The sequence below is a fragment of the Crotalus tigris genome, unplaced genomic scaffold (genome assembly GCF_016545835.1).
Source record: "Crotalus tigris isolate CLP2741 ecotype Arizona unplaced genomic scaffold, ASM1654583v1 scf7180000017668.6805642782:7212621, whole genome shotgun sequence".
Taxonomy (NCBI): Eukaryota; Metazoa; Chordata; class Lepidosauria; order Squamata; family Viperidae; genus Crotalus; species Crotalus tigris.
In genome coordinates this window covers 4968477-5112655 of record NW_024096554.1, presented here as the reverse complement: position 1 = coordinate 5112655, position 144179 = coordinate 4968477, and the positions used below count along the sequence as shown (strand labels likewise).

Genomic DNA, 144179 nt, shown 5'->3' with positions numbered 1-144179 from the left:
TTTCTACAGAAGGATGATCAAGAACATCCTATCATACAGCATTATAGTCTGGTTTGGAAGCATCATTGCTTCAGACAGGAAGGTGATGCAGAGAGTGGTGAGGATGGCTGAAAATATTATTGGCAGTTCCGTCCTTTCTATCCAGGACATAGCATATAAGTGTTGCTTGAGCAGGGTCCACAAGATTGTCTGGGATACTACACATCCTCTTCACGACCTGTTTGTTACCTTCTGGAAGGAGACTTCATGGTATCTGAAGCAGAACATCCAGATTCAGTCACAGTTTTGTTCCATACAGTATTAACCTTGTGGACTCTAAAGCTTCCTCCTTCTGTTAGGTATTCAAGATGGACAGTGATTAATATTTATATGTTACTTATATGTAAGGATGTAGATCTATACATATGTTGTATATTGTATGTCTAAATGTTATGTATGTGTACACTTTGAGAGCAAGCAACTAAATTTCATTTTTAATGTGTGCCATTGTGCCCACAGTAAAAAATGACAATAAAGGTTATCTATCTATCTATCTATCTATCTATCTATCTATCTATCTATCTATCTATCTATCTATCTATCTATCTATCTATCTAATAGAATTTCTAAAGCACCCCAGTACCAAATACCTCAGTGTGACGAACAGAAAACCACAAATTCCAGTAAAACAGCCTAATTAAACAAATGCAATAAATTCATAAGACACCTATAATGGCATCCCAATCAACCTGGATCATAGGCACGATGGAGTAGGACTTTTTCTGCTAGATTTTGGAATGCACATATCTCTGAGAGAAGGCAGTTCTGCAAAGCTGGGACTATTACCAGGAAAACATGTGATCTTATGGATCTAGTAAGGTGAGGGAACTCTCAGAAACTCTGCTGTAAATGATTGGACTGGATGGATAGATTCTGTTCTGGCAAGACATTGCCAGATTTAACCTGGTGCTTCACAGCATAGGACTTTAAAGACCAGCACTTTGAAGCCTATTGGTAACCATCAAAATGGCTTTAAATGAGGTCTTTATTCTGCACTGGCAGGATTGTCCTAACAGCAACCTTGCCACTGCCGCTTCTGGATCTTCTGCAACGGTAGAGAGTATGATGCAGAGAGTATGATGCAGTAATTCAACCAAGTGAGGATCAAGCTACAAGTTAACAACTTAAGGGTAACCTGGTCCCAGCAGAGTTGTATCTTGTGCATCAGCCAAAGCTTCCACCTTCTATTGAAGCAGGAACAAATAGTCCAGAAGGACATTTGAATCACAAATCACCTCCTTTAGAGGAAGTGTGGCTCTTTGCAGAATAATTATTAGGACTGACATTGACAAGATGCTCCGTTGTTGATGAACAGCAATTTCATTGATGAATAGCAACTCTCTTGGGGAGGGATTTCATCTAATGTTTTTCTTCATCTAGATACCTACGGCTTCCAAGCAGAGATTCAGGACTTCTACAGCATCTCCAACTCAGCTTGAGATGACAAAATAGAACTGAAAGTCATCAGTGTATTGATGATGCCTCACCTTGTACCTCTAAATGACCTTTCCTAGTGGTTTTCATATATATTTTTTGTGCTGGCATGCCTGGCTGCCTGGAAACAAATTAGCAAGTTATAAATCTGTCACAAGCCAGAGGTAAGCAAGACTTTATTACATTTAGCTAGAGGAAAACAGCCTTTAAAAAAGTCCTTTTGAGGATAGTCTCATTGACCATGCCGATGTTGAGGAGGTGTGATCAAAGCTAACCTCACTGCTAAGGAGATTAGAAAAAAGGGGTCTGTCTACCTTTTTTAAACAGGCTAAACTACTTAAAGCCTTTTTCGATATGAAAGAAGATTGGGAATTGAGAGACTATTGGCGTGAACGTAATCAAGAAGAAAAGGATTTTACGTTTTTCTCAGATAGACATCAATCTTTTTCAAGAATTGATTTCTTTTTGATTACAACAGATTTATACAACAGGGTAAAGAATGTAAAAATTTTTCCTAGGACACTGTCCGATCATAGTCCAGTTTGGATGGAACTGTTTGCAGAGAAGGAAGACAGGAGATCCTGGAGGGTGAATGAGAACTTATTTAAAAAAGAAAAAAATGTTCACAAATTAAAGGAATGTTTAAAGGAATATTTTACTTTAAATATGAATAAGGGAACATTAATGTCAATGGTGTGGGATGCAAGTAAGGCTTTCATGCGTGGTATTTTGATAAAAATGAATAATTTGCATAGACAGGAACAGACTCAGAAACGGAAAGACTTGGAAGAGGAGATTAAATTAAAAGAGAAATCTTTAATTTCAAATCCCTCAGATGAGAAGGTTAAAGGAGCTTTAAAATTGTTAAAAACACAATTTAATATGCTGATGGCTGATCAAGCCGCAACCAATTTGCTATTTATGAAACAAAATACATTTTGTAATGCTAATAAACCAGGGAGATGGTTGGCCTATCAGTTAAGAAAAAAACAGAAACAGAGGAATATAGATAAAATAAATTATAATGGTAAATTGGTTTATCAGAAAGAATTGATTAAGAAATCTTTTTTAGAATATTATCAAAAATTATATAAGGGTTCTAATATTCAAACTACAGACATAAATAATTATTTAGGCAAAGTTAACTTTCCTAAATTAACAGAAGATCAGGGAAAAAAGATTAACGGTTTAATTACTAAGGAAGAAATTGTTACAGCTATTAAACAATTAAAATTGGGCAAAGCGCCGGGTACGGACGGGTTGACATCTATTTATTATAAAACTTTAGTAGAAGAGATGATTCAACCGTTGTGTGAACTGTTTAATAAGTTATTACAGGGTTTAGAAATCCCTCCATCCTGGCGTAATGCATTTATATCTCTGATTCCAAAAGATAGTCAGGATCTCACTTTGCCTAAAAATTATAGGCCTATATCTCTTTTAAATGTGGATTATAAAATTTTTGCAAAAATCTTAGCTAACAGGCTTATGGGGATCTTGCAGCAGCTTATACACAGGGATCAATCGGGTTTCATAACTGGAAGGTACATGAAGAATAATGTTAGACAAATTATTAACTTACTAGAGTATTTAGAAAAGAATAACCAAGTCCCTGCAGGTCTGATATTTTTGGATGCTGAAAAAGCCTTTGACCAAGTGAATTGGCAGTTTATGTTGTGTTTAATTAAGGAGATGAACTTTGGACAAAATATATTACAAGTATTATCCAACATATATCAAAAACAGACTGCTCAAATTATTGTAAATGGGGGTTTGTCAGAGGCTTTTGTAATAGAAAAGGGAACAAGACAGGGATGCCCGTTATCCCCGTTATTGTTTGTTTTAACATTGGAAATTTTGTTGATTAAAATTCGGGAGTCTCAAGAAATAAAAGGAATAGAAATTAATAAAAAAGAATATAAACTAAGAGCCTTTGCAGATGACTTGGTTGTTACTTTGTCTCAACCTGTTTCCTCGGTGGTGAAATTATTACAATTGATTCAACAATATGGATGTGTTTCTGGTTTTAAAATTAATAATAATAAGACTAAAATATTAGCTAAAAATATGACTAATGGTGATAAACAGGCTTTAGTTAACTTAACAGATTTTGAAATTGTTGATAAGGTAAAATATTTGGGGGTTACACTATCTGTTTCTAATGTAAAATTGTACAAAAATAACTATGAAAAGCTGTGGATGGAGGTACAGAAGGATTTAAAAAATTGGAATAATTTACAGTTATCCCTTTTGGGTAGAATTGCAGTTATTAAAATGAATGTCCTGCCAAAGTTTATTTTTCTATTTCAAATGCTACCTGTTTTAAAGAACGAACGTAACTTAGATGAATGGCAAAAAGGTATTAATAAATTTGTTTGGGCAGGGAAGAAACCAAGGGTGAAACTTAAAATAATGCAAGATTTTCGTGAGAGAGGTGGACTCAAGGTGCCAAATATGAAATTGTATTATGATGCTGTAGTACTGACTTTGATTAGCGACTGGGTGAATTTAACAAATATAGAAATACTTCATTTGGAAGGCTGGGACCTACTTTTTGGATGGCATGCCTATTTAATATTTAATAAAAAAGTGGATTGGGTTTTTAAGTCTCATATTATAAGAATCTCTTTGTTAAGAGTGTGGAGAAAGTATTATAAAAGTGACTTCAAAATACCATTATGGGCTATACCTCGGCATGCCATAGAAGGTATAAGGAAAGGGGTAAATATGGATAAGGTCTCTTATGCACAGTTACTAAGATGGGATGGCCAAGACTGTCAGTTAAAATCTTTGGAAGAATTAACACATGAAAATTTAACTTATTCATGGTTCCAATATAGACAAATAGTGGATAGATGGAAGATGGATGGTAAAATGGGCTGGCTTAGAGAAGATGGAATTTTTTTAAAAGAAGTAAGAGACCAAAGGCCAACCCATATTAAGAGAGTTTATGGGGTTTTAGTGGAATTAGATTCAGAACCTGAATTAGTTAAAGATTGTATGATTAAATGGGCACAGAATATTGGTGAAACGATTTCAATGGATATTTGGGAACTTATTTGGATAAGAAATGTTAAATTCACACAAGCGCAAAATTTAAGAGAGAATTTTTATAAGATGTTTTATAGATGGCACCTTGACCCAAAGAAAATGTCCATTATGTACCCTAATCTACAGCCGAAATGTTGGAGATGTGGATACTTGGATGCTACCTATTATCATATTTGGTGGACCTGTAAGCATATAAAAGCTTTTTGGATTAAGATATGGTGGAATATTCAAAGAATTTTTAAAAGGAGGGTAAAATTTACGCCGCAATTATTTTTATTAGGTATTGTTATTGACTGTGATGCTAAAGAGGTTACATTGATGTTAAATTTGATTACAGCCGCTAGGCTATTAATAGGACAATATTGGAAGAAGGAATCTTTGCCTACTTTACAAGAATGGTTTTACAAAGTTTCGTATTTGGCAGAAATGGCAAAGATTTCGGCTTTCTTAAAGGAGCAATCTCAAGAAAAATTTTTTGCGGTATGGGAAAAATGGATAAATTTCATACAATATAATTTGGATATGGAAAAATATTATTTAGCTTTCTCATAATTTGTAATGAATGCTATTTCTTTCTTTCTTTCTTCTTTTTCCTTTTTATATATATATAATTTTTATGTATTATTATTCATATATATTTTTCGTCTATTTTCTTCCTTTTTCTTTCTCTCTCTCTTTTCTTTTTTTCATTTTTTTATTTTATTTTTTTTTTTTCTTCTTAGTATATATTACTTATTTTAAAGTTTATGTTATGCATATTATTATTATATATATTATTATTGTGATTTTTAATCATTATTATTAACTATTTTATAAATTGTAAATGTTATTTTTAAAAAATTTGTTAAATAATCCTATATCCAGTTCTGGGAAGTCGGGGGGGGGTGGGGTGGTTGGGGAGGGGGGGGTGGATTTTTATTTGTAAAACTTTTGAAAAATTTTAATAAAAAAAAAAAAAAAAAAAAAAAAAAAAACAATCATGTCTCAGACTAAAATGCAGCAATTACAGGATAAGAACACACCATATCAATTAATGCTCCAACTGCAGTGGCAGAGCTGTTGTAACCAACCATAAATGAACATTATTTGAGGTGTCATTATGTGTTGAGATGAAGTGAAAACCAATTTCATGATTTTAATGCAATCCTCTATTAGTATGCTATGATAGGAGATTCAACTTTGTTATTCCAAAGGTCACATAAATAATTAATATCTAGTCTACCAATAAAGGAGCCACAGTTCATTCATCCAGAATTTTTAACCAACATGGAACTTCAAATGCAGTGATTGTATTTAGACCAAAAAAAAAAAAAAGCTATGGAAGTACAGTATTTTTTACATTAATGCATAGCTCCATAGCTTAATTTTCCTTTCTTCTAAAGCGGTGTTTCTCAACCTTGGGAACTATAAGATGTGTGGACTTTGGAAGTCCACGCATCTTAAAAATTTTAAAGGTTAAGAAATACTGTTCTAAAGAGAGAATTACATGGCATTTCCAATAAAAGGCATAAAGTTATCATTGGTACCTGTTATCATGGACAAAGCTGACTTGTGATACCTTGTTAGAATATCAGGGTCACTAATGTTAACAGAAAAATAGCTGGCAGAAAAAGAATTTAAGCTTTAAAATATGTTTCATTTTCAACAATGGTGCAGAATTGTCATCAAATATGAAAGAGTGACTTAACCCAATTATTTTATCTCTACAAGTTGTTAGAAAAAGAATTATCTATTTTGGCAATCAGCACTGGGGAAGTAACGTGGTAAAACATCTTGTACCAGTTTTAGTAAGTGTAATATTCACGTTGACATTAATATTTTTTTTGCATTCATATTGTCCTTGTTGCCTGTCAGCTTTGCTGTTTAAGTTGAACATCCATTTAATCACATAGCATTAACTTGTTTGGTTTCTGAATCATATTTTCATAACAACCTGTAAATAAGCTCCAGCAAACATTCTCAGTTTTGCATTACATTTTTAAAAATCTAAATCCAGACAGGTTTCTAAGTATTTTGTTCTGGTTTTGAGATTCCTTTTGATCTATATTTATTGTTTGAGATACTGAAACCAGTAAGGTGATTTTGACTGTTCCAAAGAAAGCATCCTGAAAGGGATTGCCTTTGTTTTATTAAGAATTAGATCTTACAGTCTATACAAAATATCATTTCATAATTTATCAAATTATTTTGTATATTCACCTTTGTGTAATTAAATATTTAATATTGAAGCAAGGGGTGGTATATCTGAGCTGATTAATTTTCTGTTTTTCCCGTAAGTTCATCTTGGAATGAGATTCATCCTAATAACATTTATCTTACTCAAATACTCAAAGGAATTCTAGCACATATATCAAGATCTTCTTTTATTTGTCTCAAAACAGAATAAAAGTTCAAATTCACCAGTTGAGAAGAGTTCCTGAAGAATTTTGTAATAAGATAAACATAATCTAAAAATTCAGTCCTTATATTTTCAAGATCTGAGGAGTTTTAATTTGATTTTTTTTTTTAGATTCTGATATATTTTCTATGCTTTTCAACTGACTGTACCCTACCCTGCTTATGCTGGCTCTGATTGTGATAAATATTTGATTTGATATATTCAGTTTGTAGGGAAGCCAGACTCACATTCTAATGAAATAAATTTACAAATATTGATTCCTGGTCCCCATGTACAATGTGTAATTTCCATAGGAATCTGCATGGAGGTAGGAGGACAAGTTACAAAATAGACATCATGACTTTATGTGTAGAGGTGGGGGCCAGGTAGAGGTCGTGTGCAGCAAACTACCCCCTCCAAAGCCTGTGTGCCTCTTCTCTCTACATTATCTAATCCCTTCACATCACCATGGTAATGTGGGAAAGTACCCCAGACTGGTACAATGACCTCATCTGCCTGATATCAGCTAGCTTACACCAACAGAATGTTACAGCCAACTGCTCTCTGTTTTGGGCCTCTGGCTTCTATATTCTTAAGGACTGGTAAGGAGTTTAACCAATGAAATGCTATTGCCATGTTAAACTTTTGCTGCTTGTAAAACTGTATAAAAGAATAAATGCTTCAAAAACGGGCAGCCATATTTGCACCCTGCAATGACTGAGCACTGATTACTACATTTATGTACTCTTGTTAGACATTGGGCACTTTGATTCCCACAAGGGACGAATGGCTGCAAAAGTTGATGGAGTTAGCAGAGATGGCTAAATTGACTGCTTTGATTAAAGAAAAAAAACACAATTACTTTTGTTTCTACTTGGAAACCGCTTCTGGACTTTGTGCTTGAGGTGGAAAAAAATGAAACTTTGATTTCGGGTTTGACCAATTAGATAGTTTTGTTATTATAGAAATGGCTAGCTTATACTATTATGTAAAAGTAAAAAGTGGAGGTTTGATATTATTATCTTATTTTACTGCACCAAAGAGAATCAGCAGTCAATGGTTTTTCTTTCTTTTTCCCCCTTTCCCTAAACTTCTCCCTTCCCTTCTTCCTCCCCTATTTTCCTACTATTTTCTTTTGTATTTTTGTATTTTATATTATGTGCGAACACATAAAGACAGGGTTTGCATTATAACACCATGATGCCTATGTCACCAATTTTCCAATGTTATGGTTAGCTGACAATTCGTCAGCGTATAATAACATTTTATTTTCCCCTTCCTTGTTTGTTCTTTGAATTTCTAATTATGCAGGCAAAAGGTTCTAAAGCCAAATTAAAAAGAAAAAGAGAAAGATGGCATCTTTGTTATGTACCCTGACATAACCTTAACCAAGAAGAAGGCATGCTATTAATAATCTATTATCATTTGGGAATTAAATAGATCATATCAATTCAAAATATAAAAGTTTGGAAAAATTCTAAAGAAATTAAAACTTACTTCAAAAATGCCAAGGAACTATATCAAAGATTTTCTCATCATCCAAAGAAATTATAGCTGTAGAGCCTTCTCTATTTTGGGTTAAACCAAGAACAACAATTAAAAATTTGATATTGTCAGAATCTTGACTGCTCTGTATAAGTCTAGCCTCTAGTGATACACTAGAGTTGGAAAAATACCCTGTAATCTACAAGCCAAAGTAGCTGTTAAAATCTTAGCATCTAAGAGAAGATATCTATAGTTAGCATAGTGAGTAACATCCCTGGCAGCTTGAGAAATAAATGCAATATTTGCCTCGTTAAAATTAAAAGGCAGAAATTTGTTTGCAAAGGCATCGCTGTAAATCTGCACTCAAGTAGAAAACAAAAAACTCAATATACTTTTAATACCAATCATCTGGAAAACTACCAAGATCAAACGTTTTCCACAATTTAATGGATTTAATTGTAGTGGCAATGTCTTGAAGAAAAAGAAATGAAGTCTTTGGTTCCTCTCAAATATTAACTGCAGTTCTAGCAACCAAGAAGTTGCCTATCCCTTCACTCAACCATTATTTTTAACCATATTTGATTGCTGACTTACACATTATGCTGAGCCAGAAACCACAATTTAAGAACCATAGTTGTTATGTATACACAATCTAGGAGTGGAGAGACCCTGTTAGTGGTCTTATCCATGGATTTGGCACACAGTGAAAGGACTAGGAAAGGACTCTGAAAGACAATGCTCCAGTTATGTGTTTGGATAGCTCAATTCCTGACTTATTTCAGAAAACAATTATATGCCCATTCACTTAGGTATTTATAAATAATAAGCTATACCGGGACCAGAGCAATTGTTATAGAACTACCGGTACTGTATTTTTAAACAGCCTTTCATTGTCTTGGTTTTAATTTAAGTCTCTGAACCCTTTTCCTGAAAATTTTGTCCAGCCTTGTGGCAGGAAAATTGTACCATATAGCAATCGATAAATAAAACAGATCTTCATGAAAACCTTTCATGGCAATTTGGAAACCCATAAATCTGTTCTCAGAGTCTTCATATTGATTACAGTTTAACCCTAATCTTAAAGCCTGTTATTTCTTCCTCCCCAGATAAACAAACAGATAAATCAGGACTTAAGGTTGCTGTATTTCAGGAGATTGGGCAGAGATGGCAGCAACTGTCATTTACTGAAGACTCAGCCAAATCCAGCTACTATTTGTCCATCATCCCCAGCCTTGTCTATCTCTTTCTATTAGAGAAGAGCTCTCTGTCTGGAATGGAGAGAAGGCAGATTTCTTTTCTTCACTACACATTTCCTGACTTCTAAGTCATTAAAATATGACCTTATTCTAACAAAGTAAACTTCAGAGAACAGGCATAAACAACCCACTGAAATGATATTATCCACAGGGTCAAAGTGAGGTAAAGAAAAACAGTTGCTTCAACTGTCATTAGAACAGCGTGTTCTATCTTCTTTTCTTTTCATTTTATTCCTTGTCCTGTTTTCAGTTTCAGCAGAATTAGTTTATCCGTTCTTGCAAATGTTTTTAAACTCTTGTTTACTACTTAACTGTATTTATTTTCTGAGAACCCTCTCCAGCCTTGTACCATCTCCATTATCATTTACAGATATAGGTCTAGTGCCAGTGATTCTGTGAATCTATGCCCTCTGTCTCCCTGCTAATGTTTAAAGCCTTCACGGTGATGTTGCTATACATGTTTTTCCCTCCCCTTTTCAGAAACAGCTCACTGCTACTTGTGAGCTTCTTACACTGGTAACAGAGGTTGCAGTCAACAGATCCAAATCATTCTCATGCTGTTTTGCCTTATTTCTTAAAAAGAGATAGTTGTGCTTACAGTTCCTTCAACATCTTACCCAAGGCTTTATGGTGGTTGTAATCCTTTGAAATATTAATCCTGTTTCTAGAGATGTCATTTTCTGCAAATAGATTAGCAGGACTGGATGCCAATCAGTCATTCTGTGAGCCTTGGTAAACTTCAAGGAGCATGTATTGGGCAGGGGGGGGGTAGGGGTGGGAAGAGAGAAGTGGCAATCAAAATATATTTTAAAAATGCATCAAGACCCAATATAGCCTGATGCAAAGACATCACATGTTACAAACTAGGCGAAGGGACTGAAGATTGGCAATAGGCAATCATAACACCTGCCAATGTAACACCCTTGCTCAGGTTCTGTTGAGATCCAGTGCTACAAATATGGCATAATACCAGGATGGGGGGGGTCACCTGTCTCCAATCATTTCTGCCTGCCCAGTATCTTCTGGCAGAGTGGGGGCACTCCAGATCCCCTGTGTTAAATGTGGTCATCTGACAACACTGAAGAAAACATGCCCTCTCTGTCATGGCCTCCAGCCTCTGGAACAGTATCCCCCCAGAGATATGGATGACACTTTCCTCCTTGGGTTCTGAAAGCACTCAAGACCTGACTTTGATCTCAGGTCTGGGGTTAATGTATTGTGGGATCCCTATTATGATTCTTCATTCTTATGATAGTTGTTTTAGTCCAGGCTGCCTCTGTTGCATGTTTTTTTTTTATGAACTTATTTGTTTTGGGCTCTGGAAGCTGCCCTAAATCTAACAGGGGGCAGCTACAACATATTTAAATAAATAAATCATACATCATACATTGTTGAGCTAGAATCATTTTGGCTGAGCCAGAATGCTCACAGTGTTGTGCAGTTATAGGAGAACAACACTAATTTAGATGTGGCCCCAAAGCTGAGTGTGGAATTGTCCAAGGATGGAACTGGCTGGTTAATCTTTGGCTCAACTGATTTGAATCCAGATTCAAGCAGGTCAGGTAGGAAGGTCTAGAAAAAAAGGGGAGCAGGAAAAGCAGGGAGGCATTTATAAGGAGCTAAGAATATAGGAAATTTGAAAACGCAGACTGAGAGAACAGTTTTCAGAAAGATGGGGGGGAAAGTAAACTTGAAAATAAGTGTGATGGGCAGTGAAACACAGATGAGGAGACTCAGCGGTTTCAATGCTCTATCAGAGCTTTATGTAGACATGTCTCTCTTCACAATTGCCCCATTTGCAGAACCTGGTGAATCACAGTCTAGCCAACCATATTTTAGCCTATGATATTGTGCAAATTCAGCCCACTGTGATCAGTTTATGATGGGAATAGCATACAAAATTACAAAACCAAATAAATTGACTAAATCTTGGTTAACACAGTGGAGTGTGTCACAACAAGCCAGCCACTATTATCACTTATCTTCTGGAGGCAATGCATAAATAGAAGGGTAGAATTAATAAAAATATCCTTTTCATCCTTTCTGTTTAGTTCAGATAGTTCCTTGGTGATGTATCTCGCTAATTCCTATAGTAAATCTTGGCTCAAATCACTAGCTTTTAAAAACCATTATCACCATTATTATTACACTGTGTTGCCTTCAGAACCCCCTTGTTTCTTGAACCCGCATTACTGTTTTTAAGCCAAACAATTTTTGTCTCGACAGGTTGAAACATCTCTGTAGGCAGGCACATGGAAAAGTACTGCAGGTCTATTTTCCTTTGGATCGTTATGTTAATTTCTTTGGAAAACTACACTTTTTTCTGAGCAAGGTCAGGAGCTACATGGGTGGCATAGTCTATGATCCTTGGCTGGTATGAAGGGATACAATTGTTTAGGAATATTTCTTTTTAATTTGATCTTAAGCTTTGCTTTTGTTCCCTTTTGTAATCTTCTGTACAGTAATAGCAAAAATCTGGATCTGGATTTTTGAAACAATTTCTTTTTCAAAAATAACTTAAGTGCTTACTGCAGAGAAAATAACATGGGATATCAGAGATAGTTTATTATTCCTATGGAGCAAGGACTTGGCTGTCTTTTGGCCTTGTGTTAGCCCTAAGACTGCTATTGAGGATGCCCCAATTCCCAGTTACCTTGGCAATAGTCTGTGTTGGGGATTGTGTAAACCTCAAGCTGACCTACAGTTAAACCTCAATTAAAGCATTTTGAAGCTAGAGAAGAACAACTTGATACTTGCCTTTGTTCATGAACTAAGGAGCTCAAATTCCCCCAACAGAGAACTGGAATCTCTAATTTTCCACTTTACCGGTTGCCCAGGTTGTCTTCCAAAATGAAGACAAAAGTTTTCTAGCAGTGCCAGAGTGCAAGGCTCCATTTGCATGGAGATACATCTGGATATTCCTGCTTGTTTTCAATCCAGTAGTCATGGGGATTAGAGGTTCAGCGTCACAATATTGCAGTTAAGGGCTCGGATACCAGTTGAAGCCATGCATACTTGTTTGGAAACTCTTTAACCGGTCCCTACAATCTCGAACCGAGTCCATGAAACCAATAGTTAGGTTTAGAGATAATGCTAAGCTAGGGGTTGGCAGCATTTGATAGATTGGAGGTCATCACCTCCAATAGGTTACTTATTCTCAATGTTAACATTACTCTCAAACCTGTCAAATTGACTAAAATCAGGCAGCCAAAATATAGTGCAAACTCAGGTTGTTGCAATATTGCCTTAATCCCAGCCTTCAAATCAAATCAGATTTTTATTATGATCATGGACCAGCATGATAGGGTGGAGCATCATCAATTAAAAATCATAGAAGACACATCAGAGTATCATGAATAGCTAGAAAATATAAACAAATAAATGTACTCTATTAAAACAGAAAGTATATATCAAAACCAAGGGTCTACAAGAATCTAAAAGAAGGGATAAGAACATTAGATGAATGTAGGGGAACATAAAAGTTAGTATATGAAAGATTATGTGTGTGTATGTGTATGTGTGTGTACACATACATGGTTACATACATGCATACATTATGAAGAACTAACTTTTCTCCTTCTTCCAATCTAATTCCAGCAGCTACATGCAGCCATGCTCAAAGCTAATGGGAAAACTGGGAAATTGATTGTAAAATTGCATTATTTCACTTTCATAATTCAGAAAAATTTTAAAAGCAAAAAAAGAATGACAAAAATTCTGCTGGGAAACCTATATTGAATTTAATATTTTTATTTAAATTTTTACTATTACCTACTTTTACTTACCTATACAGAATTCCATCAGAACTCAGACGTCCTTTTAAAATGCCAGATGAATGAACAAATGTACATAGGAAAAATGTAGAAAGAAGAAATACCTGGTGATTTATTTTATTTATTTTTTTAGTGCTCTGTGTGTGGGGGGGGGCGTAATAGGATTAATATTACTGTATGATCAGTAATAACTTGGTGGCCAGGAAATTGTTGAATAATATATTTTCTGCTTCACTGGAAGGAACCTGGAAAAGTACTAATTGGCTCATGATATTCTTTGCCTTCTCTCTGTGTATCAAGTTTGGTTGATGTGAAGATAATCATGAGTTTCCTTTTAAAATGTTTTGTTCGTTCGTTCGTTCATTCATTCATTCATTCATTCGTATACCAGTATTTTTCAAACAACACTTAAAACATCCATGTGAAATTAAGACTAATAACTGAAATAAAAATAAAACAAATACACAACCCTATTGAATCAGCACTTTCATTTTGTCAACAACACAATATAGCCAGAAAGCATCATCTCCATTTATAAACACTTTGCAAATGGTCTTGAGTAATTTTATGAAGGGAGGTATCTAAATGTAATACTGAAGCTCAAAGCTTGAATGTTAAGAAGTCAAAGAAAAAGATGTACTAGAAAGTTTTGACTTTAGAAAAAAAAAGGGTGAAAGGGTGAAAAAGAAAACAGGGTTTTTTTCTTTCAGTAAGGTCAAAGAATTTGAAAGAATATAATGAAACTTATTAATAAAAATGGTGATAGTTCACAAAGAATATTAGGTGCAAATAGATACATACATATTATTTCCATAGCAAGGAAGATAAAGCAGAATGGTTAAATTGATTATTTTATTTAAAGAGAAAAATATATTTTCATTTGGATATCACTTCTGGATTTTGTGCTTGTGATAAAAAATGAAACTTTGACTTTGGTTTTGTTGATCAGAAAGATTTGTTGCTATAGAAATGGCTAGTGATATATTAATATGTAAAAGCAAAACATTGAGGATGGAGTGTTTTTATCTTGTACTGTGCTAAGAAGAGTTGGAAATCAATGCCTTTTTTTTCTCCGCTCCTTTTTCTTCCTGTAATTTCCTATTTTATTTTCTGTTCTTTGTATTTTATATAATAAAATAAATAAAAATTTAAATTTAGGAAAAAGCATCTTTTGGACATAGAAATATAAATGTATGGCCCCTTTCTCTCAATGGATTGAAGACCTGATTACTTTTGCCACCTATAAGCAGATTGCCTATAAACACAGATTTTGTATGTGCAAATATAATGAAATATGGAACTCAATTAAACAAAATATAATGAGTTAAAAAGTAATAGTTATTAAAATATATTGAAATATATATGCATTTGAATAACATTTACATTAGCTAAGTATATAGAAAATTGTAACTGTTAATTGCTAGAATAATATATTTTATTTCTTTTTGTGTAGCGTTTTTACTTCTTTAAACACTTTTTATAAGTATTTTTATGAAGCTTATCAAAGAGGGAGCAACTAGAATGTGATCTGGGCACTGTTCCAAAAATCAGATACTGCCACAGACAAGCAGCCTTTTCACTTCTTAGAAGTGGAGCATTTCAATTTGCTTTTACTGAGATGATTCCATTGCCGAAAACACTTTTACTTGGCGTATATGGTGGTGTTGAAGATGTGCCAAGTCATATCAGACATAGTATAGGCCAAAAGCAGTACTTTACATTCCACCTGGAAGCCAGTGCAGGGGGTATAAACAAGTGTAGTGTAAGGACCCACCCCACTTTGCATCTTAAGAAGACAGAACTCTTGGAATAATTCTTCCAACAGGAATCCTTTATTAAGAGAAGTGGTTGCAGGCATGCTAGACAGGACTTGGGGTTCAAGCTCTTCCATTCAAGGTTTTAAGGGGTTCCCCAGTAGTCCCACCCAATCAACCCCCCTTCCAGTGATAGTTTCAAGTATCACAATTCCACCCCTTTTCTTCTTTCTTCCGTCTGGATGGAGACTTCAGATAACTACATGAAAGGCAAATACTCTCCTTTGGTATGCTAACACTTCGAGGTTACAATAAACACACATTCAACATTCAGCCCTTTGAAGTGTACTGAAGGAAGTGAGGGCCATAAAGCCCCTTTGTTCTCCCCCTTCTCTCCCTCTTATGGCAGAATCCAGAGATGGCAGAATTGGGAGTTTCTATATTTGATAATTAAAGATGAAATATAATTGGATTCTGACATGTAGTATGGTTCTGTTAATATATGCCAGTTAGCACATGAACTGGTGTATTCTAGATCAGTGGTAATTTCTGAGTGGCCTATGAAGGTAGCTTCCACTATATTGCAATAGTTCAGTTGAGGAGTGATAAGGGCAGGGCTTTTTTTCTCATAGCACGCCCAGAACGGAGTCCCGGCACCCTTTTTGGATGAAACCTTGTAGGATAGGCAAGGCGGGTTGTATGATGTGTGTGAGTTCCGGCACCTTTTTTTTTTTTTTTTTTTTTTTTAGAAAAAAAGCACTGGATAAGGGCATGAGTTGTATAAGAGTGGGAGGTGGAAATGTTGTTGGTGAATACAGCTCACCTTTTTTTGTTGGGCTTCCATATTATTGGATCAATGATTAACCAACTACATTTTAGCCTAGTATGCTATGTGAACCCAGACCACCATATTTGAGGTTCACGTATAAACCCGTAAAATTACATTAATTAAATAAGTTAACAGACATTGTGAGAACACAGCTTTCTTCTCTGTCTCCTCTATGAAAATTGTCATTAAAATTGTTTTAATTGGAATATATCAGGCCAGAACTGAATTTGCACTGGTCATATCCTACAAGCTGAAGAGTAATAATTTAATTTTGTAAATTTTATACATGTACACACCTATCTTTATAATCCATATATGAATCTAACCTTCTTTAATTTGAGAAAAAATGTGTTTTTTCCCTTTTCTTCTCTAAACTACTAAAAGTGTAATTACTCAAAAGACTTGTTCTATTTATAAAGGATTCTATGTTAATTAGACAAAGCAGGTGCAAGACAGGAGCGGGAAACAGATTTCTCACAATTCTTTATCCACATCTGAAAAAAAACACAAAAAGTATATTTGTAGGGAAGAAAGCCATAAAAATGAGCATTATTAAGGATGGGAAGGATATAATAAGAATTTCTCTCCGTGATATAGCAGAGAGCCTTTTTTTTTCACCAATGTTACAATGAAAAGGTGTATGACAGAACTTTATAACCAGCATTCCCTCATTTCAGAACATCCTAGAATGTAATGTTTGAAAGGATAGTATCATTCATCCCCTTCTCAGTGGTAGAAATCCATCCCTTAACTGATTCATTTATTGTACTTGTGTTCTGCCACAATCATAAGTGACTCTATGCCAAGCCTGTGGCAGAGATGTAAATCCTACTCTTTAAAAAGTTATATTAGGAGATACTGAAGATCCATATGCTGGATATAAAGTGCAGTTTTGAGTTGTATAATTTATACTATTTTTTATTTTTTAATAAAAATTTTAAAGTATAGTAAAATATACAAAACAAAGAACAAAAAAAAGAAAACAAGAAATAAATTAAAGGGGAAAAAAAAAGAAAAAAAATATAAGTGCCTTCAATCTTTCTATCAAGTAATTATACCTCTTTGTCCCATTTTTAATCCCAAAATCATGAATTCATTTTTTTCAGTCCATATAAAGGTTCCAGTCTACTGGGGTTTTTTTTCTCCAATCAAACTGATCAGCTTCACCATTTCTGCACGTTTATAATCCAATTTTATAATCCACTATAGGCATTTCATTGCCTTTCTAACTTTTTGCATACAATAATCTTGCTGCAGTTACCATATATAACTTTCAAATTTATTCTATTTTTCATATTTAGAAATAAAGGCCTGCATGGGGATGTGCTCCTGTCTCCTCCACCAGAGGAAAAGTCAGAACTCATATAAGCATTGAGCTTGGCAAGCTAATACTAACAGTTTCAGAAACATACCAACTTTAAGGCTATCAAGCACTGAGCCATTTATTTGTTAATTCAACAGGATGGGAGGAAAAGATCTGGAATTTAAACCCATGAGATAAACATAAAATCCTTGACTTTGCACCTCAGCAGCCAATCTACTATTGTGGGGCAAAATGTTGATTTAACTCAGAGGTTGCAGATTATGATGACCATTCATCCAGTTCAATCTAGTTCCATAAAAGGACACAAAGTCCCTACTGTAATAATATTAGATTATTTGCTGACTTTTTAACATTTCAGTCTGAGAATCCTGAAACAGCTATATTGGCAGTTTATCATTAAATTTGGAAAAAATGGTAAAAGTTAGATTTATAGAACATGTCAGGAAAAATGTGGAGTTCTTTTGTTTCCTGGATTATTTCTTATATTAGTTCCTTTTGCTTTGGAACATAGCTTTTAAAAATGCCCTAACTTTGCCAGGTTCCATAGTGCCTACGTATATCCATATATTCAATAGATAATTGAATACAGGTAGTCCTCGACTTACAACAATTCATTTAGTGAGCATTCAAAGTTACAATGGCACTGAAAAAAGTGGCTTATGTTCATTTTTCACACTTATGACCATTGCAGCATCCCCATGGTCACGTGATCAAAATTCAGATGCTTGGCAACTGCTTCATATTTATGACGGTTGCGGGGTCCAGGGGTCACATGGTGACCTTCTGACAAGCATTGTCGATGGGGAAATATTCTACAACAATGGTTCTCAACCTGGGGGGGGGCATGATGTCATCACAGGGGATCTGTGAAGGCTTAAAGAAAAGTTATGATTTAAATCTTGAGTTAAGTCCTGGGGGGGTGTCCGTGGCCATGGTCTGTGGCCACAAAAGGTATTTAAAGGGGGTTCGTGGTGAAGAAAAGGTTGAGATCCACTGTTCTCCAGCATAACAACCCCCTTTTCCTAAACAGTGAAGCAATAAAGGCTTCCAACATTGTATTCTAAGACAGAATGAAACAGCCAGTAATCCAGTCACTTTTGAGATGGCTAACCAGCTGACATTTTTTGAATATTTAAAGGTGTTGTAATAGAAGATATAAAAACTGGTGGTTCCATTAGGGTTTGGATCAGTGTGGATGGTGTGGAGGAATGCAGAATATCCCACAGGGTTTTTTTTTTATTTCATTTATTTAACTCCATCCTTTAAAACCCTTGTGACAAGTGGGAATAAAGAACAGGGAGCAGCTCAGATACTGTGAATTGAGTGGACCTATCTTCCTCCTTGAGAAGCTTGAAGAAAGAACATTTCTCTGAGCCTCACTTCCCATGAGGAGAGAATTCAAGTGTCACTCCTCTTATGCAGAATACAGCCATGCATGTGCTTGTTCACACCTGCACCCCTCTGTTCACTCATTTGAAAATCTTTCTCTTCTCAAGCAGTGTCAACCTTGCAAAGTACTTCAGATAAGAAGCATGCCCAGAAGTACTAGCCCTAGCTTTATTATAAAGTAACATTAACTCACAAATCTGAAAGTGCATCTTTGCCCCCTTGCCTTTGCAGTCTAAGGATCCCTTCTGAGATGTTTGCCATGTCCCCATTCTTTTTGCAGATTCAGCTGCCATTTACCTGACTGTTATCTAGTCTGCTACTCTTCCTCCTGTCTCTCAAGATCATTCTCACATACCATTACAAGCAGGAAGGAGAAGGAAGTAGTTATCAGCAAGCACAGGGGAAGCTGCCAGCACCTCTAAGTGTGCCAATTCCACTAGATACTACAGCCTTTCCTGACTCCTACATGATCCAACTGATGAGAGGAGGAAAAGGAGATGGGGCATGGTGCTGTTGAGGAAGCAACGGAATCAGCAGTACGGCAGGAGAGGATAGTTAATGGCTGTACTAACCACTATAACTCCATTTCTCTCTTTCTTCTGCATTGCTTTCCCTGAAGCCTAAGTTAGAACTTCTGTGTCACTGCAAGTCAGGAAATATATAGGTCTGTCATTTGGAATGGTTACATGGCTGTTGCATTTATAGTTCTATGAATATTCACATTCTCCCTAGGGGGTGCTCAAACAAAAAAGCACAGAAGACGTAGTCAAATCAATCAATTAGCATACAGGACACACATCTCCACACAACATGTGCAGCATAGGCATGAGTCAACACCTACATGCAGTTGCAGACATGTCTAAATCAAGCTTCTACCAGAGCCACCATCAATCAGGTTTGTTGAAGATGTGGCAAGGGGAGTCAAGTGTCCTTGCAGACCCCAGATTTTATGGCTAATCACTTGAATGATTATTCTGCCTTATAAATTTAAGGAAGTGCAAAGGGGTTGCTTACAATTTCCCAGGGCACATAATTCTACAGTATTTTCCATAGTGAATCAACAATACCCAGAGAAGAAGCTTAACAGGAAAAAATCCCTAGTATATGCCTACATTTTGACTCAGAGCTGAATGCCTGACCAGCTGAGTGGCCTGTCCTTGATTTATCCTAGAAAAGAATTGTTATTAAGTTATTTGACTGAATACAAAGTGACACTGTCCCCAAACATATATTTCAGTAGATGAGGGAACTCTATTGGGTAGAAAGAGAAACTGGAATCAGCAGAAAATGTTACTCATACAAGGTGATCCAGCTCCTAGCAGGCCTGTAATATTATACCTTCAACAGAGGAAGCATGAGGTGTTACAAAGTCTCAGTGCCATGCCTCACCTGATTTCAGTTTTTTAGGGGGATGGAAGAGTGCTAGGTATGCTTCCGGCCTTGAATTGTTTACAGAACTAATAAAGATGGGGGGGGGGGGAATAAAACCAACCAAACAAAACAAAATTATCTATTCTACCTTTTCTGCAGAAGTTCAGATCAGCTTACATGGGGATTTCCCGAGGTAACATGGTGAATAACTGGCCCAAGTCACATAACAAGCACCTAATACTGAGTGTGGGCTTGAACCTGTTTCCCTGGCCCTAAACCAACCTCAAGGTGATTGTGCCATTCTGGCTTTTAGAAAAAATGTTTTTAAAAGAACATTTTAAGAAGTTCTCAAGCAGATGCAAATATGAAACAAGTTGATATTAAATCTGAAATAATAAATTCTATGCGCTATTTACCACTGCCATCATCTGTGAATCTAGTGTCAGCACTCCCAAACTACTGCCCCCTGCTTTGACAGGAACTGTAACTACATTCCCCATAATCTGAACATCAGTCCCAGAACTATTTCCTATTGATTGACAACACTTCGTTCTGTCTGGTTTTAACTTCAGCTTCTGCACCAAAATTTAATCATAGATCTTTTTCTGTGGTGGTCATGATAGTAGTTTTGAGAAACTTTGATATAGTTTATCCATCATGTTAAGGCATAGTCTGTTCAAACATGGTAATGACATTCATCTAATACGCTAAGCCAAACAAACCACATTATAGCTTAGTTAGTACTACTGGAAAACAATGAAGTTCAGTACTGCCAATCATTTACATAATACCATGCAGCAACCCTATCCTGAGCACTTAGAACTCTTACTAATCTATGCCCCCAAGGCAGCTAGTAGAAACTTTGGTGGCAGTGTCTTATTTGCAAAGATAACATCATTTGCAACTGTTTTGACTTAGATGTCAAAGAACTTGAAGATTCTATTCAGGACATTTCCTTATCTCTTTGCGATTTTTTGCAGTGGATTAATTTCCCATATATCACAAGTTTATCTGTTGGTGACTGGCATGCTTGGACTGATGCAGTTCATCTGAATTAGTATGGATCTTATATTTCATTCTGTTAATAGCTGGATTAGCACATGCTAAGGTAAAATATGCCTGACTAGTTTGCAGTTCAATGTCTTATGAGAAATCAGCCAATATACTCATTGTTTTAATTCATTGGATGGAGTCATATAATCAAGTGAACTTAATACTTCATAGTTCAGATAGGTATGAATTAGAGTGTTGTGCAAATACAGTCAGTATAATTTTGCAGAGAAGGACGAAATATATTTTTTTCTAACATTCACTTCTGAAGTTGGTGCAACAGTGCACCAATATTGATATAAGGGTTGAAGCTGGTGAAGTGGAAACCATTGTTTCCCAGGCTAGAAAGAACTGTTATGTAAACATATCACAATTGCTCAAGACCACTAAGTGACTCACCAGCTACAGGTTAACACAGCAAGGCAAGATAAAAACTAAATTTTTGCTCTGCAATAGCAATAATTTTGTCTAAAGTATGCTATGTGTGATATAGAGTCTAATCTAACCGATTCTAATTAATCTTTTGCCAAATCAAGTTTAGCATTAAACAAGGGGTTAATTCTTGGGAAGTTGATTTTCTGTTGATTCCTGGTGTGAAGTATGACAACGGGGTATTAGTACCATTTGTCTGAAATGGTATAAGGTTTGCTGCCTGAGCCGGGAGTTGGATTAGATGACCTCCAAGGTCCCTTCCAACTTTATTATTATTATTATTTAATATGATAGGCTTCACTGTATGACTATTCTCCCCTATTTCTGCCCTGCTTTTAGTGCCCAACCAATGAAATTATTGCAGTCATGCAAATAAATCATTTCAGAATTATACTAACATATCCACAGAAGTCTATCAACATATCTCCACTGTCGGAGGAATATTTCAAGATAAATGGGCTAATACATTTTCATCCACATAATCTAACTAGAGTACTTTAGAGTATAAGCTTGTGCCCTAAATTACCTCCATGTTCTTCTTTTGCTGCTAAGTGATTTTGATCGCTTTGCAAAATGCAAAAAAAAAAAAAAATCTGCTCTTTTAGATAAATGAATGGCTTTAATACAGAAAAAAATGAGAAAAGATTTAGATTGCTTAATTGATCTTTTTATTCTACTTTAGAGTTCTTTTACATTCAGGCCATTTCAGAAGGATTATAAAAAATGTTAATGCACTCAGAACATCTCTTGAGAGCTGTAAGGTCTTTAACATATATTGTGCTCTATGTAACCAGTAAATCCCCTTCCTTAGCTTTGTTTCTACCACCACCACCCCATGTATGTCAATAGCTATATTGGTTGGAAATTCTATGAGGTGAAGTCCAGTCCATCAAGAGGAAAGAAATGAGAAAGGCTACAGTGTAAACTTCTTCCCCTGTGTTTCACATAAATATGAATTATTTAGGTTTCTTTGCACAAATTAGGACAACACTAAGTGATTATATTCTTCAGATCACCTAGACATAAGCACTAACTAGTCATGGAAAAAGTTAGCAGGATCAAGTATTACTCCTTGGACAGGAGACTACCACGAAAGTCCCAGACTTGTAGGCCAGAAGCCAGATTTTTTTTCTCACAGAAGTTAACATTTAACTTCTTCATACTGTTGGCAAGAAAACTTCACTGAGCAGTCACTGACCAGCTTGACCTAAAGATTGTTTTTCCTTCTCAATCGTATAAGAGCTAACTATAAGACCATAACTCTATTATAGTATTCAAAGCAGGCCATTAACCTGGTTAAATGGTTAAATCATGGACAATCTTGCTGTCTATGACTATTAGTCATGAAAGTTATTACCCCCTTTACAAGAAGAACTTTGCCTCTCAGTGACAGTAGTTGAACGAAATTAGCAAGAAAGTTATATTGTCCTTATGTGGTACTTGTATTAGCAATTGAGAGGTTATTGGGGACTCAGGATTGGTCCAATACACTGCTTGATCTGATCCAGGAAGCTCTGGTTATAGTAGTAGTAGTAGTAGTAGTAGTAGTAGTAGTAGTAGTATAGTAACAACAACAACAACAACAACAATAATGTTGGAAGGGACCTTAGAGGTCATCTAGTCCAACCCCCTGCTCAGGCAGGAAACACTATACCATTTTGGACAAATGGCTATCCATTCTCTTCTTAAAAACTTCCAGTGTTGGAACATTCACCACTTCTGGAGGCAGGTAGTTCTACTGGTTAATTGTTCTAACTGTCAGGAAGTTTCTCCTTAGTTCTAGGTTGCTTCTCTCCTTGATTAGTTTGAATAGGGAGTAGGGTTATTTGAGTAGGGATGAGCAAAGCTTTTCTCTTGGGGCTCATCTTCATACCTTTCTAATCACAGCTTAAACATGCTCTACTAATTGTTTTTATAAGACATTGCTTTCATTTGGTCTCATCACCAACCCACAGCTAAAGCAGCTTTAAATCATCTTTAGCCATTTCACCTTTAAAGTGGAGTTTTCCCTCTTCTGAAACAGTTATTGTTATGAACATGACCTGAAATGCTTCCTTGATGATACATCAGTGGTTGATTTGCCCAGCTATTTTGCCCACTTTAAGCTGCTGTGGACACATCCCTTTCTCTTCAATTCTTGGGCAGTATTTAAGTTAACTTAAGAAAACTGGGACAAAATTTAGAATTTCTGCATTATTAGTTGCAGTTTATAATGGATCTTCCTTTTGATGCTTATACTATTTGTCCTAATAAGTGGAGTTTAGGAGCTATTTTTTTGCCATAGATTTCTACATAAGAATATTCTTTTTGTGAGTGAAAAATGGGCACAGCATACATGAAACCATCCATCCATATATTCCTCCATATTGGAGAGACACTGAGCCAGTGGGAGGAGTCAAACAGGGAATTAGTCTGGAATCCCTATGTGGGCACAAGAGGGCAAAGTCCCTCCCCCTCCCCCCAAATACCTTTGAAACGTATCTAATCTGACCCAGGTGTAAACTATTAGTTTAAGAAGATTCCTATGTATTGTCTTGGATAATAAAATAGCTAATCAAACTCTTCACATGTAGATCTGATTATTTGCACCTAACACTTTGTACGAAATATACAGTTGACCTGTGGAATCTCTATATACGTGCTTTATGATTTATACATTTGCTGTGTAGAATGTTTGATTCACTAACCATTTTTGTTCCCTAATAATTAAATACTTACACATTATTTGTCCTGAAGGTTCTATCAAGTTCTGTAGGTCTATGGAATATTTTAAGATTTTTGATCCTGGGGCTAAATCTCTTGAATTCCTGTTGTCTAGGAACTTTCAAATAGGTTGTTTATGCCAAGTACAGTGGCTTGACATGTTGTGAGCATCCACATGGAAATATAAACTTGTTCTTTATGTTTTCTCAACTCAAAGTTGTCACTTGAGGCACAATGGACAAGGCTCAAATTATACTGTTCCAGACACATTATGTGAAAACCCCTCTCTCTGGAAAAAAAACTCAATTTTGGGACAGGTGGAAGGAAAGATAAATGGACCACTAAAAGCAGGTTACATTGGTATGAATGCAGGTTAGAAGACATAAAAGAACATGTTAGGGATAGAATGTCATGAATTAATCTTTTATGTTCTCTAACCTATGCGATCAAAACAACTTGATGGCATATAAGTAAAAAGTGAATATACCTATCATAGAATGACATATGTATGAGTGCACATCCATTATATAGAACTTCGTCAGGAAGAAGTAAAACGTGAGATCTTGCGTACCAATTACTCGTGTAAAAGTCATTTTCTCGAACTAATATCTTAATAACATTATTTTTAAAAAATGCAGTCCGTCGCTTCAAGCGAGGTTTTCGGGCAAAGTAACCCTAGGATGAGATAAGATAACCTTTATTGTCTTTTTTTTTTTTTTTTACTGTGGGCACACTGGCACACATTAAAAATGAACTTCTGTTGCCTGCTCTCAAAAGCAAGGGGACCGCACGGAATATTTCCGGGTGCCCCCAAGTCGCTGCTGCACGGCAGAAAAGGGACCCCGAGATCCGGTTTTGTTTGAAAATCCGCTACTCCTCAGGGCGTGCCCTGGGTGGTTCTGAATGATAGCTCCGCCCCCTTCGAGCTCCTCACACCTCCTATTGCTCCGTTTGTGTAGGATGGGAAGAAAGGCGGGTGAGGAGGAGAAGTGGGCGTGGCCGATAGCAGTGTTCGTTTCCCCCCCTTTGTTTTCGCCTTACGTCTGCTCTTCGGGAGGAAGGCGGTTCCTGTGGTGATGACGTCAGGTCTCTCAGTGTGGAAAGGCGGGCCTAGGCCAACGGAGGAAAGGAAAGATGGCGGCGGAGGTTGCCGCTGCTTCAGGAGTGCCAGAGGAGGCTGCGGGGCCGCAGCGAGCAACGACGGTGGCAGCCGCGCCAGGGCACTCCTGAGAGGGAAGTGGGAAAGCGGGCTTTGTGTGAAAGAGGGATTCAAGGACTGGGCTCATGTGCGGCGGAGGTCGCAGGCGCCCGCGTCCGTCGCCCGCAGCTCAAGCACCGACAAGAGACATCCCAGCCGGCTCCGGCTTCTTTTGAGCAGGCTCCCTGGGGCGCTCGAGCGAAGCTGAAAAGTAAAGCAGTGCCTCCAGCAGGCAAGGCAAAGAAGCCTAAGGGGGAGGCGGCGGCAGCAGCAGCAGCAGCATGAAGTTCGCCGAGCACCTTTCCGCACACATCACTCCAGAGTGGCGGAAGCAATACATCCAATATGAGGTACCTGCTTTTTGGAAAAGAAGGGGGGAAAAAAAAAGACGGGAGCAGCCTTGGAGGGAAGAGGAGCGGGTAGCATCGGAAAGACTAGCCCTTTGGGTTGCATTTGGGGCCATGGAAGAAAACGGGAATAAGATGCACGCTTGAGACTCAGTAGGAGGAGTGGGGGGTGGGGGCTCACCTGGTGCAAAGAAAAAGGCTGACATGAGTTGAATGGAAATACGGTAGGGCGATGGGTCTGATGCAAAGGCTTTCAGTAGTCTCCGCTTGATGTAGTCGTTGGAGCCCCCGCCCCCACCCGCGGTTGGGCGTAGCGGTATCGCAGATGCTTCAGTGATCTTCCAGCTCAGCCTACCTTCCCTAGTAGAATTCCACTGTTCCCCGCTCGAGCTGCAGTCTGTTGTTCTGTTTGGGCTTCTGTTTCATTCAATTCACAGGCATTTACCCAAGTCCGCAGGGACAGCCTTGCTTTCTTTAACTTGTCTCCATTTCAGCTTCCTTTTGCCACAGATTTCCTTGTGCCTTGATGCTCCACACTGGGCTATTAATCAAGATGGAAAAGAACGTTAAGGAAGTGCAGGAGCTTTTGCTAAACAGTATTTCTGTTGTTGAAGGTCAGGAGACTTCTGTTAGAAGGCTGTTGTGCTGGATCTTCTGTTGGGATATTGCTATTCCCAAAGAAGGCAGGGTGGGAGGGGAAGGCACCTGAGAGGTGAATTGCTTTTGAAGGAAACTAGATGGCACTGTATCCCAGGGTCATTCAATCTCCACTTTTGACACTTGGGTTCTTCTCTACTAACTACTAACAATTATCCTTAAATTAGTCACTGAATTGGTATATGTTGATACAATTCTGAAAGTTAAAGCTTTGTATTTTTTGGACTTGAAGTTATAGTTTCTTGAGTGGTGTCAGTGGTGTCAATGTGGTGATTCCTAAAAATGCTTCAAGAAGCAAGCTTGCATAGCACATAGTTTCAGCTTTTCCATATTTTGGGTGTGTGTGTGATGAACTGTGCATCAGGTTCAAGGATTGCATCTGTTGCTTTAGCCCAGTTTTATTGCATTTTTGTTCATTATATTTTAAACTTTTGAAGCTTTCACTAATTAAACATTTCAATTTATTTTTTTTCTGCAATGCTTTTACAAAAGCAATCTGTTTAGGGTCTTTTGCTGGGATGTGTGTGTGGAATCCTCTGATTGGTTAATTGCACTTTTTCCCACTAGAGTCATTAACCTCTTAACTAATAGGGAGAAATTGGTTCTAGATTTGTTGGAGGGTTAAGGAACGAAATGGATCTCTTATAACAATGATGGCGAACCTTTTAGACACCGAGTGCCCCAAACCACTCCGCCTCCTGCCCTGCCCACTCTGCCCTGCCCCCTGTCCCACCTACTCCATCCCACCTCCTGCCCCGTCCACTCTGCTCCGCCCCGCCCCCCGCAGGGCCACTTACCGCCTCCACGGCCTGCTGCGGCAGATCGCCCAGGCAGCCCTGCAGCACAATGACAGCCACTCAATAGATGGTGCTGTGGGGCGCGGGGGCGGAGTCTTGTACCTGCTGCCCGGCTGCCATGTCCTTGGCTGTGCTTCTCTGCACGGGCCACAACCGGGGGCGACTCTCCTCTGGGGGGGCTGCTCCTCTGAGGGGGCTGCTGGTGAGGAGAGGGCCGTTAGAGGTGGGGCTGGGGCAACGGCACGCGTGCCCACAGAGAGGGCTCCGAGTGCCATGTCTAGCACACATGCCATAGGTTCACCACCACTGTCTTATAGTATTTGAAAGTTTGTGGAATCCTTTGGATTTTCAATATTTCTGTATAAAGATGATCTAAAATGTGATTTGTTCTTCACATGCATTTTAAAGCTAAAGAGAACCCAATTAAACAAAAACATTATACTTGTTTATTGAATTAAATGATCCAAAACTACATATTTCCGTGTGGCAAAAGAATGTGAATCTTTGCTTTCTGTAACTGGTGAGCCACCTCTTTGGCAATAATAATTGCAACTAAATGTTTCCAATAACTTAATTAGCTTGCAGGTTGTGTTGGAGGAATTTTAACCCATTATCCCTTAGAAAACAGTTCAACTTGGAGAAATTGTAGACTTCTTTGCATGAACTGCCCACTTCATATCATTCCACAACATTTCTATAGGATTGCTGTCAGGACTTTGATTTGGCTATTTCAAAACATTAACTTCCTTCTGCTTTAATCATTCTTTGATTGTATGGCTTGGATGGTTTGGGTCATTGTCTTGCTTGCATGGCTCATTTTCTCACGAACGTCAGATACCCAGATATTTTCCTGTAGAGTTTGCTAGTAATTCAGAATTCATAGCTCCATCATGATGGCAAAGCCAGAGGCAGCAAAGCAGGTCCAAATTGTGATACTGCCACCACCATGTTTCACAGAAGGGATAAGTTTAATGTTTTTCATTCAAGCCAGTAGTTCCATTTTGGTCTTATCCATTCACAGAACATTCTTCAAATAGCTTTCTGGCTTATCCATTTGGTCTTTTGCAAACTGTAGACAGGGAGCAATGTTCTTTTTGGAAAATAGTAATTTTCTGCTTGCAACCCTGCTATGCACACCATTTTTATTTATTTGTGTTCTTTTGATGGTGGTTCCATGAATACTGAACATTCACTAATGCAAGAAAGGTTTTTAGTTTCTTAGACATTGCTCTGGGATTGTTTCAGATCTCCAAGACTATTATGTGCCTCTTTGCTGGTCAACCAGTCCTGAGGAGGCTAACAATGATGTTGAATTACCTCCATTTGTACACAATTTGCCTGAGAGGACTGGTGGAATCCAAACTCTTTGGAAATAGTTTTGTAACCCTATTCTATCCTGGGGAGCATAAACAACTGTTTTTTGGGGGTCCTCAAAAATCTCCTTTGTTCAAGCCATGACACATTTCCACATACCTATGTTGTGATCAGATTTTGATAGTGAATACAGTTTTGCCAAGGATGATCCATTTTGTTAGATATGATGGAATTTTCAACAAAATTATACAGTCCAAAATTGATTTGTAGGTTTGTTCAGAGAGAAAGTATTTTATTGATCTGTCAGTTTCCACACAAGAGCTGTCTAAGATAATCCAGGTGTGGTATCAAACAAAAAGAAAATTTTAATACTGCTTTTGGCAACCATGAGATAAATATGTGATCAGCCTGATGCATAATGCAGGACTTGCTCTTAGCCTAGTGTTTTAAATCAAGCAAGAAACAGTAGGTCTTGTAGAACAGTGGCCCTCAACCTTTTGAGCACCAGGGACCAGTTCCATGAAGAGAAATTTTCCATGGACCGGAGGTGCCGTTGTTTCACATGCTGCCTACCTCCCGTGGATAGGGCTTTGCTTGTTTGCACGGCCTGGTTTCTGGCATGCCATGGCCTGGTGCCAGTCCATGGACCAGGGATTGGGGACCCCTGTTATAGAATACAGAGTTCTTTATGAGCCTATTATGATCATAACATTTCCTAGCAATCTTTTTATTGACCATATACTCTTCATCAGGGATAGTCCATCCTGGATACTTAAGAAATCCTAGAGATTTCTGGATGCTCTCTAACATTACAGTTAAACCATGAAAGATTAAATAGAGAGATCCATAGATCTGATAATTTCCAATTACTGCAGAACTGAATTCATGAAATGGATGGATTGTAATCTGTGTTGTTGGCACAAATTTCATAAAGCTGTATCAAATACAAGTCAGAGCAAGTAGATGTGTGGCAATACCTATGAAACAGTATATCTCTTATGTCATTGAACTCTTTGATAGCTGTGCATTCTTTTCTCACTCATTACACTGGCCACTAGTGAATGCCAGATCTTTAAGACTTTAGGACAGATTGGTAGGGTCAGACTGTATGTATCTCGGGGCTAACTTTGTTGTTGCGTAGGGCAGGTGCAGTGACAGGAAAGGTACGCTAACTACATCCTATGGCAGTGTTTCCCAAACTTGACAATTTTAAGGCATGTGGACTTCAACTCCCAGAATTCCATAGCCAGCGTTGCTGGCTGTGGAATTCTGGGAGTTGAAGTCCTCATGCCTTAAAATTGTCAAGTTTGGGAAACACTGTCCTATGGTATTGTTTAAGAGGTGAAACTGAGAGCATGCTGATTCCTATTGAATCTTACTGGATGGCAGAACTAATCAAAGACAGTGGTCTTTCAAATAATCCAGGTTATTGCTTAAAGGCTTTAAAGGTGATAAACTGCATCTTGAAGTATAATTTCAAACAATGGCAAATAAAAAACATAGCTCACTCATATTGAAGCATGAAGATTTGGGCCTTTTAATCCAATACTCTGAAGAGAGACTATTTAGGTCTTACTGCATTGTGGTTTAATTGGGATTAATTATTGTAAAACACTACTGTTTATTACAAAATATGGCAGAAATGTACTATTGCCTAGTTATTTATGTAACAATCATGGCTGAAAGTGGCCTAGTTAAAATTATTGCAAATTTTGGATTCCATGCATTTTTTTTATTCTTTCTTGAATCTGATTAGACAAATATGTATCTAAATCACCATAATCTTGACTTAGTTCATATTGTGAAAGCAGGCTGTGAGACAAGAGACAGATGTTTTCATGAATTCGGTTGGTTCATTTTAAGTTTAATGAGAATCTGAGAAAGTTTCATTTGTAAGACTTAATTTTAGCTTATTAATATTTAAAAATTGGGGTAAAATATACAGATGGTCCTTGTTTAATGACCACTCATTCAGCTACTGTTCAAACTTGCAATGGTGCTGAATGAGTGGTAGTTATGATTGGTCCTTGGAGATCCAGCAATGTCCCTGTGATTACATGATTGAAATCTGGGTTCTTGGTGGCTAACTTGTGATTATGATGGTGGCAGCATCCCATAGTCATACAATTGCCATTTGCAACCTTCTTTGCCAGCTTCCAATGGGGAATCTATAGGAAGTTGCAAATTGTGACCATGTAACATTCCTGCTTATCAACCTGCAATGATTTGCTTAATAACAGCACCTAGGAGTATCAATTGCCATCACTAAATGACATGGTCACATGACATGCTGCATGACTGTTACTTAGCCATGGCAATTTCAGTCCCAGTTGCCATCGTTAACTACCTGTAATGGTGAATGCTTTCATCAGCATTACAGGTGGTGGGAGTGGTGGGAGATCATTCCTTTTCTCTTTCATCTTCAATCTGCCTCAGACGATCTGTAGTCCTTTAAAGAAGATTTTGAAGGAACAGGGGAGATGGCAAGGGAAAGGAAGAAGATGATGATGACATCATGTCATCCAATATCTACAAGTTCAATTTTGTATTCAACATATGTCAGACTACAAACTGAATTTTAAATATCAGAGTATTTTAGTTGGTTTTGTAGTTTACCAAGTTAAGCTTCAGTTATACTGTAGACTTGCATGATATAATTTTTTTCTTTTTAAGACAATCTGCTTCACATTGGTTATATGGAAAACAGCATTATGTCTAGTCTTGATGTTAAGCTTACAATTTGTACAGAAACATAGTTAGATTATTTGAAATTTTGGCTACATTGGCAGTATCCTTTTCTGAGGCACACAAAATTGACAAGAGCTATGCAAACTGAAGTATGGAAACAAAATCCTTCCCACCCTTAATAAAAGCAGCCCTGCCCTGCCTATAGCAATTAACTTAGTGAAAAATACTTCCATTGGCACAAATAGAAGTTTCAAGTCCTGGAAATAGATTTGAGGTTGACTCCCAATCTGTCCTTGCTTAGTAACTTCTATGTCTTTAAAACGAATATAAAAAATATGTTTTGAGCCTTTAGTAAAACTGTGTGATACCTCTGGTGCAAATATACTGCTTGTTGAAACATAGTGTAAATTAATATTTCAAGGGTATAGAGTTAATAATGGTAAAGAAAAATGATGATACCAATTTTATTCTACTCTCTTTTCTTGATGTAACTCATTTAACCAAATAATAACAGTAACTTGAAATGTCAGAAATGTTCCAGCTGATGGGGAGATTGGCTTTGGCTCTCATAATTGTATGAAGTTTTTATTCAATAAAGCATAATTCTGAAATTTATATGAAACTGTTGCAATGTAGAACAGCATGCAGTTAATTCTTTGCAACGTGGAGGTCAGTTGATGAAGTTTTGAAAGCAATTTGTTTTTCCATTTTTCCATCTTCATTTCCAGGTTGTCCTTTTAGACTTTGTATCTGTTTTGCAAAGTCATAAATTTCAGCTAATAATTCTTCAGAGGTATTTTGATATTTCTGTTTGCTTTCCTCTAAACTGTGACTGCTAAACACTCACTGCTTACTTTTAGGTGAAAGACTAAGGCCTTAAGGTTTGATTTGTTAAGTTAATATCCATAGTTCAATAGTTAGATGCCACACGAGTTGAATTCAACTTCTGATTGACATTACTAAATATTTGGGTCTTAATATTTAATGTTAACCCACCCCATAATCAGTTTCTCTGAGTTTTCCATATTTTCATCTAATGATGTCATCTTAATTGAATGTCTTACCTTTAAGGGTATCCTATTGAAATTTAGTAGAAGAAACAACAGTTTCTCTTACTAATTATAAAAACAGTATAATTATTACAGGTGGTCCCCAACGTACAACACAATTGAGCCCAAAATTTATATTGCTAAGTAAGACAATTATTATATAAATTTTGCCCCATTTTACGACCTTTCTTGCCACAGTTATTAAGTGAATCACTACAATTGTTAAACTAGTAACAAGGTTGTTAAATGAATCTGATGTTCCCCATTGACTTTGCTTGTCAGAAGGTTGCAAAAGGTGGTACATGACCCCAGGACACTGCAACTGTCATAAATATGACTTAGTTACCAAGCTTCTGAATTTTGATCATATGACCATGGGGATGTTGTAGCGGTTGTAAGTGTGAAAAATGGTCATAAGCCACTTTTTTCAGTGCTGTTGCAACTTTGAATGGTCACTAAATGAACCGTTATAAGAAAAGCACTTCCTGAATAATGCATACTGTTGATTACTGTTGTGGTCATTAATGCTGCTAATATAATCTGAGATGCTTTTTCCTCTTCTCCAATTTCCAACTAATCTTACAAGATTTAATGTGAATGATAATAGAAAATGGAGAACCTTAAAAACATACCAGAGCTTTGCTTTGCTATTCAGTAGGTTCCTTGTGCTAAATGTTTGTGGTCTGTGTATAGAATTCATCTCATTTGACATTGGAAATAAGTGAAATAATATTAAAATTACATTCCTTGGTTTTGTTAGCCTTAAGGGGTGAGGGGATTTAATTGCCAATTGATTTAAAGTAGGCAGATTAAATGACTTAATGTGCTAGTGCCGTCATATTTAATTTTCCTTCTTTCTTGATAGGCTTTCAAAGAGATGCTGTATGCTGCTCAGGACCAGGCCCCTTCCATAGAAGGTAAATCTAAGCTATATTTTAATTATATTGATTAATTATATTATTTTTTAGTTCCTTGTGAATATCCAGATACCACTTTCTGTACAGACAAAAAAATGGGTTTAAAAATAAGTCCTTTGACCAATTTGTTTTTGAGCTGAAAACACTTCAAAATGATCAAAACAATCCATTTGAAACACAAAACAACTGTTTCTATGTTAAGTGGGATGTTTTAAACTTCCAGTGCTTTGAGTTAGAAATGTTTTGTACACGATTAATAATATTACAAGCCAGAATCTGTATTGTATCATGTTCTTTCTTAACTCTCAATTTATATTACAGTATTCTCAGAAGTCAATTTAAAACTTCTCATTTGTACTATTTTCTAGGTCTTTCCCAAAGTAGGTGCTATAGGTTTCATTTTGCTTCTTGGATCATAGACATAAAACAGCATGACATTTGAAATATGTTTGTAGAAATTAAATATAATTTATTTCAATTCATGGTTTGTAGTTCACGGAACAAAATGGAGCAATCTGCTCAGATGTAACTATTTTCTTGTTGACAAGAGGAAGAGAAGAAAATAAAGGGTATCATAGAAATAGACTAATGATCTTTGTTTTTTAAAATAAGACCTCAAGAGTTTCATGTGGCAATCACAATTATTCACTGAAGTTACACTTCTCTTTAAATCTTGTGGCCTCCCTGTTTATTTTTCAATTTCTAACTACAATCAAGAGTCCCAGCAGCTTACATAAAATATAACATTAATAAAACATCCCCCCAACTAGCCAAGATTATTTAATTTGCATACTGTTGTGGGTAACTGGGAAATAGGCCTTTATCTCTCCTTGCCTTGCTCTCAAAATGTTGTTTCCAAACTGCAAAAGGATATCTTTTGGTCAGATGGTGATGTTGCATTATACTAGATTAAATTAATACCGAACATGTTGCTGTGTTCTTTCAATTTCTTTTTAAAATCAATGTATAAAGGAATTGGTTAAATGCTTGTATAAATACAAAAGGTTAAGCTAAATTCTGTTTTCTATGTTTTATATTTTTTATTTATTATATTTATTTTATATCCCACTTCTATTATTTTTACCAATAACCCAAGGCAATAAATATATCCAGCATTCCTTCCTTTGCCTATTTTCCCCACAACAATCTTGTGAAGTGAGTTGGATTGAGAAAGAGTGTTTCATCCAAGGTCACCCAGCTGGCTTTCATGGCTAAGACAGAACTTGAATTCATGGTCTTCTGCTTTCTAAGCCAGTGCCTAAGATCAAACTGGCTCTCACCTTGGATTTTCTGGCATGTTGCTTTATTAGCAATCTAATGTCTGCAGATGACATAAATTATTGGGTTGCTTAGGTCAGATACTGGAATTTGCTTCAATATAGTAAGAATGGTCATAAACTAGTGAGTTACACAAATTACTATTTCAATTTACTTTATATAACTTTGGATATGTATTATTGTTGCTTTATGAAAAACTGATTGAATTAATGGCTGTAATGGGAATAATTTGCCCTATGTATTTAATATAGATGGCATTACAATCTGAGGCATCTGTATATAGAACTAGAATTAGAACCAACTGAATTTGGACAACTGAATAGTTCTATATAAGGAAGGGGATGATTATTGTCCTCATATCTGTTTAGCCTGTACAATAAATACATTATAATAAGAAGAATGGCAGTGATAGCGAGAATCAAAATTAAGGGTCAAAACAGTGAAACATGCAGATATGCAACTTGGTTATACAAACATAAAGAAGCTTTAGAATGGCTCTTTATGAAAACAAACCAGAAAATGAAAATTCTGAATTAAAATTAAATGTTAAAAGGAAAACATGAACCCACATGCTAAATGAATTTGCAATTGACAGTAAAGAAGTAAAGGTGATAGGCAGTTTTGCTTTCTTTGTTTTAATGGCAGACTTAGGCAAGATTATGAAGGACAAGGTCATTTCTGTGACAATGAAGACTGGAAATGTTAAAGCAATGTGTTTCTATTGGTGACAGGATGCTTTGAGAACTGGAGACTGATGATCCAAAAAATAAGCAGGTGTCTTTGAAGTGTGAATTTAGAGGCAGTTATTTAGTATCATGGATTGCAAAAAACATATCTATCAATTCTGGACTAAACAAAGACTGATTACTTGAGGTAATGTAATTCACACATGTTGAACAGGTGATACAAGCAGAAGATGGGCTTGAACAGGATTCTGTTTGGCAAGTTTATGGGAAGTGGAAAAAAGAATAAAGTAATTGGTAAAATTGATGAACAAAAAACAAGGAAATTGCTGGTGTGTCCTTGAAAAAGCTTTAAAATAATGTTAAAGACAAGTCAAAATAAAGAATGTTTGTCTATATCGGGTAGGCAACCTTGGCTCTTTTATGACTTGTGGACTTCAACTCCCAGAATTCCTGAGCCAGCCATGCTGGCTTAAGAATTCTGGGAGTTGAAGTCCACGAGTCATAAAAGAGCCAAGGTTGCCTACCCCTGGTCTATATGATCACCATGTTTCCAGTCTGAGTCAGTGCAGTGGTATCTATCTAAAACAATTATGTATAAGAACAACCAGCATTTTAACTGAATAGACTACAAAAAGTATAACTTTTTAATTTAAATATTGATAATCAAACATGTAAATGGATCTTTTGACTAATAGTAAGATAAAAGCTAAAGGTATCCCTGCGGATTTTATTCTGCTAGTTGCTGACTATAGGGGGCGGTGCTTGTCTCCATTTCAAGCCCATTGAGCCAGCACTGTCCAAAGTAATTTCTGTTACTTTCCCACTGAAGTGGTAGCTATTTATCTACTTGCGTTAAACTTTTGAACTGCTAGGTTGGCAGGAGCTGGGGCGAGGATGGAAGCTCACCCCGTTGCATGATGCTCAAGTCTCAAATCTGGGCTGCTGGCTTTCCAGCTGACAAACCCAGCATTTTAACCGCTGAGCCACCACACCATCCCTGACTCTAGTATATTAACATAAATTCAGAAATATTTGCCAGCAGATTCAATAAATATAATTCAATATGAACTGGATTTTGGAAGCTTGTAGATTTGACTAATGTAGTAATTTTTCTAAATCGAATGATTTCATCTTGCTTTGAGAAAGTTATTAGAATGCTTATAGCAGCTCTGATTTGACTTTGATGAGAACCAGAATGCATTCAAATCCAGTGGGATTGAAAAGGTAGTTTGCTGAGACTAAAGAAGGATGCTTCTTGGAAATGAAATGAAAATAATATAAACCAAGGAGTTTATAAATCTGTAGCTCAAAAATGTAAGAAAAGGGAGTTTTGTGGAAGGCTTAATACTCAGATAGGAGTATTGTCCCTATGTATGTTGGTAAGATCCATAAAAAAGATTCATACACCAAATGCTCATATGTAAGAATTAGAATTTACTGATAAGACATCTTAAAATTGCTGTTATTTCAGTAATTTGCCACTTCAGAATTAACATTTTTATGTTAATCCTGTGCTTATACTTAACTGCTTATGCTTGTTACAACTTGAAATAACTGCTCACACTTTCCATTACATTATTTGGTGGATGTTATAACTCTGTATCATGAGGATGAAGTTTGTCAATAAACATTTATATTATCACTTCTGATTTTAGCATGGGCAGTTGCTATGGGCACTTTTGCAAATAATATTTTGTTAATGAGTTGTTAGTGCTTGGCTGTAAAAATACATTTTGTCACATTGTTTAATCAGTTCACATTTCATTCATTTCTGAGATTTAAAGACCCACTACTTTCTACTCTTTGAGGAAGGATGGATATATTTTAATAGTATTTTAAATAATCAGACTATAGTTTACCAGCATCCTGTGAAATAAAGAGCCAATAAAAATCAAGAAAATTTAAATTTAAAAAATTAGAATTATTATAACAGTATGAAAACCTTCCAAAGGAACTTTACTGTCCTATGATGTTATTCATTTGCTTTGATGTTGCAGCATAATGGTTATTGTAGGAAGAATGCCAAGGAGAGCATTTAGGTAACTGTTTTTATGATTCATTGATTTTAAAGTCAATAAATAAAGTAAAACCTACAGAATAATTCAACTACTTCCTTCTCTCCATATTTATCAGGCTTGAACATTTTCAAATTAACCTCAGATTAATCTTTGTCCCCCAGGAGAACATGCTCAGTAATAAATTGTGACTATATTTGATTAATTTGCAAGTCTATGTTCAGGATCTGCAAGAGTATAATGATATGTACACGAAAGAGGAATATTAACATTTTTTGTAGCCAAAATTGGCATACTAGGACTTCAAACATTGTATTTCATAGTGGAAACTGTACATTAAACATTTCATTGGGTTATTAGCAATGCTAGGGGTTTTTAATGCTGCAGTGTAACACAATAAGTGCAGTCTGATTTATAAATTAGAAATAATACATTAATGCCAGCATTTTATACATAAGAAAGATGGTATACGCACAGAATATTTTTAGCATATATACAACAAGCTTCTCCTCCTAGGACTCTCCCCCATTTATTTATTATATCTGAGCTATGAGCAGGCAAGAAACATACTCAGACAATGTCTACATAATATTATACATCAACAAACTCGATGCAGAAAATACTACTTTGCTTCCCCTGATGGACAGTCAGAAATATATCTTGGTACCAAATATGTATCTCATACATCTTAATACTTCCAACCAGAGAAGGGCCTTTTCCTTAGCCCGATGTAATGCCCTACCTTTAGCACTCCTAGTTGGAAAATACAAAAGGATATCATACCCTTTACAAGTATATTCTTGTGATTCAGGACATGTAGAAACAACTGTACATGTTCTTTCGTACTGCCAGTTTTACATAGCATCCCAAAATGCTCTAATTGCCCTACTCTTGGCTAGTAAAACAGGGTATAATGACCAGCAATACAAGTAATTCTTATTTTATATTAATCTTGAAATAACATATAAGATTGCCAGGTTGTGTGCAGTGGCAAATAAAATTAGATAAAGAATAATTAAGAGTAATTGAACTTGTTTGAGCAGAGAATGGTTCTTCCTCAGCATTATTTACTGGCCATATTTCTTATGTCAGCTACTGTATTGTACCTTCTTCAGATTTATCAGGGATTCTATAATTCTACATTTTAGATTAGTTTTAACTAATAAGAATGATGTTTTATACTATGTATGTGTGTGTATGTTAAATGACCACAATAAAGTTGTCTGAATTTTAATTTTTAGTATATGTGACTTTATTTCTCCGTTGTGCAATTAACTGCACTGAGATGACAGTACTTTGATGTATATTTCAGTAATATTTGCTCTGGACAAAAACAAAAAAAAATTTTTTTCCTTGGCATAAATCAAGTTTTTTAAAGCATGTGACATGGATTGGGAAGGGAGATTGAAGTTATGTACTACATGGCATGCATATTCGAATTCTGCTAATCTTACCAGTATGTGAATAATCAAGCATGAATTTTGATGATAAGCCCCTAGACCCCCTCCTCTTAATCTTCCAATAATGTGAAGAATAAATAACTGGTAAAATAAGGTTATGGTTTATATATTAAAGAAGAACTAGAAAATCATTTAAGGGAAACCAACAACCTGAATGATGATGATGTAGAAGCGAACTGGAATAAATTTAAAAATGCAATAGTAGAGGTAACAAATTCAAAACAGAGAGAGGGGTACCATAAGAAACAACAATGGATGACGGAGGAAATTCTTCATCTCATGGATGAAAGAAGATCTTATAAAAATAAAAACAAAGAAAAATACAATGAATTGCAGAAAACAATTAGAAGAAAAATTTGACTGGCAAAAGGAAAGTGGTTTGCAAAGAGATGCAAGGAAATAGAAGAGACAGAACATATAAATGATAATTTCAATTTACACAAAAAAGTGAAAGAAGCAGCAGGCCTCTACAAAAAGAAAACCAACAACTTAGTTGACAAAGAGGGGAAAATTATCTTAGATGAGGATGAAAAACTAAAAAGATGGAAGGAATATATTGAAGAACTTTTTGAAGACACTAGGGATGATATAGATATGGGAAGTATAACAACTGGACTAAATATCACTATGGAAGAGGTTGAACATGCAATAAAAATAGCAAAAGCAAGAAAAGCCACAAGACTTGATGATATCCCAGTAGAAATTTTAAAATTGCTGGAAGGCAATGGGAAGAATTTTTTTACTGCAGCTCTTCAGTCAGATATATGAAACAGGAAAGATATCAAATGATTGGCTAAAATCAACCTTTGTGACAATCCCCCCAAAAATAAATGTCAAGAAGTGTACCGAATACAGGACAATAAGCTTAATGAGTCATGCCCTGAAAATATTCCTGAGAATAATTCACACAAGAATATACAACAAAATTGAAGAGCGTCTAGGTAACCCACAATTTGGTTTCAGAAACAATCTTGGTATACGAGATGCACTGTTCAGCATTCAAGTTCTTGTACAGCGTTGTAGAGATGTCAGTCATAGTGTTTACATGTGTTTCATTGATTTCGAAAAAGCTTTTGATAAAATAAGACACAGCAAACTATTAGAAATCCTGAAACAAGGGGGACTAGATGACAAAGACATCCAAATAATAAAGAATCTGTATTGGCATTAGATAGCAAATGTGAGACTAGGCCAAAAATACTCAGCTGATGCAGAAATAAGAAGAGGGGTCAGACAGGGATGTATTCTGTCTCCACTGTTGTTCAATATCTACTCTGAGTCAATCTTCAACGAGGCACTGGAGAACATCGAAGCTGGCATCAAAGTAAACGGTGTTTGGATCAACAACTTAAGATACGCTGATGATACAGTTTTGCTTGCCAGTAAGCATGAAGACCTTAAGCTCGTCATCAACAGAGTCACAGAAATATCTGAAAAATACGGCTTGAAGCTTAACAACTCAAAAATCAAGATCATGGTCGTCAGCAAACAACCCATTAATTTACCACCAATAAATTCAAAAGGAATACCATTAGAAAAAGTTGAAAGGATCACACACCTTGGTTCCAATTTACATGAAAGCTGGGACATGACCATTGAAGTAAAGACAAGGATAGAAAAAGCTCGAACAGCATTCTTCAAAACGAAAAAGGTCTTCTGCAGTCACGACATAAGCCTAAGAACTGAAAATCAGGCTTGTCAGATGCTATATTTTTTCTATCCTGCTCTATGGAGTGGAGAGTTGGTCTCTGACAGAAGGCCACCTGAAGAGACTAGAAGCATTTGAAATGTGGATTTATAGGCGGCTGTTATGTATAAGTTGGGTTGACAAGATCAGAAATGAGGAGGCGATAAGCTGCCTGGGAAAGCTAAGGGAAATCATCAAAACAATTAAAAAACGAAAATTAGAATATTTCGGACATGTGATGTGACACCCAGAAAAATACAGCATACTCCATTTAATCCTCCAGGGAAAGATTGAAGGCAAACGAGGTCCAGGCAGAAGAAGAACATCATGGCTTCAAAATCTAAGGGACTGGTTTTGACAAAACTCAGCAGCACTTTTTCGTGTGGCTGCTGATAAAAACAGGATCGCCAACATGATTGCCAACATCTGATAACGGATATGGCACAAGAAGAAGAAGAAGAAGATATATACTTTAATTTTACAAGGTTCTTGATTATGTTTGAAGTCTAGTAGTAAAAAAATCTCAGTGCTGCACGTATAAGTTCATTTTTATTTTACTATCTACTTCACAGTGAAATTTAGTCTCTTGGCTGTGTTTTGAGACAGGTGTCTCTGGTGGTCACAATGTTCCTTTTTGTTTACCTTTGACTGCAAAACAATTCAAAAACATTAAATATGTCCTTGCTTATAGCTCTTGGTTCACATTTTAGTTAGAAGGGAAGACTGTGAAGATGTGTGTTGACATGTAGGTGTGTTAAAATCTTTGTCTTGCCCAGGCTTGTCCAGCTGCAGCTGTTGTTCCTGGGTTATAACTCCTTAATAATCTCTGTTTATATGAGGCACAGTGTGTCAGTTTGGATATAACAACCTCAATTTGTTAAATTATATTTGACAAAAACAAAAATAAACTTGCATACTAACCAGGTTCTGAAATTTTGGGAGGGGAATGCCTTTGAGTGAGTTTTTCAGAAGTGACTGGCCTTTCTAGGGCTGAGAAAGAACGACTAGCCCAGAGTCACCCCGTTAACTTTCAGCCTGATGCCTTAACCATTATAACAAACTGATTCTCTCAGACATCATACTAGGTCATAATATGGCTTGTTTTGGTTAACTGTGGTATGAAGTTAATTATTGTATCGTGCAGAACATAACTTTGGAAAGGTATGAGTTCCCTAGTAAAAGTTAATTATCATATCCTTGAAACTTGGAAGAGGGAGAAAAGATTGTGACATTGGAGAGAAACTGGTGTTTCTGTCCAGTTTGGACTTTGGACTACTCACTGTTTTTTTCACTTTTAAGATGACAGAAAAAAGATTATTCATTCCTAATGTATGACTTAGCTTACTATATGAAGCCTGCATGATGCAGCTTAACAGTATATAGGCAGATCATAACTTAATGCAGTATTGTGGTCCTTCCTTTACATCTGTAGCCGAAGATGTAGCTGGCATTTGTGAAAAAAAATAGGAAAAGTGTACACCTACAGGTAGTCCTTGATTTATGACTATAATTGACCCTGGAATCTTGGTCGTTGAGTGAAGCAGTCATTAAGCTTTGCTCAACAGCTATAATCCTGGCACTCCTGGTTTTGGTCATTGAGCAATTGTGCAGGCTGTTAAACAGACAGAGGTTTCTCAGGGGGAGAGGTCCCTGGGAGGCTCCTCTTAGGAGTGGAAAAATACTTCCTGCCAAAATCCAAGCAGGATTTTCAGACTCTGAGAGAGATGCACCCACGCATAACCTGGGCCAGGCCTCCCAGGGCTTCCCTCACCCTCCTGAAGTATGCTGCCTCTCCATTTTCTATTTGGGTTTTTGCTCCCTGTCTTTAAGGGCTGGCTGAAGGATGTCAGTTCCTCTCTGGGTGCAGAAGAGAATGCCTTTGGGGCAGAAGCAGAGGTCCATCTCTACATGCTGCTTGAAGGAAATCAGCTCTCCTCCACACGAAAAACGAGCTATAGGCAGAAATAGAGTTCAGGTCATCAGGATTTGAGTTCCATTTCTCCATCCTACTGGAGGAGTTCAGCTGCCCTTAGCAGACAACTGTGCTGGGGAAGCCAGCAGAAAAAATTGCAAATAGTGATCACATGATTATGGAGCCCTGGGCAACAGTTTGTGAGTACAAACTGGTTGCCAAGTACTCATTATCTGATCATGTGACCAGGGGGAAGGCAATGTGACATAAGCACTAGGCCAGTGATGGCGAACCTTTTAGAGACCGAGTACCCAAACTGCTATCCAAAACCCACTTACGTATCGTCAGGTGCCGGGTGGGCATGGCCCATTGGGTGGGTGTGGCCAATTGAGTGGGCATGGCCCGTTGGATGGGCATGGCTGCAGTGATAACGGCAGACTGGGTGGGACTAAAAAGTTCAATCAATTCCAACTTTGCGAGATCTTTTTTTTCCTATGAGAAGTTGAAATTAATTGATTGAAACTTTTTTTTTTGCACACGGCGGCAGAGGCCTAAAGCGAAAAGGTTTTATAAAACCCAGCTGAAGGCCTAGGACTGGGACGACAGCATGCATGCCCACAGAGAGGGCTCTGTATGCCACCTGTGGCACGCGTGCCATAGGTTCACCACCACAGCACTAAGCCTTAATTCCATATCAATGCATAAACTACAAAAGTCTGAAAAATCAAGGTAAGCAATGAGTTGCAAGAAAATATACTCATCACTTGCTAATATCTGGAATTCTTTTAAAACAAAAGCAATATTGAACAGGCATTCTCCTTGAATTATTCTGACAGGAACATGACAAGATAAATAACAGCTGACTTGCGACAGAGGAAGCAAGTTGTTTAAATTTGTAGGAACTGGCACAGTCTAAAGTTTTGCAAGTTCTTGACAGAACAGAATGTAAAGAACAAATGTAAAAAAAACCCCTGATCTCAATAGTTTATTTAATAGTCTAAATTCAGAAAACTTAAGTAAGACAAGTTTAAATATAATATCTCTCTGCTTATACTAGTTCCAACACAAAATTGTCACTAAATCAGTATTCAAATATATTTTAATAATTAAACAAATTATTAAAGTTTAAGATGCTATATTATATAAAATAGTTTATGTTAAAGTAGTGCTAGTAAATTAATTAGTCATAGTTAAGAAAGGAATTTGCTTTAGGAGTGAAACAAATGCATAATTCTAAAAACATTTTTCAATTTGTTAATCATGTTTAGCTGAGGATTAAAGTAGCTCTCAACCAATCCAAACTACTGACAGAGGATCAAAAATCACAGTATTTCAGAAAGGGTGTATGAAATGGCATCAGTTTACTGGCTATTTCAAATACATTTTTGCCCTTTATAGTAACTTCATTTGCTTGTCATGCTGATTGACAATTCAAAATGTTCATTGTTGAAACTGTTGAATAATTCTGGCTAGGATCTTCTTGGCTTTGGGAGAGGTACACCAACTACTGAGATGTCTGCTGTGGTTTGTTTTGTAAAATGATATACAAAATGGGAACTCACCCGTGTTCACTTCCTGACAAGCCAGAATTTGTTCTTCGTTCTCAATTTTTGCTTATTAAGAGGTCAACAGACTACAGCTCTCAATTTACATGTATCAGTAAACAAGCTTTGAAAGAAATTTCCACATTAAAATGCTCTTTAATTTTCAAACCTACAAGTCCATGACATTTGTTTTATAGTCCATTCACTTTTATTGTTTTATCAATTTATAAAATAGTAAGAAAAATAAAAACAGGAAATTAAGAAAAGAAAAAAGGAAGAGGGAAAGAAAATAAGAGGTATAAGGGAAGAAGGGAAAAGGCATTGACTTCCAATTCTTTTTAGCACAGTACATGATAACAACATTACAGCATTAACTTTTTACTTTTATATATCAGTATATAACTAGCCATTTCTATAGCAACAAATCTATCTAATCAGCATAACCAAAGTTTTTTTCATCACAAGCACAAAATCCAGAAGTGAGAGCTAAATAAAAATCATAAACATATTCTCCTCTTACAATAGAATAATCAGTTTAACCATTTCTGCTTCATCTTCCTTGCTGTTGAAATAATGTGTTTCTATTTGCACTTAATCTTTACAAACTATCACCATTAACAAAATTCACTGTATTCTTTCAGATTCTTTAACCTTAAAGGGAAAAATACTTGTTTTTTTCATCCACTTTAAAATGCTGAGCTTTTCTTTAAAAATATTTCTAAAATCAAAACATTCTAATATATCTTTTTTAAACTTCCACTTAACATACTTTAAAGTTCACTTTCAGACCAATATAATTCCAACTAGCTCCAATTAGTTCATTAAATTTAGATCACTTTCTCCAAGTTACCTTTATAGAATATGTTTCTTCTTATATACATCCTTTTTAAAACTCTAAATTTTCCTTTAAGCTAATACATCTTTTTTTAACTTACTCTTAACATAGATATTTTCATATACACTTTAAATAATATTTTACGAACTTTAGTCCATGACATTTATTGAATGGATTTCATGAAATCGTATTAACTATTTGATCACTGCTTGTTCTATTTCCATGATGGTGAACCTATGGCACGCATGCCACAGATGGCACACAAAGTCCTCTCTGTGGGCATGCGCACAGTCGCCCCAGTCCTAGGCCTTCAGCTGGGTTTTATAAAACCTTTTCACTTTAGGCCTCCACCACCATGTGCAAAAAAAAAAAAGTTTCAATCAGTTTCAACTTCTTGCGAGGAAAAAAAGATCTCGCTAAGTTGGAATTGATTGATTGAACTTTTTAGTCCCACCCAGTCTGCTGTTATCACCTCAGCCACGCCCACCCAATGGGCCACACCTACCCAGTGGGCCAAGCCCACCCGGCACCCGATGATACATAAGTGGGTTTTGGGTTGCAGTTTGGGCACTCAGTCTCTAAAAGGTTCGCCATCACTGTTCTATTTGATTGTTATTTAAAATGTAGTTAAAACTGGAAAAATTAAGTGCATTAAATATATCTTTGTTCTCTAGCCCTGACATCTTTTCCAGAATCCTCTTCAGTTTGATAAATTAAAGGAAGGATAAGATATTTATGAGCATTAGGAGTGAGTTAAAAGCAGTTCACATTCATGTCCTGTATCAAGTCAATAAAGCATTTAACTGAAAACATGATAATTGCATCTCATATAGTGTAATCATTTCCCATCAACCACTACTCATCTGGTCTCCAAGTACATATGACTAAAGAAATATACTTGAATGGGCTAGAAAACAATCTTGGAATATTAATACTGCATTTTAAAAGTCAAACTTCTTAAGCTTGTTTGATAGGCAGCTTATCCCCCTTTCCTGTTTGAAGCCATATCCTTTGGCACAAATCAATAAAATCCATGTGTTTCAACAAAAGAATCTTATTTTTTAGCAAGTAATAAAGGTACACTAATGACTTCTATTGCGGAATACATTCTGGTTATCTAGGGAATAAAGGAAGCAACATAAGCCTAATAATCAGTGAATTTAATTTGAGGATGCTTCAGACAGAAATATTCCTCCATTTTTTTCTTTTTTATAGCTACCTATGGCTTTTCAAGAGCGGTCAACATCATCAGTAATCTAAATCCTAGTTTAATAGGGTTTGTTCCATACAAACCTTTTGCAGTAGTGGAGTTAGCAGACTTGGGCTTGAAGCCAAGAGACAAATGGACTGTCCTTTATATGACAATCATTGGCTAGTATTAGAAATAAAAGGGAATGGGTGGCCAGTCATCATTTTACTCATGGTTGGATACTTAACAATCGAGAGTTTGGAAAAGTTCATGTTCAAGGTAGTGCAAAGAGATGGAATTATGAATATTAACTGCAAGGTCCAAAATTTTCATCTTACTATAACAAATGTTCTGAGTGTTAATACAGTGCAATGGCTGAACATTTTTTTCACAAAATTTAATATTGCAGACTGTTACAATCATAGCATCACTTTCTGTATAAGAAGCAGAGTGGCATTCTACAACTCCTAGGTTCAGATAAGGAGGTCTGAATTCCTGATAGCAGAACAAAAGACTTATGCATAAGCTAGAATTTTGATATTTAATGCCTAAATTGTTCAGGATCACCAGGATGCTATATTGAAGCAGGTAGTGGTGGTGAAGCTCAACTTGAAAACCATCAAAATCTTTACACCAGCGCTATTTCCTTCTTTAGGTGATTTTCATTATTATGTATGAGTAAACAACTTGACTCTAAAATGTTTGGGACTGAATTCCCCGTAATAACTTCTCATGGACTATGAATGCTAACATGCTTGTGAAGAAGGCACAGAAGAGGCTGTACTTCCTGAGAATGCTCAGGAAGATAAATTTATCTCAGCATCTACTTCTGTCCTATTATCACAGCACCATTGAGAGTGTCCTGACATACGGCATTCTTGCATGGTATGGAAGTAGCTCTGTAGTGGATAAAAAAGCTCTACAGAAAATCATTAAAACTGCCCAGAATATTATCAGATTTCAGCTACCAGCCCTGGACAACATCTTCAAATCTCATTGTTTGAGGAAGTTGTATAACATTCCCAGGGACTCTTCCCATCCTGCTTACAATCTTTTTGGACTGTTGCCTTCTGGCAGAAGATACAGAATAATTAAAACTCGGACCACACGTTTTCTGAATGATTTTTATCCCAGAGCTATAATTGCACTCAACGATGAACTAAAGGGCCACCATCAGTGAACTGTTGGACAGTATTACTTGGTCTGTCATGTGAATGTTTGGATGGTCTTAGGGTTGGGGAATTGTGGTGGGTGGGAGTGTGTTTGGGGATTATGTGTGTGGGACCTGGTCTTTGGGTGTCAAGTAAATTTCGTTGTATGTGTACACTGTGTATACACATACAATGACAATAACGTTTATAATAATAATTGACAATTGACCTTGCTGTTTAGGGTTTCTGGCAAAATAATTGAAATTGGCCTGGATCAAGATGGGTAAATAAGACATATAAAAGTTGTGATTTCTGTGGAAGCCCTCCACAGAAATGGGTCAATGAATGATGAAAGCATAATGGACTAATTTGAGAAGTTATATAGGGACAAGGTGTGCCAGCTGGTCATTGTTTGCAACCCTGAATTTCAGGATAATATTTGGAATGCCAGCCAGAGGAGGAGATGATAATCTTGATGCATTAATGAGGAAGACCTTGGGAAAGAGGAAGTTACCCACTCTTAACATTTTTAGAATAAATTACTAGTTTTGAAATTGCCAGGTATACTGAAAAAGTTGGAAGGACAAACTATCCCATCCATTAAGTGGTCGCATATCACTTGGTGAAGCATCCTCGACTGTGGGGCAGCTTGTGGCTTATGATATGGCCACATTTGTCCAAAAATAATTTTCCTATTCACTAACAAGGAAAGCTAATAATTTTATGACATTTTACTCAATTAAATTTATTTAGACAGAATTGGTATTTATAAAATACAAAATATTTACTATTTGGCTTCTGTACTAAATTGCTGTACTTTCAGCTTAACAATTCATATTCCTCATGCAAATTACTTAAACTTTTCTTTTTCTTGGGTTTTTCCAACTTTCTGAATATTATATTTAAGGGCTTTCCTTCAGTTTGAAGCTGTCTCTGGTTGCATTCTAAAAAGGTACCTCCCCTCCTTTTCCCATAAATGGAGGGAGGTTATAACTATATTCTTCAAAATATTTCTCCCAGTATGCACAGGATCCACCGTATTTGGGATTCTAATGCTCCGTTGCTACTACTTTATACATATATAGTCTGTAACCTAAAGTTGCATCTTTAAATCTAGAACTTAAAAATGCATGTATCTTTTATCTCTACATGAGGAAGGGCATTTGACAAGTATGCGACTGAGGAATCTTGCTACTCTCCATTGCATGAAAAACCTTTGCAAGAATCCTGTTAAATTGTATGGTATTAGATTTGGATCTGGGCCTGCTGCCAGAGTCACAATGTACTTTCTGCAAAGGTTGTGGGACTCTTGGCATGATTTTTGCTGTGTGCCAGCCTTAGGAGAAGTGTCAGGAGAGGAATTGTGAACTTTGTACAATCTTTGTTGATTTCACAAAAGCCTTCAGTACTATTAGCCAATGAGTCCTGTGGAGGATCATGTTGAAAAGTTTGGCTGCCCCTCCAAAATGTATTCAGATGGTATGCCAATTCCATGATGGCCTGTGTGCTGGATAGCTGAGAATCCTCTAAGGCTTTTCCAGTCACCAATGATGTCAAACATGACTGTGTGCTTACTTCCATACTGTTCAGCATGATGTTTTCTGACATTGTTGAACAATGCCTTCGAGGATGGTGATGCTGGATTCAGACTCAAGCATGGAGGGTATTGGAAGCTCTTCAATGTGAGGAGACTTAAAGCTATAATCAAAATGAAGAGAGACTTCTGAGAGACTTCCTCTTTGCTGATGGCTGTGTTTTGAATGCTGGCTTAGAGCAAGTCATTTATGAAAAACTCCATGGCTTGTGATAACTTTAAAGTTACTATCGACATCCAAAAGACCAGCATACTCCCCATGCATTGTACACAGAACCCCAAATTACAATCAAAGAACAAAAACTAGACAGTGGGCTAGTTTAATTACCTTGACAATGTTCTATTCCAAGGAGTTATTGATGCAGAAATTAACTGCAAAATAGCAAAGATAAATTCTGCTTTTGATAGATTGTGCTCCACTGGATAGGGACATCAAGGAATAGATCAATAATGAAACTGAAGGTTTACAGAGCCATAGTATGTCCTTCTGCAAGACACTCAACCATTTACAGTTGACTTGTCTTTGCTGGATATTAGGTATCTGAGGGGAAGACAAAGTACCAGATGCCGAAGTTTTATTTAGAGCATGTCTACCATCATTTCACATCCTACTGATGAGAGCACAGACCTGGTAGACAGGTCATTACTCATATGCCAGATAAGCACATACCCAGCTCTCTGCTGGGTAGAGAGACACATAAGCATGAGCTGTGTAAGAAAAAGTCACTATTGCAACAATTGCAGTGCCTACATTGTCCAACAAACAGTAGCCAATATATATTATAGCAGTTAAGGTACTTGTAGGTAACGTCAGAAGGAAAGAGCAGTAAACAAAAATCTGCACAAAGACCTCGTAAAAACAACAGCATGAAACAGGACCTTGGATAGCTCCTCCTGAATGAGGTTTTTCCCCCCCCTAACAGTACTGTAGACAGTACAGTTATCTGTGCAACCAACTAGAATTTTACATAGGTAGCTGTGTAAACATGTAGACACTAACCTCTCTGCAGCAGCTTATCCAGAATGCAGAACTGAGCATTCTTTTCCTGAATACTTTTGAAAAAATCCAAGGGCTAGCAGTTATAACAGATACTATAGTATTATATGCCCCAAACATGTTGCAGTTTATTAATTTTCATCTCAGGGTCAGAAAGCAAATTGCAACATATAGAAAAACAAGTTTTATCTATGAGTGCTCACAACATTTTGCCCACATAGAAAAATTGTGTTAATATAAGTTTCTAATACTTCCTGTTTTCAGTTGGCAATTTATTACAGAGAGATGGATTCATACTGAAAATCATTCAGATTCCATCCATGGAAGTAAACTCAGTTTTTCTATAATCACTGTGGCAATGGTAGTCCCAGCAGCTATCATCAAATGTTCATTGGCCAGACAGACACACACATCACTAGATTTTGATTTATTTCTACACTGTAGGATGATCTCCTTCCAATATAAGGCAAAAAAAAAAAAATAGAATCCTAGTTATTCCAAATATTTGTGTTTTGATTTATTCATAAAATATTTGATCTGTTAATATGACATTGAATTAATTGAAATCTTTTTATTGATGGATTAGATTATTAAAAATAAGATACCTAAGCTTCTCCAGTTGAAGCTTATACTGGATTGGAATTCCTTCTGCAGGTAAAATACATGTTGGCATTGAGCAGATATCAGTATTTTTGAAAAGGTTTTAAAGTACTGATTGATCTGTTCTATCGTAGCCTTATAAATGTGATAACAACATGATCGTATGTGCTGCTCTGGATCAGCGATGTGGTGTAACATGCTCCTCTCATGTACTTCTATAAAACTTCTTCTAGAAACAGAGAAGTGTGGAATAGTCCATGTGCATTTTATTAATTAGAGACTCTGATAGATTTATCTTAGAACCCCCATCCCCCGAAAGCAGCCCGAGGACAATCCATAATTTCTTCAGAACAAGAGAGGATTCCCAGTTTGTTAGCTGTGCCTATCTATAAAAAGACCCAAAGGAAGCACTCAGAACAGCATGTTCCAGTATATTACTTGTTGGCTAGCATTATTTAAATGCTGTCGTAGTCCCACTCAGAAGAAATGTCAAAACTATGAGGCCAATTTAAAAAGTATAATACAAATATATATATAAAGAGTATGTTTCAGGTGGACTGGAAATTTGTTACATGCACTCACCAAAGATAAATCTCTTTGGTGTCATAACACAAATCTTTTGTTACAGTTGGCATTACTTTAAGCTTGCTCATCAAACAAAAGTGTACAACTTTCATAACATAATGGAGGCAGTCATATTTTTGCCAGCCCTATTTGAGTTTTTTCTTAAATTCATGCTCATTTATTAAGAGAAAAAAGTAGTATTTCAGGTGATGCTGAAGGACTTATTAATTTGTGTTCATGTCTACTCATGTGACTTCTCATTATTGGAAAACATGTATTCACTGCTGCAGTTGTAAGGTTAGAACAGAATATTTTCTACATATTTTTTTTTATTGAAAAGTTTTATACAAATTTTATTACAATACAATATCCCTCCCTCCCCCCCCACCCTAACCCTCACCCCCCCTCACTTCCCAGAGCTGATTACAGGGTTACAAATAAGCAAAGAAATTCTAACAAAGCTTATCCAACTATACCAATAACCAAATCCCTAAAATACTTATTTATTTATTTATGAGACTTATATACCGCTTTAAGTGCAAGCACTCTCTAAGCGGTGTACACCAGTAAGCAATGTATATATATATTTACATTGCCCCCAACAATCTGGGTCCTCATTTTACCTACCTCGGAAGGATGGAAGGCTGAGTCAACCTTGAGCCGGTGAGATTTGAACCACTGACCTGCTGAACACAGTCAGCTAAAGTGGCCTGCAGTACTGCACTCTAACTGCTGCGCCACCTCGGCTCAAATACTTTAACTCAAATACAAAAAAAAAAAGGTTTCCCAAAAAAACAAAAAACAAAAATACCAATATAAACAATTCCTACTTTAAACTATGAGTTATTCAAAAACTAAATGATACTTTATAATCCCATATACATATTTTTCTCATCTATAATAACCCTTTATGCATTGTGCAAGATTTGCTGTTAGCTGTCTCTTTATCTTTTCTGCTTTACATTTGAGAGCTATCATATTGAAGCTATGAGAATGTGTAGCTATCAAATAAGAGTTATTTCTGCGAATGTGAATGTTTATGTTTCTTATTCTATTTTAATCCAGATGTTAAGAAATAACTGCTGAATATGATGTAAATGAAAAGAGTTATGATTATTTAAAAAAACAACAACAGGTAAATGAACATTCCTTTGGAAAACATTCCCAAATCTCAATCGCTACTTGGCATCTTGATAATTGCTTTTCTTCTTATTTTTTCTGTATTGTTTAGAGAATGCATTTGTAACGGTTTTTCTTAAAATTCTGGACTAAAAAAAGCAGCATACTCTTAATTATAACTCACCTGCTCAGTATAAACTACTTCAGAAAACCCCTTCATTTAGTTTGCATCGTTGTTGCTGAAATTCCAAATCAGGTGAGTAAGTGCCTGACATAGATCATACCTGACATGTATACCATAGTGTTGACTCTTTTGGCTTGGAGTGTTATGATTTCTGGCTTGGAGTGTTATGATTTCTGGCGCCAACTTCAAAACTTAGCTGCCCAGTTTGTCTATCTAAAATTTTTCTAACTAGTAATTTAAGTACCTTAATTGATAGAGTGTAGTGAAGACTCTCTATATTTGACTGTTCCTTATGTTAATTATAGTAAGTTGTTTCAGGGATAAAATAAAGAACTATGCTGCCCATATTGCCAATTTAATTTAAGTAAGTCCAATGTATTCATGTCACTGCTAGACTGTTAACAAATACACATTTTCAGAATAAAACCTTAGCTTTTATATTTTGGGTTTATAATTTTAAAAAGTGGTACAAAAACTCATTTTGGACTTACTGTAGTAATACATCCAGTAAGTAAAATTGTTTTCACTATTTAAGTTATAGATGTATTTTGAACAGAATCATAAACATTAGTGTCTGGTTTTGATTTTGTTTTTTGAATGTAAGATTTATTAAGGATTTCTAGTTGAAAAATGTCATTAATAGATACTTAACATTGTGAGACAAGCGAATACTGACTTGTAACAGGAGCTGTCAGATTGTACATAAATATAAATGCTGATTCAACAAAGCAATAGTTTTCTTTTTGTTATGCAAAGGATCACAATCAGTTGCTTTTTTAAGCTCGCATCTTAAAGCAGCTTGTCTAGCAACTCTTTTGTGGTCCAGTTGACCTTATTTTTTGTAATACTTCAAGTTTTTCCCTCACTGGGCAATATTTTTTTCAGGGTACTTGTCAAGCTGCTGTTCTTTAGACGTTTAGAATTTCTGCTTCTGTAAACCCTAACTATATTGGCTAAGGATATGAGAATTTAAAACTTCAACATATTGGAATAAAATGCTTTTATCTATCTTCTCTGTTTGTGTGCTTTGTGTTTCTACAAATACACTCTTTTTGTATAAACTGGGCCTTAAATATTATGTGCAAAGGTTCCAATTTGCCCTGGAAGTTCTAGGCAAGATAGGAAAGAGAAGAGTAGAGAGTGTATAGCAGTCTGAGTTCCCATTAGGTTATGATTTGTGAATATGTTGTTGTATTAAATAGTACACTGATTACTCAGTATTTGTTTACCTAAGCTTATGCTGTTAATGTGACCATATCAAGATACAATATATTTTCATAACTTATTAGGTTTCTATACTGTAAATTGAGTTGTTCCTGAAAAATGTTGTAGAATAAGCCAAAGGCAGAAGTCTCTAATAATTTGTCAAGTGTCTAAACAAGATTTAATCTAAACATTTCATGTTAAGATCAACAAGTCTCTGTTGAGCCATGCCTTTCTCAGAGATGATGCGTTGGGGTGCCCCGTGCAATCTGTAAATGTGCTGGATGAAAAGTTTTGCTAAGGCCTTTGCAGTGGGAATTTTTTGGCAAGGGATAAAGTGCACCTGTTTGGAAAATAGGTCCGTGACTGTCCAGATAACAGTATTCCCATTGCTTTCAGGCAATTCCACTATAAAATCCATGGCTATTTCCCTCCAGGGGGCTGAGGGACTTGCCACTGGTTGTAACAGCCCTGGCGATTTCCCTTGCAACCTCTTTGCTGATGCACAGGTTGGGCAGCTGGCAACATAACTTTCTATGTCCTTTTTTATTGATGGCCACCAAAATTGCCGTTTAATTAAGTGTAAAGTTTTTACAAATCCAAAATGCCCTGCTGATTTTGTGTCATGGCAAAGTTGCATGAAAGTTAGTCTTTGAGTTGTTGGTATATATAACTTTTCCCCTACCCAAGGCAATCCGTCTCTCATTGTGCACACATGTTTGTTTTTCTGGAACCAATCATCTGTTTCCAAACTTTTTCTGAATTCAATCCCAGTTTGGCTGTCCAGTTGTGGTTTTATTTTGGCTTGGGTTCTTGTGGTTACTGGCGCTGCCAGTTGTGATTCTGCCATTATTGGTCTAGAGTCTGTGGTTCGTGCGCTGTTATATTGGGGCATGCGAGATAGTGCATCTGCCAGGAAGTTCTTTCTTCCTGGTAAATGTTTGAGCTTAAATTGGAATTGGTGAAAATGCTGGGACCAGCGGGCTTGTTTGGGATTGAGTTTCCTGGAAGTTTTCAGGGCTTCTAAATTTTTGTGATCAGTCCATACCTGGAAGGGGATTTTGTTGCCTTCCAGGAACTGTCGCCACGTGAGTAATGCCCAACGTATCCCATAAGCCTCCTTCTCCCATACGGGCCAGCGCTGTTCTGTTTCCGTGAGTTTCTTAGATGTATATGCACAGGGTTGCAATACTGCATCATCATTTTCTTGTAATAGCACAGCCCCCACTGCCACATCACTTGCATCTGCCTGTATTATGAAGGGCTTGTCCATGTCTGGGTGCCTTAGTACTGGTTCGGCAGAAAAAAGTCTCTTTAGTCTCTCAAACGCTGCTTGGCACTCCATTGTCCATGTTAGTGGCTGGCTAGGTTTTACTGAGGATGTTCCCTTCGTTTTTAGTAAGTTGGTGAGGGGCAAGGCTATCTGTGCAAATGAGGGGATGAATTGGCGGTAAAAATTTGCAAAGCCCAGGAAACTTTGTAGTTGCTTTCTTGTGCGGGGTGGTGCCCAATTCTAGTACTGCTTTGACCTTCTCTGGGTCCATTTCAATGCCCTGTGGGGATATGCGATAGCCTAGGTAGTCTATCCTTTCCTGGTGGAATTCGCATTTTGAGAGTTTGGCATATAGGTGAGCGGCTCGCAGCTTCTTTAAAACCGCTCTGACAAGTTTGACGTGTTCTTCTTTTGTTTCGGTAAAGATAAGAATGTCGTCCAAGTAAACAAGGACCCCCTTAAACAGGTGCTCCCTTAGAACGTCATTGATTAATTGCATAAAGACTGCAGGGCCCCCTTGTAATCCAAATGGCAAGACTTTGAATTGATAGCACCCCATGGGGCAGTTAAATGCAGTCTTCCATTCGTCCCCTTCCTTGATTCTCACGCGATAGTAAGCTTCCCTTAAGTCTAGTTTAGAAAAAATTTTCCCTTTCGATAGGTGTGACAGCATGTCTTTCATGAGGGGCAGCGGGTATAGGTTGCTTTCACTGATTGTGTTCAGGGCCCTATAATCCACGCATAAACGTAAAGAGCCATCCTTCTTCTCTCTAAAAAGGACCGGGGCAGCCACTTTAGGCTTAGCTGGTTCAATGAAACCTCTCTCCAGGTTTTTTTTTATAAATCTTTCCATTTCCTCCTTCTCCTTTGGGCTCATGGAGTATAATCTGGGTTTCGGGAGTTTTGCCCCAGGCTTGAATTCAATGGTACAGTCTGTGGGTCGGTGGGGGGGAAGCTCATTCGCCCTCTCCTCACTGAAGACTTCAGCAAGGTCCCTATATTCCTCTGGTATTTCTGTTAATCTTTTTTCCTCTCCTATGGATGCTTTTTCTATTCTTGATTCTGGTAGCCTCTCTTGGGGTTTTAAGTCCATAGGGTCCCCCTTCGGGAATTTGATTTCTGTCGTCCTCCAATTTACCCAGGGGTTCCATTTTTTCAACCATTCCATCCCTAGAATCATTGGGCATTCCATACCTGGGGTCACCACAAACGTTAAGTCCTCTTCATGGTTGCCCAGGGAGAGGTGTATTGGGCAGAGTGGCTAGGGTAGCTGGCACCCCCCCTGCTATGGATCCATCTAGCTGGCCAAATGAGATTGGTTGTTCCAGTCTCCTGGATGGGATGCCCAGATTCCCCACTAGTGTTGGGCTAATGAGGCAGCGGGTGCAGCCAGAGTCTATTAAGGCTTTCACCTTCACAGCTTCGGGCATGGGGGGGATTAATATAGTCACTGTTTTGAAGATGGGTGTGATGCGTCCACTTACCAGGGGTTCGCCTTCCGAGCTGTCATCTGAGGCATCCACCGTCCCTGTGGTGTAGGCTGGAGTTCTTTCCCCTTGGTGAGCAGAGGTGGGGTTTTCTGCAATTTCCATCATTTTCATGGCTGTTTCTTTTGGCTTAGCTGAATACCCTCTGGGTTTGTTGATTGGGGATCTGTCTGGGTTGTGCTGGGGGGCCTTTGAGCGGCATTCTACAGCTCGATGCCCTTCTCTTCCGCACTTGAAACACCCCATCTGCTTCTTGGCTGTATCCGATGATTTCACCGGTTGGTGTGTCAGCTCAGGCGGGGGGCGGCTCCATTGTTTTCCTCGGCGATGCCTCTTCAATATGTCGATCTCTGCTTCCTCTGCCAAGACGTACCATTCCTCAAGTCGATGTGGGTCTCCTCGGGGCAGGCAAGCATCATATAGATCATAGTTTAGTCCGTCTTTGAAACGGCCAAGGAGGATGTCTTCTGGCCAATTCAGTTTGCTGGCAATGGCTCGGAATTCTTGTGTATACTCAGCCACTGGGCGTTTGCCCTGCCTCATCGTTGTTATTCTTTCACGGGCTTTGCGATCAGCCAGGGGGTCTTCAAATCGTCTTCTCAACGAGGACATGAAACGGTTGAAGTTACTGAGTTCTGGGGCATTGGAGTCATGCAGGTTCACCACCCAATCTGCAGCTGGTCCATCCAGGGCAGATTGCACGATCCGGATGCGGGCTTTGTCGCTGGGGATGTCCTGCCCATATTCCTCCATGTAGCTGAGGACTTGGGTTAGGAAAAACCCCAAGCGTGTTGGCTCCCCTTTGAATTTCACCTCCAACGGTGGACGTCTTGGAATGGATCGGTGCCTCCATTGTGGGTGGTAGTGTCTTCCGTCCAGATTTCCATCTGTGGTCCGGTAGGGGGTGGGAGCTCCTGGATCAGTAAATGTCCCTGGGGTTGCAGGTTCCACGTCCCCCTCGGTGTCTCTCCCTTTGTGGCTCCAGGAACTGGGGCGGGCGTAGGGCTCAGGAATCTCCTCTCCTAGGGAGCTGAGAGTTCTCTTCATCAGGTCAATAGCTCTCTCTAGGATCCAGTCTGAGTACGGCATACAGCTTCCTCCCTCTTCACTTGCGTGCAGGGATTTCTCCATCTCCTGCTTCCATTCTGGTTGCTTGGTCCCCGTCTCAGGGTCACTTTTCTTGATTCCTTTCCCCACTCGCTTTTCTTTCCAACGCCCATCGACCAGCGAGGCTTGTGGTCCTGTGTCTCCACCACTTCTTCTTCTGAGAAATCTGGCCTCTCGGATCCCAACATCTGGCAAGGTTCCAACTGGGTCAGCGGCTCTCTTTCCAGGGAGTTTTCTCCCTCTCTTGCTTCGTTGTCTGACATGGTAAATTTTTGCAAAATCCCCCGGCAAGGGTCTACCTTCCAGGTGGATTAATTTTGCAAGTCCTGTCTAATGTAAGGACCCACCCCACTTTGCATCTTAAGAAGACAGAACTCTTGGAATAATTCTTCCAACAGGAATCCTTTATTAAGAGAAAATGGTTGCAGGCATGCTAGACAGGACTTGGGGTTCAAGCTCTCCCATTCAAGGTTTTAAGGGGTTCCCCAGTAGTCCCACCCAATCAACCCCCCTTCCAGTGATAGTTTCAAGTATCACAATTCCATCCCCTTTCTTCTTCCGTCTGGATGGAGACTTCAGATAACTACATGAAAGGCAATTACTCTTCTTTGATATGTTAACGCTTAGAGGCCACAATAAACACACATTCAGTCCTTTGAAGTGTGCTGAAGGAAGTGAGGGCCATAAAGCCCCTTTGCTCTCCCCCTTTTCTCCCTCTTATGGCAGAATCCAGAGAAGGCAGAATTGGGAGTTTCTATGTTTGATAATTAAAGATGAAATATAATTGGATTCTGACAGTTTCACTGTTGCCCATAATAGTGCCTCTGGCTGGGATTCAGCTGCAAAATAATTTTTTAAAAAAAAAGATCCCTTGGATTCTGCTGTGGAACATTGCACAAGTTTGAAGATTTATTGGAACAGGTTGCACACAGTTGTATCTATTTTGACATGTCTTATGTGATACCCTGATGGACAAGAATTTAAGCAAATAATTTGTACCATGCCCTGTTTTAACACAATTACGATTTGAGAAAGTCAGTTACATGCTATAATAATTTTGTAGCTAAGTAGGCTTAACTTTAGTGTGAGAGTAAATATCACTGTGGTTACAAAAATATGCCATCCTAACAATTAACTAATTTAAGTTTTAGCATTTACCTCTTAACTATATTTTAATAGATTTTCACTGTCTACATACACACACTCAGAGAAGGAGAGAGAGAGCGCTAAGTTCAGCATTCCTTATTTCTGAATGATGTGAAGGCTTCTACTTGACTTGAAAAAAGACATTTTCTGCTATGTTATGGAAAAGGGAAGAAATATTAAAGATTTTTTTTTTGTCTAAAACACAAATGAAATACTTGAATTTTTCCCTCTTAAGAATTCCAGAACAGTATTTGGTTTTTTAAAATTTATGTTACCATTTGAATAATATAAATAATAGCAATTGGTCACAAGAAGAAATGCTATCTAGATAATGAAATGGAAATCATATCTGTTTTGATAGAGTTAGTTTCTTGGGACCAGGACTTGGTATGCTTTTTAACACAAGTGAAGCAATGTATACTGTACTATGTATACTGTAAAATGTGGAACAGCCTTCTCAAGAGGGCACTTACCCTATTAATCTTTCAGAGAGCTGTGAAAATCTAGCTCTTTATCCAGGCTTTGAGGTAGGATAGAAGTGAAAGCAGCAAATGTAAGATTATGGGAGTTATGTGATGTTGTGGCATTGTACTTCAGATATGTTATTTAACATTGTGAGAATTAAATTATATTTAATTTATATTTAATTCTTATATTTAATTCTATTTAATTCTTATATTTAATTTTTATATTTAATTCTTGGCTTTTTAACCTTACCATACAAACTTGGAAATATCTTTTTGTCACTGTTTAAATGGTACATTAGTTCTCTGAAATAACATCCTGGATAAAAACATTCATCTTAATTATAGAGGTTTTACACAAAGACAACAGTTGTAATTTGTCCCACCTCAATAAATCTTTTTTGATGTCATTGCATAATTTACTGTACTTATTCTGTAACAGCATGTAGTTCATATTAGTCACTACAATCCCTAAATATCTAACTTTCTTCTCAGTTTTAAAAATAGTCTTTTTTATCAAAGTCTCTTGATCTTATATACTTACATTTTTAACCAACATCTTTGTTTTTTGTTGATTTACTTTAAAACCAGCTAGTGTTCCAAAGTCCTTCAATTTCTTCATTAAGTGTTCAATCCCATTCTGATAAATCTTGTAAAATAAAAAATAAATAATCAACAAAAGCCCTCAATTTACAAGCCTTTGTTTTTAATTTCCAATCCCATTATTTTCTCACCCTGTCTAATATCTTTGTTCAGCAACACCAAAACCAGGATAAAAAGCAATGGGGTCAAAGGACATCCTTCTCCTTTCCCTTTTGTATCTCACCATTAACAATAATGTGCACTTTTCTGAATTGTATATATTGACTTAATATTCTAAAATTTTAAACACGACCAATTCAAATTGTCAAAAGCTTTCTCTGCATCCAGCCAAATCAATACAGCTTGCTTTTCATTCTGTTGTTGTAAGTACTATCCTGAATCCAATACAATTCTCATGTTGTCTCTTAGTCGTCTTTTACAGAAAAACCTACATTTGTCATCATAGAAATGTCCTATAGAATCTTCTTTAGTCTGTCAGCCAATATAGATAGTCCTCGACTTACAACAACGGCACTGGAAAAAGTTACTTATGATGATTTTTCATAGTTACAACCTTTGCAGCATCCCCATGATTATGTGATCAAAATTCAGATGCTTGGCAACTGGTTCATAATTATGACTGTTTTAGTGTCCAGGTGTCATGTGATCACCTTGGTAGCCCATCAGGACATGGTGCATGTCCTAATTTAATCTTTTTATACCTTCTCATATTCAAAAGTTATTATGGGACTATTTATTATTTGTTTCTGAGTTTGTGAGATTTTTATTCAACTTTGTATAAAAGACAGGAAGTCTCCCTGGAAAAGATTGCTAAATATTGGAGAAAACAGAATTTACAAAACCCCTGTCATACAGTTTTCTTAATAGCAGTTGGGTTAAATGCACACTGGCTACATCAAATTCCAGCTGAGGCACTTAGCATTGTTGACTAAGAAAAGAGTTTGAGGTTCTTCTGTCATATTCTTGACTCATATGAAATTTGAAGAATTGACATAAGACATTACTGTATCTTCATGCTTGCTGTTTATTTTTTTGCATGCCTTTATAGGATGTCATTAAATAATTGATTTGTATAGTAATAGTTACATGTAAACAGGAATATGGAACTAAAAACTCTATTAAAGTATCACTAAGATGGCTTTGTTACTGTTTTTCTTGCCTGGCTATTAGAAATTATTCAACATGCATAATGAGCCACTAAAAGGCTTGATGTGGTAGAATATCACCTTACTATGCAAGTTTGAATGAGTCAGTTTAGCAGACAAACTAGAATTAATGGTAGAAAGTAAGAGCACACTAGGGGATATTGAAGAATTGATCTATATGTGACTGTACTATAACATGCCTTCTTTATTTCTCTTGATATATTATTACATTTTTATTGAATAGGATAATTTTGATAGCAACAAAAATACAGTATTATCTAGCAGTATATTAAAGTAGTATTGGACTTTTGTACAATTGAACCCAACATTCTGGATAATGGGCATTGGATATGCAATTGGCATCTCATAACAATCTGCAAACATATGTAGTTTTTTTTAATTTTCTGATCTACAAATATATTGTCACTAAAAATTCAATCAGAATATAATTTAGATAGGTAAAGCAATTTTAAGGCTTCTTAACTCCCAGTTCACTCTGTTTTTCAAGCTTTCCTCAGCAACAGCTCAATTATGTTATTAAGAGATGTTTTCTGTTTATTATCCATCCACTCAAAAGGAATGATGATATTTTAAAATATCTAATTTAAGTCAATTTGTCTAGGAATTGGGGGAGTGTAATATATTTTGAATCTGAAAAAAATGAATTCAAAATACCTCTTTCAAATTTGAAAGCCATTTTGACTTATGGTTGGTGCATTTCCCAGATCTAGTATATGTTAATGTTGCAGACTTTCTATCCTCATATAAGCATTTTAGTGTAATTATGCCTCTGTTGAGTGAAGGCATATGAGCATTTCCTGAGGTTGAAAGCAGATTTTTTTTTCTCACACAAAGGTTTCCTAATATTGATAGGTCAAGAGAGTCTTTTTCTTAGCTGACGTAGAAGAGAGTGATTGCTTTAAAAGCCATTTCACAGCTTGTTCCATTTTACAAATGATTTAGTTCTTAATATTTGTATTTGAAATTTGTGCTTGTTTATCCATATTTCACAGGTTTGTATCCTCTGTCCCATGTTTACACATGCCAAAGGAAAGAATATTATACATTTTATGTGTGCAGAAATGTTGTGAAGTATATTATGGGATGATTAATATTTAGATAAATTCCTGGGAATTATCATTTTCCTGACCCAGTTATCTAACCATTTCATTACACAAGTCTTTGCCACCCGGTGTCTTTGACTGTTCAATAGAGAAACAAAAGTTCTGTCACTTTCATTTGATTTGATTGCATTTTATCTCTTATTTTTACAGTATTTGTTTAAATACAGTAAATCGGCTCAACAATATAGTAAATCAGCTCACAATATTTTCACAGTCACATTGTCAAAATAAATCTAGTCCTTTCTGATGAAACTTTATCTTTTGCTATCCTAGAGAGAGTCACAGCCTAATCAATAAGAGAGGCAGAAAACCTGAGCTTCCTTTTCCAATCAAATTTTCTTTAGGAGGTACATGTAATGAAGGAATTTGATAACGTTGGTTTCTTGATCTTTCTTTTTTATGGACATTTTCAAAGTTGTTTCAGAACTGCATCTCTAGTCGTTTCACTTCCAGTTACAGGCCTGAGAAGTGATAGAAGCCTAAAAAAAAATAAAAAATAAAAAAATGATCAAAATAAAAATCAAACGCAGTTAAAACACACATTCAGAGAAAGAAATGAAGTATTCTTTCTTGTAACTATAGTATCAGTAAATGTCAGAGTTGCTGCCATATATCAGCCAGAGAGTTGCTTTTTTACATTTTATCAATACTAAGCCATTTTCCTTGTGAGGTTTTGTTTTGTTTTTTTTGCTATGAAAGAAAGTTATCTATTGAACCAATCAGTGAAGATGATTGTTGTTCATCTCTAAAAATGCTTGCCTTTGTAGCTTCCTTTCCTCTATCCAGCAGTGTTGCACTTCTACTAATACTTAATTACTTAACAGATTAAGAGATTGTTCTTGACTGCACCTTGGCCCTACTAGTAGCAATAAAAGGAGCAGTCTGACTAAGAATGCCATCTAACCAGAGTTTAAAAAAAAAGCAATTTCATGATAAGCTTAATTTTCAAGGCCACCATAGATCACATTTAAAGTGGCTTGATTGGTTAAAATTATAGATGCAACCAGTCTAAGGCACTAAAACTAGTCTGGTTTCAGTTAATTAAAAATTTGTTGGTGTTTGTGATCCTTGCAGATGCACCATGAGCTATAGCGGACCTGAGTGTCTTCTTCAGAAAGATAATAATGACTTGCTAAAATCCTCCATGGATTTCTGAAAATATTTGCTAAGCTACCTTGAAATTTTCTCAGATTAACTATTAAATATAGCAAAACTGGAGTTCATAAATATGTAGAAAATAGCTTACAAATGCAAACAATTTTCCTTTAGAGTATTATGATTGCTATAAAGTTTATAAGGAAGAAAAGGTTTAGGTTAAGTATTTGCAGTGCAGGATTACAAACATAATACTGGATTTTCTATTAAAATATAGCAGTGCAAAAGTAATTGTTCAAAATGTGTTATTTCATATTACGTGTGATATGTGACACTTGTTAAAATAATAGGTAAAAGAGATATTGGAAAAGAGTGATTAATATTTATATGTTACGTATATGTAAGGGTGTAGGTCTATACATATGTTGCATAAAGTATGTTTAAATGTGTGTTATGTATGTATGTGTACACTTTTGAGAGCAAGTAACTAAATTTCATTTTTAATGAGTGCCATTGTGCCCATAGTAAAAAAAATGACCATAAAGGTTATCTAATCTAATCTAATCTAATCTAAAAATATTGGGCTCTAGTGTCTTTCCTCCATTAAATTCACTCCCATAGGTTTCTGGAAAGAGTTTGGAAAAGGAGTCCAAAACCTCCAGTGATGGAGCACCCACAACCTCAGGAGACAAGTTGTTCTACTGATCAATTATTCTCACTGTCAGAAAATTTCTCCTTCTAGGTTGGTTTTTTCTTTAATGAGAAACAGGCTTCTGTTTCTAGAAAATGATCTCTAACCAGATGATGGTTTTAAAGACAATTGATTTGGTTTATTCCAATGTGTTTTCAAAATATTTGAAAGAGTTGACTCTAGTCTCTTTTAACAAGATCTTGATATTAGGTGACATGGTTTGCTCAGACTTGATGTGTGTGAGCTTCTCCAGTACAGGAGATGGATAATCCATGGATGGGTTTTCTCTGTCTGCCTGCTCTTGAGACCAAGTAGCCAAAGCTTGACACGCCCCCACTTCCTGTGGAGTCCATTCTTAACTTGGTCTCTGCTCGGAGAAGACTCGTTTTGGCGTGGCTCTCAGCTTATCAGGTTAGACAAGAAATCCATTGATTGATTATCCCTTGATAATTGGCTTCCCCTTCCCAAAAAAATTTTCCACCTATAGGAATTTAACCACAAAATTTTCTGGGGATCAGTCCTGATCTCAAACCTAAAATTAAAAAGGGGATTGGTGGGGAGGGAAATTTCCCCACAGATATCAGCCAGCCCCAGGGCTCTGGGGGGTGAAAAGGGGGGGAAGAAGGCATCAGCAGAGACTACTTGCTGAACCTTTTCCCCAACCACTAACTTTTCCTTGGGATCATCCCTGATCCTATATTAAAATTGAAAAAGGGGGTGTGGGGGGGGGGAAACTCCCCACGGATCCCAGTCAGCCCCAGGGCTCTGGAGGTGAAAAGGGGGGGGGAACAAAGGCATCAGCAGAGACCACTTGCTGAGCTTTTCTCCCCAACCTTCCAAGGGATTTTTTCCTCAAATTGGGGGAAAAAATAACGATCTCCAGGTCCGGATTCAAACTTGAATTCGGATCATCGGAGATTCCCTAGCAGCCCAGGGCAACCGCGGGCGCCATTTTAGTTGCCGTTTTCAGACAACAAAGGCAATCCCTGGCTGGGATTCCCTTAAAACGTCACAGCGCGCCAAATTTAAATCCCCGGGCACAAGCAGCTTCTGGGAGGCTGCGGAGCTTATCTTCAGAGGGAAACGAAGCACAGGAAGGGAGTAAGCCCCAACCAAGAAACGGAGGCTAGAGAACCCTCCTGGGATCTGCAAAGCCCTTTTTCAGGGAGAAACGAGCTGTGGCTGCCATCTCTTGCCAGAGAAAGGCAAATCGAGCTTAAGGAAGCTCTACATCATATCTGGAATCACTGATAGAGGCGGAATAGGAGCACACAACCAGCGCTCCACCCCCGATACACACATATAATAATAGGACAAAATATAATAATAATAAAAATAGATACATAAATTTTAAAAATAATAATAATAATAATTAAAAAAAAAATTTTTAAAGCTAAAAATTAAGTGACTGCAGGGCCAACAGGCCTAAAGACAGAACACACAATATTATCATCATCACCATTATTGTTGTTGTTGTTATTATTATTATTATTTTACTATTATTGTTGTTCCTATTATTAGTATAATAGTAATAGTATTAATAAGAATAAATTCCGCTCTAGGTGACCGCCATTTGATACCTGCTGTGTATTAAGTCAGGCCTACAGACCCTTTTGAGGTCGCCACTGATATTTTTTGCCTCCCTTTTCCTTTTTCTACTGGTGCACGTTGCCTGGTCACCTAAGGCCTCCGGGCGGAACCCAAAGAGTGGTTCCAAACGTGCCTTCGGTACCTCCCTCAGCTACCGTGACCTTAGCCCAGAGAGAATATTTTTGTTGTGGTCGGGTGATCAGGGGAACAGTCCTGGTACTTGTTCCAATTTCGCTCCCGCCAATACTTGCCTGCCTGAGCGTCTTCTCAGTTTTTCTGGGACTGCTCAAGCGGAATGGAGGGACCCTCGTTGCCTCAATCCATGAGCACGACCCCTCCACCTCCCAATTACGGCTGCAACACACCTTCTGACCAGAAGGCGGCAGGCAAGTGCAAAGCGAAGACAAAACACTCGCTCAAGAGGCCCTCCAAGTTGGCGGAAAAGCAAGCCAGCCGTAGGCACCAGGCCCTGGAGAAGGAGTTCTCCAGAGCGCAGAGGCAGGCCCAATTGGAATTGGTTCAAATAGCGGCCACCGAGATGGAATTACCATTGGGTCCATCCACATCAACCCAGAGCGCGTGGTCCATTCCAGGAACACCGCAACCACTGGATCCGCCATCTACATCAGCCCAACAAACAACCACGGCGGCAGGCACAACCACTGAGTCCAACTCTCCACCTGCGGTCACCACACCCAAAGGTAATGACATAGGGGACATCTGGGCAGATGGACGGCTAGAGGCCCTATTAACCAAAGTGGTGGACCGAGCCCTAGCACAGCGCTCCGCCCACCACGACCAGGGGCCCTCCATCTCAGCCATGCCACACTCGGAACTCCCCTCAGAGTCCTCAGGCATTCAGGAACCCGTCTCCCCGGCCCAGTCCTCCATGAGTGGTTATTCTTCACCACAAGAGGAGGATCAACCTGGGATCTCTATGTCAGAGGATGAGGAACTTCCCCCTGAGCCCCCCTCAGGGGGATTATTTAATCCCAACCGCTTCCTCACGATACTACGCAAGGCCACAGCCATTGCGGACATGGGGACGGATCAGTTTTCTCAGCCGCAAGCGACACCGGCCACCACATCCAGACCCGTATTCGTAGAAAAGGTGACAACGCAACACCATATACCTTGCCCCGCCATTTTCCTGAAAGGGATCAAGAAGCCATGGGACTCTCCCGCTTCCTTCCCATCAGTGAGTGGTACGGACAAAAAATTATACAGCACTGCCACAGACCTCAATGAGGCCTTAGAAATTCCTAAAGTAGATGAAGCCTGGACCCCCTTGGTCTCCCAGACAGCCATGGCTGGGGACCTAGTGGAGGCCCTTAAGGCAGATGACAAAAAGTGGGAACAAGCCTTTCGCAAAACCCACCAGACAGCGGCATGGGCCATCAAAGCAGCCACCTCGGCCTCCTTTTTTGTCCGGGCCACCCTCATCTGGTTGCAACAACTACAAACCATAGTTCCTATGGAGGACATACGGACCTGGCTAAGATGGTAGCAGCCACGGAATACGCTGCAGACGCAACGTTCCAATCGGCCATTTTTTCATCCAGATCCATAGCATCCAACATAATTGCCAGGAGAATGCTATGGCTAAAACACTGGCAAGCTGACACCAAGGCTAAGTGGCGGCTAGCGACCGCCCCTTACTCAAGCAACGGTCTGTTTGGGGAGGCCTTGGACCCCTATCTTGTAGAGAACAAAGACAAGCGGAAGGTCATGGCACACTTGAACAAAAGGTCAGACAAACGTACCACACCTTACTTTCGTAGGCAGTCCTTTCGTCAACCGACAACCACGCCTATCAGTCAGGCACCCAAGCCATTCACTCCCAGGCAGAACAAACCGTACGGCCGCCCCTACGACAGACCGGGGTTCCAGCCCAGACAACAAAACCAGTCGAGACGACCCTTTCGTGGAACGGGTCGTCCGTACCGGAAGACAAAATGACTCCTACATAGACCTACCCATTGGAGGAAGACTAGCTCACTTCTTCCACCAGTGGGAGCAGACCTCCACGGACAACTGGGTACTACAAACCATCCAGTCCGGGCTGTCCCTGGAGTTCCTGGTCACACCCCCAGACCGACTCATCAACTGCTCGGTCTCCAGGAACCCCACCAAACGCAAACTCATGCAGGAGGCCATCCAACACCTGTTGGACATTCAAGCAATAGAACCGGTCCCAGCGGAATACAGAGGCAGAGGATTTTACTCCATCCTCTTTGTGGTTCCAAAGACTTCAGGAGGATGGAGGGCAATCCTGGACCTAAAAAACCTCAACCGCTACATCACATACAAAAAATTCAAGATGCAATCCCTTCAGTCCATCCTGGGAAGCATCAGAGAAGGAGACTTCCTGGCATCGATAGACCTCACGGAAGCCTACCTTCACATCCCCATCCACCCAAACCACCGCCGGTTCCTACGTTTCTGTTACGGGGGAAAACACTTCCAATACAGAGCTCTCCCCTTCGGTCTATCTTCGGCACCCAGGGTATTTACCAAGATACTAGCAGCGGTAGCCGCCAAACTGAGAAAAATCCCAATACGCGTCCAATGTTACCTAGACGACATACTAATCCAAGCAACATCCCTACAGACAGCTCAGGCGGACGTAAGGACCGTCATTCGCGTCCTCCAATTACACGGATTCTCAGTAAACTTTCAGAAGAGCCAGACAGTTCCCTCGTCCAGGCTGCTGCATCTGGGGGCCATGATAGACACAACCAACTGTATGGTCTATCTCTCCCAAGACCGGGTGGCCGGCATCAGGGAACTGGCTCGCTGGGTTCACAGGCAACGTTCAGTTCCGATACTAACACTTTCCCAATTATTGGGCAAGATGGTATCGGCCATAGCCATTGTACCCTGGGCCAGGCTCCACCTACGGGAACTACAGTGGTTTCTGCTCCCGTACCAACGGCAGAACACCAGCGCATCCAACCACCTAGTCAGGGTCACGGCACAAATCCGCAGGGCGCTACGCTGGTGGTGCTCTCGGGCCGTGACCAAGGGGTCACCCTTCAAGGAACCAGTCAGAGTTACCATCACTACAGACGCCAGTCTGTATGGTTGGGGAGCCCATCTGGACTCCCGGTTTGTACAGGGACGTTGGTCCGCCACGGATCTGAGAAACAACATCAACTGGCTAGAACTCAGGGCTATCCACCTAGCCTTGCAACAATTCAAAGACAGAATCAGAGGCCACCACGTTCTAGTCCTAACAGACAACGTAGCAGCCAAGGCGCACATCAATCGGCAGGGGGGGACCAGATCAAAAACCCTGATGACAGAGTCACGACTCCTATTCAGCTGGGTAGAGCCCAATCTGAAGTCACTAAAGGCGGAACACATATCGGGGGTCAACAACCAGCAAGCGGACTTCCTAAGCCGCACCACAGTGGACCCTTCGGAGTGGGGGCTACACCCGAACTTGTTCCTAGACATCTCCCGCAAGTTCGGGTACCCGATCCTCGATCTGTTCGCATCATCAGACAATGCCCAGCTCCCCAGATTTTACTCTCGTTACTTCAACCCGCGAGCAGAGGGGACGGACGCTCTGAGAACTCAGTGGCCTCAGGGTCTGCTTTATGCCTTTCCCCCACTACCACTCATACCGGCGGTCATCCGAAAGCTGATTCAGGAGCGGGCAGAAGTGATCCTAGTAGCACCATATTGGCCACAGAGACCGTGGTTCGCCGACCTGATGAACCTGTCTCAGTCGCCCCCATGGAACATTCCCCCTCATCAAGTGTCCCTACACCAGGGAACCATCAGTCACCCGGAACCCCAATGGTTACAACTGACCGCCTGGCACTTGAGCGCCAGATAATGGCACAGGAACTATTCTCTCCCGGGGCCATTACCATAATTCAAGCTTCACGCCGTCCGGCAACAAACCGCATTTATGACTCCACTTGGAAAAATTTTTGCCTTTGGTGCAGGGAACGGCAGTTTGACTTACACAAACTCTACATCCCTCAGATAGTAGATTACCTCTTGGAGGGACTAGACAGAGGCCTCGCCCCCGCGACCATCCGCAGGCAAGTGGCGGCCTTGTCCACCCTCCTCACCTGCACGGATTCGGTTCCCTTAGCTCACCACCCCAGGATCCGCGCCTTTATCAAGGGCGCCTATAACACCAGACCTCCAGTAATTCACAGGTACCCGTCCTGGGAACTACCGCGAGTCCTTCACGCACTCACTCGGTCACCATTTGAACCATTGGCGACCGTTTCCTTGCGACACCTGTCGCTAAAGGTGGCGTTCCTGATTGCCATCACATCGGCCAGACGAATTTCGGAACTGGCCGCACTGTCAGTCAGAAACGACCTATGCATTTTCCACAAGGACAGGGTGGTCCTTAGGTTAGATCCTGCCTTCATACTGAAGGTGAATTCACTCTTTCACAGGACACAGGAAGTAATTCTCCCAAACTTCTGTCCAAATCCAACACATGACCGGGAGCGGCAGTGGCATACATTGGACGTCCGCAGAGCCTTGCGGCGTTATATAAAGCGTACAGAACCCTTCCGCAAATCGGAGGCCCTATTTGTGTCCTTCCAAGCGGGCACCTTGGGGCGGAAAGTTTCCGCGGGCACCATTGGAAGGTGGATCCGAAGCTGTATCGCAGAAGCTTACAATGTATCATCCCTGCCGCCCCCAAGTCATCTCACAGCCCATTCCACCCGAAGCGCTGCAACTTCGGCGGCATGGGCTACCCAGGCGTCAATCGAGGAAGTTTGCAGGGCCGCGACATGGTCCTTGCCTTCCCCGTTTATACAACACTACAAGATAGACCGCTTTGCATCGGCGGATGCCTCCTTTGGTAGGAGGGTCCTCCAGCAAGTTGTCTCAGAGATCAATCTACCGGCCTTATCTGTTTCCCACCCCTTGGGACAGTGAGGCTTTGGTACGTCCCATCCATGGATTATCCATCTCCTGTACTGGAGAAGGGGCGTTGGTCTTACCTGAACGCCTTTTCTCAGTACGGAGATGGATAATCCACACCCACCCCAAGGCCAGCAGGCCACTAGTAGGGAGCTGAGAGCCAATACCTCGTCAATCATCAGCCAATTCGCCCTCGTTAAGAATGGACTCCACAGGAAGTGGGGGCATGTCAAGCTTTGGCTACTTGGTCTCAAGAGCAGGCAGACAGAGAAAACCCATCCATGGATTATCCATCTCCGTACTGAGAAAAGGCATTCAGGTAAGACCAGCGCCCCTTCTCTGTAGTTTGAAGACAGTTTTGTACACTTAAAAGTTATAACTATTAGAGATTTGGGATAAAGTAGGTCTTGCTTTGGTTGTGAATAATTATACTGAAAATTGAACAAGCATAATAATATTTGAGTAACAATATTCTGCATAAGTTAAATATCATATCCATTTGATTATTGTTCAGGAAAATATGAAAAGAGAAATAAAAAGTCTTAATCAAATTAAGCAGGGGGAGGAATTTGGTAGAAGTTCAAGATTTTGTTTTTCGTGAAGGGTTCCAGCCTGGCTAAACTAATATCTTTGCAAATATGCTGAAGTTAGTTGCTGTTTACAGCCTACTTTTGTATTTGTAACAATAGGACTGGACAGAGTGTCTTTTCAAAACATTTTTTCCTCCTAGTTGTGAAATGAACTTTTCAAATTAATGCTGCATTTCTGAGAAATGTTTCTGCTTTGCACTTTGTTTTTCCAAAAACTTTTTTTCATTCAGACAAGGATGTAGTTTTATTGTAGAACTGTGAATCTTTAGAACTAGTATAATATAATTTTGCTTTTTAGGGAAATGTTATTTTCTTCAATTATTTTTCTAATATTACAGTTTGAACATGTTTTCTAAAAAGAGATAATCAAACTCCTGTGTTGTAATCCAGCTGGTTTTGAATGTTTGCTTCAGAGCTTCTTCTAATTCATTTGAGTTAGTATGCAGAGTTGCTTTTTAATAATTTGGTAAGTATCAAGTCACTGCCGGAGCTTTCCCATTTTTAACAAATTAATTAGTTTAATAATTTCCAAATGAGAGAGTGAAGGAGTATCAATACTTTTGGCTATATCTTTATATACAGACTAGCACTTGATAGCATAGCAATGAAGAGCTTGGAAACAATGTTCAGATTGTGTATGTCCATAATTGCAAAGATCAGAATAGCACAAGCACTAGTTTCCTTGTGATACTTTATGGAAGCAGAAGCTGGACTTTGAAGGAGCGAGATAGAGTATTGGAGCTTTTGAAGTATTGGATGTTAGAGAATTCTCCTGAGCATACCATAGATAGCCAAGAAACAGATATATCATAGACCATACCAATCCAAAGTTCTCACTCAGGGTATAAAGTATCTGGCTCAGTTTACTACATTATGGACACATCATGCAAATATCAGGTTTTCTTGAGCAGTCTCTAATGTTGGGACAGATGGATGCAAAGAGAAAAAGAGGATGACCATCAGTAAGGTGGATGGGCTCAATTGCAGCAACTATGGGTGCACCTTTGTAAGATCTGAAGCACCAGGTTAAGGACAGATAAAAAAAAATATTGCTAAGTGTTAATACCAACTTGATATAATATAATTGATAGAAAGTAAGAGAACTGGGGTAAGGGGAACATAGAGGAGTATAGCTGATAAATTATTAGTTGCAAGTGTGTGCTTAGTAGGTGGACTCTAATGCCAGAGAGATGTTCTCAAAATATATATTTTAATGATATCCTTTATGTACTTTAATTAATAGCCATAAAATTCAAGGTAAAATATGTTAGCAACTATATATACAAATCAATTAAAAAGATATTGATAAAATTAAGAAATCAGCAGCTACAGAAGTTTTTAAGAAGAGACTGGACAACCATTTGTCAAATGATATGGGGTTTCCTACTGGATCAGGGGGGTGGACTAGAAGACCTCCAAGGTCCCTTCCAATTATTATTATTGTTATTGTTGATTAAAATGTATTTCAGCATACTAATATCAGTTTAAGATCAAAAGTTCATCTTAATATGAACTTAGGAGGTTGCCTTTACAAAATGATGTAAAATGAAGCTAGTCTAGCTTCTGTTGACAAGAAGGGCTTCCAGAGCTTGAGAGCAATAAATGATAAGACCTTCTCAACTGTTTCCAGATACAGCATAAATGATTTTACATCTATTACACCTACGTATTAAAAGTGTTTATGAGATTTTAGTTAAGAAGCTACATATTGTAACCTTTAGTTTAGCAAACTGTCTCCTAAACCAGTCAGTTCCTCTTCAGTGTGGATATAGAACATACCCATAACAGAGTTCTGCAAAGTTTTTCAAAAGAGCTATTTGCAATCTTGAGACAAACAAATTATCCTTTCTCAGAATATTGAACAGAAGGAAGATGTCTGTGGGAAGGAGTACTTTTTACCTGTATCGGCTGCTTTGTGAGTTGCTATTTGAGTTTATTGAAACTGGATTTGTGAGCCTGCCCATTCTTGCCACCACTTTACTTGCTCCCCAAATACCACCACTGCCATCGCTCAGTGCTCTGCTTTCTTTCCCCTTGGTGACAGCATACATTTTATGCTTATTCTATGTCAACTTTCAGCCCATCAAGAGGGTTGGGTTGGATTGCTATCAGAACAAATTTGACGAATGGGAAACATTAAAAGAAGCTTGATTGAACTGCCACTATCTTGGTGTGCTCAATAAGATTAGGGAACTGTTCATTCCTCTGGTGTTTCTACTACTACAGTTCCTCCTTGTTACTTTCAAATCCTTTATCCCCTCTTTAAAACCATCCTGAAGCCATCATATTAGTTGGATTCAAGCCCTCCTATGCTTCTCACCAATAAGTACAGTGGCTAGCAGTTCTGACGTTTGAAGTCCACTCTTTCTGGTGTGGGGAAAGCTGGTGTGGGTACTGACCTTTAGACCCTGAATGTTTTGAGACTAGCTTATCAGAAGGATTGCCTGCATCCATTAGAGTCAGCCTTGGCTTTATAATTAATACATGAGGTCCTGCCCTTTGACCCATTGATAACAGGAGATTTGCAAGGCTTTTTTGTAGTCATAGACTGCCTTCTCCACTCAAAATTAAAGAGCTGTTACTTTGAAAATTTCAGATATACATTTACCTATTTATTTCACAGTACCTCTTACTAATTGCTCTGATAAATTTTTATTGTAATCTTTTTAAGGTGTGTATAATATGACATTAAATTGATGGTATCTATTATGTTTTATGATTAATTGAAATACTGTGCATTTTCTTAAGAGGGAAGCATAATCGTTCCTTGAAATATTTTTTATTCATTTATTAGGCAGCAGCCTTATAAACTATTTGCCTGGGAATAGGTTCCTTTAAATTCAGTAGAATGTATTCCTGAGTAGTCATCAATCATATTGCATAAATTTTAAATGCCGCCAGTGGCAGATCCAGTAGCAATAAATCAAAGGTCATAGTTTAGAGGTTTATTTTCAATTACAAGAGAGGAAAATTTGTATCATGCTAGTTAAGGTGTCCTAGTTAAATATTAAATAGTATAGTATCCATTTTATCAAAATGTTTAAGCCATTTCAATATATATCAGATTTGTTTTTCCTCTGTGAAGAAGTTTTACACCCTTATTACAAAAATTATATAAACTTAGCTTGACCACATCTTGTTTCCTGCCGTATGAAATGTTTGCAATAGTAACTTGATCAGATTTGTGTAGTTTTTAAATTTCCCCCAGAAAATAAATTGTAAAACACATCCTAAATAGCTTAACTATAGCTTTGAAATGGAGATATAAATATATATAAAATATCTCTGTGTTATGTTATACATTGATACAGTAATAGAAATGGAAATAACACGGTTTAATAAATGCTTAAATGATAACGGCTTTGTAAATTTAAGTAACAAGATATGGTTCTGTTCTAATTGCTTATTGAGCCTGCTATAATTTACGATTGTATAGTTATGACAATAGAAAAACCCTTGAATAATTTGCAGGATAAAAAGAAAAGGAATACAATGCTAACCCACTAGAGTGGTTATCTCAGTTATAAATTGCAGTTTGTTCCTTTGTTGACAAATATTCTGGTCTCTATTATTAAAACAACAATTATTGTATTGCCAACTCCTTGATTTTAATGGGTACTGTTAAATAATTGTAATTAAAAAAACTAAAAGAAATACCCATTAACATTTCAAGGGATTTCTTTTCTTCAAGGAATCTGATGATTGAATTTTTTGTCAATGTTGTTGATTCCAAGAAATGGCTTGCCTCCAGACAAAAGATTACATAGATATTAACTGAGAAAACTAAGATTAATATCAGAATGGATTTTAAGAAACATTTTATAAACTATTTTTTCTATCTCCCCAGTCACAGATGAAGATACTGTAAAGAGATATTTTGCCAAGTTTGAAGAAAAGTTTTTCCAAACTTGTGAGAAGGAGCTTGCCAAAATCAACACTTTTTATTCAGGTAAGACATATTTTGGTCTATCAGATTCCTAAGAGGCAATTGGTATATTGAGGCAATTGCCGTATCAAGGCTATGTACCATGTTCTGCAGGAGTTCATCTTATCTTACTCTATTTAAGAAGGTTTACTTTTACTCTGCCAGGAAGAAGGCAAGAATATACTGCTTTGGTCAGTAGAAGAACCTAAGCTCACAATCCTAACTTATTTAACCAAAGCATATTTTAAATTAGCTAGAATTTTCCTATATTATGATGTATTTAGTATAAAACTAAAGTTTTGATTAGCTTTCAGCCATCCTAAAGGGAGAATAAGGAATGGCTGAATCTCAAGGAATATGTTTCTTATCCTAAATAATTATTTTTGCTATATCTTAAAAGAGATATATTGCAGACATGTCAAACTTAAAACACCACGGACTGGATCCGGACCCGTGATGGGTCCAGATCCAGCCCACGGGGCCGCCCCAGAAACAGCAAAGGACCAGTCCCACCGCCCTGGCCCTGGCCCAGCTCAGCTCAGCTGGGCGCAGCCCCAGGCGTGTGCACAGGACATGGCAAGCGCAAGAAGGCTGGCAGTGCCTGGCAGCAGCCGCAGCCTGCCACCCCTCAGAGGCCCATAGGCCGGTGCACCCTGGGGTCCCGTAGCCCGCACAGTGCAGGTGGGTCCAAGCTCTGCAGCAAGTACAGGCATGCAAAGAGGGACAGTGGGGCCACCCAGCTGGTCACTATCACTGCCATGCTGCGGCCCCTGCCCGCTCATCCCTCGCCGTCCAATTTCGTCCTCCACCTCTGCCACACACACAGGACGAGCCTCCCACCTCCCACCCACACCCCTGACAGCTCTGGCAAATGCGAAGGGTAGGAGTCTCCTCTGCTTTGCCTGAGCCTAGCCCCAGAGCTGTCCCACATGCAGCCGGGTGTCCCCCAGGAAGCGGTGCCGGACCGGGTCATGGAGTCCCGGCACCCCAGGAGCTTGAGGACCAGACCTGGCACCCGTGCCCCACCGCGCAGGCCCCCAGGTAGCCCACACCACTGTCTGGGGGGCCCCCATCTGGCCCCAGAGGGACAGCAAGGCTCCTCTGGTGGACCAGGCCTCAGCTCCTGCCCCCTAGACCGGAGACCCACAGATCCTCCCATATAGGCCCCCCCCCCCGATGCAAGCGACATTGAGTGGGCCACAACCACCCAGCCCCTCGAGGACAATCACAATGCTGATGCAGCCAATGAAATCGAGTTTGACACCCTTGTTATATTGTGTTGCACTGAAAATGCTAGATTTTTTTATGGATCCCCATTATGTGAAATAATAGTTATAATATGTTTAAAGTTTTTTTTATGGCATACACAGTCTTCGATGGCAATCCTTTTTAATCTGTCTATCTATCTATCTATCTATCTATCTATCTATCTATCTATCTATCTATCTATCTCTATCCTGCTTTTATTATTTTTATAAATTATTCAAGATGGAGATCCTCCTCCTATTTTCCTCACAGCAACAATCCTGTGAGTTGGGCTGAGAGTGAGTGACTGACTCAAAGTCATAAAATTGCAGTCATGTATTTATTCAGGGATGATAAGGAGATGACATAAATGTAAACAATGAAATCAAAGGAAATTGAAAAATGTAGAGATATTATTTTTACATATAATAAATAATATATTCTTACATATAATAAACCTTATTTAACCCAATGGTCAAAAGATTGCATTGAAACTCTCATTAAACTATAGGTCTGATGCCTCAGATATTAGCACTTTTGACTCAGTGACAAAGTGGGGAAATAAATTTTCAGCAGTGCTTTTTCTCATGTTTTGTATGATCTGTTTGTCTATGAAGTAGTATAGTAGACAATTGTTGGTATGTGAATAAACAATGACATATAACACCTTGAAAAGTGTATGCATTCCTGAGATTGCAGAAAAGAGCAGCCAAGTTACTGAAATATCAGACAGATACATTTTATTTATATCATCACTTAAAGTTGTACGTTTACAAGATTTTTAACTAGATTAACTAGAATAATATTTGCATTATTCATTATGAATTAGTTATCCCCATCCCCATTGTAGTTAGATGAACCTCACCGACATCATCTTATAGGGGGAAAAAAATCAAATGACAACTGGATTTTCTTTAGTTCTGCATCCTTCTGTGCTATAATATATTGGCTGTTGACCTGCCAATATATTATAGCATGATCCATGTTATTTATATTGAGCTTACTTAATATAATACGTGAACATATTCTGTATTTTCATTCCATAGAGAAACTGGCAGAAGCTCAGCGCAGATTTGCTACGCTACAGAATGAATTGCAGTCAACTTTGGATGCACAAAAGGAAACCAGTGGTCTTACTACCCTGCGGCAACGAAAAATGCCTGTCTTCCATCTGTCTCATGAGGAACGAGTTCAGCATAGGAACATCAAAGATCTGAAACTGGCCTTCAGTGAGTTCTACCTCAGCCTCATCTTACTGCAGAATTATCAGGTATTGATCATACCATTAAAGGATGTTTCTAGTGATTAAGGTGGGATTAATTGTGATTAGAGTGAGATTTGCTGGAATTTTTGCAACCAAATTACTTTTTATCTGGTTCAGCATATATAGTTATTGGTTATATGAAGTGTTTTATTTCCAATGTGCCATTTCACTCATTAGATCAGTTCAGAAACATTTTCTCTTTTCTGCTTTAAATTTCTTTGATGACTAGCAAAATGTTCTTTTGCTTCCAACCAAGATTTGAAAGACTAGGTATTAGGCTAATTTTGCAGTTGCTATCTGGAGTAATACGAAACATGTTATGGGAACATGCATCTTCTTGGCCACAGGTTGCCGCATTCTGGTGTAGACACAAAAACATCTGCATTGGCACAAAAACATTGAGCTGGCTTATAATGGGTGTGAAAATCTTGTGGTTGCAAATAATGGAATACCTTTTCCTAGCAATGGTACATAAAATGTCTAGTGCATGCTAAAAATTTCTTTGAATTAAAGAGATTGGCTTTCTATCAATAGACCATCATTTATATAACTAGTTGATTTGTCCTTTACCCTCTAGCACTAGTTAGTTACCACATCTTTATTTGACAAAAAGGAAAAAAATCACCAGTGTCCAAATAAATATTCTGGTGAGAAAGAGGTTGAGGAAAAGCTCTATGATCTTTTATGTCTGGTAATATTCCATACCATGTGGATTGTTTGGGAAGCAGTTACCTTTTTCATTTCTCTTCTCACAGAATTCCTACAGTTTAATGTTCTTCGTGATTAACTCTTTATTGCTCAAAATATATAATTGGGATAGAAAGATTCTGGCAAGAATACAACAGTGTGATGTAGTACAAGACTTGTCAAACACTTAATGTCGCTGAGGTTTGTCAGAAGTTGTAATTATTCCCAGAGCAATCAAAGTTATTCAACCCAGAAATAAAAATCTATGCCTGAAATTGTGACTTAATTTTTTTTTTTTTTTTCATTTAGGCTTGTTAACAAGGTATAGCTCTCGTGGGAGAAGGGAGGCAGATTGCTGGGTTTCTTCAGGAGAGAATAATTAGAATTTCTTACTAAAGATAATATATATCATTAATATATTAGTTTCTTCTTCCCATCTCCAAATTATTTCCATGCTTTTCTGCCCTACTGAGCTCCATTATGAAATCACTCCAGGCATGATTTAATTGAAAATAATTTCAGTAGAGCTGTTGTAACTTTTCTTGTAAGCATCATATTTTGATTCTGTTCTTTGTTTTGTTCTAGATTTGGAAATGAACTTACCAACCTAGCCGAAATAAGATCATTTTCCAAATAATATTATCTTTTGGATGTTCAGTTTTGTAAGGGAGCTTTTCCCTCCTATGTTACATGATTTTCCCCTTTTTCTTTTTTAAATTTAGGTTGATTTTGAATATATATTTTACTTTACCATATAGTTTTGTTTCTACAACAGGTTAGGTTTCTTTTTTAAATTATATGTTAGTATATAATAATTACACAGTGATATAGTTTTACTGTTATATATAATGCCACAAACTATTGAGTTTTTCTTTAATTTAATTGCACTGTTTTTAAAAATTAAATAAATATACTGTAAATATACACACATATACTCGGTGTTATCTTAAAAATAAATTACACCTTTAAAATAAGTCACACTTTTCCATGTACCTGGTGATTAAACGTAATATAATGTGCCATAGGCTTAAAATAACAATAGATTTTCTATCAGTGTTTTAATTAATTCCCATGTATTACAGTGCGTTAAAAACAAATGAAGATTTCCATTTACTTAATTTTTAATTCTTTGTTTTTTCTGATAATCCCATAACTTTCTTCTTTAAATATTCAATTTCTCTGATAATTATTCCCAGTAAACAGCACTTTATATGCCAGGTGTTGTAAAATGTGTTCATCAGTCAGTGAATTGGGAATGTCAGCTTGTTTCAAATCCTCTGTTTTTGTCTGTATGAAATCTGTATGAAGTATGGAGTTACTGTTAGTGACAATCAATTTTATGCATCACTATGTATAAAACTGAAAGACAACCAAATGTGGATTACAAGCAGACTTCAGCTCTGGCATTTTAATGTAAGCATGCAATTGACAAGATGAGGTTACTCTTTTAGCAGCAGTATTGTGTGAGGGAATATATAATTTTTCAAAGCTAGCTTTGTTATTTTTTTGTTAATTTTAAATAAAAAAACACTGGCTTTATTATCATGGATAGAAACATGTAACATATGTTTCTTTTTAAAAAAGGTAAAGATTTTATAGTTTCTTCCTCCAGGTGATTTATTTCCCTTCCCAATTCCCTGATATCAAACAAAAGGATAATATGCGCAAAAACCAAGCAAATAACATGGTTGTGTTTTATCTTTATCTTTAGAATCTAAATTTCACAGGGTTCCGTAAGATTTTGAAGAAACATGATAAGATCCTGGAGACACCACGAGGTGCTGATTGGAGAGTGGCTCATGTTGAAGTGGCTCCTTTCTATACTTGCAAGAAAATCAACCAGCTCATCTCTGAAACAGAAGTATAGTATACTACTTAAGGGATGGTTCTAGAATCTACTCTTCCAAAATGGGCCAGTATTGTTCATGTTACATTATTTGTAGAAATGAATTGCCTAATACACTACTGACTACTTTTGTTTCCAACCTGAAATAAAATCTCCCAGAAAACACTCAACTTGGCCAATTCCAGGAGAATGGAATATTGTGTTCAGGAGCCAGGTTGTTTATTTATAATTGTGTAGAAATTAAAATCCTACTAACTAGTAGGATTAAGTACAAGGTGTATTTGACTTACAACCATTTGTTCTGTGGGTGTTCAAAATTTTAGCACTGCTGAACGAAGGGAACAGTTCCAACGTTACAGCTGTTGCTTAGCTTCCATGGTCAGCCCCATGGTCAATTGATCAAATTTTGGAAACTTGGCGGCCTGCCCACACTTACAACCACAGGGCTTTCTCCCACTGCCTGTCTCCCCCATCAATACATTTTTGCCTTCCCCTGCAGTCTGCAGCCCTTGATGCCCTAGCTAAGCTTTGCCATCTTCTTGCTCCTGCTGCTGACCAAGCATAGCAGGTCTGGCCTTGGAAGGCAGCTGCTAGCTGCATGAGGGTTTCTTCCTTAGGTCGTGCACAACATTTTCCTAGTGATACCTGGAGAAGGATGTGGCCAGCAGCTGCCTCACAAACAGACAGACCAGGCATGCTTCTTCAGCAGCAGGAGGAGGGAGATGGCAAAGCTAAGCTGGAGTGCGGGGTGATAGGGTGAGGGTGTCAATGACTGAGACCAAGCTAAGGTGGCTGCAGCTTCCCTGGGACAAGAGACCCTTTATGCTGTGCTGATGGAACTGGACTTTATGCTCTGCAGCAGCTCATGAGCTTCTAATGGAGCTCCAGAGTCTGAAGACCCCACAAAGCCCTTTTGCATGGCTGGGCTGAAGCTGGGTTTCATGCCGCACTGTGGCCTGGGCTTCTTGCAGCCCCAGAGCTGCAGAACACCAAGAAACCCCTTTGAACCACACTGTTGGTTGGAGTTGGGCTTTGTGCTGCAGCTCAGGGCCTTCTTGCAACCCCAGAGTTGTAGTGCATGCCAAAAGGCACCTGAGCTCCAGTATATTCTTTCCCCAGCATTCCTATGGTTAGATATATGCATGCATGTAACCTCTACCCTCTATCCCTGGCCTCCCTGAGCTTGCACCATATTATAGAACCCACTCTCCAACTTGTGCATGGCCTGTGCCAGACCTTTCAGTGCCTCCCTTACCCTTGTGGCACCCCACACTCTTTACCTGTCCTGTGTATCTGGAGTTAGGCAACTGGGCCTGCCAGGTTTGCCATAGCTAGCAGTCACATGGCATTGTATTTTACAACCACATTGCTTAGTGATGGAAATTCCAATCCCAAGTATGATTGTACATCAGAGACCATGTGTGTGTGTGTGTGTGTGTGTGTGTGTGTGTGTGTATGTATGTGTATGTATATGTATATGTATATATATATACATACATACACGTACACGTACACATACATACATATACACACACACACACACACACACTATTAGTTATAACTTTTTATCCATGTTTTTTTAGACAGTGGTAACCAATGAACTGGAAGATGGAGACCGACAGAAAGCCATGAAACGATTACGTGTCCCACCACTAGGCGCAGCACAGGTGATGGAAATATAAGACGTCCTTCACTGTATTTCCTTGAATAAATGGACATCATTTAAGAGTTGGCATCAAATTCGTATCTTGAATTATCCTTTACTTTGTAACTTCCACTTCAAAAATCTTGGAAGTAGAGAGTGCATTAATATGTAATGGCAGAATAGAAAGGATGCTAGAATAAAAAAGTTCATGCGTACTCAGCTCAGCCCTATTCATTCCAGTTCCAGTTAATTATTTCGATATTTTCCTCTAATGTTTATTCCTATGAAAAGTCTTAGGCAAATACCTCTGTAAGACAGCAACAGTAAGAGAAAAACAGAAGGTTTTATATAGCTAAGTCATTCTTAGAGATTTTAGTCATTCATTTTAAGCAAAATATTATTTTAGTCCATGGCTTTTGTTTATGTCTGCTGAGGCCAATTGAGCCACCTTCCTTTTCCAACACTGCTTCCTTTTTCCAGTCAGCATTGTCTTAACTGCCTAACTGCTGCTTTGATTTTGATTAGACCCTGCCCCTAGCACCTTTACAATTGCAGGTCAGCTTCTCCATTCAAGAAAGCCTTTTCATAGTAGCATTGATACAATCATATCATGAGAGCTTCTTGACATTAAATCATTATCATGCTTTATCATCACCAGTACTTGGCATCAAATGCTGGGAAATAGCAGTGTCTGCACTAAAAAAGGATATCTGCCTCAAGCCAATCACAACTGAGCAATTACTTAATGCTTATTCCATTCAACACTGATTCTGTGGATAAACCTGCCACAGAGGAAACAACTGTTGATTACAGTTTCCCCACTTGTTCTAATGATTAAGGGACCAGGCTAAAAACCGGGAGACTGTGAGTTCTAATTCCATCTTAGACATGAAACTCGACTGGGTGACTTTGGGCCAATTACTCTTTCTCAGCCCCTCATAGGGTTGTTGTTGTGGGGAAAGTAGGAGGGGGAAGGAATATTAGGTATGCTTGCCACCACAAGTTATTTATAAAAATAGTAAAGGCAGGATATAAATAAATAGCAATGAGCAGTAATTATATTCTTATTATTAGTAATAATGGGGTATAACTAGTACTGTGCTAAGGGCCACACAAACTGGCAGTGTCTTGAACTATTTAATTCCCTCCCTGGTGTTATGAAAATCCCCTTTTGGCCACTTATTTACAGTACGTATTGTTGCTTACATCCACATATAATAGCTTTGCAGTATTTTACAAAGCAATACAATCTTCTCAATATTTATTTGTACTTTAGAGTAAATAAACGGCTATAGCATTTGTAAGGCTTCAGTATGTCTCCCTAAATTGGACTTATTTACATCCATAAAAAAGGTCAAAAGTGTTGCCATTTGCTCCAATAATAGCATTTTTTTTCTCACTGGAACAAGCAGCAGCTCAGACACAAACCTTAAGAAAAAATTACAGTGGAAGGCACGCCTTAATCTCCTACACCCCCTTCCTCAATATTGCTTTGCCAGCAGGATAGTTGTTCCTTTTGAGTAAAAGTAAAAGTTCAGGACATTTAGTCTTATATCCTCACCGTATACAGTTTAGGTCTAAGATTAACTTTCATTAATAAGCACGGCAGGTATATAAATGAATTCACTTGGCAGAAAGGGATTCCATAACTGATTTGCCTGCAAACTGATATATCAGTAAGCTTGATAATATCAGCACAATCTTTTAAAATCTTAGACAGAGATTTTATATAAAAACTGCTCTGTTCCCTCTGCAGCCTGCACCAGCATGGACTACTTTCAGAGTTGGGTTGTTCTGTGGAATATTCATTGTGCTCAATATCACCCTCATACTTTCAGGTTAGTTTTCAACAAGTAAACTTTACTTGGATTCAGGATTTTGTGTGTGTGTGTTTGTGTCTGCGTCTCTGTGTCTCTCTGTGTGTGTAAGTGTGTAATTCTAATGTTACCATAGGATGAGTTTTAAATCAAGTCTCTTCAAGATCTAAATAAAGGTATTAAACTCACAATATTTTGAATAACCTTTTTTTCCCCAGACAGAATTATTGACCCTGTACAAACAATGAAACTGAGTTCTGTCATAACATTCAGCTGCTTTCATACCTCAAATGTAGACTAGCCTTAAGCTAGGGAATCTCAAAACTTGCAATATTGTAACCTTTTAAAATGAATGTCACAACCCTCTGTGAATAAAGTGAATGCTGTTGTTGGGATTAGGTTTGCACAAAAAATAAATATACCATATAGTATTAAAATTAATAATTAAATAATGTATCAGTTTACACCATCATAGAGCTTTAGAATTTTATAAATGTAGAACAATTTTAAAATCATAATTTTTCATATGAATTTATTTTCACATAATTCCTGAAATCTCTCCTTTATTTATTTTATTTTGAAGATATTCTTATTTGCTAGAGTTAGGAGGAAAAAATAAAAAGTTATCCTTGCCTTAAGTCAGTTTTTCTTAAACTGTTCTTAGATCTACAGCATGCAAAACACTGGCGAGCTGAAAGTTGCTTTTTGTGCTCTTTCTCCTATAGCAGCTATAATACAATAAATCAGCACTCATTCTCCCTTCCCATCGCCTCTCTTCATCATGTCAGATGATTAGAGCTTTGCGTAGAAGTCTAGTGCCCTCCAGACATGATTACTTCTCCTTTGAAAGGAAAATACAATGTCTTTAAAATGCAACTTTTTTTTTTTTTTTTTGCATTAAACTGGCAAGCCACCTAAGAAAGTTAGCAGGCACAGAGGTAAAGAAGGCAGACACAAACAGAGGGTGAGATAGGGTATAGGAACGACTGTTCCAAACGCCTGCAAGTTGTGCATTGCCAAAGCATGACAGGTGGGCTCCAGATGGATGTTATAGAAGTAACATCAATGAAAAGAGGGGGGGGGAGCAGATTAATTCAGCTTGTAGTTCCTGAGTAGAAATAGGCTGGAAACCACAATGTTGCAGGGGGAGGGGGAACAAAAGGCTAGCCCATGTTCTTCTGCCTCTTCCTGGTTTTTCCACATGCTTTGTAATACCTTCACTGGCACCTGCAAAAAAGGTGGCCTCCTACACAGGCTATATAGCCCAGGCAGTGGAAGAGACAGGGCTGCTGAGGTGTGGCAAAACAGTTTTTGCACAAAGGTACTTTACAGGTTAGTAGCAGCCCTGGGTAAAAGATGCAGATAAAGAGATCAATACAGAAATTATGTATCTTTCTGCCATAAGGAGAGGAGGAGGAACAGGCAAAGAAAAATGAAAAAAGAAAGAGGATATCAGATTTTTTCCCCAAAGGGTAAGACGTTCCTGTCCCTCACTTATGCAAATCATTAAGCTCAATTGCATTTAAAAAAAAACCCCTTCTCTCAAAAATGTGAGGGATGCAGCTTTCTTATGCCATTGAATTGTGGAGTAACAGAGTGGGTTTGCTCCTAGATTTCAGTATGAGAGTGTCACTCCATATATTTTCCACTGTATTTGGAAAATGAAATTTCCAAAACCTGCTAATGAAGATTTTTTTTTAAATATATTTTATTGGTTTTTTTAATTTTAACAAAGAGTACTTTAGACACACAGTGGTGTTTGGGTAAACAAACAATTCAAGGTGAAAAACATACATAAACAGCTTAACTTAATACATTCACTATCATCTCTCTTTTTCTCACAAATAACATAATAGATTTAATATATTCCATTTCTAGCTTAAATTTCTGTTACTACTCCATCTGTTTTAAAGCTTTATCAATTTAAAATTACCATAATCAAATATTGTTTTACATCAACAAATTATCACTTCAAGTATCTCTACCATGTATATTAAAATTTTTAATCTCTCTCAGCCCTCTTCTTATCACCAATCTCATCTCATTCATTTCTTCTTCCAGTGATAACTAACTTAATTAAAAAAAAAAACAATGTTAAACCTTAGTTCCTTTCAATTCATTACTCAAACTTCAGATATCCAATTAGTTATCATACCTTATCAAATCATATTATTATAGGCAAAAATCACCTAATCAATTTAAACACTTCAAAATTACATTCTCATGACTGAACATTTTTTCCCAACTCCAGAACATATACATACATACATACATACATACATACATACATATGTGTGTGTGTGTGTGTGTGTATGTATATATATGATTATATATTTTTTATCCTTAATACAATCCATAGAGCCAAGGTTCTTTTATCCAAACCATTCCATACAACAACAAAAAAACATCTAACTAAATTAAACCCATATGTACTGTATATAGTTATAACTGATTTAATTAAGAGAAAAGAAAAAAGAAAGAAATAATAATGTTAAACCTTAATTCCTTTCAATTCATTACACAAACTTCAAATTCCATCCAATTAATTATCATACCTTATCAGATCATATTATTATACACAAAAAATCACCTAATCAATTTAAGCACTTCAAAATTCCATTTCCATAACTGAACATTTTTTCAATTCCAGAACATATATATCTATATGTATATGATTATATATTTTTTATCCTTAATACAATTTCATATTTCCATACCAAGCAAATTTCTATAAAGCAAAAAGAAAAAAAGAATTATCTAATTTAAACACGCATGTATATAATTGCATTTTTCTTACTTCTAACTCTAGATCATTATTCTTAAAACAATCCATAAAATCAGCATTGCCTTTTACTCCATTAAACATTTTTAAATTTCTTTTTGAGTCTTAATTCTGGGTTTCTTTCTATGCCACACAGGCTTCCATAAAAGCGCTTCCCTTTCAACCAATAACTCCATTGTTGTTGCTTGTAGTAATCTTTGAAAGAATATAAGACCCTTCCTCTGCAGTAAACGTCTTCTTTCCCTTTCAACCAATAAATCCATTCTTGTTGCTTGTAGTAATCTTTGAGAAAATGTAAATCCCTTCCTCTGCAGTAAACGTCTTTTTCTGTTCTCCTTGCAACATAGTTGCTTTGTAGTTTAAGATCTTGGTCTTTGCTTCTTCTGGTTATCTAAGTTGCTGAAGAAAGGGTTGTCAGATGAAATAAATTTCTCTTCTATCTCTATAGATTCCTCTTCTGGTACATTTTGATTTATGCCATAGTCAGTTGTAACCTGGACATCAGTTTGAACAAATGTAGTAGAGTCTCTGGATCTTAATTCTAGGGTAGAGTTTTTAATTGTAGCACATATTTCTGCAGTGGCCTCATAGATCTTTTCCAATATGAGTGCACAGTTCAGTTGTAGCTGAGGTTTCTCCATTTTAATACTAATGCTTAAAAGAAGATCTCTTTTTCTTTTTTGTGGAGGCTATATTTAATGCAGAAAACATCCACCCCCACAGCTTCACAGGTGCACAACTTATCTTTAATGTTTTGAAATTCAGTAGAAAAATAAGCAAACGTTGCAGTATAAAACTTCCGCTAATAGATACCCTCAGTAAGTTAAAATAGTCTTTTCCAAAAATCAATTCCTTTTTACTGTCTTTTAAAGTATGTATGTATGTATGTATGTATGTATATATATATATATATGTTGTTGTTGTTAATTGCGAAGTCGTGTCCGACCCATCGCAACCCCATGGACAACATTCCTCCAGGTCTTCCTGTCCTCTACCATCTTCTGGAGTCCATTTAAGTTCACACCTACTGCTTCAGTGACTCCATCCAGCAATCTCATTCTCTGTCGTCCCCTTCTTCTATTGCCCTCAATCTTTCCCAGCATTAGGCCCTTCTCCAGTGAGTCCTTCCTTCTCATTAGGTGGCCAAAGTATTTGAGTTTCAACTTCAGGATCTGGCCTTCTAAAGAGCAGTCGGGGTTGATCTCTTCTAGAACTGACCAGTTTGAACGCCTTGCAGTCCAAGGGACTCGCAGGAGTCTTCTCCATCACCATAGTTCAAAGGCCTCAATTCTTTTGCGCTCAGCCTTTCTTATGGTCCAACTTTCACAGCCATACATTGCAACTGGGAAAACCATGGCCTGGACTATACGCACTTTTGTTGGCAGGTGATGTCTCTGCTTTTTAGAATGCTGTCTAGATTTGCCATAGCTTTCCTCCCCAGGAGCAAGCGTCTTTTAATTTCTTGGCTGCAGTCCCCATCTGAGGTGATCTTGGAGCCCAGAAAAATAAAATCTGTCACTACCTCCATTTCTTCCCCATCTATTTGCCAGGAATTGAGAGGGCCGGATGCCATGATTTTGGTTTTCTTAATGGTGAGTTTCAAGCCAACTTTTGCACTCTCCTTCGTCACCCGCATCAAGAGGCTCTTTAGTTCCTCTTCACTTTCTGCCATTAGAGTGGTATCATCTGCATATCTTAGGTTGTTGATATTTCTCCCGGCAATCTTAATTCCAACTTTATATACACACACACACACACACACACACACACACACATATATATATATATATATAGGTCTTTGGTTGTTCGGGTTTTCTCCCGCGTAAAATTGGAAGTGTCTTGGCGATTTTACGCGGGAGAAAACCCGAACAACCAAAGACCTACATACAAATACCCGCGAAAACCTCAGAAAACATATATATATATATATATATATATATATATATAAAAGAAATAGCACAGTTCTTAAAAAGAGAGGAGAGAGAAAAGCTTTTCCATCTTTTTTCCTTTTTAGTATCCAAATAAAAGTAAATAGTCTTTCAGTGTTTATAAAATGCCTTTCTTCCCCCCAAAAAGCAGAAGCCGCCTTTCCAAGCCAGGGAAATAATTCCAAAAGCTCTTACAGGTACACAAACAAAAAAAACAGAGAAGAGAGAAAAACAAGAAAAAAAATTCTCACCCGGATTCATCATGGGGGCACTTCAAAGCTTAGCTGTTGTCTGACTTACGGTCTGAAGTGGCAGAGCGATCGGCCATTTTACTGGCCGATCTTCTTCTCCATCGGCTCTTGGAGATTCGTCTGGACAGCTGGAGGAGCCGCCGCTCCTCCGGAGCCGGACAACAGCCTCCTCGACGGAAGTCGCACCCTCCAGGGCGACTTTGGACCTGTATAAGGGTCCACCGACGGAGGGAAACTTAGCCGACGAGGAGAGAAGTCTCCCTGTGCGACTAGTGACGCCGCGAACCGGAACCGGAAGTCCTAATGAAGAATTTTTAATGCAGTATATTAAAATGTTAGTAGTCTAGAATAATTAAAAAACAATATTCAAAAAAGTAAAGGAATTGGATGTTCAGTATAGTTTTCCTAAAGTAGTAATTCTGTTTTTCAAATACCGCATCTTTAATTTCCTCTCTACAAATGGGCTTTTAAAATGTTTTTTTAATTTATCTTTTCAAACTACTGTAGTTTGCTTATTTCAATTTTGGATGTCCTTAGAACAATCTGTGTGTTTGTATTCAATTGTATTTGCTAATTTGAAAGTAGAAAAACTCAAGTCTTTTGATGGTTGAGAGCATATTGTAGTATAAATGAGGGTTGTGGTGTTGTATCATAATCTCATTCTTAAACAGCTTGTAAAATTTGGTTGTAAATAGTGGATTGGGAGTGGCCTTTGGATCAATACACTGTAATAGTACAATAAAGCCTTCAATTCAACCAAGTAATGCTGGAGACCGGTACTGATTAGAATCAGATGGTATTAAAACACGATTGATATTTTGCCCGTAAATAAAATACATGTAATACATTTTATGTAGACAATATATGTAAAGTTAATGAACATTATCCACATTGATTTGCCAAACAACAGGCTAGGGTGAAGTCTGTTGCCAAATTTTGTTCGTTCTATTTAAAGTCTATGGGGCCAAGATCTACAAAATCAAGACTATGGTCATAGATCTGTTATAAAAACAACACAAACAAAATAACCAGCATTGAAATAAGTGGAAATAATTTCTGTGAGATTCTACAATTATCAGTTTTTCACATGATTAAAGAAAATCCAGGTGACATCTACATACAGCTTTTTACAAAATTTAGTTATGAAGCACTTCCTTCAGTAGTGTGAATCTCCCTGGTGGCTATATCTGCAAATTCAGACAAGATATGGAAAAGATGTTAAAACAATGGGATTTTATAAAGAACAGACAGAATTTGATCAGATACTGCTAAAAACAGATAAAAAGTTGATTAAGAAACTCTATAGATTTCTGTTAAACTTAAAGATGGAGGAAGAATGAGTAAAAGAAACAATGATAACATGGGCAAAGAACTTTGGTATAATATAGAATTAGAAGACTGGTAAAAGTTATGGGAAATAAATATTAAATTATTAAATTATTTTTGCTCCTGCCCTCTATTTATCTTTTCCAGGTGCTAAACTTATCTAACACGATGAATCTTACAGTCAGTACAACAATATACAACTTAAATTTAAATTTAGCTTTAAAATCATCTCATATAGTTCTTATAGTTTTTGTGTTCCAATAAGTTCCAAAATATAGGTCTACCACCGAAAGGAATATTTTATCACAGTTCTTCTGTCCAGGAATCCAAAAATTTTCAATTAACCGATGCTTGTAATCCAAAGTTTCCAACCACCTCATAATCAAGCCATAGGTTTCCCCAGATAAAATAGCCAAGAGGCAGAAAGTCAAAAGCTGACGTTTAGTCAATATTTATAATCCAAGATAGTCAGCAAATTTAAAAAACAATTATAACTTCCACCATGCAGAAAGTAATCCAAAATATTTTTCTCCAACGCCTGCTTCTCTCTGTTGAGCTAAAAGCTTGACTGAGGCTCAGGGAGGCTAAATAGTTATCAGTTTCTGGGTGTTATGCCTAATCCACTCAAGACGCAACAAGCCTAATGCTTTACCTCTAAGCTACCACTAGATGTCCTCAGATATCCATTTTCCAACACTTAAACAATTATTTCCACTTTAAAGTTTCTTGTGTTTCACCCCAATATTCTTTGAACAAAAAAAACCTTAACACTTTTCTCAGTTCTGCAGTTCATCAACGCTCTGTCTTTATATTACTTCCACTTTGGTATAATATTCTTCTTCATTTTTTTGTCCTCAAGAAAGATTAGCCCGCTGCTTTCATTTCTCTGGAAGGGTGGGGAAAAGATCCCCTTCCTCCTCGCGTTTGGGGATTTCTTGCTTTATGGGAATTTGTCTTATCCAGGGAGTCAAGTATTGAAATAGTAGAGAAAGGATTAATATTCTCATCCAGGTCCACGCGTACTGTTTAGAGTGCTGATAAGTGCTTTCTTTATTCAGTTGTCTGTGGCTTGGGCTGGCCTCAAAAATGCAGCCAGCCTTTCCTCTTGGTTTGAAGGGCTTTCTGTGGATCATACAGAAAGACTGCCATATCTCCATGATCTATGAGGGTTCCCTCCTTCTTCACCTCTCCGGGGTGACTTTAGGCCCATTTAGGGCCCCCTGGCAGGGTGAAATCAGCTGTGGGAAGCAGAGCCCTGCTTTCCTTCGGCTACATCACCATGACGCAAACCGGAAGTCTGAAGCTAATTTTTTTGTAATATATTTTATTGATTTTTTAAAAAAACATAAATCACTTAATAATTGGTGAACAGTGTGTTGTCTGGGTTTATATTTGTAAAACAATCACAACTGATTTCTATAAATCATAATCCACATAATGGTTTTAGCTGATTTCCTCCTTTCCCAAAATATCCTCTTTTGCAAACATTGAGTTAATACAATTCTTATTGTTTTGATAGATAACAATTAAATATATAATTTTTCCCAATATTCCTAAAAATAATAATCACATCAATATAATATTTCTTTTCTATCCAATCATTCTGGTTGCCATCATAGATCCTATTACAGTCCTTATTTTAACTTGTTTCTCCCACCAAATTCTAGGTATTCTTACTGGTTAAGATTGTTTCAAAAATTAATTACATTTAAAAATTTAACTCTGTTTTTTCCATATGAACCATCTCACACTTTTACATTTCTTAAGGAATAGATAAAACTGAAAAAAAAAGAAAGGAAAGCAAGGGTAAAGAAACATAAAAAATAACATACTACTTAAATATATATGCCTCCTAAGCTAATATATATTTGTTTCCAAAATTTCTTATTCTTTTTAACCATAATTAAAAATATGTTTAATCTTTAAACATTCCATTTAATACATCTAGTCATCTAGTCCTTTAACTCTTATTCAAAACATTTTTATCCATTATAATTTTATTAAATTGAATCACATTTAAATATCTAAAACATTTCCTTTATCTAAGTCATTTCAACTTTTTTATATTATATCAAGAAAGAGAATAAAAAAGGGAAAAAAGCATACTATATTATTTAGGGAATTCATCCATTTAGAATGACATATATATTCCAAATCTTTTCTATTTCTTTAACCTTATTCAAACAAATGTTTCTTTTTAAAGTATTCTCTCTGGTAAATCCCACCATCTATTTTCTTGGTTTCCACTTTAGTCTTTTTCCTTTGCCCAGTATCTTTCTTAATCAATGTATTTTGCTGAATCAAAAGGTTTTTCCGTATGTTTGTAAATGTTACTGTGGATATAAAAAATAAATCAGGAGAAGTGTCTTTGTATGGGGCTTCTGCCTTTCCATGTTTGTTGAAAATCTTTTTCTTTCTCTCCATTTCTCTTATCATTTCCTTTCTCTCCGATGTTCCTAACATCTCTACAGTCCATTTTATCCAATCTGTTTTCTTGTCCTCAGATTTATTTTGTAGTCTTAATGGATAAGTTGTTTTTTCCAATTCTTGTGAATTTTTTCCCACTAGGATTAAATCATGTTTCTGTCAATGCTGCTAATATTGGATATTATTGCTTTGACAAGATATGCAGAACTGTCTGGTATTTTTAGAGTTAATTTAGATGATTCTGGGAGGGGAGCAGAAAGATGGAGTGCACGGGATACGGAACAGAAGTGAATCTTTGCCCTTATTTTGTTAAGTTCCATCTTTAAGTCTCTATTCTCAATTCTATATCCATTTATCTGTTTTATCTGCTCTTTCTCTGTTATTGTTTTCTGGGAATTTTTTTGTTATAGAGTTAACTTGGAAATAGATTGATTTATATTTTCAAAGTTATTTTGGATTTCTTTGTAGTTTAAGGTCATTGTTGTTTGAATTAGTTGCAGTGTACTATATATCTCCTCCTGTGAAGAATTTATATTTTCTTGACATGTTCTTTCTACATGTCTCTGATCCATGATGGCCAAAAATTTGAGTTTTTCTTTTGCTTTCTTTTCTCTGCAAATAGTTTTAGAGTCCCAATTAAATAGATATTTGTAATCCAAATAGTTAAAAAAAGATTTTAACAACAAAGAACAGCTATGATTATTGTCTTTTTTCCATCACAGCTGTTCTTTGTTGTTAAAGCTTTGAAGGTCACAAACACAGATTAGCTTTTCTCAGGTTTTGCCAAGTGTTATATTAAAATCATAGATGTCATAGTCTTCATTCACCACTAGGTGTCAGCAACTATTTGTTTTTCAATTTCCAAAATGAACAATTATCTTTAGAATGAGAGTCTTAACCATTCAAACAATTTTAGATTTATCCAGATTTAAGTTTTAAATTTCAGGTTTTATATTTATTTCACTTCCATATATTTTGATCCTACATAAAAAGATTAATTCGCCACTTCCATTAGTATAAGAGCGGGGCAGAAATCCCTCTTCTTCCCTTTTGGAGTTATTTTGCTTCTTGGGGATCTTTTCCAAGAAATTAAATATAGAATAGAAAAGAGAAGATCAAATTCCTCACCCAGTTTCAAACACGCTTCACACTTGTGCTGGTTAGTACTTTTGGACTTCGGTTACTAGTAGCTTGGGCTGGTCGATGCAATATGGCCAGCCTTTCTCCTGTTGGGTTAGAAGGCTTTCCCCAAGTCGAACGTAATGGCCGTTACCGTTCCAGAATCGCTGGAGCACCCTTCTTTCTTCATCACCTCTCCAGGGCAACAGACCCATTTAGGGTCCTCTGGCAGGGCAAAATTAGCCACAGGGGTGTGGATAATCCACAAGCCTATGACTGGTCGCTACCGTGCAAAACTGGAAGTCTCCGGAAGTCAGAAGCTAATCTTGCTGAGCTAAAGAGAACACTTGCATTCAGATGTTTGAGATTATATGGTAAAAGCATTTATCCTAGCAACTTTGCAAATCAAAGCAAGTTACAGTACCGCGTACAGTTTTTAAGATGTTTCTCTGTTCTTTTATTGTTTTAATGTACTATACAAATTTTGCAGATTGAAATAGTAGCATTTCTGTGGACAAATTAATGTTTTCAAAACAGGTACCAGTATCTAACAATAACAGAGGATGGTAGAAAGGAATGAGAAGGAAAGCCCTTTGAAAAGTCTGGGCTTGCTCCTAAATAGTTGCATTACAATAATAAAAACAAACTATAAGGATCAACTGAAAAAGTGTAAGCTACATTGAATTAGCATTGACAGAGTGTAATGGTTCCGACAGATGAGACCAGTAAAAGCTACAAGTATCGGCACAGTCAAGCGTTACAATGTTACAAAGTTGAACTTCCCACCCCAGCACTATGTAATTATCCACATTCCCCAATAGAATATTTTGGTGGGCTTTCTAACGGAAGGCTCAGCTTGCCAAAAGTCAGGCAGCTATGACCTTGGTTCCTACAGGATAAAGTATTGTTTAGTCTAACTTTAAAACCACTCATCCCACCTCCCAGTACAGTGGCAACTGAAAATGAAGAAAAAATGCTTCAGCCAAATTGTTGCAGTGTTGACAAAGAATTTCAGTGAAAAGGAAGCAAACTCATCTCTAGCAGGCAGAGGAAAAATGTCAGTAGCTTTCTGTGAAGTGAGAGGAGGGGAAGATTGTCCTGTCTTTCTTCTCAGGCTGAATTTGGCAAATAGCCAGGAATCTTATCAGCTAATTGGAAACTCTTGCTAGGACTTATTAGTAAGACTTCCTGGAATATAAACCTTAGCAACAAACAGGAGATAGAAGGTGATTAGAAATGGAAAAGACTTTTCCCCCAAAATACTATTGATTTTACACTTCTTATAAAATTATAAAGCAATCAGTTCTTCAGAAAAGGCTCCAGTCCTTGAGATTCTTCACCTAAAAGATGCCCCATAATAAATCCATTTATGATACTTCTTGAGAGGTAGTTTATTAAAAAACAATACAAACTTAAAACAAAAAAGGTTAAAATGATATATTAAAATTTAATATCCATATATAGCATTAGAAAAGTATAAAATCATCATTCAGTCATGAGCTGTGTTAAAACTGGACATGTCCTAGAGTCTAGACAACTGGTCCCAATTATATGGCATCCTTTTTCTACGAATGACATCTTTCCTAGATGCTAACCAGGTGCGAACCATCTTGTTCTTGCGAGCTGACAATACCTGCCTCTACACCAGGGCTTTTCAGCCTTTTCATGCATTGTACCACTTTTAGAATATGGCAATATCCGAGTACTACCAGTCGCCTAGCAAGGTATCAAAAACTTGACAAAAAAAGGGGGGGGGAAACGATAAAGTATAGGTAGTCCTCGACTTACAACAATTCGGTTAGTGACTGTTCAAAGTTACAACGGCACTGAAAAAAGTGACTTATGACCATTTTTCACACTTATGACTGTTGCAGCATTCCCAGGGTCACGTGATTTACATTCAGGTGCTTGGCACAATGTCCCAGAGTCATGTGATCACCTTTTGCAACTTTTTGACAAGCAAAGTCAATGGCCGGGTGTGTGTGGCCAGCTCATCACTCAGGTTGCAGGGCACCTGTGAGGGGTGTGGACGGGGCTGTGAGGGGATTCGTGGGTCTCTAGTGGACGGAGGTGGGACTAGGGTGGGCGCCTTCTGATTTACATTCAGATGCTTGGCAACTGATTCATATTTATGATGGTCACAGTGTCTCAGGATCATGTGATCCCCTTTTGCAACCTTCTGACAAGCAAAGTCAATGGTGAAACCAGATTCACTTAACAACCTTTTGTATCAGGGGTATCAAACTTAATCTCATTGAGGGCCGCATTAGCATTGGGGTTACCGTCAGAAGGGGAGTATCCTTCCTTCCTTTTTCCCTCCCTCCTTCTCATTCCCATCTCCTTCCTTCCTTCCTTCCTTCCTTCCTTCCTTCCTTTCCTTCCTTCCTCAGGGCTGTCAGGGCTCAGCAGAAGTGCCAGGATCAGCGCCGGGGAGAAAAAGATAATTAAATCCACCCACCAAATCATCTTTTCACAGCCTTGGGGCTATGCAAAATGTGGCTCTTTGGAAACTCAGCTTGTACAAAAACTTTTGTTTTATTTTGTTTTTACATGTTAGGCACTGTTAAGGCTCTCTGGCAGTTTTATTCTTCAATGCATCTGACCAATATTTAAGAATACAGCCCCAAACCTCTTACGCAAACACAATGCATCATGTCAGTTATAGGACAAATAACATGAGCAAGCACTGTATTTCCTTCCTGGATACAATTCCTGCAGCTGCAGAAAAAGCAGCAAAAATAGAAAAAAGAGAGAATGTGCATTTCATTAATGGAGAACAAAGGAACAGTGAGTGACTCAGACTTAAGGGGAAAAATAGGTAAAAATAAATTTAAAAAGACACATCACAACAACATATTTTCTGTTGTGAAAAGAAATTTCGCAGGGTCGTTCCTCCAGCTGGGAGTAAGCCTTCAGCATGAACAAAGAAAAAAAAATTGACACTGAGCGAAGCAAGCTGCCAGAAAGTGGATTTTATTACAGAAGCCAGATAGAGAAGTGATTCAGCAATGGCTTCTGAACTAGCTAGTAAAAAACACCTAAAAGCATGGTGCAATTTATATTCTTTTTCCTATTTTAAGTCTTGATGAGATATGTAAGAAGTTTGTTCTTAATTTCCTAGCTTAGTTTTTTTCCCTGTCAACAGGATTGATTAATCCTATCACCCAGGGAAGGAAATAACTTGTTCATGAAGTTTTTGTGTGTCTAGGTCAGGGGTGTCAAACTGCTGGCCCGCGGGCCGGTTTCATCATGGACTAGAAGGAAAGCATAGCAGACGGGAAATCTGAAACCACCCCCCAAAAAATTAAAAACCCACCTCCAGAAAACCTTTTCCCCTCCTTTCTGAACATGAGGATTTGATCCCGAGAAGCTGCCGCCTGGCCATCTGCTAAAGGAGCTTGGGAGGAGCAGAGCTCCGGGACCTTCGCCGCTTGGGCTGCCTGGATTTGGGAATGGCTTGTGCAGCACAGAGACCTCTTCCCCAGGGCTTGCAGTGGCTCCGCCCTGATGCTCTCCTGTGATGGGTGAGGGGGGCAGTGAGAGGAGGGGGGCCGCCACCTGCTACGGGGGCTTCATTTTGGACAAGTAAGTGGCCAGGTGTCATGGCAGCTGTGCAGGACATACCACCCCATTGCTGGCAATGGCGAAAAAGCAACGTTGCGAGTTTTACATGCCTGGTCTAGGTTAACTTTGTCATAAGTGTTTGTGTGTGTCTGGGGTTAATCCTGTTATTGGTTCTATGTGTGTATAGGGCAATCCTGTCATCTTTCTTTTGGTTTGTTCAAGGCTAGTGCTTATCACTACATTGTTTCTTTTGCTTCAGGTGTTTCTCGGCTGTCTGCCCGAGGCTATTAACTGGGGGGGGGGAAGAGAGAGGAGAGAGAGAGGGAGAGGGAGAGAAAACCCTCTTCTCTGGTACTTTTATTTTTCGGCTTGACTTTTCTAAGAGAAGGGAAATGGATGTTTCTTTTGGAGCAGCCTTTCGTATTTGTAATAGTTGGTTTCTGGGGCTAGGTTTTTTACCTCTTTTCCTATTGTTCCTGCCTGTTTAATATTTCCCAAAAATATTTCTTTTTCATGGGTATGTAGATGCTAACCTATTATTGATTGAATCAATAAACCATCACTGCCATGGAGCAAGTTTCGAATTGACTCCGGAGTTCAGAAATCTTAAACCAGGGGTGGGGAACTTTGGCTCTTTTATGACTTGTGGACTTCAACTCACAGAATTCCTGAGCTAGCATGGCTCAGCTTGGAAACCTCTCTCTTTCCTCTCAGCATGGCTGGCTCAAGAATTCTGGGAGTTGAAGTCCACAAGTCATAAAAGAGCCAAGGTTCCCCAGCCCTGTCTTAAACGGCTGCTCCACGGGAATTGCATCCCATGAGGGAAGGCGAGCAAGGGATTTACTTCAGAAACTCGCATTTGTAAGTCTAACCAAACAGGCCAAAGCTGACAGCTGCTTTTTGCTAAACTTCCCCCGCCCCCCCCAAAAAGCAATGTTGCAAAAAGAGACAACAGTGAAGGAGCCAAACTTTTTCCTTTGACCTTCTCCAGAGGAAAGAGGTATGCGGCATCCACCAAGTGTTTTTTGTCCAAATTGGGCACCCAAAGCAAAGGGAAAAAACTGCTGCGGAGTTTGAAAAACTGCCAGGGCTGCTGCACCCCTTCCTTAAATGAAGCACCCCACGCAGCCTGGCCTTGTCCCACACAGCTACCATGACACCTGGCCACTTACTTGTCCAAAATGAAGCCCCCGTAGCAAGTGGCGGCCCCCCTCCTCTCACTGCCCCCCTCACCCATCCTGCCACTCTGCTCTCACGGCTGTGCGGCTCTTGTCCAGCAATTTACAGTGGCCTTTCAAGCCATGGCCACCGGCAGCACAGCCACCAGCCACGCTGGTGGCCTCTCCCCCTTCCCTTGTCTCTTCCTGGGCATGGAGGGAGGGAAGGAAGGAACAATGAGGGAGGGAGGGAGGGAAGGAAGGGACAAAGAGGGAAGGAAGGAAAGGACAATGAGAGGGAGGGAAGGAAGGCGCCCCCCCCAGTCCCACCCCCCCTCCACCAGGGACCCACGGATCCCTCCCACAGCCCCTCCGACACCCCCCATAGGTGCCCTGCAACCTGAGTGATGAACTGGCCACTCCCGGCTATTGACTTTCCTTGTCCAAAAGTTGCAAAAGGTGATCACATGACTCTGGGACACTGTGCCAAGCATCTGAATGTAAATCATATGACCCTGGGATGCTGCAACAGTCATAAGTGTGAAAAATGGTCATAAGTCACTTTTTTCAGTGCCGTTGTAACTTCAAACAGTCACTAACCGAATTGTTGTAAGTCGAGGAATACCTATACTTTATCATTCCCCCCCTCTTTTTTTGTTATCAAGTTTTTGACAGCTTGCTAGGCGATTGCTGGTACTCAGATATTGCCTTATCCTAAAAGTGGTACAATGGGCAAAAAGGTTGAAAAGCCCTGGATTAGATCATATATTCCACTTCTCTCTCTTCGTTTTAGCAAGATGTCCATTTTAAAAAACAATACTTCCGGGTCTTTATAGTTTTTTTTGTTCTGCTTATTAAATATGCTGGCATTCTCTCGGGCTGATTTTTCCCCTTATTATAATGATATGTATTCTAGAAGATTCAAATGAATACCAAGCATTTTGATTTATTTGACTGTCTTAGTATTATTTCATAGGGATCTTGTTCCTATTTTGAAATCAAATGTGATTATGTGATACATCTTTGGAAATTTTCCATTTGTTTCCCCCTTTTTTTGTGGACATTGTTCCCATTCATTTCAAGAATATTTGTATCTGGCATTAGATTTTTATATCACCATGTAGGATTTGGGACACAATTGTTTTTCTTTTGATTTTTTGATCATCTCAATCATAATCACATAAAATATATAAGAATTTTGTCTGTGTCACAAGTTGTCACTTATATTTAAACATATTTGAAATGATCTATTTTTACACTTTGCCTTTTTTGGCCTCTTGATTTAATTTTCTATCATGAGATTACCTTCTATATTTCGGTAGAGTTGAAAGAAGATAGTGTGTTCCTCGTGTCAAATTGCTACTTATGTCTGCGATTGTATTTGAAAAGCTGAGAGAGAGTCATTAGAAAAAAATTTGAAGTGTTCTCAGTTCTTTTGTTTTTTCTAATTTATAACCATCACCATACATACAATACCCATGCTGAATATTCTGAATATTCCTGATCTTTCCAAGGCTGGAATTATGTTCATTTATCTTTCTTGGAGACTTAATATACAGAAGATCAATTATTTTTTACTGCTGTTTAAAATGTTCTGATTGAAGTAGTATTAGAAGTTTCAATGGACAGCTTATGCCAGTCATGAGAAATCTACAATGGCACTAATTAATTCAACTATATAGCAATCTTCTCACTTATAGCTGCTTTTTAAAAAATCTGGCTGTTTTTCATGAGCTCATAGAGAAATAAAAGCTTATAAAGAGAAATAGAGAATTTCTATTTCCTTTTGGAAACCAAATAAGGAAATAGGGGAAGTTGTCTTGCATGATTTTTGAACAAAATCTTTGTGGGTCTTATCATTTAGATAGCAAACCTATGAGTGCTTGTTCAGAAGTAAATTTTAGATAAGCTCTATTACAAAGAAAGAATAGATAAGATAGAAAAGAAAATAGCTTAAATGAATCTAAAATAATTAGAGTTTACATAAGTTAAAAAACAAAGTTTTTTATGGTATCATACCTAAGATATAGGATGCTATTTCTGGCAAGATGTGTGTTGTAATTATAAGCAAAGTTTAAGAAGTTAACTCCTGGTATCCTCTAGTCTAGATCAGCGGCCCCCAACCTTTTGGACACCAGGGATCCGTGGAGAGAGAGGTTTTTCTATGGACCCAAGGGGGTATGGTTTCATGTGCTGCCTGCATTCTGTGGAGGGGGCTTCGCTCATTTGCACAACCCAGTTGATCCCCACTGACTGGGGGTTGAGGCCCCCTGCTCTAACACAACCCCTTGCTATGGGCCATGCTTGTTGGAGTGATAGGAATTAGACCAAACATAACATGCTCCACATTGCCGCATGATTTCCTGGAAATTGTCCAAAATTGCCAGAGTAGTTTTAGGGCAATTAATCAAGTTATTTATTATATCTTTATTTCAGATATTTCCAGGAACTATAAGATACAAAAGCAGAACATTCTCTTTCCAGAATAGCATTTTTAACCATTATCCCAAACATTTTGCCTTATATTACTTGCTAAGCTATGTGCTTGTTCTTTGAAAAAAAAATTAAAATATTTTTTCTTAGATTTTTCTGAGATCATCCTCTCTTTTTTTTTCCTCCCAATAAATTCACATTATCAATTGTCCCTCCTGTATTGTTGCATTTGCTTTACTTTAGTACATGCCTTACCTAGTACTATCCTTCACCTAAAAAACTGCAATCAATTATTAAATCATTTTGTATGGCATATATTTTGTAATTAAATTATTGATATGTTAAATAAATAAATAAGGAGCATTTAGTTATGATCTTTCATCAGCATTCCTATTATTTTTAAATAATGTACTTGCTGTTGTTATTGATTGCAATGAGTCCATATAGATTGTGGTGATAAATAAATAAGTAAATATATAAATGAAATGAAGAAAGGGAGCAAACAGGTTTCTCTCTCCTAATACTACAACTTGAGGTCATCAAAGAAAACAGATTATTAGGTAGAAACGCATAATGAGAGCCAATTTGGTCTACTGGTTAAGGCAGGGGTGTCAAATTGCCGGTCCGCAGGCCGGACGCATCATCCGGAAGCCGCACCCACCCCATTGCTGGCAATGGCAAAACCGTCCCGATACGTTGTGCGACGTCACGTGACGTCGTGAGTTTGACATGTCTGGGTTAAGGCATCAGGTTAGAAACTGAGAGACTTGAATTCTAGTCTCGCCTTAGGCATGAAAGTCAGCTGGGTGACTTTAGGCCAGTCATTCATTCTCAGCCTAATCTACCTCACAGGTTTGTTGTGGGGAAAATAAGAGGAGAAAGGAGTATTGGGTATGTTTGCTGTCTTGAGTTATTTATAAAAATAATAAATGTGGAATATCAACAAGCTTTGGTGTACAGCCATATGATAGTAATTGGAATTATCTTGGTTGGCTATAAAAATGGAGAGACTATATCAGTATCAACTAATGATGTGGATTGTATGGAATGTCTGTCTTCAAAGGTTACATGCTTCTCAGTATCAACTGCTAGGGAACATCAAAGGGAAATAATTTTTATATCCTTGTGCTGATGCTTGACAGCTGGTGCTTGCATTGAAATGGCCATATAAAGCATTTTGTTTATGTATAGCAGCTAGGACTAGTGTACATATTGTAGTAAAATGGAAAAGAAAGAATCATGTCTGAGTCATCTTCAAGTTTCTATCAGGATAATGAAACTTGCTCTATGTACACCTAGATAAAGAAGCTGTAGTCTTTATATCAAAAGATAAAGAGCACTTCAAGCACACTCCTGGGGATTTCACAGATACAAATATGTTAATTTCTTCAACAGTATGGAAATGTTTGCCATTACTGTTTCCCACCATAGCACCAAGGCCTGCTCCTATTTACCTTCTAAATTCAGACAAGATCAGACAGGTGTTACTATCTGCTGAAACTTTTCATATATTGCTGAAATATAATTCCCAGCATTCATTACAGTTTCACAGGTTGGGCCAGCCTGCTGGGAAGTGTAGATCAGCAAATATGGAGGGTCAGCTGACTCTGTTCTGATCAGAAAGGGAGCATAATTGCTGAAATTAAGCAAATATGACTTTTAAATACATTTATTGCAGATTTTAAGTACAGAGAAAAGAATATGTCCTTTATTATAAAGAAAATGTACCTTAGTTATCTCTAGTAGGTTGTTCATTTTGTATAAGTTTGATTTGCATTTTTTCTTCGATAGGTGTGTTTAAAATGAAAGGATCAAATGTGTGGCCACTGATAAGAATCTATCGAGGGGGCTTTCTTCTGATAGAATTCCTTTTTCTCCTTGGCATTAACACGTATGGCTGGAGGCAAGCTGGAGTGAATCATGTTCTCATCTTTGAGCTCAATCCCCGCAGTAATTTGTCCCATCAGCATCTATTTGAGGTAAGTTCTATAATTCAAGGAGCTTTACATGTGCCTGTACTTATTTTGAAAAGCAGGACCTCTTTAATTCAGTTGCACAGATTCTAGCTAAATTTATTATTTGTTTGTTTTAATTATTGTGAAGTATTTTTCTAAGATTTTTCTTTAAAATGGAAGCATCTCACACTGGCCATACTAACTAGGAAGTTCAGCATCTGGCCACAGAATTCTATGCACATAGTTTTTTTGTTTTGTGATTAAATATTGGCTATGATGAAAATTGTTTTTGTTTATATGTAAAATTTATTTGCTGCCCTTATAGTATCCAATAACTTTGGGTGGCTTAAAGCAGGGTTTTTAACCTTTTCACAGATTGTACCACTTTCAGGACATGACAATATTTGAGTACCACCAGTGCTTAGCAAGGTGTCAAAAACTTGATGACTAAAAAAAAAGGGGGGGGGATTTTGGGTTTTATTGATTAGATTCATTTGTTGTTATAGAAATAGCTAGTTTACAATATGGAAAAGTAAAAAGTTGAGGTTCAATGTTAATGCTTCCTTCTACTGCAACAGAGGAAGTCTGTTCTTTTTTCCTTCTCCCCCTCACTTTCCTCCCTTTTTCCTCCCCACTGTGTCCTACTATTTGCTTTTGTATTTTTGTACTTTATTCTATAATCTAATAAAATGTTACAAACTGTAGAAAAAAAAGAGAGAAAAGTACCAGTTTTAATTTCTTTGGTGGCAATTCCTTTGCTGAATCACTTTCCCTTTGCACTGACAAATGTATGATGAATTTATCCATATTTATTAATATGCACCACTACCAGCTGGCTGGTCGGCCCTTCTTCCTCTCTCCCTCTCCTCTTCTTCCTCCTTGCCTTCTGAGCTCTTCTTCCACAGTGTAGTAAGAATGCACACACACACAACCCAGTGCCTTCACTGTACCCTTAAAGACACAGGAATGAAATGCAAAGCAAGAAAGGCTCACAAAAGCCTCCCAGAATAAAGAAACACTAAAGTCCAGGGTTTTTTTCTTAAACTGCCTCAGGTAGTCTCAGTTTTAAACAATATAGCAACCTGAGCCTAAAAGGCTCCGCAATTGCGAAATGTGATAACCTTAAATTAAGCCTGTTTACCTACAAAGAAAACTTGCTAAAAGCCATAGACAAACTCAAGATAAGGGGGTAAAGCTAATTACATTTGTCTAAAGGGATTAAACCTACGGAAGTCAATATTTCTAATTGCTAGCCTTTGTGAAACAGACTAAAATATTTCAATAACCAAGGCACATAAATTGAGCCTCTGAATTGCTGTAAAAACTGTATAAAAATCCTTATGGTAATCCATTCAAGCTGCCAGCTGACCAGCAACCCACTGGCTTCCAAAATAAACCAACCTCTTTTCCGACATGCTCGTCTCCTGGCTTTTAATTTCATCAGCGCTGATTGCTTTCTCCTGGCTGGAGAAAACAAACCAGGGGACCTTTTCTTCTAGCAACAGCTGCTTCTTTGCTGTCTCTTTTTTTCTCCCTTCCTGCTGAGCACTCCTTCCACAGCTTCTTCTCCATCCCCTTCTTTTTCCCTGTTGTCTTTTTTCCCCTTTCCCACCAAAACTACTTCCTTTTATATCCTCTCCTCTCCTCCTCCCCTTTTTCTTCAGTTCTCTAGCTCCGCACTGCTTCTGGAAGTGCCAATCAGCTGGAGCCCTGCGGCGATCCTGGGGCTTCTGCCAAGCCCCGACAGTCCTGCAGCTCCAGCTGCCTCTCCCTCAGGCTTGGGTCACTTCAGCTCATTCTTCTCCCCTGCTACACTTGTCTAGTAAGGTCACATACCACCTACCATGTGCCAAAGTACCACCGGTGGTACGTGTACCACCGGTTGAAAAGCCCTGGCTTACAGTATAATAATAGAAATATTATTACTATCTTCCCTCTCTGTTTTGGGAGTATTAAATATGTAATGGATTGTCATTAAAATAATTTTTTTAAAAGGCCTTTATATCAGCAGAAGTGAGCTAATACTTTCTTGAAAGGGCATTCTATAGGTACACGTCTACTATAATCTAAAATAACTTGCACTTATCTACTGAAATTTAAGTGGAAGAGTGAGAATTGTTATTCAAAGTGTTGTGTTAGTATCGATGAATGAAGACATTTTCCATACACAGGTAATCCTCAATTTACGACTGTAATAGAGCCTGAAATAATGGCAGTAAATCATGGCAGTCATTACGTGTGACTCACCATGTGACTGCCAATTATACACTCTTTTTGTAGTGGCCGTTAAGTGAATAGTGTGGTTGTTAAATGAACCCATTTTAGCCAATGGGCATTTTTTTGCTAGAAACCAAAGTAAACACCAGTTTCTGGCAAAAATGCTGAAAATTGTGCTATAATGCAAAGATTCATAAATGTGGACCAGTTGCCAAGTGCCTAAAATGTAGTTCTAGGGCAGTGATGGCAAACCTTTTAAAGACCAAGTGCCCAAACTGCTACCCAAAACCCACTTATGCATTGTCAGATGCCGGGTGGGAGTGGCCCATTGGGTGGGTATGGCCAATTGGAGTATGGCCCATTGGGTAGGCATGGCTGCGGTGGTAATGGCAGACTGGGTGGGACTAAAAAGTTCAATCAATCAATTCCAACTTTGCAAGATCTTTTTTTTTCCCCGTGAGAAGTTGAAACTGACTGATTGATTGAACCTTTTTTTTTTTTGCACATGGCAGTGGAGGCCTAAAGCAAAAATGTTTTATAAAACCCAGCTGAAGGCCTAGGACTGGGGCAACGGCATGCATGCCCACAGAGAGGGCTCTGAGTGCTGCCTCTGGCACCTGTGCCATAGGTTCACCACCACTGTTCTAGGGACATCTGCTGTAACTTTGAACAGTCACTAAATGATCAGTTGTAAGTTGAAACTACCTGTAGAGTCGCCTTATGAGTGAGATAGATAGCAACAGTGAGATGGGCAAGATATACATTTAATAAATAAAATAAAATAAATAAATATAGTCTGGTCCTAAGTGATATCAGAGTTTAAAACTTTTAACTTAGAATTTGAATTGTAGCTGAAAACATATTAATAAGTAATGTAATACTGAAGTATGATATTCCTAATATATTTTGTGTCCTGCTTTATCTGCACATAACTGCTAAATTTGCATTTAAAAATGTAATCTTTCTAGATTGCTGGATTCCTTGGAACGCTATGGTGTCTGAGTTTGCTGGCATGCATATATGGAGATAGCACTGGATTTCATATGCAGGCAAACCCACTTATCTTGTATGGATTTATGCTGCTGTTCCTTATCAATCCTACAAAAACCTTTTACTACAAGTCTCGATTTTGGCTGCTTAAACTCTTGGTAAGTCAAGATCTAGTTAAAATCCATCAGCAACTGACAATCTCACCACTCTTCCTGTCAAAAATATTATCATTAAATATTCTCAGATTTAGTTAAATGGACTGGCTACATTGCTTATCCATAGGTAATTTGTACAGCACATTTAGTCAGTGATATCCATATGATGCACAGCAAAAGTTGACAGAAGTCCCATAAATATGTGTTTGATAGTAAAATCCTTACATTATTTTTGGAATATAATAGTTCTATCTCCATTGCTGAAATAAGTATCATTTTAGATAACAACTGATCAGATGTACTGTGAATTCTTCTATTTTACGTACTATGCTTTTTAATATGTGATTGCAATGTACACTGGCATTTCATAGCCATCCCATTGTCAGTGTTACTCTTTGAATAATTGTGTCTTGATCATAAAAATGTAACCATTATATTTTGTTCTTATATCCAAAATATAAACATCAGTAATAGATATGACTTCTAATTACTGCTTTAAGTATCATACCGTTCTACTGTACCCTTTATTTCTAACACTGAGAGTGCTGATTTGCTCGCTCATTCTCTTGTAGCATTTGACTCCGCTCTTTAAAGAGCAGAATGAATGAATGAATCACTGAATTCTAGCTTAATATTCATAACATTGTTAAGTAACATTCATACTGAAATTAGCTGATTTGAAATCAATGGGGAACTGAAATTTGATGCAACTGTTATTTCAGCAAAACCCGTATATAATAGGCAGAAGGAGAAACGATTGAAGGAGGTGAATAAGGAGAATTACGAAATCATCAGTTGTTCTTTACAATTACAAAATTCAAAATGATGTACAATGTAGCTTAATTTGTATAAATGTGTACAGTCTCAGTGACTACAATGCTTCATCATTCATCATGAATACTCTGCTCCTTTTCATTTTGAACTTGATCCAACTAGCTAAGCTTCTGGATTCATAAAGAAATGTATATTTTCCAAGCATTAGGCTATTTTATACTGTTGTTGCCTCATTTTATGTGGTTTAATATGCAAATCAAATCGCTGTTATTTCTATAAGATTTCTATAGGTTAAACCTTTATATACTTTGAAAAGAATGATTTCTACCAAACAGCACAAAAGCCAGAGTTTCTGGATAAAATTTTTTTGTAATTATATTTTGGCAAAGTAGGTCTAGTTTATGACTGGAGGAATTTAAAAGATATGTGTGGTATCTAAAATGTCACCAGCAAAAACTCCAGTTTGGCCTAGTGATTAAAGTATTGGCCTGAAACCCTGAGACGGTGAATTCTAGTCCCACTTCAGGCATGAAAGCTGACTGGGTGACTTTGGGTCAGTAACTCTCTGTCAGCCAAACTCACTCACAAGATTGTTGTTGTGGAGAAAATAGAGGAGGAAGGAATAATGTATTTTTGCTACCTTGAGTTGCTTATAAAGTAAAGAGGTGGGATAAAAATACAATAAATAATCCTCTGTCCTTTGCTTGTTTGTATTGTATAGATCTTGGTGTTGCCCTTTTAGCATTTGAATGTTGATATTGTAAATAACCATGCGGGAAGAACTATAATCCAAAATAAATGGAGCATGAAATGGCCTAGTTTGAGAAACATATAGCTGAAGGTGGAATGGACTGAGATGGATGGAAAAGCATCTGTTTTTACTATTTCTTCCACTATGGTTGCAATAGTGTACAAAAACAAACATCTCTACCGCTGTTATCTTTAGTACTAAACAGTTTTCCTAAACTTGATGCTTGGAGCTAGACAACCTAAAAGTATTTTATAATCCATTAAAGAATTCTATAAAATTGTTAAGGTCAATTAATACTGTAGTATTACTGAACTGTATTATTATTACTCCATAATAATACAGTTTTAATTTGAATGCCTATTATAATCAATGTAAAACAAAATTTGAATACAAATTCCCAGTTCAATATTATCTGCAAACTTACTATGTTTTTAAAAAAATTAGTAAACAGTGAAGGTAAGCAAAGCACTTCAAAAGTTAGATACATCACCTCCCTCAGTCTACTATCTTTGGTCATGCATACTAAAACTAGTGATTGTTGCGTACTGTGCATTAGGACAAACAAGCTCATAATAATTAAACATGCTATTTACATAAAATTGCACTGAGAATTCTTTTAGTTTCTACAAATGATAGAATAGTTTTTGTAATGCAGTTTTACCATTTGAATCTTTTGTTTGTATGTAGTTCCGGGTATTCACTGCCCCCTTCCATAAAGTGGGTTTCGCAGATTTTTGGCTCGCTGACCAGCTTAATAGTCTGGCTGTAATACTTATGGACCTTGAATACATGATCTGTTTCTATAGCTTTGAGCTCCAGTGGAAAGCTAAAGATTCATTGCTGGAAAATCCAGGTATGTCAGTGAGAAGAGATTATGTAACTGCCGTATAAATTGGTGCGTACTGTGTGTTTAAGACAACCTGAGCTTTATTTATTCAATGCAACCGTACAGTTGCAGTCATTATACACTAGACAACCCCTGCCCTGTTGGGTCATTGTTTCAAAGATATTTCCTTGCCTAAATGGAGAAACAGAATGACCCAGGACTGGCAAAAAAAATAGTGGGAGCAGGAGTGACTTCTGAGTTCCTGCCAGTTTCCCCAGTGAGTTTCTTTATGGGAATCAGGCATGGAGCATCAGAAATGAGGGAGGGAATGGGGGATTTCAAGATTAGCTAGAAAATTGTCAAAAAACATTGGAAATGAAAATCATGTGACCTCAGTGGCAGCCAAGCAGTGCAACAATGGCCAGTACCACTGAAGCAGCCTTCAGCAGCCTAAGTTTCCAATATTTCATTCCCTTGGGAGTAATGGGTCCTGAATTTTGAACACTTTCTGTAAATTAGCCCATTTGAGTATCTTGGTTCAAAAATTGTTACTTTATTATGCACTATTTCACTTAATTAAAGTGCATGACAAGGAGAATTTTAGTAATATATACCGTGTTTTCCCAAAAATAAGACCGGGTCTTATATTAATTTTTGCTCCAAAAGACACATTAGGGCTTTTTTTCCAGCTAGGTCTTATTTTCAGGGAAACATGGTACTAAATGTGTCCATCTGGGTGACGATCTTAACTGGGGATAGGGTGGGATGGAAATAAAGAATTGTATTTATTTGCTAAGTTTACATTTTCCAATATTCCCATATCGCTGAACACACATATGTTATGCGTGCCTGGGTACTTTAAAGTATTTGATTTATATTGTTGAATATTAACTGGAATTGTTCATCTGTAATTCACAATATCATTTTCCTAGAGATTTCTTACCTTTTGAGAATTTTTTTTTATAGGCGTTCAGGTTTGCAACACCTATGCTTATGGTGTGCGTGCGGTTGTTCAGTGCATTCCTGCTTGGCTGAGATTTGTCCAGTGCCTGCGCCGATACCGGGATACTAAACGGGCCTTTCCCCATCTGGTTAATGCTGGGAAATACTCCACCACATTTTTTATGGTGACATTTGCAGCCCTTTACAGCACCCACAAAGGTATTATTTTGGAGCCTTTGCTGATGAGCTCAGCGTCTCTGTTTTTAAGTGCCAGCTTATTTGCGATTTCTCATAATTACTTACATAACTTTACTGAGGTCATTATACAGCATAAGATTTCATAGAATTGTTGACAGTGTGTATTTATGAGGCACAGGTAGTCCTTGGTTAATGACGGCAGTTGGGACTGAGAACTCCATAGGTAAGCAAGGCTAAATGATCACACCAAATTATGACAGCAGTTCCGGGAGTTCCAGTTGTGGTTGTTAGGCAAAACATCTGGTGATTTCTATTTGTGATCTCCTGCTGGATTTCCCAATGACTACTTGTCTGAAGCTAACAGTGAAGGTCACAAATGATAATTCAATAACTATGAGATACTGCAACCATCATAATTGTGAGCTGGTTGCCAAGCACCCAAATTATTATCATGTGACTACAGGAATATTGCAACGATTGCAGCTTCTAAGACTGGTAGTAAGTCTACTTGTTCAGCTGTATTGTATCTTCAGAGTGTTGCTGAACATGCATAATCATTGGCTGAGAACTATTTAAGACATCTATGGTAAATTTCAAGAATTTCTACTGAATAAAATAAGTAAAAAATTTAGTTAATATTTTTCCATTCTGCTATGGATTTTAATGAATTAAGCAGCAGAAATAAGTAAGTCCTGTGTATTCACTTATTAAAACAATTGTATTTTTTTTTTGTAATTCTAGGCAATTGTACTATTTCAGTTCCTATCTTCCAAATTAGTGCATAATTTTTCTATAGTTCTGTTAGATGCATCATGCATAAATTCACACATGCACTAATACACCCATACACCCACAATTTATATAAAAGGACCATTTTCTATTCCCAAAGGAATTTGCCAAAATTTTAATTATAGGAAAGATATCATTATTATCATCTTCTTCATTTATTATTGTTTGCCTAGATTCTGGGTGACTTACAACACATCAAAATTAAAATAGTTAAAAACAGAACTTCAAACATAAGAACTTGGACCAAAAAAAACCAGCTACTACAATAGAAGAACACAGTAGGAGCTTCACAAACAATCTGATCCTAGTCTCTTAAGATTTATGCAAATGTATTTTTGTTATAAACAAAGACAGTTTATCTCCTAGAATCTATAGTATTTCAAGAAGTATGCAATAATTACTACCCTTCTGATACCAGTTATACTGTCCTGCTGCATGAAGCTGAAATATATCATTGCCTGATGAATGTGAAGAAAAATATTCCGTTCTAGAAAAGTACCTATTGATCACACATACACACACAGGCACACAAACACACACAGCCTGAAACAGAAATATATGCAAAATGATAGGAAATTGCTTTTAAATTATTAATCTACAGATTGAGATCCCTGTTCTTTGTGGAAACCACAGTGATTTCCTTTTGCTGTTTTTACAGAAGAATAAAGCACTTAGTATTTTAGACACTTACAGCATCTTTATCTTTCTCCCGCCCCACCTCTTTCAACTGTTATGCCTGTCAGGAGGTTTAAATCTGTTCTAAAATACATACTGATTTATTCACTTTTGCACATATTTCACTTATATGTAAGAATAGAAAAACTGCCAACTTTGTTCTACTATTTCCCCCCTCCCATAAACTTCTAATTCTCTTCAGTTGATTTGTATATTTTTTATAATTCTAAGAGAAACATCAAGCTTCATATGGAACCCTAGATCTTCCTCCCAATTTGATGGTAAAGAAGAAGAATCAACACTTGAAAAATCATAGTAAAATCCAAATGTTTATATGCAAATTTGACGATATTATACACTTGCATCAAAATTAACAATATTGAAAAGAAGTTTTCTTTGAGGAAAAGCCAAGATGGAAGGGAATGGTGGATGTTGCTGCTTGAAGGCATATGTGGAGCTTTAAGAGGAAATATCCTACTTTATCCTTACTTCTAGAAACATATAATACTAGTGCCTAATGCAGATCACTCTAAAGAACCCTTGTCTTCAGAAAGATTATGGAAAAATGTAGGGAATGGGTTTATAAGACTTGTTTATTCAATAAGAATAATATGTACAGTATGTCAAGAGAGAGGAGTGATTCCTTGTATGATAAGATTATTACTGAATAGTATTTGAGGCTTAAAAAAAAACTTGTTTTCAGCCATCTTGTACCAAATTCATAGGCAATGCATTTTTATACAGGTCTACACAGAAGTAAGTTTCATTTGTTTTAGTAAAACTTTACTTTTGGATTAACTAGATACTGAAATGCAAGCAAAATCTTTTCCAGAATTATTATAAGCCAAAGTAAAGCATGAAAAACGATTTTTAAAAATTCCATGATTAGATAAAGAAGACTGGTTCAAATATCTGCATCTCCTTCTTTGCTTTTTTCTTTCTTTGCCTGGCCTATTTATGAGGTACAGGGAAGATTTTATATAGTTAGAGTTATTGGGAATTCTGGAAACAACCCAGAGCAAAGAAATCCAATTCCAGAGTTGTATAAAAGGTTATATAATATGTGAACATTCTAATAAAAAGAAAATAGAAGAAATGTTTTCAAGACCTGATAAAATTATAGTCAGCAAAGATGAGCATGAATTAGAAATTGTTTAGCATAAGATAATAAATGGCAAAGATACAGCATGTGCAATATTTTTCCCTGTGAAATAGAATTTTCATTTGTCTCTTTGTACATGCATATGCCCAATATTTACTATTCATGTGCTTGGATTTTATCCAACCTCAAGAAAATAAGTAGTGTGATTTCTCTAAAAGGCCACATTTCTTTATTATAGTCTACATCTTCAAAACAAATATTTTATATTCCAATATAAAACAAATATAAGTAGTAAATAATTATGGTATCAGAATTCATTTATTTAAAGAATTTTGAAGACCACCCAACTAATCAGATGACTCTGGGTTGTATACATAAGTAAAGAAAATAGAAATCAAAATAGTGAACCTGTCAAGACTGCTAACATCGTATGTTCTTGCTTGCCATATATGAAGAAGCAAACCTGTTTTATTTAGCCGAGTAGCATTTCTAGAGTTAAGACAGATAGCAGTAGGTTAAGGGGTGGGAAAGTATGCAAGTTAACCATAACAATGTCTGGGCACAGTGTGGCCAAGGTCAGCTCAGCTGCAACGGGAGGGGCACCTCACGGTTCACATTAATTGGAGAATGTGATTGATGACTGTAAAATGAAGGAGTGAGTTATGCTTTGTTACAGATGCTTGGGGGAGGGAGGATTCAGTTTCTGGCTTAACTTTGTTAGTGCCGAAGCTATGCAGAATAATAAAAGATTCTTTTAGAGGAAAAAGCCTCAAAATTCTTTGAAAATCTGCTTTCTTTCGGAACCATGTCAGAACCATGATTATACAGATCCACTTAGTTGAGCCTAAGCATGACAGACATTTTCTCAGTGGAATTCTCAATTATCTCAGAATTCGGAAGAAAAGTCAAGTCTTCATGGCTCTGTGAAAGGCTAACAGGGTTGGGCCATCTGAACAGAAGTGTGGGGGGGACTCATTTCAAAGGACAGTGGCAGCAGCAAAAGAGACATGTGTCTTAGGTCTCATTAGATGACATACAGCCTCAGAGAAGGACATGATACATTTCCATTTTATGTGACCTGGTAATTTTCATAATTCTTTAATTTTTATTATTCTGGCTACAAAAATTATGCTGTGCATTTCTCTTATTACTGAGATGTGGTGAGTTTGGCTGTTACTTTGGATCTTTACATTGCCATTTCCTCATCGTTGCAGTATCACTGAAGGCTCCTTTTTATTCAAAAATATTTGAATTCATGACAAAAACTAACATAATTAGCTTGATAAAGTTTTTTGTAAATTTTAAGTTGCTTCCATTCTATAATTTTCAACAGACTTTCAAAAAGCTTGCATAAAAGGTTTAGTATAAAATTAGCATACCCAAAGTATGCTAGTCAGGAGATGATATCATTTATCTTTCTATTCATTGTGAAGTTTAACTTACAATTTAACTAGATTTGGATTCAGTTAAAAAGTATAAGCATTCAAAGTCCAAACCCCTGTCAGATAGTATTAAATCTTTCTTTTTTAGGAATGACTATTGCTATCTGTTAAGTAGCAGTTTGATTTTGTTATAACTGAAATTCTCTTTCTTAGAATGCATTTTCAAAAAATGTGTTTGAATTTTCTTTTTCTTTTCTTCTTCATCTTTGGTTTAAGCAAAACTTAATGTTAAAACTAGTTCAGAGACAATTAAATAAATATATCAAGGCATTGATATATAAATGACCAGGAAAAAAAGCATAAAATGACAGGAAGCTACATCTTTGGAATTTAGAACTGATATGTTTCTGAAGGATATTCACTTGAAGGAAAAGATGGGTGGGGATGGGGGAGGAAGCAGTTCACTTACTGTTGGAATTCTGCCGAAGAAGAGAGCTGTCATGGTCATCACGGTAACCAAAGTATTCATTATTTTTTTTAAACTGGCCTTGCCCCTCCTATGCTCTTATATCCCAGTTGCTGACTTCAGATAGAAGTGAGGGTGCTAAGCTTCTACTCTGGAAATGAATACTACTTTGTTTGGATGGTACTTCAACATACTACAGCTTTTTTGAGGGGCTTGTTTTTCTTCATTGATTTTTTGATGTTGAAATTTCTGGCTGTATTCCAAAGACAGAATCCATGGAGGAGGAAGAGAGCCAACAAGCAAGAGAGAGATTAAGTATAGGTGGAAGTTTGTGGGAGGAAATAAAGAAATAATAAATATAGCACCTGAGATTATACTGCAGCATGTAGTCCAAGGTTCCCAAAATAGAAATAGATGACAATGGCTTTCCTTTCATTTTTACTAAGAATTTACCAAATTTTGCATATTTCTTTATGAATGAGTCAAGTTAAAATTGACAGCTCTACTATTCCTGTTCTTAGGTCTTTTATGTATGCTTTGCTTCCCAGTTTAGCTCTGAAAATGTGGTAGCCTAATTTGAAATTAAATTGGATATAACTTGGATATATAAAGTCTCTGACTTGTAGGTCACAGTTTCTACAAGATGACTGTTTCAGGCAGTCTGTAACAATTTTAAAATTAAGGCAGGTTTTGATAACCTCTCAGTTTTTGGTCTCACTATCATGGTTCAACATTTAACAGAAACCACAGTGGCTGACCCTCCCAGAAAGCTTATCGTAACCATTGTATTCTGTGCCAGTTTTTGATAGCACACGGCATTGATTATTTTCCTCTCAGTAACACTGAACAGAATATATTGTTTGCCTTTTGTAGATAATTTAACAGTAAACATTCATTGGCGTAAATCCAATCTTAATAGTTTGTAGTATAGGAATGATTCTTATGCATAGAGGCTATATAGACAATGTATATAAAGTAGTCCTTGCTTACTGACCACAATTGGGACTGGCAGATCTATCACTAAACCCTACAGCCACTCAGTGAAACATCACTTGACCACAATAGGTTTAGCCCTTCAGCCACGGTCATTAAACAAATCATCCATGACTGCAAAGCAAGTTATCACATGACCGTAACTTCCGATTTCACTTTTGCATTCTCCAATTAATTATGTTTGTTGCAAGTCCATTGTGTAGCACCCAAATGGCAATCTCATGACTATGGGATGTTGCAATGACTGTAAACATCTACTGGTTATGAAGTGCCCGAATGGCAATCACATAATGGTGTGGATGCTGCATCGTCATAAATGTGAGATCATAACTTCAAAAGGCCACTAAACAAGGCAGTCGACAAGCGAGGTCTACCTGTGACAAGAATTAGAAGGAAGAAATCACATAAAAAGTTATAGTTGTAGAAGGAACATTAGAATTTGTGATGCTCACTTGTGCTACTTTTTTGCCTTGTTAAAATATCCACTGTAAACTATATTTACCATATTCTACTAGACTTGAGAGAAAATTGTTAGCTTGAGGAATACCTCCATTTTTGCACCTTTTCTGACTTTTATACTTAGAGGGATTTTTATATGTTTCAGAAATCAATTAACATATTTTGTATAATTGTTCAATATAGAAGAGTAAACCTTTCATCGCAACAACTTTCTGACAAATCCAGTCCTCTGAAATAATTGCTGAGCAATGGCAGCATATAAACATGCGCAAAAAAGTATACTCAGGTGCAATTTCCTTTCAAAATTATGGTATAAAACTATTTCTCATTTTGATGAGGTTAATATTAGTTAACCATCTGTTAATGGTACAAAGATTTTTCCCTAATTTGGGAGAATTACCTAGGCAGGAAGGCAAAAATGCTGAGAAAATAAAAATTCAAGTACCAATTGAAGGGAAGGGAAGAATGAGAAAAGACTTTTCTTCATGGAAAAGATTCCATTCCAACCATAAAAAAGAGATGAAGGAATTAAAGGAAGCATAAATAATGCAAACATCTCCCTTGCCTACTCAGAAACTGGCAATTGTCTGATATGGCTGCTAAATCCTGTGTTCAATAAATAAATCTTTCCTTATTTCTACTACCATTAGAACCATTGGCAAATAAGTTATAAGAAGAAAATAGCTAAACAACACAGTTGCATTTATGGCCATTTGCTGTGTCCTAACGTTTTACGACAGTTTCTAAAAACCAGTAGTTACTTGCATTTTTGGGCAAAATCACACCCATAGCGACCATTGGTTTGCTTAAATGCAGCATTTGTCTAAACAACTGCCATGGTTGTTAAACAACCATCACGAAAAACATTAAAAATTATAACCATTATGACTTACAACCATAATGAGCAGGCTCCATTACAGTCATAACTCAAGGACTACCTTTAGTTTCCAGAATTCTAATTGCAGGGAATCCCTATTATATCTGTTACTTATTTAATTACTAAATATTACATTACATAGTTTTCAAGCAATTTAGAATTAGCAAATATATTGTTAATATTGCTATCAAACTAGTCCATTTCATCAGACATAGATGTTAAAATACACATTTTTAAAATTTCAGCTTTTTTGTTATTTTAGTTAAAATGTTTTGTGAAACAAGAATAATATCCATATATAAAATGAACTAAATATGCAAATCATAGCTAGAAATGTTACAGTAAAAATTATTATACCAGAGGAATAGAATGAAATTTCCCAAATTTCATACAAAAATCTCAGAAATAAGTACTATTTTGAAAGAGATAAGAAAACATTCCTTATCTTGCTGCATTTTAAACTGTTGAGGAGAATTAAACATAACAGCTTTTCCTACATCTATTTTATTTAGCATGTTGATTTAGTTTCAAATGCCTTTGTACATGAATGTCCTCAAGTAGAAATTCTGTGGTTTTTTTTAATACAGATAGACATTATAAGCATGTACCATGGCTTATTTCAACCAATAAAAGAGAATTGTAATGCCTGAGGGTTCTACTTGGAATACCAATGTTTTGATTTTCTGTTAGGATTCGCTAGTGGAGATTGAGATATAATTGCTTGCCTAAAGCAACATTATTTTGATACATCACCTGAATACCAATGAGGAAAAACAATAGGGAATAAAGGTGACAACTGAATCCTAGAAACATGAATATTGAGAGAGGGGTTAAGAGTATTGTAGGCAAAGATTCAGAAGGTGAGACCAAATTGATACCTTCTTATCAGATTTTTCTTGGGAATCTTTCTGATTTATATTTTTTTTTCAATAATTGCACTGCAGAAATTCTGCAGAAAACATAGAGTTTCTTAATTGCTACTGAAGACAGTTGTGGCCCAAGGATCCAATAAAAGAAAATGTTGGTTCTGTCAGAATAATTAAATAGTAGCGTCTCCTTACTTTTCTTCTTTCTCGATGAAACTTACTCATTTTTGAAAATAATTTAATAATGTGTGGAGAATGGATCATTTGAATTCTAAATCCTTTACATATTCAAAAGGTTTGAAACAGACAGAAAAATGTTGGCTCTTTGCGAAATTGACAAAATTTCTGATAATCATAACAATATTTTGTAAAAATTATAAGGAGTGATCCTATGATCTTGTCTTAAAGTTCAGTGATTTTGCTCATATTCATCTAGCTGTTCATATTAAGTCCCTTTTTAGATGCTTCCTTTGATATTTGTCTAGTTTTCCTGTGGGCACTTCAGACACATTTGATTGCAAAGCAAATAGTTTGCATCCCATGAGGGCTAGACTAGAGTATCATCAGTGATAGAGATAAATTCTCTCTTACAGCACATGGTTAAAGAACCATTTACTTTTACTTAAGAATTCTAGAATGGAAACCCAGTATTAAATGCATAATTCAATGGCCAAACAAAGCTTACCTTATTTTTCAGCTTTCATTTTTGACATTTCCCAAAAATAGAGGATCTGAGAACCATAGAACAATTTAATTTAGTTTGATTTGTTTTAGTTTCTAGTTGCAACTAATTAAATCTGCTCATTAACTGTTAAACTATTCTAAATGATTTATAATTGATCTATATTAATTTTGTCACCTTCAAAGGAAGAAAATGAAGAGATGTGCACAGGGCTTGCATATAATAGTAAGTCATAATTATAATTTAGGTGTATGACCAAGAATTTGTGCAGTGCAAGCATCCACCCTTCAATGTTCTTCTTTCTGAAAGAAAAAAAATGCAACCAATAATAGCAATAAAGCAAGAATAAGTATAATTTTAGACATTATTATGGTTATGTTCATAATAGTGGTAAGTTTATAGTGTGTTCCATATTAACTAAGCTCCCTTCCTTTCAGAATAGACACTGTGTCATGACTTAGCATAATGTATAAACCAGGTATTGTGGCTTAAAATTAATTATAGGTAGTTTCTAAATAAGCCTACTTCATGCTAGCATTATTTTTATGGTTTGTTTAGCAAAACTAGGTTTATTTTAAATTAGCTTCTGATTGCTATTTCAGTGAAACGGAAGCTTTTATTGTTTCCCAAATCTATTTTGAAATCCTGGCACCCTGCATTGGATCACTCCATAACCATATGTTATATGGTTATATATAATATATGTACATAACCATATATTATAGTTGATCATTAAGTGTGAATGCAACTACTAGCATTCATCTTCAAAGTTTGAGGTTGTTACGTTATGGCTAGAAACATTCGGGTAGTAAAACTTACATGTTGAGCAGATATATGATGTTTGTTTTATTTGTATCAAAATTATCAAGACAGTAAATATACCAATTTATGAAAAATGCTGCAAGTGTCTTGGTCTGTTTCAGTGGAATTGTCACTTTTGTTACTTGAGATTTATGATTACAAAATCAAAAACAAATATATTTGCACATTAAATTCTACATAACTCCCCAATTATTATTAGGGATAGTTTTGTTTTAGGATTAGGCAACTTTTGGTCCTCAGAACACTTCCAAAAGCTGATACTGAAAAGTTATTCTGAATGAATTAGAAGGATATTTTTTTAATATGTGGGGATGAGTAAATACATTTAGTTTTTTGTCCTGACACATTTCTTTTTCCTTTCCCATCCATTTTTTAGGTATAATCCTGTGCACTCCATTCAAACTAAATGTGACTTAGATTGTATAAAATTGCAGACCCTTTTTTTAACTGGACTTTATTGTAATCAAAAACCATTGATACAAAATAATGATTTAATTTTTTTCAGCTGATATTAACTGAATTTTAAAATATTTATCGTATGTGTTCTACAAAATGGACTTGAATATTCATTTATTCAGTGTTCACTTAGAGGGAGCAATATGTTTAAAGACTGGCATTTGTGTGGCAGAATTTTTGTGAAGAGCCTAGCATTTAAAGCTCTGAGAGAAAAATCTCCTCCCTATATACATTTTTTTATTGGACTTCCTTATTTCAGCAGTATTTGAATGCCTTTGTTGACATATTCTTCTGCATCTTTATCAACTTAACTATCACCTATTTTTTAAAAAGTGACTGCTGTTTCCCCCTTTGGCTACAGCAAAGAACTTTTAACCACCCTTGACTTGGTCCTGAGTTTACAAACTTAGTTAATTAGTACCTATATTTTGAGGTTATTTATTTACTTTTTTTATAAAAAAAAGATTTAAATTTATATGTCACCGATCTCATGGTCAAGCGACTCTATTCAGTTTTATCTGATTATAGGAAAACATGCACCCAAAATCCATACTTTACTGTATAAAATATAAATACATTTGTAAAAATTAGATGAAACAATGTTGTATCCAGATTTAATATATATATATTAGCGTTAAAAGTATACTGCATTAATTTAGTACACTATATGTAGAATTTAAGGTAAGCCTGACTAAGTCTGAATGATTTTCATGAATTTATTCTTAAAAAAAAAAAAGGATCAAGCTCCCCTTTTCCCCCAGGGATAGCATCTCTATTCTCTATTGGTTGTAAAATACCCTGGTAGATAGCTGCTAAGTGGAATGATGACATTCTTATTATTTAGTTGATTTTTTTTTTTGCATGCAACATTGAATTCCATGTTTTGTATGTAAAAGCATCCATTTCCATCTACTGGAGAAAAATTGAATGACATCCTTATTGGTTAGAAAACAAAAGAGATCTGCATTTTTGCAATAATTTTTCTAAGAGCTTAACGTATTTCACAATTTCTTATTATCAAGCTATTCTTGGGAAATATCTGGCTGTCTCAGATAAATACTTTGTCATCAGATAAAGTATTTCATTCTAAGGGTATGATTATTTAAATCAGGTTTTCCATATATTTTACCCTCTAAGTTAAGATCTGCCCCAGTCCTCCTATCTTTCCGCAAGAGCCTAAAGATTTGGCTCTTCTGGTTGGCCTAGGGACCAAATAGGAGAGGTCCATGCTGCAGATGGCTATTGGATTGATGGCAGACTCCTCCACCCCCCACCCCCCGTTGCTCTGCTATCCACCTGCCCATCTTTTTGGATATCGTATTGACTTATGGTGTACATTTTCATTGTTTATTTTATTTTATTTATGCATATATTATATTTATTTTATTGTTCTACTATTTTACTTTTGTTTACATGCCTTTCATTTTCTTGTAAGCCACCTAGAGTGGACCCCTGGCAAGATAGCTGGGAAATAAATGAAACAAACAAACCAATATTGTTTCATAGGTTTATCAAACAATCAAAAGCCATGTTAAATAGAGTTTACCTAAATGCTTCCCCTTTATGGATTACTGCCTTGTTGTGGCGAAGGGGCTTGCGTAACTCAATGAAGCTATAAACTATGCCGTGCAGGGCCACCCAAGACTGACAGATTATAGCAGAGAGTTCTGACAAAATGTGATCCACTGGAGAAGGAAATGGCAAACCACTCCAGTATCTTTGCCATGAAAACCCATGGACAGTACTAAAAGGAAAAAAGATATGACGCTGGAAGATGAGCCCCTCAGGTCGGAAGGTGTCCAATATGTTACTGGGGAAGAGCAGAGGGCTAGTACTAGTAGCGCCAGAAAGAATGAAGCGACCAAAGCCAAAGCCGAAAGGATGCTCAGCTGTGGATATATCTGGTGGTGAAAGGAAAGTCCGACATAAAGATTTCTTCTCCATAGGAACCTGGAATGTAAGATCCATGAATCAAGGCAAGCTAGATGTAGTCAAAAAAGAGATGACAAGACTGAACATCGACATCTTAGGAATCAGCGAACTAAAATGGACAGGAATGGGTGAATTTAACTCAGATGACCATCAGGTATACTACTGTGGGCAAGAATCCCTCAGAAGAAATGGAGTAGCCTTCATAGTCAATAAAAGAATAGGAAAAGCAATACTGGGATACAATCCTCAAAATGACAGAATGATCTCTATTCGAATCCAAGGCAAAACATTCAATATCACAGTAGTCCAAATCTATGCCACCAACCACTGGTGCTGAAGAGGATGAAATTGACCGGTTCTATGAAGCCCTACAGCACCTTATAGAATTAACACCAAAAAATGATGTCCTTATCATCATGGGGGATTGGAATGCTAAGGTAGGAAGCCAAAAGATAAACGGAATAACAGGCAAGTTTGGCCTTGGAGTACAAAATGAAGCAGGGCACAGGCTGATAGAATTTTGTCAAGAGAATATGATGGTCATAACAAACACTCTTTTCCAACAACCCAAGAGATGGCTCTACACATGGACATCACCAGACGGTCAACATAGAAATCAGATTGACTATGTGCTCCGCAGCCAAAGATGGAGAAGCTCTATACAGTCAGTAAAAACAAGACCAGGAGCTGACTGTGGCTCAGATCATGAGCTTCTCATTGCAAAATTTAAGCTTAAATTGAAAAAAGTAGGGAAAAGCACTAGGCCACTCAGGTATGAACTAAATCATATTCCTGATGAATATACAGTAGAGGTGACAAATAGATTTAAGGAACTGGATCTGATAGACAGAGTACCTGAAGAACTATGGATGGAAGTTTGCAACATTGTACAAGAGGTAGCAACTAAAACCATCCCAAAGAAAAAGAAATGCAAGAAAGCAAAATGGCTGTCTGAGAAAGCTTTGCAAATAGCTGAGGAAAGAAGGGAAGCGAAAGGCAAAGGAGAAAGAGAAAGATACACCCAATTGAATGCAGAATTCCAGAGAGTAGCTAGAAGAGATAAGAATGCCTTCTTAAATGAACAGTGCAAAGAAATAGAAGAAAACAACAGAATAGGAAGGACCAGAGATCTCTTCAAGAAAATTGGAGATATGAAGGGAATGTTTCATGCAAAGATGGGCATGATAAAGGACCAAAATGGCAGAGACCTAACAGAGGCAGAAGAGATTAAGAAGAGATGGCAAAACTACACAGAAGAACTATACAAGAATGAGCTTAACATCCCAGATAACCACAATGAGATGGTCATTGACCTCGAACCAGACATCCTAGAATGTGAAGTGAAATGGGCCTTAGAAAATCTGAGCAACAACAAAGCTAGTGGAGGTGACAGTATTCCAGCTGAGCTATTCAAAATCTTAAAAGACGATGCAGTAAAAGTGCTACACTCAATTTGCCAGCAAATTTGGAAAACTCAACAGTGGCCACAGGATTGGAAAAGGTCAGTTTACATTCCAATTCCAAAGAAAGGCAATGCCAAAGAATGTTCAAACTATCGCACCATTGCACTCATTTCACATGCTAGTAAAGTTATGCTTAAAATCCTACAAGCTAGACTCCAGCAGTATGTGGATCGAGAACTACCAGAAGTACAGGCAGGATTTCGAAGAGGCAGAGGAACTAGAGATCAAATTGCCAACATATGCTGGATCATGGAGAAAGCTATGTAGTTCCAGAAAAACATCTACTTCTGCTTCATTGACTATGCAAAAGCCTTTGATTGTGTGGATCACAACAAATTGTGGCAAGTTCTTAAAGAGATGGGAGTACCAGACCATCTCATTTTGTCTCTTGAGAAACCTATATGCGGGTCAAGAAGCAACGGTGAGAACCGAACACGGAACCACTGATTGGTTCAAAATTGGAAAAAGAGTCCGGCAAGGCTGTATAGTGTCGCCCTGCCTATTTAACTTATATGCAGAGCACATCATGAGAAAGGCAGGGCTAGATGAATCAAAAGTTGAAATTAAGATTGCCGGGAGAAATATCAACAACCTAAGATATGCAGATGATACCACTCTAATGGCAGAAAGTGAAGAGGAACTAAAGAGCCTCTTGATGCGGGTGAAGAAGGAGAGTGCAAAAGTTGGCTTGAAACTCAACATTAAGAAAACCAAAATCATGGCATCCGGCCCTCTCAATTCCTGGCAAATAGATGGGGAAGAAATGGAGGTAGTGACAGATTTTATTTTTCTGGGCTCAAAGATCACCTCAGATGGGGACTGCAGCCAAGAAATTAAAAGACGCTTGCTCCTGGGGAGGAAAGCTATGGCAAATCTAGACAGCATACTAAAAAGCAGAGACATCACCCTGCCAACAAAAGTGCGTATAGTCCAGGCCATGGTTTTCCCAGTTGCAATGTATGGCTGTGAAAGTTGGACCATAAGAAAGGCTGAGCGCCAAAGAATTGAGGCCTTTGAACTATGGTGCTGGAGAAGACTCCTGCGAGTCCCTTGGACTGCAAGACGTTCAAACCGGTCAGTCCTAGAAGAGATCAACCCCGACTGCTCTTTAGAAGGCCAGATCCTGAAGTTGAAACTCAAGTACTTTGACCACCTAATGAGAAGGAAGGATTCACTGGAGAAGAGCCTAATGCTGGGAAAGATTGAGGGCAACAGAAGAAGGGGACGACAGAGAATAAGATGGCTGGATGGAGTCACTGAAGCAGTAGGTGTGAATTTAAATGGACTCCAGAAGATGGTAGAGGACAGGAAGTCCTGGAGGAACGTTGTCCATGGGGTCGCGATGGGTCGGACACGACTTCGCAATTAACAACAACAACAACAAAATGCTTACATACTTTCCTTTTTTAAAATATTCTTACAGAATATTTTTACAAAATAATTTTGAGATTATCTATGTTTTGTTTTCCTTTTGTTGTTTCCAATGTTGCTGTTTTGGGATTATTTCTTCCTTAACCCAACCCTACTCCATAAAAAGAAAGAACAAAAGAAAGTTTATTTATTTATTTAATTTATCAAATTTATATGGCTGCCCATCTCAGAAGAAGTGAATCTGGGCAGCATGCAGCAAAAAATTATAAAAAATCAAACACATTCATATTAAAAAAATGTTTATAAAAAGCACACAGATTCAATCAGCAATACAATCACCTTAAATTCTCTTTAATTATTATTCATTATTTAACTATAAGTGAAAGCTTAAAGAAAATGTGATCATTTCTAAACAGAATGGGGCAGTTTGATATTTATCAAATATACTTAGTTGAAAAATGTTCTTAATTTAGGCAGAAAAAGCTTCCTTAATTAAACATTAAAGGTAAAAACACATAATAAGAACACATTATAATAATTTTCTGGAATTCTGGCTTATGTGTGGATGTGTACTGCTGAACTATTCTAGTTAGCGTTTCCTACCAGTAGGAATTGCTGAACAAACCCAGATGGTTCTTGTCATTTGCTTAGTATTATGCACAAATAAGGAGCTTTGTTTCATTCCTAGCCAGCTAGAACTGTGAGCCATGGCTACTTATTTGCATATTTTTTAGATTACTCATCTTTTCACTAGAGTTTAAAGCAGCACACATAGAACTCCCTCTTCATTTTTTTTTTCTGTACAGCAACAACTCTGAGGTAGATTCCCTAAGGTATAATATCAGATACAAAATAATTTAGAGTACTGAAGCTAAACTGGAACCTGGAGCTTTCTGATCCTAATCCCAGCTCTTTCACTATACTGGCACTTGGTGATTTTTCTTAGAGTACAGGAAAAAAACAAACCAGAATTTATGACCATTCATTCAGTTACTTACCGTAAATGTTCTTGGAACCTTTTTAAAATATTTCTGCAAAATAGTGACCTAAAATGTGGTCTGTTTTCCACACAAGTTCTAAAAGTAGTTAAAGAGAACCTAATTAAATGAATGAGTCAAAAACATTATACTTGTTTCTTTATTTATTGAGGAAAATAATCCAAAACTAGATATTTGCATATGGCAAAAGTATGTGAACCTTTGCTTTCATTAACTGGTGTTCCCTTTGAGCAGTATAATGACTGTAATTGAACTGTCTAGTTTGACGCTGCAACCAAACAAGACAGACACAGACTTCAATGGATAGTTGAACTGCAGAAAAAAAAAAATTGCTATCAGCCTGCCTTCCATTCAGGACCTGTATACTGCACGAGTAAGAGGGCTGTGGAAATATCTACAGACCCCTCACATCCTGGACATAAACTGTTTAAACCTCTCCCCTCAAGATGATGCTATAGAGCAGACATGTCAAACTCGCAACGTCATGTGACGTCGCGCGGCGTATCGGAGCTTTTTCCCCATTGCCGGTAATGGGGTGGGCACGGCTGTATTACTATTATTCTCATCTTTTCTATTACCTATCTCCTTATCTTCTTATGACTCTAACTTTGTTGTTTGTATCTTAAGATTTATATTAATCATTTTATTTAGTATACTAGTATGATTTATGTTGTTTGCTTCCTTAGTATCCTATAACTATCATAGGATGCTATGACTAAGTTTGTATCTTATGATTTATGATGAATGTATTTTTATGCTGATTATGATCATGATTTATCACCTGTTGCTTGTGTGTACACTGAGAGCTTATGCACCAGAGACAAATTTCTTGTGTGTCCAATCACACTTGGCCAATAAAGAATTCTTCTATGTTTCTGGTACCTATTGATCACGCCTATACATCAGCTTGGAGGAATTTCAGCCCATTCCTCCTTAAAGATCAGCATCAACTGAGGGAGGTTGGTGAACTTCCTTGAATTACCTTGTCCTTTTACAACATTTCTTAAGATTTATATCAGGACTTTGACTTGGCTGTTCTAAAACATTAATTTTCTTCTGTTTTAACTATACTTTGGTCACAGGACTTGTGTGTTTTGAATTGTGATCTACTTTCTCTTTAGCTTCAGTTTACAAACAGATATCCTAAAATTTTTCTGTAGAATTTGCTAGCAAGATTCAGAATACATGGTTCCATTAATGATGGCAAGCTGTCCTGGTCCAGAGATAGTAAAGCAAGCCCAAACGACAATTCTGCCATCACAACGTTTCACAGATGGAATAAGATTCTTTTGCTGAAATGCCTTTTCCTAAACATAACATTTTTTTGTTTATTCAAGCTCAAAAGTGCTATTTTAGTCTCAGACACTCACAGACCACTCTTCCAATAACCTTCTGGCTTATTCCCATGATCTTTCTCAAAGTGTTGATAAGTAATAAAGTTTTTTTTTTGAGAGTAGATGCTTTCTTCTTGCCACCTTAAAAATATGATCTGCATATAATTTTAAACTCTTTAATTGGTCATTATGTATTCATTGCTATACTATATTTATTTATTCTATACAAGTTTGTGCTTATACTTGTCATCGGATCCTCACATATATAGCCCCACCATCTTGTTATTAAACACACACATACACATACAGAGCAGCCTGTTGAGCACAAAGTTGAGACAGTCAAATAATATGCATACTTAGGAGGAGTAGCTGTTTAAAATATTTGAACACAACACTGAATTGCAGAGCTATACTCAAACTTTAGTAACCTCAATTCTTTAAAGAAAAATAAACATACATCTTCACACCAGTACAAAGATGAGTGTTTATGATCTTTGTGGAGTGGGATGCAGAATGCCATTGGTAATCTTTCCCTGTAGCATGTAAAGATAACTTCTTTATAACCAACTATACTTTCATAAGATTCTAAGTGGTTATTCAGATGTGAATAACCAAGGCTTTTTATAGATGTGGAAAGCAGATACTAGTATTTCTTTAAATGCAGTGTTATAGGGGGCGCTACTTATATAAAATACAATGTGCTGCCAAAAGGAATTTGAGACATGATTAACTGAATTCCATTTTATGGAGTGAGGTGTGTACTATATAGCCTTATTTAACATTATTGTTTTTCTTGTAGTTCAAAAACACAACGACTACCAAGTATTCTTCTATTTGTGGATTGTCTTCTACTTCATTAGTTCCTGCTATACTCTTATCTGGGACCTGAAGATGGACTGGGGTCTTTTTGACAAGAACGCTGGTGAAAATACTTTCCTCCGGGAAGAGATTGTATATCCGCAAAAAGTGTGTATATGGACAGTGTTTATTTGGAAATACGTATGGGAGACTGCAACTGTTAAGTGTGCATGCTGAAGAAGGCTTCTGCTAATAATTTCTGTTTAAACTAAGCATTATCTAGATTTTAGATAGACACTATCTTTAAAAATGTGCTTTGAAAGAGAACTAATTAAACTGAACTATAGTTGGAGGATCAAAAATAAGTAGATATCCACATGAAGAATTAGTTCAGAAAGAGATTTGTTTCAATTTTTCTTCAGTCACCTTAGCAGCTATTTATTTCCTCTTTCATTTTTCTGTTTCTGTCTCTCAAACATGCAGATATTTTCCGTCGTCATCTCCTCCCATCCCCACTTCTTTTTTTTTTCAATTTTTATTATTTTATTTTCATTACAATCATAAGAAGAAAAATTCAGATACATAAGAAGTTAAAATACAACACAAATTCCGACATTGCTCACCCATTTCCCCCCAGACCGCATCCCCCTCTCATCTCTTCACTTCCCCCTTCCTTCTACCTCCTCATCTCCTCCCCTCCCTCTCTCCTCCATCTTTCTACTTACTTATCCCTCTCCTCTTCTTCTCAATCGGATGCAGTCTGAGGGAAAATGCCCGAGCAATCCTCTATCATCAAAATCTGAACTATTGAAGATACTACCCATACTCTCCCCTCCCCCCTCCCCCCTCCCCCACCCCCTTCCCCCCCCCAACTTCCCAGAGCTCAATACAGGGTTACAAAAAAAAAGAAGAAAGAAAAAAAAAGAAAACTAAACATAGTCGACTTAAATTTACTACTTATACAATAACCGGAGTCCTAATAACCCTTAGCTCTCTACAAACTTGAATTCATAATTTAATAAAAATCCATTATTCATAAAATAAATGAAACTTTGTTGTTCCATACTTCTTCTGAATATATTCTATCCATCTTCTCCATACAGAAACATATCTCTTTTGTGAATGGTCCTTTAAGTAAGCAGAAATTTTAGCCATTTCTGCTAAGTTAGAAACCTTGAACACCCATTCTTCCAAAGAAGGCAGAGAATCTTTTTTCCAATACTGACCCACCAATAGTCTTGCTGCTGTTATTAAATTCAGCATTAAAATAGTTTCTTTAACATCAAAATCCACAAAAATTCCCAAAAGAAATAATTGGGGAGTAAATTTAATTTTCCTTTTAAAAACCTTTTGAATGTTCCACCAAATCATAATCCAAATCCTTCTTAATAATCCCCACTTCTTAGCGGTATAAAGCAATAACCTGGTACTTTGGAGATGATCCTAGGTTTGTTTGAACTGATGGGAGCATGTCTGGAATCTAATAATTGGTTAAGTTGTAGTTTGGCAAAAAAGGATATATAATATGCAGAAACCCTTAGGAGCAAGAGACAGCAAGACTTTCAAGGCATCAAGATGTTTATGTTAGGTACCAACATAAAATGAAAGTATACTGTATTTCTCACAGTTATATTATTGTCCAGCAGAAGAACACACAATCAATAAAATGATTGTCGTCTTTGGTTAATAGATTTTTATTGCAAGTACTGTAGTAGATTGTACAGTACAAGTAAGTTATGATATGTTATGGTTCGAAAGGTCTATAGTTTCTTGACAACAGGATACGGGTAGTCCTTGACTTATTCATTTAGTGACCATTTGAAATTACAACAGTATTTTAAAAATGACTTATAACCATTTTCACACTTATGATTATTGCAGCATTCCTACAGTCATGTGATCAAAATTCAGACGCTTGGCAACTGAGTCATATTTATGACGGTTGCAGTGACCCAGAGTCTTGTGATACCTTTTGCGATCTTTTGACCAGCAAAGTCAATGGGGAACCAAGAGTCACTTAACAAACATGTTACTAGCTTAACAATTGCAGGAACAACAACTGTAGCAAGAAAGATCATAAAATGGGGCAAAACTCACTTAACCCACTATCTTGCTTAGCAATGGAAATTTTGGGCTTAGTTGTGGTTGTAAGTCAAAGACTACCTGTATTAAGAAAAGATTATCAAATTTATTTACTGGCAAACTATCAGAACTGAAACTGTTGCTGCCCTTTTAGTTAGTGTAATGTTTATCCTTCAACCAGTCAGCAGCTAGAAATTTACCTCACCTCCTGTGATACTTCATTTATATCCATATAAAAGATAATGACCGATTAACTGCAAAGGTAGAATTTGCAAATGAAGAACTGGATATCTCTATTTGTAGATATTTATTTGGAGGTTGATTTGGTGGATATTATTCCTTGATATTACAGTTGGATATTTTGTCTGTTTAACAGGCCTATTACTACTGTGCCATTGTAGAGGATGTGATTCTGCGTTTTGCATGGACTATCCAGATTTCTCTGACTACCATGGAAATTCACCCTTTTGCTGGTGACATCATTGCTACTGTATTTGCACCACTAGAGGTTTTCCGGTAAGATGCACTGCACTGACAGCATAATTACTCAAGCTTTGGAAGGCCTATTTGCAAATAATTATGACTGCATTTATCTCCTATAATAAAAAATGTTTTATTCTCTCTCTGTATCTGTAAATCAGCACACACAGATGAACAATACTTGCTGCATTCAAAAAAAGTATTATGCAGCATTTAAAAATGTAAACAGAACCTGCATAGCCAGAAACTGGATATGGTCTCTAGCAATCAGGATTTGAAACTTCCACGTTTATAACTATTAGAAATATCCCAGAAGCTAATTAATACAATTCCATATTATTTTAGCAGGGGTTATAAAATATCTATGACAATGTAATTTGCATTTTACCACAGTTTTGAGAATTTGGGTTTATCTGTTGGGGATCATACATAGTTTTAATATTTGAGTAAAGGGACTGGGCTTCAATATCCAGTGAATACTCACATCTACTCATTATACTGAAATTTAGATCTTTTTTCCTCTTGTATTTGACCTGTTACATTTACATGAGTTAGTTTTTTGCTAGTCATATTGATGTATTTTCTTTTTTTTTTCTTGTTTATTTTATTCTATTATTTTACTTTCGCTTTGTTTACACTTCCTTTTTATTTCTTTGTTTTTTATGGTTGTGAGCTGCCTAGAGTAGCCCCATGGTGAGCTAGATGGCAAATAATAATAATAATAATTTTTAAAAAGGCTGTCAAGCAATTTACATATACTATTGATTAGTCAGTTGGAAAATTATTGCAAATGTTCTCTGCCCTTAGTTTTCTTCTTTGTCATTCCTTTGGGGAGAAGGGGAAAATTGATTTTCCTTGTAAAATACTTTTATGCATTAGTCTTAGTCTGTGTTAATAGCTTCAAATCTTTGGCTTAGTTGCTTATTATCCTCCACTATGTAGGCGGTTTGTGTGGAATTTCTTCCGATTAGAGAATGAGCATCTGAATAACTGTGGTGAGTTCCGAGCCGTCCGGGACATTTCAGTGGCACCGCTGAATGCAGATGATCAGACCCTGCTTGAACAGATGATGGACCAGGAAGATGGTGTCCGAAACCGCCAGAAAAACAGAGCTTGGAAGCGTAGCCACAGTGTGTCCTTGCACAGACCACATCTTGCTTCACAGTATGTGTCATACAATAGCCCAATGAGTTTCTTATTTGATTAGAAGAGCTGTTCTCCATGTGTTACCCTTCTGATATTCGTGGGACTGCAAGTTCCAGAATTCCTACCTGGAATGACCAAAGAGAGTGCTGAATTTTCTGAAGGGCATAAAATTGGGAGAGGCTAAATTAGACCTAATAAATAAATATAATATGGGAAAAGTAAAAGAAAGCTGGCCATTTTTTTCTATTACTTTCCACCACACATGAAGCTAGTTTACATTGCTTTCTGATACCCAACTTTCCTAAGGTTAAGAATGAGATAGATAGATAGATAGATAGATAGATAGATAGATAGATAGATAGATAGATAGATAGCCTTTATTGTCATTTTTTACTGTGGGCACAATGGCACACATTAAAAATGAAATTTAGTTGCTTGCTCTCAAAGTGTACATACATAAGACATTTAAACATACTATATACAACATGTATAGATGCATTTTCTTAATGCATTTTAATTAATATACAATATGTAATAATTTAATTAAATTAATTCATGTTGCCAGAAGTTAAATATCACTGGAGGTAAATCTGATAAACTGGAGTTTCTGTCATGTAGGCATACCCCTTACCCACAGGATTGTTGGCATTAGATGTTGGTGTTCAGAGAGTCTTAAATCTTTTTCTCTAAATCTTGTATTGTGCTGCCTTTTATCAATCTTTCCTCTACTCAAAAGATGCTATTCTTTTGTTGGGATGGTTCATTCTCACCCTCTGTGCAGTATTTGCTAGGAGAAAGTCACCATTTTGGAAGATGAGGAACATCAACCTTGAAAATGTATTATGTCAAGGTGCTATCTATTCTTTGAAGTAATTGTGTCTCGATTACAGACATAGGAAGGCCACATTTTTCTTGGAGCCCTACAGGTTCCAAGAAATAGATTTTTTTGGGTAGATTGAACTTTATTCATAGGCAGTTGTTTCTTCATTCAGGGCTGAAGGCATTCTGTCAAGGAGAAAAAATCTGTAGTTGATATAAAGATACTTAGAGTTACATTAAGTTCCTATTGACAAGAGCAGAATGTATCAAACTTTCTTAACTGCAGGAAGGCTAGAATTTGTGATAAGAATATGACATCCTCTTACATTCTTATGATCATTCAGCATCTAATTAGATTCAATTATTAAGATGCCTAGTACAAAGAGGATAATATAATTTACCAAGTTATATGCAGTAGTTATCCATATTTTGTCCAAACCCAATTCTAGTATAAATCTATTGCCCTGCTCTGTGTATCGTAAAATCTGTTGCATACAGATTTTATACATGTAAATAAAGCATGTTTACGTAGCATGGAATTAAGATTGTTTTAATATTTCCAAGTATATTGAACTGAAGTCTGTACACCAAATCTGCATAATTTTACATGCATAACAGTTGGTGTGACTCACTACTAATGAGTGATGAATCTAGCTGCATGACACCCAGGGGAAGTATTAAGCAATTGCTATGATTCCAACTCCCTCAGGGCTATAACTCTTATAACAAAGCACCTTGCATAAATCTTTTGGTTGAGGTCATAACTTTTTGCATAGATTCAAAGTATAACTCAGTCTTCTGATAATCTGTTGAAGCTACCATCTTCCATTGTTCCTACTGCCATCACTGGTAGCCTGGTAGCTGGTAGCTAAAAGATATTCCCCAATTGATCTTCACTCATGTCATCCAATAGCTTGCTGTCTTGTGGATGAAAGGTAGGATTTATATAGGATTGTTATTATATATACTTAAATATCAATTGGATATGCTATCAGATTTATAAAAGCTAGGAACACTTCTTTCTCTAAGTAAATGTGTGTTTAACTCTAGGCAAGCTGTACTCAGGTCATGTTCATTGTTGTGTTTTCCCTTCTTCCACCATTTTGTGCTGGATTATCATACATAGATACATAGATATAGAAATAGAAACAGAAATAGAAATAGAAGAATAAAAACAATAGTATGAATAGAAAGAAAAGATGGTGATGCTAAAAAATTAAATGTCATCATCATCAGAGAAACAGCTCTTCTTACAGGTATATTCTACAATAGCACCAGTGTCAGCACAATATGCTTTTGCTCTGCTTGGGGGGAAATTTTAAAGTACTACATCTTATTTTTTGTTGCATTAAGTTGCAATTCTTATCTCAACAACTTCTGCCTCCCTGTTTTCTGTTCAGAGAAGTTGTATATAACATAATTTCACCTAGAGACTAATTGAAAAGCCATGTTTTATGTCCAGACAATTATCTGTGTTATGACCTTGTATTCATTTCTGACCGCAGTCCTTTCCTACAGCCATAAATTGCTTTCTGCATTTCAATAAAGATCAAATACAGTCATCTTTAAAAACCCAACCAGGAATACTTTGAAATCACTTCAATAAAAAACCTTTTTATTCTAATACATCAAAGGCAGTTTACAGCATTAAATTTAATACATATTTTTTTATAGCCATGGTAACTTGGGAGCCACATAATATCTCTCAGATTACTTGAATTACAGCAGCTGGGTAAGAGAATGCATAATTGCTTTCCTGTTATGCATTTCATTCAGAACAACATCCTCCTGTTACAAAATATAGAAGTTGCCACTGATTTTAATCATATGTGCTTAGGTAAGAAAAATAATATGGTATTATTACATACTATCTTTGTGAAGCTGTGACATATAGGGATGAAGAATTTTGCCATCCTTTCTTATTGTCAGTTTTCCCATCTCAGCCTCCATTAATGCTACATTTGTTGCAGTCCTATCCAAATAATTTTAGTATAATGCTTGTTATTCTATCCTCTATCCTCAGGAGATTTAGCTTTTGATACCCCTTCTTGTAGTTTTATCACATATTTCTCAAGGAGAATTTTGAATTCATTTGTTTTGTTATTAGAAACCTTTAATTGGTTCTTGATTGAAATAATAATTTGAGAAAGTAATAAACAACTTTTGGCTTTAAATTCTAGCCAGTATTCAACTTTTCCTCTCTCCTCAAAAAAAGATCCCTTTTTTTATAATACAAGTTTTATTAAATTTTTCAATTTTTACAACAAGGTGCTTAACCTCCCAATTCAGCACAGCATAATTTATGAAATGTAAAGGAGTACAGTGCACATGCCATATAATTATGCTGCAGCAAATTCTCTTGTTTAAGTTGTTTAAAGCTCATCTGAAATTCAAAGTACATCGTTACTTCTTTGATTTTTTTTCTTGCTTTTTACCTTAGTCTTGTTATCATTTATTACTCAATTTTTTCATCTTCATGCTACTATGCAAGATCATTCCCAGTTGGTGAAGGCTTCTTAGGAGGTGACAAGTAGCTGAATCCATGCTATAATTGAAGGAGGCAGTGGTGCACCCATTCCTCAAAAAGCATTCATTGGACCCAGGTATACTGGACAATTTTAATCATGTTTCCAATCTTTTCTTTTCATGGAAGATGAAAAGGGAAGAAACTGATTATCTGGACTCCTTTCAATCAGATTTCAGGACAAGACATAGTATGGAGACAGCATTGATATCATTTGTGGTTGACTTGTTGTGAATTTGGGATAGTGGTAGAGCAACTGTCCTAGGATTCTTGATCTTTCAATAGCTTTCAATCCCATCAACCTGAGTATCCTTCTAGCCTGTTTGTGGGAATTTGGAATGGAGGGTATAATGCTGCAATGCTTTTCCTTCTTTCTCTGTGGTTGGGGAGCAATCAGACCTGAACTTGTTAGAATCTGGGCTACCACCTCTTCTCTTTAACATCTTCATGAGCTTGCTGAATAAATTTGGATTTAAGCATCATCAAGTATCCAGATGATACAAAATTATATATCAGACTTGCCAGACAACACTGAGAAGGAACAGGCTTAAACTTGGGCTGTGGATTTTTGGAATCCCTTGAGACTGGGAATATTTCTTTTTTAGTCCTATATGAATTGCTCTTTAAGACTCTTTTGGAATCACAGCTCTTTCAGTGTCATCTGATGTGACCTAGGAAGCAGGACAGTTCCTGTCCTATGGAACACTGTTCCCCCTGACAAGACAGATCTTGCCCCCACCCTGACCATGTTCAGAGGGTTCTAAAAGTCTGGCTTTTCCCCTAAGCCTTAGTTAGCATGGCTATAAGTCCTGCATGTTTTATTACTTTTAATGATGGTTTTAGTTCCAGTGCTTGGCTGTTTTTTTTTGTTGTTGTTTTTTTTTTTTTTTTGAAGTGGTGCAGGTAATCCTTGATTTGTGACCATTCATTTAGCAACCATTCAAAGTTACGACAAAACTGAAAAAAGTAATTTACGAGTATCACAGCAGCCCCACGATCACGTGATTGAAATTCTGGTGCTTGGCAACTGGCATATATTTACAACAGTAGCAGCCTCCCAGGTCCCATGATTGCAATTTGTGACCTTCCCACTCAATTTCTATCAAGCAAAGTCAATAAACAATTCACTTAACCACTCTATGATTTGCTTAATGACTGTGGCAGAAAAGGTCATAAATTCAGGTGTGATTATGTGATAACTCACTTAAACAAGTACATATTAAGCAGTGAAGGTTCTGGTCTGAATTGTCATAAATCAAGGACTACTTGTATTGTTTGATTATTTTTACCCTACACCCATGCCCTTGTGACCTTTCACATAGATTATTGCAACATACTCCACATTGGGCTGCAATTGAAGAGTATTCCGAAACTTCAGTTGGTGCAAAATTCAACTGCACAGCTAATAAATGGTGCTGGCTACACTATACATGTAACATCACTACTCAGTGAGCTGCACTTGCTGCCAGTATGTTTCTGGGTGCAGTTCAAGATGCTGGTTGTCATCTTTAAAGCCTACATGGCTTGGGACCAGGTTACCTGAGGGATTGCCTTGTCAGAAGAGTTTCTGTCTGTCCAAATTAATCCAACAGATTGGGCATGCTGCAGATCCCATCAGCCAAAGAGAGTCGTCTGGCGGGAATTAAAAGATAAGCTTTCTCTGCTGTAGCCCCTGCCTTATGAGGTATTCTCCCCTCATAAATTGGAATGGCCCCCAAAACGTGGCTATGTATCTGGGCATGAGCTTGGAACATTTAAGAACCCTGTTACTTGACTAGCTCTCCTGCTTTTTTGTACTCCCTATTTGCCTTCGTATTTATATAGCAGTTTATAACATAATTGTTTTTACTCTCCTCCAGGAAGCTTCCACATCCTCTTTAATTCCTTCTATTAATACATTTTATATTATTTTTTTCATATAGAACTTGTATCTTCCTGAAGTCATTCTAGTTTCACTCATTTCAATTTTTCTCTTTCCTTCCTTCTCCATTTCCCCCCAATCCATTCTCAAGTCATTATTCTCATTCCTTCTTGGGTCTCTAAAAGCTCATTATTTTTTCAGTTCTCTTGCTCCTTGCTCAAGCTCATGTGTTCATAGCATCTAGCAGATTTTTTTTTTCGTTCTAGCAGAATTTTTTCTCCTTCCAGATTAGAATGATCCTGAACCCTGCAGCTTTTGTATGCAAACTAGAATCTAATCAGATTCTAGAATCTAAAGATTACTTTGCAAGCCAACATTCTATTTAATGCATGTCACCACTAGAAGAATGCTCAGTGTGCTAGCAAATGCTCATATGAGCTTGAACATCCAGGATGCTGATTTGTGGGGGGAGCTTGGAAGTTACATTTAAAATACCTATTCTGATTTTGGATCCTGATTAATATATAGATTTAAATGCTCTCACATAAACTTATACACACAACAAAAGCAAAATGTCATTTTATTTAATTTTCTCAAATTTGCTTATACATTTTTTTTCTTTTTTTCATGGTGACAGGGAAAGATGAGCTTTACAAGCCTGCCATTTTGATTCTTTCTAACAAATGTTGGAAAGAAATTAAGTTCACAACTCTGTATAATAGCAGACAAATTCTCTGAAGATGAAAATAAATAGGATCAAATTTGCTATGAGGAAAAAAGCTGGAAAAATTAAAGGTCAAGTCCAAAAGTGCCTGATATTTACGTTGACCATATTTTCTTCAAAATAAAAAATAAAGGACAACCAAAAAAGGGGGCAAATTTGAAAGAGGTTCATAAGAATAAAAAAAGTTTATGTTTATAACTTTGTTTATAATTGCTAAATAAAAATTCAAGAGCAAAACCAAGAGAAACTTTATAAAAATGCAATCTAATAAAGATAGCTAAAATCCAACAATATATGTAAAAGTATTTTAAAAAGACAATTCAATTTCCACATTTTTCACAACAACGTGAAAGACCGTGCATTAAGTGGTACCATTTGTATGGTAAAAATTAAATGACCAAAATAAAGGAGAAAGGCGAGTTTTTGAAAAATAATCTAAAAATAAATCTAAAAAGCAGCTTTCTCAAAAATATGACTTTCATTTATAATAAAGGATGTAACAAAGCTTACTGTATTGACATTTGACCTGAGGCTGCGAAGAAAAACATTTCATAAAAAAACCTCTTGACTATATCCCTACAGGAGGGCAGGTGGCCAGTAACACTTGAGAAACTAGTTAGTTCCTCCAGTCTAAGCTCCCTTCCTTTTGGATCACATGACCCCGATTAGAACATATGCAACTTGCCCTGTGCTTCCCAATGCACATAGCATAAAGACAGAAACACACACATGAACATTCAGTATATTGCCTTGCTACCTAGAAATAAATACAGATGTGTCTTATGGCTACAGCTATAATGGGATTGGAAAGAATTCCAGAAGCCATGCTCTCCATGCTTTCTCTGCTTTGTTTTCTACTAGAATAATTATTGGAAACAAAGAGGTCACTGCACTATACCAACAGACTCCATATTGGGTTTTATTTGATTTTTTTTAAATTTGAAATTGTTTAGAAAATAAAGCTATTCATGGCAGGAAGCTTTTAACAGGGCAAAATATATTTTGATCATAGAGCATCACTGTTTAACATAGTGTCTAATTGATAATTTTGCTTATTCTGTATCAATAATGATTTTACAATGAATGCCCATTTCAGTAGAAATGCTTTGTCTTCTGGGTTCCTTTCATACTAGCAAGTATTCAGCAGAGGGAGCTGTTGATATATAATATTTATTCAGTTCAATAAATATTAATATTCCTAGCCAAAATTCTTTAGCTTAGATTGTGCTTTCCCCAAATGTTTGGGTCAGGGGGTAGATGATGCAAGTAATAATAGTCAGTGGAGTTAATAATTTATGGTGCTAGGATAAATAAATAATTAAAATTTAATTATTCTAAAATATCTAAAAAGGTTAATGGAAATACTATTGCTTACTGTACAAATTACACAACAGTACTTAGCTATGGTCAGGGAAATAAAAACAGATTAAACCTTTTTAGATATTTTAGAACAACTATATTTTTCCTCTTTTATCCTAATTAATTGTGACTTGTGTTTTAACTGCTGATCTATGACCAAATAAAGATTGATTGATTGATAAATTGTTAATCAAAGTTTAATTTCCTGTTTTCTCAGGTCAAAGATTCATGACACCAAAGTATTAATAGAAGACACAGATGATGAAGCAAACACATGAAATGCCCACAGAGCCAAGTTCCACATCCCTCATGTTCTCTTGCTTTATTACCTTCCCAACCCTAACTGCCACCCAGTCCATCCTCTGGTATAGTTTCAACTAAAAACAGGAGAAAAATCTGAACACATTTTCTGAGCTCTTCCGGACCGGTTCCTATGGACTCCAACAAGCTCACTGTGTTTTCTTTTCTTTTCTTCTGGTTTTAATTTGATTTCTTATTTTTAAAATATAAATCTAACTTTGTTTTGTCAATCAGAGGGACATTTAAGGAAGGAGCTGTCTTAAAGATTGTTTACAATCTCTTCAAGGACATACAATCTGGATAAAGAAGCATCATTTGGACTCCCTAAGGGGACTTTACTGAGCAATCGTTTGGTCTCTGCTCAGTCCAGTTTTGACTGGTTAAAACTGGACAGGCGTTTTTAACTCTGGCTCACGCTCTGGTTTTTGGTGTTTTCTTTCATATCCAGCACCAAGGCACTAGCTGCACTTGCCGGGAAAGTGCACTTAGAGCAGTACCTTCATTCATGAAGCTACTTTTTAATTTGGTGTAACTTTCTTATATATTTTTTTTTGAAATATGATGTATTTGTTGCACATAGTTTTCATATTATTTATGATAGTTAACCTTATGAGAATGGTTTTTGAGTCCTGTGCAATGAAGATGGTAACTCTTTAAAAAGAAAAAAGGCAAGTGGTTGGGGAGAAGGGGATGTAGATCCTGGATCTCTCTTGCTGCAAGGTTAAGCCCTTTAAAATACCTCTTTGAGAGAACTTGCACCAGCTTAACCTGATTTTTTATTATTTTTCTTCTTATTGGTTGATTGATTTTAAGCCAAAGTTGCTCTGTTGAGTTTTACTTGCTGCTGCTGGTCCTGCAGAAATCTTATCACCTTCCTTAGCTGGATCATCTTTCTATCTGTGCCTCCACAGAAATAGTAACATGATCTCCAGATTTCTGTTGGAAAAAAATATCTAGAGCTAATCCTATATAGTTTGTCAGATATCCACGCAGGAAAGCCTTAGTTTGTACATTTAAAAATGGTTTTCATTTTAGTGAGCTAAGTCTCCAGGACAACATCCCATTTTTAAATAGGGAGTTCCTGTATGTATGGTTCATTCATTTCAGCTAAAAAATAGAGAAAAATAAAACTGATTGAGACAAAGGTTTGTCTTGTAGCAGATATAGGATTACTCATTCAGCAGTATATACTGGGTTCAGGCAGACACTCAACAGCTTGTCATTTATGTCATCCAGAGGCTACTTATCTTGGAATATTGAGAAAGTTGGTGTTGCTATAGAAAGGGCTCTTTAATTTTTTTCAATAAATAAAAAAATATTTTGCCATATTTTAGCAAAAACTTGTCTGACAATCACTGTCCAAGAACATCCTCAGGTTAATTTTTGTTTCATTTTTTAAACCTACCTGCCCCAAGTCCTAGATTTCCAGTGTGGTGCTAGGCCCGACTTTTACAAGCATTATGAGTGGCACTGTTAATTGGACTTACGGTAGATGGTCATACACTTTAGTAAATTCTTTAAAAAAAAGTTACCAGTTGATTATTATTTTTTTTAATTCCATATTGGCCTCCAGCATCCATAGGATAGAGCAGCATGAATGCTTAAGATGACCACTCCCTCTCCTTGTAGTAGAAAGCCTGTGTTGTATATGCCAAGTGTTTGTGCTTCATATTAGCAAATGAAAGCTTATTGTGCTCTGTTACACAATGTGTGCATTTGTGAGATCACCACCCTATGATGGGAGAAGCTATTTCAGATTTTCTTAAGTCTGATTCTGATATAGGACTTCACAGCAAGGACTGTGTTGTACTTGTTTAGATTCTTAGATGGTGTTAGTTCCTTTCTCCTATACAATCTCCTTTGGTTTGCAAATCACAAGCATACTTTTAAGGAAAGAGGATTCCTCTTTTATCCTTTTTTTCTTTAATTAATAATTGTATCTATAATAATTTCTTTCCTTATTTTATTTTTCAAGCCATTCACAAGACTTTCTTTGTAAAGCAACTGTGACTTTAAAATAGTATGCATAATGTGCCTGTGGCCATAAGGAACTAGAAAAGAAATTTCTGGCAAAACAAATTAACTACAAATCAGGATTCCTTGGCAGGCAATAGAACTGTAGACTGAGACTTTAAATCACAGTTATTTTTTTATTGTGCTTTAACTTAGTAGAAGATTTAGAACATTGTGGTCGTAATGCAAGTAGATCTTGGAGTTGTACATTATTTGTGCTTCTGCAGTGTAGCAGTTATCACTACACTTCTAGTACCAGGCTATTCTAGTAGAAAAGTTGGATTTTGGAATCCTGGATTCTCTCACTAGGCTGTTTTGTAACAAGATGAGTCTGCAATTCAATGAGGAGGGTTTTTTTTCACGTTATAATAATAGAGTACTACCACACTTTATGTGAATAAGGACAACTACTTATACATTCAATTTAACAAATATGAGAGGTCAATCTACCTAAGGAATTTTAATCTGAATAAATCATGCATCCCCTAAATTCCTCCTGCCAAAGACATATAACAGGGAAAGATTTATTCAGGATATACAGAAGGATTCTGACATTTGAGGATTAAGCAGAAGTAGTAGTCTGATGGTGGAAATTTAGAAGTACCAGCAATCTGGAATAATTTGCCTATCACATTAGGAAGATTGTATATGCCACAATCAACAATTTTTTTTTCATGCCACCATCATCTGACTGAAAAAAGTCACTGCCTTGTGCATAACAACATTTTATATGGAAGTATTAAGTGAAATTCCAGAATTAAATTTATATTTAGAGAACTTGACTAACTTTTCACACATTTTATGTTTTTTGTTTTTTGAATCTATGTAATGATTAGCCAAGTTCATTAACTAAGCCCCCCCCCCCCGCCCCAGCTGCTGTCATCAAAAAGCCATACAATCTTTGAATTGAATTGTGTATTTGGAAGAAATGTGTGTCCTAAAGAATTCGTGTCTGGTAGCCTAACTTAAGTTGAGACCTTCCTCTCTTCCTAATGGAGAGGTTCATCTCGTTCCTCTGGGTGGTTAGCGCAAAACTTTTGTTCATTAAAACCAGTCTATCTGAATTTCTTACGCAGGAAACTTTTAGAATCAGTAAAATGGAATATTGGGATAGCTAGGATACTGTTTCCATTTTCCTGAAGTGTAAAAAAATACCATATAACTGGCAAAAAAATATTCAGATTTTTTTTCCCCCTCACAGAATTAAAGACTTGAAAGAAGGGTTGATGCTTTTAGCGTTTACATTTGGCCTTTTCCATGTCTGGCAAATAGATTTAATGTAGCGTTACATAATGGTTAGATTTTCTTTGACCTAAGTGACAGAGGGATAAGAGAAAACTCTATGAATCTCATGGGAATTAGTGGCTTTCTTAACAGTTATTACCTGTTTTGGAAATGGAATGGAACTGACACTCTGCCGAGAAGACTGTACAAACATCTTTGTGAGGAGATGCAGAAGCACTTTGCTACTTTTTGGTTTCCTCTTTCAAAGGAGTTTTGCCTTTCTTTGTTTTGTCAGAGGCGAACAATTTGTTATATTTGAATTAAAATAACTCCCTTGTTCTTTGTCCATTCTCTATAAAGGTTGCTGAGTTGTGTAGAGTAGTAGGAATCTTGCAATGGATTCAGGCTTTATTCTGAAAGCATTAAAAAAAAAACCACCTTTATTTTCATGCTTCGTTTTTTATTACCTGATTTTTTTTATATTTTTGATTGACACAAGCAATTGTGCTTTGTAGAAAAATAAACAAAAGCTCACATACTGGAAGTTGAAGCATGTGTTCAGGAAAAAGTATAACTCTGGTGTCTAAGGAGGGAATCATTCCTGTAGTAAATTACATTGTGTTATTCTGGACTTCGGCTTGAAATTGATCACAAGCCTATACAGAAGTAGTAGAAGAAGTAGCTTTGTATAGATCATTTATTTTTAAAATATTTTAAAAACATCAGACAATTTCATCATTAAGGAAGTCAGTCTTTCCCCCGCCTCCCAAAAAAACCTCACTTAATTGGACAAAAATGTGTCCAGTATATTTATTTTCTGTGGAGAAATGCTGTATATAAATTAAGTAATCTTTTCAGCATCTAGATATATCTAAGCTTCAAGAGATGCACATGAACATTTTTAATCCATGATTGCGTTCTCACATTTTTATTTTCAAGGAAGCATTATTGATAAAGCCTATAATCTTGTAGTATTATAAATTTGCAAAAAACAGGGAAGAAAAATGTAACTTGGTTAGGAAGATTTCCTATTAATGTATAAGAAATTTGATCTCTTGTCTATCCCATTTTTCTCTAAGAGTCATAAAAAAGCCGGAAGGCATAAACTGAAATTCTAGATTTTAGAACTTACTATTATAGTTAGATCTACAGTCATTCAATTGGTAAGGTACAGTTGCCAGGTAAGACAAAACTACTTCCTTTTGCTGAGTTAGGTAATTGATTAGTCCCCTGTATCAGTTTTGTTAAATCTTTCTGCAAATCAGTTGTGTTAGAAGAAATTGTTTGGCTTAGTGGGTTGTTGGGTTTTTTTTTGGGGGGGGGAACTGGTTATTAAAAAGGAAGAAAGATTTCTTTGAGAGAGAACCATTTTTATGCTTTTAATACCTTCCCCTATATTATTTTTTTTTGCTCCTTATATCAATATGAGTAATTTAACATGAGACAGCAACAATGTTGCCTAAATATTTCTGTTCTAATTGGAAGGTGTGCATTTAGATCTATCCTATCTCCAAATCTTTATTAACTCAATGTTGAAAAACCACATTTTTCCTTTCTTTATGCTGCTGGAGTAGGTAAAGGAGCTATAGGTTGATAATTAGGCTATGAACTGCAATCTTCGTATTTGTATGTGGAATAGATGAGTCCATTTACCATGCTAAACTCTAAATTGTCTCCACCGTGTTTAAGCTTCAGCCTTATACTGTAAGAATTCTTCAAAAAGCAATTGGAGATGGCAACAGACTTGCCTTTTGAGATCCAACTTTGCCCTGCTGCTATATTGAGATATATCTCATTCCCATTTTTCACCTTATTGGTGTGTTGGTCTAAATAATTATATATTACAAAACCCTGAGCTGTAGGTGTCAAAAGTAACTATGGAATGTGATATAGTCCTCTTGTGGGTGCTTTTCTCTTTACTTTCTTCCTTTCTCTGTCCCCTTCTCCACTCCTCTTCTGGTTCAGTGGAAAAGGTGAAGAAAAGACTTGCCGCTTGCTTGGACTCATAATGATGTTTTCTGTGATTGCGCTTTTAGCTGTCTCCTTCTCCCTCCCCTATTCTCCCCCCATGGATATAAGACTTTCCTGAAGTGTGGAATTAACTTTCTTGATAAGTAGGTTTAAAAAATGCACAATGTGGTACTGTTTCATAGTTCTTAGATGGTTGTATAAAAAGAGTTAATGTGGTTTGTGCTTTAAAAGGAATAAGTGATTGATTTATTAATCTGTCTTTTTCATTATTACAAGCTTTGTTTTCCAATGACTACTTGCCTGTTTTGTACGTTATATGTGTCTTTAATGGTTGATTTTTTTTCTTACACATTGATGCTGATCACATCAAGCACACAGATCACACCTTGCAAGCCTTATGTAACTGGGTAGGGCATTCATAGAACTATTTTTACACACTTATTACTTACAGATTAGATTTCTATTCTGCCTTTAGGGCATATTGTAAATAATTGTAATTAGGATACATTTCTATCAACGCTGTTTCCTTTTTAAACAAAAAATGCTGGTGAGGTTGAACTTTAAGCAGTGAATACTATTTTTTCACTATCTGTCATAATTGATGCTCCCCAGTAGATCATCTGTATAATTCTCATATCATTTGAACCTGAGCTATTGGAGAAAGGAATCCCATATTAGTATTGTCCAAGTATATCATCCATTAAATTCAACTTTCGCAAAGGATAGCAACCATGTTATTCTTTTGCAGCAAAAACAAGAAAGAAATCCTGGGTTACTTAAAGATATATGATGCAGGTTTGTATTCTCACACACTCCAAAGTACCTTTTTTGAATCAATTTGAAAATGCTCTACAGATCTAATGTGTAACATGGTGCTAAAACAGCCTTTCCAAAAGCTAGGGAACAAATGTTATTTTCAGATACAACAGTTTTTATTTATGAAAAGCATTTAGTACTGTTTGGACAATGGAGGCCAGTCAGGAAGTGGAATAATTAAATCCAATGGTCTTCTATCTAGAATATAATGTTTATTTTCCAAATTAAGGGAATTGGGCTTCCTTACTTTTTAATTGCTAATATGCTGGTGCATAGACCTGGAGTAATACAACACTAAGAACAAAACACATGCATTAATATAGTCTTAAAATATGTAACATTTTATGACTAGCATAAAGGGACAGATAGCAGCGTATTCACACTAGAGATTGCATCTGGCATATCTAATTTACAAAAGCTTACCATATAAGTCATTCTCACACAATTCAGTGGTCATAATGGAGTTAATTATATTTTTAATCTATCTGTTGGGTAGAGTGGGCAGTGAGCATGGTTCATCCCAAAATAGAACAATTTGGCCATTTTGTTTCAAAATCTCAATAACAGTAATCAAGGTCCGATGGCTCAGGTTTGTCTCCTATAAAAAGGTGCAAGAACCTCATCATCAGTACTTGAGTCCCAAACTGTCAATCTTCAGGTCAACAAGCCCAGTGTCTTAACCACAAGGCACTGCACCCAACT

General features: G+C 37.1%; 1 protein-coding gene across 2 annotated transcripts; it reads left to right on the top strand.

Moving 5' to 3' along the window:
• Positions 1–25002: 25002 nt before the first annotated feature.
• XPR1 (xenotropic and polytropic retrovirus receptor 1) lies at positions 25003–142953 on the top strand. Of its 2 annotated transcripts, XM_039337136.1 has the most exons (15): positions 25014–25815; positions 33183–33234; positions 74317–74418; positions 76686–76909; positions 79302–79451; positions 81020–81103; positions 82838–82919; positions 101677–101864; positions 105026–105205; positions 107415–107580; positions 108520–108714; positions 126160–126326; positions 128617–128756; positions 129663–129884; positions 137371–142953. In XM_039337136.1, the coding sequence occupies exons 1-15, from the start codon at positions 25747–25749 to the stop codon at positions 137429–137431; spliced, it is 2082 nt and encodes a 693-aa protein (XP_039193070.1). In that variant the 5' UTR covers positions 25014–25746; the 3' UTR covers positions 137432–142953. The 2 variants fall into 2 exon arrangements, with proteins under 2 accessions (XP_039193071.1, XP_039193070.1); XM_039337137.1 differs by lacking the exons at positions 126160–126326; positions 128617–128756; positions 129663–129884; positions 137371–142953 and adding an exon at positions 110389–111760 and having other exon boundaries at positions 25003–25815.
• Positions 142954–144179: the final 1226 nt, after the last annotated feature.

Excerpts from the sequence above, each read along its gene's own strand:
- XPR1 (XM_039337136.1), top strand. The coding sequence starts at position 25,747 with ATGAAGTTCGCCGAGCACCTTTCCGCACACATCACTCCAGAGTGGCGG. Across the intron at positions 76,910-79,301 it reads TCTTACTGCAGAATTATCAG|AATCTAAATTTCACAGGGTT; the intron begins GTATTGATCATA and ends CTTTATCTTTAG. Across the intron at positions 82,920-101,676 it reads TATCACCCTCATACTTTCAG|GTGTGTTTAAAATGAAAGGA; the intron begins GTTAGTTTTCAA and ends TTTCTTCGATAG.